Source organism: Camelina sativa, chromosome 5 (assembly GCF_030686135.1).
Source record: "Camelina sativa cultivar CO46 ecotype springtype chromosome 5, ASM3068613v1".
In the NCBI taxonomy this organism is placed as follows: domain Eukaryota; kingdom Viridiplantae; phylum Streptophyta; class Magnoliopsida; order Brassicales; family Brassicaceae; genus Camelina; species Camelina sativa.
Window position 1 is genome coordinate 23,145,097 of NC_141884.1, and position 144,179 is coordinate 23,289,275.

Here is a 144,179-nt window from a genome sequence, read left to right on the forward strand (position 1 = left end):
AGGTTAGTTTTAGGGATGTATGCTCTCTGTGGGAGGAGAACAGTTTGCTCGGGAAGTATTTGAATGGGAAGACTGGATAGTAGAAGATGGCCCCATACCCCTTCTTCATACTCTGAATATTATAGATTGTCGAAAAATAAAGGAGCTTTCTGATGGCTACTGGTGCTCAGCTCAGCAGCAATTAGAGAGTATAAATTTGGTAAAAATATTATTTCCCAAGATTCAATGGTGCAGATGGAATCGTAGTAAAATATTCTTAATTATGAGTTATGACAATAAGAGATAAGTTGCCTATATGAATATATTTCTCTGATATTAGAAAATGACTCACGTCAGTTGTAATGTGTTCCACCAGTAACTAGGATGTAGTTCACGATATAGACATACGAGTACACTCTGCTTCAAAAACTATAGATGAGCATTATTGCTAAAGCCATTTCATTAAAATTTGCATAGACGCAAACATCTAACAAAAACCAAACAGTAATATAATGAAACCAAGAAACAAACGACTCTAAATATCTGGGACAACCAAAACCTATAAAAACAAAACTTAGCTCAGGAAGGTCCTAAGATATTTGCGACAACCAAAAACTTATGAAACCAGACTCATCTTAAGCTTGGTCTTCAGTCTCCGTGATAACCTTGGTTGCGGGAACAGACTTAGACACAAAGAAATCAGTGTATTCTTGGTACGGCGATTTCGAGAATCTGGTCTCTTTCCAAAACTCTGGTGTAAGGAACCCATATGTCTTCTGAAGACAATCGAACGTAGCCTGTGTGGTAACACCAACAACATCAAATCCACAAATTAATCAATCAATCACATATAATGAAGAAACAATGTCCATCAAATTACGCAATTGAGTTGAAGATCATCAAAAAGAACCACAACCATCTACAAATAGCAATTGGCTACACTTGCAACTACAAAAACAATTACACAACAGCTATTGATACAGTGTGAATGTCATTATCACACAATAAGCAAATGTGAACCAAATCAGATTTGGCAGCTAAACCTAAACAGATGCATCGATCAAATTAGCTAAAAGGAGGAATCAAAATCAAACCTTGACAAAGTTCCCAAGGGCCAAGGGTTTTGGCAGATCATCAATACCAGCAAACTGAAGAACCTTCTTAGGAACCCAAGCAGCAACAATACCAGCACCTCTGGGAGCTGGAACCATCCTCACTGTAACAGAACCACATTTCCCAGTAACCTCTCCTCAAGGCACAGTGTGTGGCTTCCCAATCTTATTCACCCAGTAACCTCTCCTCACCGGAATCACTGAAAGCTTAGCTAGAATAATAGCTCCTCTAATGGCAGTAGCAACCTCCTTAGAACACTTCACACCCAACCCAACATGACCATTTCCATCTCCAACCTCTGACCAGCTCTGGTTTGTTTCTGAACAGGCATGATCTTCATAACCTCGTCTTTCAACGAAGGTCCGACTAGTAGATCTATGATTTGGTACTCCTTTACAGGAAGAGTGGAGATAGATCTGCTCTAGCTTCTTGATTTTATCATCCTTCACTAGACGGCCCAGTTTCGTCACTGGTACCCATTTCTCTTCTTATGTGGCACGTCCTCCACGTCGTCCACGACCTCTTGGACCACGATCACGCCCACGGCCTCCACTGATTCCACGACTGAAGCCACCACGGTCACCACACGCTCTGCGCCGACCTCTCCACCTCTTTCCGCCATTGAAAAAAAAACCTTAGAAACGGCGCTTAAGAAAGTAAACGCTACTAGATATTCACCCGCATTACACCCGTATGTCTTTGAAGGAATTGATCCTTCTTTGAAAGAAAGTAAAGGCTACTAAATTATATTATATTATCACCCGCATTATCACAGATATGAAACTGAGTGATAATCGGATCGATCTTTGAAGGAATTGATCCTTCTTTCACGATCTGAGGCTTCTAGACAGTGGAAGGGAGGAATATGGTGAGTTATCATATCGTGAAAATAGGGACAAATCTTTCTACTTTGGGTGTAGTTATCTTATGCTTGCTTTTGATTATCTAATTAATTTTCAATCGAATAAGCAGCTAAGTTGTTTCATTAATTGTTTTTTTGTGTGCAGATTTTGACTGTTTTAGATCTGAAAAAGCAAGTATGAGATAAGTTTTTGAAGATAGAAGAAAATAAAAGAAGATTAATGGTTTTATTTGGCAAGTTCAAAGAATAAGTTTTGTAATTTTAAGGTTTATTTTGTTTGGTGTACATTGAGTAATAATTTTAAGATAAAAATGGTTGTCTTTGTAAATTATTATATCTAATATTATTGATTATTTTCTGCTTTATGAACTAAATCACATATTTTATAATTAAAATTCTAAAATTCAAAATTTAAATTCAGATTTAGATTTTTGATGTCTACAAATATATAATAGCATATAAAAATTGCTACTACACAGTATTTAATTACAGACAAATAAGCGCTATTGTATACTACAATACGATAGCAAAACAAAAAAACGTTATCTAAAGTGTCTGACTTACAATGACGGGCGCAGATATAGCGTTTGTCAAAACGCTATGGTATTGATAGATAGCGTTATTCAGATGCCGTAAAAACTCATTTTTCTTGTAGTGCTAGTAAAAGACACAATATAGGTGGACAACAGAATGGATAGACAACTAAATTGGTCTATCATGTCTCTTCAAGTCATACACAATATAGGTAGACAATAGAATGTGGCTTATGACTAGAAGGACATGTTTGGTGGACAACAAAATGAGTAAACAACTAAATTGGTCTATCTAAGCTCTTCTAGGCATACACAATATAGGTGGACAACATAATGGATAGACAAGTACATTGGTCTATCTAGTATCTTCAAGTCATACACGATATATGTAGAGAACAGAATGGGTCGTGGTGATAGACAATATTGGTGGACAACGTTTTTTAATGGTTGACGAGTAAATACGGATGGACATCGCAATAATGCTTCGTCTACCCGAACAGTTTTCAACATAACAACCACCAAAAACCAAATAACGCAAAGGACAAATGATGGTGGATGGACAACAGATTTACCTCCATCCGACGAAGTCCGTAAGATATCCCTTACTAATATCGGCATCTGGTAAGTCCAAGTCACCACTGAAACAATAAAAGTAAGGGTAAAGAGAAGAAAACAACAGGAAAAAACGATTAATGCATAAACAATTTACAGAATTGTGGACCATTATCTCCTCTTACCTGCTAGAGGTGCCACCAGAAATATTTCCTTCGCTGTTTTGGGGAAGACTGAAAGCAAACCAAAAATAGGGTAAGAATATGAAATCATATACCTTAAATACAAGGCAAATTAGTTGACTATCATCATACCAAGTGGTGTCGGGTATGGATACTAAGAAACTAGATCCGGCAAAGTTAGACGGATTAGACGAAGATTTTAGAATTTTATGGCACCACCGACGGCTGAAAGAGATTGAGATGGAAAAAGATGAGAAGTCAAGAGAAACAAAGATGGAAGAAGAAAGAGAGGATTAGGGTTTGGATAAAGATATTTAGGTTATTGATGCGTTGCGATTAACGATGCCTATTTAATTGTCTGATTTATCTCAACTCTCCGAAAATTGCAGAGAAGACAGAGAAAATAATTAGATTTGTGTTGCAAAATAAAATGAGGGTATAATAGTCTTTTGTAATAGGATTATGGCAGGCGGGAAAATGGATTGAGAAAAGTGGCATTGCTAAAAACATTTGACACTTTACATGGCATAAGTGATAAAATTCTCTTTATTATATAGGGAGAATATCCTTCTAATTTACTTGAGTCAACAAATATACTGTTATGTGATTAGTTATTTTTTTTTTACAATGTAGGATTAATAGTATTTTAAATTAAATATTTTTTATAATTATAGGTTTATACTATAATTTTGAGGTTGTAATTTAGGTTATTTAATCCATATATCATTTTAACACAGTTGTATTTATAGTTGTGCAATTCCATTAAAATGGTGGAGTATTTTTGTTTGTAAAATTTTATTTATATCAATTGTTTCATATTAGTATTGATCAAAAATCTATATAATAATATATTATGTATTAAAAACACGTCTATGAGGAAGGTAGAATAAATAAAATAATTGTTGTATGGTCGGGCTAATATTTTGAACTCCTGTCTTTTTGTACGGAAGGCCCGATTTTTTTTTTTTTTGTCTCCACCGAGTAAAGCTGAAGGTCTCCGTGAACAGTTATGTCTGTATTATTTTTCCTTATCATCTTTGACTATCTAGTTTTGGTAAATCTGAGAAATAAAAACTTCGTTGATACTATTCATCTGATATTCAAAGCTTTCATCTCCATAATTTCATATCGTTTTCATTACCAGAATTCAAGAACTGAGCAAATTATCAAATAGTTCCAGGTTAATTAACCTGTTCTCTCTGTCGTTTTTGTAAAAAACTGTTTGCAAATTATATGTTGGGTATCACATATCAATAAGATTGGTTGTTAATCAGATTGTAGATCATCAAATTTGGAAACTTTCTCGGTGAGGTTTGCGGCGATCGAGGATTCAGCTAATATAATGTGTTCCAGGTAAATTAATTTGTTATTTCATATCAGAAAAAAAATTTCTTTGTTTCCGATCAAGGTTTTGGGTTTCTCATGTCATATCATATTGATTGTTTATAAGATTGTAATTCATCAAATATGGAAACAGTTTGGGATCGGATTGCGTCGCACACTAAAGTTACCAATTGCGTCGCACTAAAGTTATCAGCTATGGACGTCAATTGAGGATTGAACTAATATGATGTGAAGCAAATATTCAATCTGTATGTTCTCTATACATGAATAACACATCCTTGAGAAAGATAAGTACAATTCAGGTTTATAGATATCTTTCACTGCATTGAGTTGTATTCATAATGTTAATGAATAATAGTTTACTTTCTATTAATTAGTTCTTTCTGTTGTTTTTTGTTTCTTCAAGTTGAAGTTCATACATGTAACAAAGTACTCTACCAGCACTTGGCATCTATAATTTATTACAGATTCAAGTTAGTATCTATATATGCATTCAACAAACTTAGTTTTAGAGATTTGAGTGTGTTCACTACATTGACTTTTACAAATTCAAGTGATTTGCAAACAAATAAAATACTTGCCTCTCAAACACAATAAAATAAGTAGTGTTTAAACAGTCATGATAAATGTAGTAAACTGAAACTAAAAACTGTGTTTAGCCAAAACATGTGTAGATTACAATAAGTAAAATATAAATTCATAGCATAGTCGTAACTACGGATTATGAGATGATGGGATCATGGGTTTCGATTGATTGGTCTTATTGTGAAATGAGGCATCTGCATTTTTAATAAAACATAATTATTGAATGAAAGCTATTGATCTTATTGTTTCCAAACAATAGAAATAGCCAGTAATATAATGTGGGTCAAAGTTACCTTTGTAGAGGTTGTTGACTCAATATATGTTTTGGAAAACCTCCTTGAGAACAACATTAGTTGTTTGCCTCTGAATCTTCCCCTCTTTGTTTAGTATTAGTATTCTCAAACCTGTTTTGGATGTAACCCTAGACAACGCAACATAAAGTTGGCCATGAGAGAACACATGTTTAGGCAAGTAAAGTCCTACTTTCTCTAGAGATTGTCCTTGACTCTTATTGATGGTTATATACCAGAGATTCACCAGTACTTTGACGCCATGCATGGATGACCTTCACTTGTACCCTCCAGGCGGTCTTGTAGGGTCTAACATCTTTTAGGAAGGCAAAAGTAGCAGCCATTGTGATGAAAAAATGTTTATGGGTTCTTGTGAGTATTGTATTGGTTTAAAATTGTTTATGATAGTCGGGTTGACAATGTTACATATTTATAGGACAATGATTAAAGGAGTATATGAAATCCGTTTTAGGAGATAAAATATCAGAGCTAGCAAATAATCAGGGATATTATAACTACAAATTTAGTTTGATAGAATATTTGTGGAATATGATATGTTTTGGTTGTAAATGTTGTTTCTTTGTTTTGATTTTGAAGATATGTTGGAGGGTAAAAATATTTGCGAATCAAGGAGATCAGAAATCTCAGCGTTCATTAGATAAAAGAAGAGTTTAACGTCTTGTGGAGATTTTGGAAAAAGTGTAAATTACAAATAAATTTTTAAATGTTAATTGTGTCATTGGCGATAGTTTAGGAAATCTGAATAGGGGAAGATATTGTTGAAATAAAATCCGAATTTGTTATTAAATAAATGTTTATGTGAAATTTAATACAATGGCAGTCTTGTAGATAGGTGGCAAATTCAGGATTTATTTACTAAATGTACTTGGAATATGTATATATAGATTAAAAAAAATGTCTGTGGGCTTTTATATTTGGCCTTTTGATATTTTTCTAACCAGTGCCATTTTACTGCTAGCTATGTTTTACAAATTCGAATCAACGTTGATGACATCTCGTAATTATGTAGATAGCTTAGGCTTATTTACAAGCTTAGAACAGAAGTTAGTTTTACTCTTGAGTCATTGTTTTATCCTAATAAGATTTATTTTGGAAGTAACATTTTATTCACAATAATTAATAAACACCAACACCAAAGTTTCAGCAAATTGAAAAATATACACATACACATAAACACATGCATAACAAAAAACCATTACAGACCTTGAAGATCAACAGTAATAACCTGAGAAGAATCTCCCTTTTCAACAACAAACGTTTTCAGAACCTTAGTAGACGAAGTAGTAATCACTTCAACAACACAGTTTCCAATATATCCTCTAAACGGAAACGCACCGTTTTGATCAATATGGCCAGCTTCATTAACATCTCCTTCCGCATCCACCAAATGAGAGTTGTCTCTGCTCATGAACTGTTCCCAAAACCCCCATAACATTATACCTTCGAACCAGTGCCGGCCATGAGGCCAAGCAAGGCAAGCACATGCTTGAGGTCGCAAAAGATATTAAGTAAATAACCGGCCGTAAAAATGTCAAAGAATCTTTGTAGTCCAGTGGTTAAAGTAGCTAAGAGTCACTCATAGGAGCAGTGTTCGATTCCTATATGTTGTAATTGGCATTAAATTTTGTTTTTTTTTCTTAACTAACCAGCCTTTTAAAATGTTACTGTCTGTAGCTAGGCATGACCAAAATTAAACTGTAACCGTATTTCGGATCGTAACCGTATAAAATAGTTAAAAACCATAACTGTAACCGTAAAATCATATTGGTTAAGGTTACAAAACTTATTAACCGTAACCGTATAAAAATCGTCGGTTAACCGCATAGTTAAACCGTCAAATAATAAACGTAACCGTTTTCCAAATATAATAAAATATACAAATAACTACTTATGTATAATTAATATGTTATAGAAACATTACGTATAAGAAATATTTATCGTCCAAATTTAAAAATATTAGTACTAAATATTTAAAACATTTACTAAATCCAAATATTTAAAACATTTAGGAAGAAAACTGTATTAACTAAACATAGTTTTTGAAAATATAGAGTTTTCTTAATTTTAACAATTTCAAACTGTAACAATTATGCTTGCATGTATGTTTTTACGTATTCGTTTATTTACGTACTCATGTTCTTTACAGAAATACAATAATACATAGTTATTTCATTCCAAATTTCCAACCGTGACTTAGAGGGTATTTAACTTGGTATTTTAAGGATTTGTTAGGATTTTAATATTTTAGAATTTTGAAAGATTTAGGAAAATTTTAGGAGATTTGATTGTGTTTTAAAGTTTTTCTATTTTTTTAAAAAAGAAAATGAGTGGTGATTCTATGAGATTCTATGAGGTTTTATTAGTAAACTTTGGCTACTTATAAAATATTTTAAAACACAAAAGAAAAAACCATGTGGGTTTGTGCTTGATTTGTAATGGTTGACTTTCTGATCAGTAAAGTTAAAAACCTGAAGAAAGAACGTTAATATTCTGTGGTTGTGAGCTCATGTTTCACACAAAACAATGCCAGGTTTCAGTTTTTCGCACAATATGTATATGGCTAACTTCCCCAACATTCATAAACATAACAAAAGTCACCTTTCTTGGTCACAAGATGCTTCTTGAAATGCTCTTTAGAACTCTGATATTAAATTATAAAACCGATCTGTTAAGATAGCATATAAAAGTGATGTTCTACACATATTGAGATGAGATGTACTACTTACCCTCCACGGCTCCAAGGGTCCTGCAATCCATTGGAGAATATGATGTTACTTCCGAATCTCTTCAATACTGTCTCTATCCTCTGCAAAAGATGACCAAAAGAGCTGATATTGAATCTCATAGCTAAAGAAACTGATCCAATGTAAGGGAAAGGAAAAAAAAACTGACCATACCAAACTCGGTTGTAATCCAATGGGGTCGAGGCTTGACTCCATATCTACTCATGCACTGTTCTTCGAATGCCTCATAGTCATTTTCGTACGGAGGGAGCACTCATGCGGAATTGATTTCAAAAACTAAGTTTACTATCCTGTATGCATTATATTATATACATGTGAGGTAATACTTGTAAACATATTTTTTAGGAATCAACATTCATAATCCAAACTTGTACCTGTTTAGTAATAGATTTGTTTTTAGTTCAGTTTATACAAACAGAATAATTAAATTCGTTTTTGTTATAAGTAAAGACAAAAAAAAAAGAGAAAGGTGGTATGTCTATTTCGAGATCTCAGATTCGTCTCATCCCATATATATCATGTTTTCTCATTCATAACTATAGTTTAAATAATAATTTACTGATTTAAAATATTATATTTTATTCCAACAGATTTAAAAATAACTAAAAGATTTGGTATAACATTTATAACCCGAACGTATATCAGTTGGGCATTTGGTACAAATTATTTCATATCTATTACAAATTATTATAAGATTTTAATACTATAGATTAGATAATATATACCTGAAAATTTATAGATTATATTTACTTATTTGGTTTATCATTGTAAGCTCGCAAGTAACCTGAAAAGCTGTGGGTTCACTGGAAAATTAAATAAATCTCGTCCTGTTTTCTTTCTCCCAAAATTTTATTTTGAATTTTAGTTTGTCCAACCTTAATTAATGATGTAAGTATGCATGCTTTGAATTAATTTTGTGCCAAATAGGTAATGTAAAAATGAGTTTGGAAAAAGAAAAAAGCATAATTTAGAGTTTTTTTTTAAGAACAATTCTTCTAAACATTTCAGTAATTTATATTACTGAAATTACTGTTGGGTTTTAAACGGCCCAAGGAAAAAAATTCTGTCAAGAACATTACTTTTTTTTTTCCGTCAATGTCGAGAACCAAAAATTAGAAAGAGAAAGTTTCTCTGAAAGCAATTGGTGAAGACGCATGCGGTTCTTCATCCTTCCTCTATCAGTCAAAGCAAGGCTCATCAGTCATCAACGTTGATCAGGTTCTTACAATTTTATTATTCTCTTGTTTTTGTGTATGTTATTAAAGTTTTGAATCCAAGTGTGTTTTTAATTGTTTAGTTTTCTGTAAATTGTTTGTCCAACAAAAAAAAAGAAAAAAAAAAGTTTTCTGTAAATTGTTCTCAAACTATAACTATGAGAAACTGAATGACTCAGTGACTTCAACATCTTGATTTTTATTGTTTTCGCAGAATATCATTGTCACCATCACAACTCTTATTTTCTACGATTATCGATCTAGAATACCAAATCTAGTAAATGATTAAAATTAAATATAAACTTTTTCTTGCAAATCCGATTATGGGTTCTAGGCATAATATTAAAGTGATGCTCGATTTTGTTAAAACTATTCTGATAATAGATGATTTGAATGACCTTTCTAATACACTTTTTTTTTGCCGTCAAATATACTCTCTTTCATTGGAAAGAAAGACAAAATCAGTTTCTTTTTTGTCATGTTAATAAGTTAGACAAAAAGCTAAGCAATATGGATCTAGGCAAGAGAAGCATATGCAAGCACCTGCCATTCCATAGAAATAAGAGGTTAGTAATTTAATCCTCGTAACTTCTCATTTGAAAACTAATCAGAATAGATTTGAATTAATACTAAATAAACTTAGACAAAGTAATTTTTGAAAATATAACTCCTACATGTAAACCTTGTGAACCTTATAGTTATATGTACATTGTAGATGGTATCCTTTTCAACATAGAGAATTGATTGAAAATAGCTTCCAAGTTCCAACTATGATCATGATAGCATGCATCTGCCATTGCCTCTTAAATCTGTAATCAAAGAGAAACTTGCAAATCAGAAACATAATTCTTCTCAATTATTTTCCAATCGAGTTTAATCACAAATCTCTCTAATTCTTTGACATTTTTTTCTTCACTCCATCCTAAAATTGAGAAGTTGTGAACACACATATAGAAGACTAAAACAAAAAACATTTAAAATAAAATTTGTTTCATCTATTATGCTGTTTTTTTTAACTTAGTTTTCTTACACAGAAATGATGTACTCACATCATCATCATCGAGTATCATCTTCAAGGTTTCTTCTAAGAAAGTTGTATATTGCCTCAAACTGGGTACAATCTTCACTTGTAAATTCCAAATCATTGTTTGCAGCCATTTTTTTTGTTTTTTTTTTTTGGAAAAATTTGTAATTTTAGATGGTTTGCAGTATTCGAGATGAGTTACACCTTCATTACGTCTACTGTATTTATAGTTGTAGGGCATGTTTAAAAAATTATTTTCTAGTATTTAAGATTTAATCATATCGTCTATAATTATAATTGGTAAGTTGCTAAAATTTTATATATAAGAATATTTCAAAATCGTTTAGAATATGGTAACTATCCGAAATTTATGTGTAAATTGTCAAAGATGATATTTTATTAAAGGAATAATTTTTTTAAGGAAATATATTATAATATTGTAATCTCCTAATCATAACAATATAATTTGAATTGTTATATGTTACATTAAAGGTTGACATGCTAAATACGTGGGTAGATTTGTGGGAAGATTTGTTTAACTTTAGGAAATATACACTTTAATATCGTGCAATCATATTGTTTGGCTACAATTTTTATTTGTTCTCTTTAAGTTCATCTACACTAAAATATCAATTAATACCTTTTTGGCTCTGATTTTTTGGCTAACCGTAATCTATTTAATATATGTTTGGCATTTCATGTAATAATTTTTTAGTTTATGTTACTTATTAAAAATGCTTCCCTTTTAATAGTATAGATGATTGAATAACAAGAGATTTTAGATTATTTTAAATGATTTGACATAAATATCAAGTTGAATAACATAGGATTTTAAAAGATTTTTTAAAATCATCAATTAAATAACATGTGATTTTAAGAATACTTAAGAATCTTTCAAAAATCAAGTTGAATTAATGTGTCCATCCACTCCACTAGGACCACTACCCTTAACTGCCATTTTCTGTTAATCAACTAGTTCTTAGTTTATAAACTTAGTATTTTATGTAATGGTTTCTTACCAAAAAAAACTTTTCTATAGTGTAAAATATTTTTTTTTTCGGTGATTCCTTTGGACTTTCTCCTATTGTTTGGAGTCATTACCAATGACAGAATGACATTAATTAATTATAATCATTGCACTACAAATATTTCTATATATCTAGAAAATTAATGAAACTCATTGTAATGACCAAATGCTGTTTTATGGTTATAAGAAAAAAAAAAAAAAAAATTTGTTTGACTATATGACTATTAATGTGATTATTAATATATATATATAATAATTTTTTTGTGGTTTATAATTTATTATATATATAAATATTAATAAACACATTAATTTTTTAAAATTTTAACCGTATCATAATAATTAGAAACCATAACCGTATATAACCATAACCGTATAACCGCAACCGTATTTAACCTTAACCATTTAACCGTATATAAAAATTCTAATCGTAACCGTATACAAAATTTCTAACCGTAACCGATGGTTAAGCAACTGTAACTGTAATAACCGTAACCGTGGTCATGCCTACCTGCAGCCTTAGTATTCCTAGCGCCGGCTCTGCTTCGACCGCTGGATGTCCGAAAGCTTCCCACATCATTACTTCCAAATCATCTGCCCTGATGTGTTCATTGACCGAGGAGACATCCAGTTCGGTGAACCATATCGGTAAACCAAGGATTCCAAGTTTGTTTAGAGCTGAACATACGATTGGACCAACCGGACTATCGATATGACCTCGAATCCCAATTCCTCCTACTAGCGCACCCTTTTCTTGCAGGTCAAGAATGTGTTCGGTGTACTTCTCGGGGCATATTTTGGATCACTCCCGTTTTCTATGTGGTAATCGTTCACGAACAACGTCGCGGATGGGTCTAGTTGGTGCACGGTTTTGAACATTTCGCCTCTTATGTCTTTGCCTAGCTTGTCTTGGTAGAATGATCCGTGTAACATCTCGTTATTCACATCGTAATGTTTGAATCTACCCTTGTACCTGTTTAAAAGACCTGTTAAGCGGTTTTGTACTGCAGTGTTTATGTCCGTTTGGTTCATGTTTTGGATCCACTGCTGAACCATTGATTGGACTTCCCAAAAGATACAATGTCCTCAGGTTTCTATGTTGTTACTACTACACAAGTTTAGCATATCGTCTGCATCTTGGTAGTAAAGCTTCCCTTGTTCTGGTTCCGTCCAGTACCATTTTAACTCATTACCAAACGCCGCCCAGTTAAAGTTCTTCAAGAAGAACTTGACGAAATCTTCGTCATCCATATTAGTTCTGCTTATGCAAGTTCCAACCGGGAAGCTGTTTCTTATTTCTCGAACTCTAACCATAGCTCCAGACAGTTTGCTAGAATCAACACCAGAAAACTTGAGGGTAACATCACTCTTACGGATCTGCATTTGATAAAAATTACTATAAAGTCTAATGACACTTAACATGAGAGATTGAAAACATAGTTTTTTTATGTATATTACCTTATCACATTGTCTTCTCAAATGTTTAATTCTTACGACTCGATCAACCGGAAAAATCTGCAATCCAGCAACCATGAGATCAATGCCAGAAGAAGGGCCTTAAACATAAACCAAAGCTTTAGAAGGCTGCTTCTATATTCAGAATGAACCACCGATCTCATGCCATCTATCATCATTGATCTCGACTTGTCCTCCGTTTACCCATTGGCTATCGATACCAAGTGCCAGAACCGACTTTGACCCAAACTGATATTTGGTATGTTAAAAACAGCTTAAGTTTATCTGTGGTCACTTGAGCTGGACCCATCCGTGTCTGTGTTCGGTTAGTCACAAGTATATAGCGGCCACTAAGAGGTACGTGTGGCCCAAGCGAGTATCTTGCCATCGGAGGAAGGATTCGTGGTGATCCTTTTATGACACTTAGTGTGCAGTTCCCTAATGGAAGCCATCCATTCGTCGTACCATCACTTAAATGGCTATTTTTGACTATGTTTACCCCATATGCAGGATCCTACGAGAAAAAAAAAAACAACATGGATTAAGATTTCAATTTAACTATAATCCTCAGTAAAAAAAATATTTTGCTAAATTGTTTAGTCTATAGAAATGTTAAATTTGTTTAAAATTTTTGTTCACCTGTAATATTTACTAGGGTAAAAATATGAAATGGATCTTTGTACTAACCTCAATCGAAAGGGGCGGTGAAGGAGGCTTTTTCTCATTATGTGCCCTTGGAGAAGGATTCAACACATTCTGTGCTTGCTTAATACAAAGAGGGGGTATTGAACTTGATTTTTAAAGGATTTTGTAGGATTTTAATATTTTAGAATTTTGAAAGACTTTAATGAAAATTCTAAAAGATTTGATTAGTTTTAAAAGTTTATATATTAAAAAAGAAAGAAAATGAAAGTGATTTTGTGAGATTTTGTTATAAACTTTGTATGATTTTAGAATATTTCACAAGGAGAATTTGACTCCAATATTTTCTAACACGCCTCTTTGTATCTTCAAGAGACCTTTCCCTCCTCCTTGTCGTTACATATAAGAGCTTTCCTTGCCTGTCGTTACAGCTCAATCAAGCCTAATGAGGTCTCGATCCCTGAAGGTAAAAAGTGTGAGATCGATCTCGATAAGAGTTTTGGGTTTTCGAAACAGTTTGCTTCACATTACGAGATCGATGGCAAAGTGGGTCGTGGACATTTTGGTTATACTTGCTCTGCTAAAGATAAAAAAAGGCAGCTTGAAAGGTCAAGAAGTTGCTGTTAATGGAGTAAAAAAATAACCCAGAAATTTATGAAATTTGGTGGAAATATCAACAATAGTCATACTAAGACACAGGAAAAAGCAGATGACGATTTCGATTTACAGTTTAAAAATTACGGCCACTTTCCCAGAACATATCCAAAATAATGCAACCTGCAAGTAACCAACTTTGAGCCCAATTTCTCATCAAACCACAAGGAATCAGCAGATCATTCTCTGTGCAAACATCCTGGAGCAGTTGGAAGCTCTTGTTGCTGAAGGCCAAGTACAAAAGGTAACTAGTTTGTCAAGTTAAATGCAAGAGCTTCTGATCTAACACTACAGGAGCTAAAGATTAGTTTTGTTGCCTTTACAACCAATAATAGCCTAAACCGAAGTAACAGAAAGTGATTAGTTTGTCAAATGAAATCTCATATCTTCTACAGACTCTTTTGTACTCAAAGCCAAAAAAACTGTTAAAGAATAAACCGGTCATCGAATACATCCACATTGAACCGGACCTGAAGATCAAGCTTTTTCCGCAAGAAAAGCTTTTCACCATTAGCACCTGCAAGGGAACAAAGCAAAAGCTTAGTGATGATCATGATGATTGACAATACATCTTCGGTTTAAGAGGTGGACATTATTACATCGGTGGTTATCTCTTCGGCTAGCTGCAGGGTTATTTCGCTTTCAAACTTTAGCACCTGGTCGTGTTTATAGGCAAGGTCTTGTGCCTCTTTTGCTTGACGCTCCAACTGTTCTGCCTCTGCGAGTTCTTTTACTGCTGCGTCTATCTGAGGATTTTCTTATGGTGGTTTTGGTACGGAAGTAGCATGAGTACTTGGGGAAGTGTTTAGTGGCTTCGCGCTCGTCGCCTCTTCTGCACTCCTGGCTGGTGTTGGGTCTACCAGTTAAACCGGCAGCGTTGAAGACATGACTTGGTTTGATGCTGGGAATATCCGCCTGAATCCTTCTTCCCAAGTGGTTCGTTCACACCATCCCAATTTCTTCAGCTTCTGGTCATCGAGGAAGTACCTCTGGTCATTGAATGGCCGATTCTCCACGAACTGAATGGTGGAGTCAGGGTCTATTCCAAAGATTTTGCTGATGTCATTGGCAATGTCAATCACTCTCCTTTCTCTCGTAGTCCCGATATTGTAGACATGGTTAACTTCCCCTTCGTAGTCTCGATCCTTCTCTTTGATTTCCCAGAAAAATATATGCTGATTGAAAATTTTGTTTTTTTTTTTTTTTGAAATCCTTTAAAATTCTACCTCATAGGGTATGATTTTGAGAGTGGTATTTATCAACTAAAAAACAAAAGAAAGTCTCCCAAAATTATTCAAAGTATCATTCTCAAAAAAAGTTGTGATATTTTAAATAACAGAAGATTTAAGTTTGGTTTTATAAATTGTTGATTGAATAACAAGGGATTCTGAATTATTTTAAAAGAATTTCCATAAATCTGAGTTGAATAACATAGGATTTCATAAGATTTTTTAAAATTCTCAATTGAATAACAAAGGATTTTAAGAATCATCTACAATCCTTTAAAATATAGGTTCAATACCCCCCTCAAAGTGATCATATGCCTCCTTAGCTCTTGAAAGGACCCGACCCATTTTTTTTATAAATAGATAATATAATTAAATACCCCATAATATTTAATTACAACAATAAATCAACATGCATAGCGGAAGACAAATCAAACCAACTCCAATTTAGTATAAATATCATATCAATTATAACCAATTAAAACCATCAACCTAACATGCTTCTAAACCAGGTACCAACAACAAAATAACATAAACACAACACAACAATTGAGACCCTGGATCATCCTCCTCCTCATCGCCATGATTCCATGCTACACATTACCTGCACCACAAACACATTGAGATGCGTGAGTATTACCAGAAATACCAAGTGAGGCGATCCTCTATACACACAAGAAAATCAAGAGTACAACCATAAATAAAATATAACAAACCAGCCATTAAATAGACCATCCAATAACACATTCACCACACCTACACATCATCACACAAAACAAGTCATACAACCCAATCGCTTAGATAAGCCCATGGTCATGCACTCACCTTAACAAGCTGATTCTAACAACAAATATAACCAGGAGAGACTCTCCTCATGTCTGAAACAGTTCAAAAACGTCCTACAACAAGCCACACAACCAAAAACGACTTTATAGTAAAACTGGACAAAAACATCAAAATAGTCTCAAAGACGAAAACCTAAAATAAAACCCAACCGTTAACTATCAAATCCCTCCAGTGAAAAGCTATTCCTAGACGTCTCGAAGCTTTCCACAAAATATCGTGCCGATCAGAAACCAGACGAGACCACGATCTCAGTTACAATCCCCGATGGTCCGAACTCGGAGAAAACGTGTCTCACAAAACTACCAATAACTCATCGAGTTTAAAATCCAAATCCAATTCTGTAAAAAGGAGAACAACGATGAAAAGCTTGAGAATAACTCTACCAAATTTCGTTACCTTTGATAACGATTTGATATATCGAAACTGTTTCCTCCTAAACCCAAACTATTCTGCTCCTTCTCCTTCTCTCTAAGATAAAGCTTTGTTGAACTTTTTCTCTTCTCCTTCACACCAAATCGACCAAGGCTCGCTCTCTCTTTCTCTAGACTCCCAACATCGACACTCCACCAAAAAAAAGGAGGCGACACTTTAAAAAAACTCTAGGGCTTTTGGTTTAATTAGATTAAACCAGGATTTAACTAAACCGATAATTAAACCGAAATTAATTAAAATCCACTCCTTTGATTTATTCAACACAACCCAAAATATAATTCTGGAATACGGATGTTACAGCTCTTTTAACCAAATTACCTAGCCTCTCCTTAGCCAAACTCTTAGGAATAGGCTTCAGACGTTTCAGTTTTTACGAGAACCGGAAAAGAGTGGATGTCGATAAGAGCCTCTTGCCAAAAGCTTCCCACCAGCGGCTTAAAATCATCCATCTCTGTTAAAGCATTTACAAACTTAAACTGTTTCTTGTGTGTAACATCATTCTTGACACCAATAACCATTATGCGACATCAAAGATGATCAAACAACCTCTAGCTTCAAAAACATTGTAGCCCTGAGGGAAAATCAGCAACCATTCACTTTTAGCCATAACCCGATCCAACTTGTTTCAAAGAATATCATCCTCTCTCTTATTACACCATGTGTAAAGAGGACCATGAGAAGCCAAATCCGAGAGAGAAAAATCGTTTACAACCACTTGAAAATCTTGCATGCCATCAGTCACATTCGGATTGACATCCCCACGTGAATGCTCATCAATGTCCAAAGTGACATTAAAATCACCAAATATTATCCATGGCTTATTCAGCATAATGGGAGAAGCGTGGTGATCCCGCAACTCCTGCCAAAGCAACTTACCCTCCTCCACACTATTAGAAGCATAGACAAATGAATAGAAGAACTCCTCATCAGATTTCTCTAACTTTACGGAGCAAGTTATAAGTTGACTACTCTTAAAAAAAGGAGTGAGCCTTACAATACTACGCCATACCACCCAAAGTCGACCACGCTGGTGATGTTCATAGTTCGTCAACATCGACCAACCTTTAAACAGTTTACCTCCTAACCACTAAGCTTTCGTCTCTCGAACCCGAGTCTCAATCAAACAACCAAACTGAATACTATTTTTCCTCACCCAATCCTTTATGATGGAATGCTTTGAAGATTTAGTTAAGCCACGAACATTCCAAAAGAAACACGACATTTAAATATATGTGTGTGGGGGGGGGGGGGGGGATCTTCTTATGCGGGGCATCTTCTTACGCGAATCTTTAAGGATAACCCTATTTGATTGCTTAGGAAGATATGATACAGTCATATGAGCAGTCTTTGATTCTCGGGAAGTGATGGTCGTAAAGGAAAATCTCCCTTTGTACCACGTCCCTGAACCACAGTCCCAGTAACAGCATGGGGATCGGACGGACCGGCCAGCTTAGCTGAATCAACTTCAGAAGCCGTGTCTCCAAAATGCCCTGACTGATCTGCGTCCACTTGCTCGCAGTCCTCACCAAGAACATAGTAAGAATTGGAGAGGAGGGAGACTGCATCGTGAGGAAAAGCCTATGTTCTTTTCCCTGAGCTGCGTGAAGACTTTGGAGTAATCCAAGCTTCCTCCAAGGTCTCCTCAACAGGAACCGTTGCCAACTTCTCCCCAGCGGGAACCATAACCACACTGTCACCAACCAGAATACTGATATGTATATATTTTACATTCTGCATTTGTCATTCATTTTGTTCTCTTAATTCATTAATTTGCATTGTTTTAGGTCTCTTTTGCATAACATGCATATCTATATAGTCTTTGCATTGGTCTTGCACGCATCTTGCATATTGGAGTTGTTTCAGGTGTTTTAGGAGGTGTACAAACCATCAAATGCAAACAAGGATCATCAAATGCAAACCGACGTCATGGTTTTGTTTTGAAGACGCGTCCGAGAAGGGTTCCCGAACCGACGCTCTACCTTGTCGTTTTATGTTTTGAGGGATTCACATGTTTTACTATATATACATTTTGTTAAGTCTTGTTTTGGACATCTTATCTTTTATCTCGTTTTTGTTCTTTTTCTTAAGGTTTACCTAGCCACCTAAAACACTTGAGATTATGTAATCCAGATAGCTTTGATTTTATTGAGTTTTTGCATTGGATTTCTCATACAAAGTTGTTCATCCCACTTTTGTCTATCTCATGATGCTTGATTCAATGTTTTCTGGGTTTGCATCCTTGATGATGATTTCTTGATCTGAGTAGTGAACTAGAGTTCTTGAGGATGGGATAGATTAGGTGGAGGATCATAGTATGTAGGGTGTTTAAGCTTAGATTGTTTGATTTCCCTTCTGGACTAGAGTTAGAAATACTAGTTTCTCTCTGATCAATTGGAACTATGTCTTAGACATTTCCACACCCAAAAGGTGTTTGATGAAATGTCTGACCAACTAGTGCCAGAGACTTACATTCCTTACCTAAGAGATTAGTTGTCTAGGATGTTTGTTGACGTGAATGAACTTGTTTGTCATGCCATGCTTGATCATGTTTCTCTAGCGAGAGCTAGGTTTGGAAGTGGTTGAGTCTGAGTAGCTTCTGTCAAGAGATTGAATTAGCTAAGTCGTGATGTTCATTGTTTAGGGATAGTTTGCTTGAGGCATGTTAAACACTCTATAGACTAGGAGACTCCGCCGACGTCAATTACTCCCATCCTTAGAACTTCTATCTTTTGATTGATATTGCATTCCTGAGACCGTTTTTAATTTTGCTATCTAGTTCTTGCTTAGACTCATTTTCATTTTTACCCACATTTACCTCTTGTCATACATTTTCGTTTCTAGTTCTGTAGCTCATTTTCGTTTGCATTCTAGGATCATTCTAGGATTGTTTGAATTGGCTTGACTTGTGAAATCTTGATTGCATCTTGAGTGACTAGCATCATCCCATTTGGATTGACACCTTAAGTACTACAACTAAATAAGGTTAATTGAGACCTGCTAGGAGACACAAAAAATCCTAGTATCAACTACCTTCAGGGGATACAATAGTAGTGGGAACCAATGATTGCACTATAACAGCGGAAACCAAAAGCTCCTTAGACACTTCTTCCGCGACTATCTCCTAGACTTATCTTAAACAACCATAACAGGCGCAGAGAGACAAGTGACACTAAGATAGCCCCACTTCTTACAACAAGTACACCTGGGAGGAAACCAAGGGTATTTGGACAGTAGTATCTAGTTCTCCATCCTCCTCACCCGTGACAACATATTCACTAGGCAATTTTTTTGTCAAATCCGCCTCCAACAGTATTTGAGCTTCATCGAAACTTACACAAGCTTCCGTTTTTGGGTGTATATGAACCGGTTTGCCAACATCACTCGTAATAAATTCTAACCCCTTGTCCGTAAACATGGAGTGAGGAATATCAGTGAGCGTGACCCATAAAGGTTTGGACTTTATGGTTGGCTGAGAGTCCTCTGTAAAAGGCGTCCATTTAGAAACAATCATTGGAATGTCCATGATGTTCCACATGCCCCAATTTAAAACCCGATGCCGCATGCCTTCATTATATATCTGAAACTTAACCGTAGACTCATTAACTTCATAGACATCAATCATTGATGACTTATTCCCCAAACGCCAAATTTTGTTCTCTATCATGTGGATGTTCCCCACATGAGGTGCTTTAGAATTAAGGAACTTCCCTAAGATAAATTCCTCCCCGATCGGTTTCGCGTCAATGAAAACCTCACGAGGCACCACCACTTTCTCTCGCCCATCCACCTCTGAAACCACAAATTTTTGCTGAGTGATAACACGGTTTTGGGCTACATGAACCCAAGGCCTTTGCATCTTTCGAACCGTCGTTGTTGGATTTGTCAAACCGATTGCCAGACTCGACTCATCGGACCCCTTTGAAACAGTTTCCACCTCCACAACCCTCAGCCCAACAGCCTTGGATACATCTGCTGAAGGAGAACCTGCCTGCCCCCCTCCGGACTCCAGTACATACGCGGAACGGCTCGGAGAGACCGCCAACGGCTGTATATGTGACCCAAAATTAAGAAAACCCTAATTGCTCTTTTTCTTTAGTTTACTAATATTATCGTCTGTCAATCAACTTAATTCTTCTTTCACTGTAATTTTAAAAAAGAGTGGTGGATGTCATATCGCAATTGTAGGTTGCGGCTTTTTTTAGTGGATGATTTCTAAACTAGATCCTGGAGATGTAGGTGGTTAACCGAACTCCTTTAACAAATCTCTTTGTCTCGTTTACTATACGCACATACCGATTCGTTACACTCTCTCATCATACAAACACTCTTAGATCTACCACACATACGTGTTTTCAACTTAAGCAACTGAATATATAAATCATAAACACAAATTATGATTCAATCTATAAACACAAATTAAACATCATTACCGATCAGGTAGCAGCACAACGGAAGTAAGGACGTCATGGATTCTGTTTTGACTGTAATGTATTAGTATAAATGCTAAAATCACTTCTACACATACATGTCGTTGGAAATCAACTTCCACCACATTTGTTCCCCTAGCTAAACGAATTTGCAGAATTATAAATTATCTTCCTGAAAATTTCAATCAAATGAAGTACCATCATGAGATTAAAACTTCCAAACATTTATATTCTGCTACACCACTCAACAACGCAAATCTAGTGAATCCTTCTTCAGCTTCCCAAACATGTTTCTTTTCATTTTTCGAAGTGGGGACCATGGTTTGTTTTAAGAGCCAACTCAAAAAACGCAAACCAAGTTAGAAAGATGTGCTATTGAATTATTATTTTCTTACAATAATCTATTAGTAAATTGCAAATGTGCCATGACTCAAACCTTCAACTACAGAAAACTCTGGCCTTAAATAAGATAATCTTCCACCACTAGGGCACTAAAAGAGCATCTATACTAATTTTATTATTACTGTAATGTGAATGTCTAAACAGAGTATATTAATGTTTCTAAAAAACACTATGAAAGATGTCTCAAAAATTAAATTCTATTTTTTTTTCTTTTTGTTGTTGTTAAAGACACCCAACCCCTCCATTAGAGTTTTGACGTTTGGTTTTTTAACTTTTGTAATTCATGAGCTGAAAAAAAAAACATTTTGAAAGGGTAATCTAAAAAATAAAAATATACGAGATATTCCATTTTTTAAAACCTATTAGTATATCATAATTTATGAGTTTTGGGGTTTTTTCCGTGTTAATTATAGGAAGAAATTCTTTTTTAACCCAGGAAACGTGCTGAGTTTATTCTGTTTCAGTTTGTCAATTGCGTAGAAGTTAAGACAATCTTATTTTATTTTCTAAACTGCTTAGCGATTGCACTTCCTTATTTTAATATTTATTTCTGTCGGTAAACTCTTCTTGACAGATCGTAAGTTTAGACTTTAGAACTAAGCATCAAAATCCTGAGACGACGGGAGAAATCCTTTTCGCGTGCAAGAGGTTAGTCATTTTTCTTAAATTGTAATTCTCTTTCTCTTTTTTTTTTTCTCTTTTTTTTCTTTTCATGGCATATTGATTTGCCTACGGTTAACGATATCTATAATTGAATTGACAATATATATCTGTTTTCTCGAGTTTTTTTTTTTTTTTTTTTTTTGTTAAAGGGCTTTCAAATTAAATAACAAAAGGGTTACATAAAATTTTACAGGGCCTAGGCCCATTACAAGCTCAATAGAAACACATTAATTTTGAGAACCAGAACATGAACCAGAGTTATAACATAACCAGGAGTTAGAATCAGACCAGAAATTTGGTTGAGTAAATAACCGCCCATCCGCCAAACCACCATCAATTATTATGCGAGTACAGCCAACAAAAGACAGTGGAAAGTGAAGAAGTAGGGTTTGAGATCGCATCTTCAGAAGAGTTTCTTGCATGCCGCCTTTAAGAGATCCCAGCGAACCAGAGATGGAGAAGATCTAAAGAGAGTTGAGGATTTGAGTCTCTAAAGCTCGAAGCTTTGTTCCGGATTTGTGCTCAAGCTTTGTCCTCCCTAAGCAATACATAAGGATGCTGAACTCCCTTTCTAGTGCTTTTCTCTGGAAAGGCACAACAAAAGGTCATCATTCCGCTAAAGTGGCATGGGAAACAGTTATATTACACAAGAAAGAAGGGGGCCTAGGTATCAGGGATTTATCAAACTGGAATAAGGCGTGTATGATCAAACTTATCTGGATGCTGTTCTTTTGTTCTGGCTCGGTTTGGGTAGCGTGGTACAGGCAAGAAATTCTAGCTGGGAACTTGAGTTCCTTCTGGTCTCGCAAGCCTAGCAACAGAAACTCCTGGTTGGCAAACAAATTATTGAAGTTAAGAGAAGTGGTATTTCCGTGGATCAAGGTAAAGCTAGGGGATGGCAAATCATGCCAATTTTGGACTGATCACTGGAGTAGTTTAGGTAAGATGACGACTTACCTTCAGGAGGATGGGCTTTATCAGGTTGGTATTCGCAGAGGAGCTACTCTAGCAGATCTTTGGCGACAAGGGACGTGGGTTTTACCCCCTGCAAGATCAGAAGCACAGGTGAATCTACAGATTGCCTTATCTACAATCACCTTAACAGAGGAACGAGATTCTTACATTTGGTGGATCAATGACCAAAGTAAGGATCGACACAACACGGGCTCCATTTTTTCTGCTATTAGGGAAAGTCACCCTGCAGTTCCTTGGCACGGGGTGGTTTGGTTCTCAGGGCGTATCCCCAAACATTCTTTTCTAACCTGGCTTTTTGTCTTGAACCGATGCCCAACGAGAGACCGACTACTAAACTGGGGCTTGCGGGTGGACCCTCTTTGTCTTCTTTGTGCTGCGATGCCTGAATCACGGGACCATCTCTTCTTCGAATGTTCTTACAGCTGGTCGATCTGGGAAATAATAGCGAGGCGCTGTGCTTTCTCGCCTTCGAACAACTGGTTGACTAATATAGACAACCTAACTCTTTGTAGACTAGACAGGGTGGCTCGGAAACTTCTCTTGATAGCTTGGCAAGCGGTAATCTACACGATCTGGACTGAGAGAAATCATCGCCTCCATCGTAACGCTTTCAAGCCCTCTGATCTTCTTCTCCGACAACTTGACTTGATGATCCGGAACAAAGCTTCGAGCTTTAGAGACTCAAATCCTCAACTCTCTTTAGATCTTCTCCATCTCCATCTCTGATTTGCCATCCCCTAGCTTTACCTTGATCCACGGAAATACCACTTCTCTTAACTTCAATAATTTGTTTGCCAACCAGGAGTTTCTGTTGCTAGGCTTGCGAGACCAGAAGGAACTCAAGTTCCCAGCTAGAATTTCTTGCCTGTACCACGCTACCCAAACCGAGCCAGAACAAAAGAACAGCATCCAGATAAGTTTGATCATACACGCCTTATTCCAGTTTGATAAATCCCTGATACCTAGGCCCCCTTCTTTCTTGTGTAATATAACTGTTTCCCATGCCACTTTAGCGGAATGATGACCTTCTGTTGTGCCTTTCCAGAGAAAAGCACTAGAAAGGGAGTTCAGCATCCTTATGTATTGCTTAGGGAGGACAAAGCTTGAGCACCAGAAGTTTGAAATACCAGCAATCACCGAGTTCAGCATTTGCAGTCTACCAGCAAAAGAAAGAGACTTCGTAGACCAGGCATTGAAACAACCTTTTACCTTCTGAATTAGCGGCGCACAGTCAAGTAAGCTCAACTTCTTCGTACATAAAGGGACTCCTAGGTATCTGATGGGAAGTTGACCATGCGTCAGTCCAGTTAAATTAACTATTTGATCAATTTCAGGAGGTGAGAGGCCTGAGGTGAAGAAACTAGTTTTGGGGAGACTAATTGCTAAACCAGAGACTTCCTCAAACTCCTTCAAAACTTGGAGAACACCTTGCACTGAAGAGACAGACCTTCAACAAAGATAAGAAGATCATCCGCAAAACAAAGGTGAGTTAGTTTCATCTCTTTACACCTATGATGGTATTGAATTTTTCCTTCCTCTACCGCTTTATCTAAACAAGCAGATAGACAATTCATTGCAAGGACAAAGAGATAAGGCGAGAGCGGATCCCCTTGACGCAGCCCTCTAAGGCTCTTAAAGTAACCATGCACATTTCCATTGAAACCAACAGAGAAAGACGGCGTACATATGCAAGCCTTAAGCCATCTAAGGTATTGCTCTGGTACTTCAATCCCTCTTAAGCAACTAAAAATAAACTCCCACCTCACTGTATCGAAAGCCTTTGCTATATCCACCTTGATAGTAATACGCTTCAAACCATTTGATTTTTGATAGCCATTGACTAGCTCAGCTGCTAAAAGTGTGTTTTCCACCAGTAGTCTGCCAGGGATAAAGGCTGTTTGATTCTTCTGCACCAAGTCCGGAAGGATGGGTTTCAACCTCTTAACTAGCAGTTTAGAGACTACTTTGTACAAGGTGTTGAGACAAGAGATAGGGCGGAAATCCGAGACCAGCGAAGCACCAGGAACCTTGGGCACCATTGCAAGAATGGTAGCATTAACCGCAGATGGGAGAAATGATGTCTGAAAGAAGCATAGAATGCTCTGAGTAACCTCAGGACCCAGTATATCCCAAGAAGCTTTATAGAACGCTGAGGTAAATCCATCCGGACCAGGTGCTTTGTTAGCATTAAGCTTGAAGATAACTTTTCTTATTTCCTCAGCAGTGGGAACCTTAATCATAGCTTGCTTTATTTCAGGTGAACATCGGTATGTGAGCAGGGCTTGAAACCAGTGGACAGGAGCGACAACCTGTGTGAGAATAGCAGGCGCGAGGAGAGCTTTGAAGTGATTCACCGCCAGCAAGCTCATTTCCAGAGGATCATCAACTATGGTGCCCGAGGGGGTGGAGAACGAACGTATGGCATTAAAAGCGTTCCTCATTTGCATAATACGATGGAAGTAAGTAGTATTCAAGTCTCCCTCTTTAAGCCAGTTAATTCTTGATCTTTGCCTGAAATATGCCTCTTCAATATTTCGTAGAAACTCCCATCTTGAGTGTAATTCTTTCTCTTGCTGAAACAGGTCATGAGAAGGGTCTGTCAATGCTTGTACCTGCACAGTATGCAGCAAACTGTTAGTCTCTCGCACTCTATTCTGTATATCTGAAAAATTCTCTCTAGACAGTGTTTTTAAATCTCTCTTTAATAATTTTTGCTTTGCACTCAAGGTGGTCAAACAGGGTTCCTGCAAGGATATGCTTCCAGCCTGATTCCATGCAGCTCCAAACGAAGCTTGGATGCTTAGTCAAAAAGTTGAAGAATTTGTAAGGTTTGGTTCCAGCTGAGGGAAGGGGGGCAAAAAGGTTAAGGCAGCTTGGGGAATGATCTGAGATATCAGGTGGAAGGAAGGAGACAGCACTATCTGGGTAAGTAGAGAGCCAATGATTGTTAGCTAAGACTCGATCAAGCTTCTTTGCTATTGGGTGTGATGGGTTTTTATTTGTCCAGGTGAACAGAGGGCCAGAGAAATGCAAGTCAAACATCTCAAGCTGCAGCAAGCACTCACGAAGTTCCGTCATTCGAGAAGTGAAGTGGTTTACTGACTGGGTGGAGTGTTCCGCAGGGTGGATGATTTGGTTAAAATCTCCACAGAGGATCCAAGGGGTTGCATCAAGTGAAAGATTCTGCTGAAGCCTCAGCAACTCACACCAAAGGTCATTACGATCCTCACTGGTATTAGGAGCATATATGAAGGTATAGCAGAATCTATGACCACCTTGAACTGAAATTTCACAGGTGACTAGGTGATTGGACTGATGTAGAACAGAGACTGTAGCCGGAGCTTTCCAAATAACTACAATCCTTCCATCCGCATGCGAGTTGTGGTTAGAGGTAAAACTCCATCCTGGTAGAGCCTTATTCATAACACGGTTCAAGTTTGGTTCTTTAATATGAGTTTCTAACAGAGCTCCAAAAAGTGGCTTATGAGTAGCAAGCCAGGTAGCTAGAGGTCGATGTTTATCCGTATCATTAAGACCTTGGATATTCCAACAAAAAGATTGTATATACATGGGGAACAAAAAAAGGGGGGAGGGGGGTTATGTGCGCTGAGGAGTTCCTCCTGAAGGTGGAGGAATTTCCCCAGAGCCAGTGGCTTGAAGGTTTCGGATTGGAGAGTCAATAACCATGTAGGAGATAGGATCAGTTGAAGATGAAGAGGGGGTAGGAGGATTAATATCAGGTGTAGAAGATGGTATTGAGGGGTTAGGAGGGAGTGGGCAACTGAGAGGAGGTGCTAACACATCGTAAGGATTGTGAGTAGCAATTGTAGTAGTCGGGGAAGAAGGTGAAGATTTAGACTTAGTTGGCTTTTTCAAAGAACGGGGTTTAGGTACAGGGATTTTGAGATTTGAACAGGGCTGAGAAGTAGCTACCGGGACAGAAGAGAGAGAAGCACTGGCCAAACCAACTGAAGTTCCCTGGGTTTCAACCACAGACTTCGGGCTAGGATCTTTAGTACTTTTAGAACTACCTGCCTCATCAGCAACCGAACCTTGATTAGAGTCAAGCTTTCCTTTGCCCTTTTTCTTCATTTGCGGGACTGTTGGTAAGTCTTGAGTTTGCTTCTCATGGGTCCATGATGGCGTTACTAGAGGACAATATCGAATAACATGTCCTATTTCTTTGCAGTTGGAGCAGGTGGGGGGGGACCCAAGGATACTCAACATCAATGGAGATAACCTCTCCATTTTCTCTTTCTATTTCAACAGAGGAAGGCAGAGGCTCATTCAAATTCCTTTCCACCTTCACATGCGCAACAGATAAGCTTACTAAGTTTTTTGTAAACTCATCCATTTCCTTGGGTTCTCCAACCAACCCTGCAACTAAACTGATGCCTTTATGATGCATTAGATCAAAAGGCATACCCTTGAGGTGAGCTCAGATAGGGATTGCATCAAGATCCGTACTCTCTCCTCCTGAAGCATCCCATTGAGCAACAAGGAACATACACTCACCAATATACCACATCTTCTTCTCAAGAATTTTCTTCCTCAAGTACTCATTAGGAACTCGCACCAACATAGAATTGTTTGCATGGTGAAGGTGAATCTCAATCCTTTTTCCTTTACCCCAAATGTGAGAGAGTACACTTTGGATATGCTTGTAAGTCGGTAACCTACCCTTAAACCGTCCGATGATGAAATCCTTATGGATGTCAGCTCCTTCCTGGAAGACTGAGTCGGGAATACAGACACGGGGCTTACCAGTAGGAGAAAAAGCAATTGGAGCCAGCCTGGTAAGGGATCTATCTTCCGTTATTTTCAATTTCTGAGCTAAAGTGGTCGGAGGGTTAGAAGAGATAACAGCAGGGTTAGGGGTTTGCTTCTGAGCAGGGTTTATAGGCTTAGCAGCATTGAGGACTGAAGCGAGAGGAGGTTGGGGGGCATGAGAGACTGGGGAAGGGGCGGAGGTGGGTTGAGGTGGGGAGGTTTGAAGGGGGGGGGGGGGGCTGACCGAGGAGTTATGGCAGTTTGAGAGGTGACCGTTTGGATTGGGAGTGTCTTCGTCACTGAAGAGCCCGCTACCACGTTCGAAACCGGGAGCAGATTCGCATCTGACAGTATAACAGGGTGCACAACCACTCCATTGGCTTGCGAAGAGTTGCAATCTCTAGGGCTAGCGATGTATTGCCGAGTTACCTTTGGCGGAGGAGTACCAAGTAGCCCATCAGTTTGAGCAGCAGTTTTTGCTACAGTACCAACAGATCTAGGGATTTGCCCCAAAGTTTTGTAATAAGAGTCGAGAATTGCCTGTGCCTGGGGATTAACCACTACAGGAGTAGATTTGTGTTGCGCAGGGAGAGCCAAGATAGTTCTTTCAAGATCCGCAAATTCAGATTGGTTTGGGGAAGTAGGGACAGGAGAGGGAGAAATAGGGGAGAGGGGGGGAAAGTCAGAGAGGGATATGAGGGGAGGATGGTCTGGAGGGTCAGGAGGAAACGGGGGAGGTCGGTTAGAACTACCTTCAACCAAAGTTGAAGAAGGGATCAGGTCGGAAGCACGTTCGCAGGGGAACCAGCAATTCGCCATCGGAAGCACCTACCTTGTATTGAGTTTTCTCGAGTTTTGACAGTAATACTTTGTCCATCTCTTCGACCGGTGCTACTATAGAGATTCTCTTTCTTTTTTTTTACACATCATATAGAGATTCTGTCTAAGTTCGAATATGGGTTTGGCTGCTCTAAGTTTATTCACAAAAATATGCCTCATATCAAGAAAATAGAAATCAATACTTGAAACAATTACAATTGAAACAATTACAATTATGAATTTATGATATATTTGGAGGAAACTTTAGAATCAAACTTGATTAACAAGTTCTTTACATATATGATAATGGTAAATTAACGTATTTAGCAATAAGAAGATAAGATATACACAAATATTAGTTTTCTATTTAACTCGATCTCTTACCCTCCCACAATCTCATACGTGGTAACGTGTATGATATTGTACAATCATCATATCCTCTTCTCAGTCTCCACATCCAATATAGGGTCATAAATGGCGTTTATACCTTGGCATAAGGTCATCAAATCAATGGAAGATATTTGTATATCTCCATCGCCTTATGTCACTATGTGAACTGAATAAATTCATCAATTGGTCCATGTTCATAGTTCACAGCAACATCATGTCATCACCCCATCAGATCCGTATATATCTGTTGGAGTTCATCATCTTTGTGGCTACATCGTATTTGTAGTTAATATAACCACATAAAATCCTGAAAGAGAAAGATAAGATAGGTGAATAGAACGGACCCATCAATGGTCCATGCTCATAATCCAATCAATATCATCACTCAAAGAAGGTCACCTTTGTAGTATGAGACAATCGTGCGGTTTTTTTATTTATAGGCGTGTATAAGTAGATCAATAGATAGTAACTGAATCTTCCGCTCCGACATCTAGCCAGTGGCGGACCCACGTTATGGGTTGTGGTGGCAGCTGCTACCAGTAATATTTAAAAACCAAAATTTTTTACACTATGTAAAAGAAGTTAAGTGGCAAAATGGTTTGAGAACAATCTAAAATCTGTTCAAGGTTGAGGGTTCGATCCTACCTGTTGACAATCTGCCACCACTAATAATTTTTTCTGGTTCCGCCCCTGCATCTAGCCACGGCTGCGATTCCGCGTCCACAATACCGATGGCCACGGGACCTACGTCCACGGTTTCCTCTTCCTCTAGCATTAAAAGACTCTTGTAACTCCTTAGCTTTGATGGATGGTTGAACCTTCTCTCACGCAATAATCTTTGTTCGGAAGGAGTCATATGATCCATCACTTCAGATTCACTGTCTGAATCAACAGAATTTCCATCAGAAGGAAGTGTATCCACATCTGAAAAAGAGGAGCCCAAACAGCTAAACATGTTTTTAGCAAGGACACTTACCTCACGGTTATTAAGAATATCACTATCTTTTGTGACTTGATTAACAAGTTGTTTACATATATATAGGGGTATCAAAATGATTAACCCAACCCAACTAAACTCATTACCCATGAGTTTATGAGTTGACTAGACTCATTTAACAATTGAGTTGGATCAACTCATGAACTCATTTAATTAAATGGGTTAAATGATTAATTGGGTTGATCTACTAAAATATAAATTAATGTATAATTAACATATAAACAACTATAATTAATTATCACCATCATCATTATCACCATCATAAATTCATAATGACCAACATCATATAATTTTTGACGGGAGATTGTGGATTTGTGTTTTGGTGGAAAATTTACAAATTGTGCTTTTTGGCAGGAAAATTGTGGGGGTTGGCGTTTTTGGCTGAAAAATTATGTTTTGCGTTTTCTGGCAGAAAAATTACGGATTTGTGTTTTTTGGCCGAAAATTTGCGGATTTATATTTTTTGCGAGAAAAATTACGAGTATGAAATTTTGGCGGAAAAATCATGGGTTTGCATTTTTTGCGGGAAAATTGATGATGGTAGTAAAATAATGATGATGGTAGTATGATGATGATGATGATAGTGGTTGATTTAATTACCTAGATCCCAATACTTCCCTATTGCTAAACTTGTAACTCTACCCCATGTCCTCGAATCCAACACGCATAGTTTACCTCTCATATTGTCACAGTGACACATACTTAATTTCTCTGGTAGACATTGCAACAACATACTGAAATGCAAGTCTCAAACATATAGATCTATTATCAATCGTAAATAAGTACCTTGTAACAGGCTTCATGTTATCTACATCACCTGCATAGTCATAATTTATGAACTCCACAACTGAAGCATTGCAATCTTGATTGACAAACATGAGACCAAATAAGTTTGTACCCTTCAAATACACTAACTTTAGTTTCAGTTATCCTTTTCTGTATTAGACATATACTTGCTAACTTGACTAACAACATGAGAAAAATCCAGTTTCGTGCAAACCATAGTGCACATCAGACACCCAACTGCACTTCATAAGGAACTTGTGCCATATTCGAATTTCTTTATCAAGTCTGAGAACACTGAGACGCTAAGAGATTTACATTATTCACCAAACGTGTAGCGGCTGGTTTTGACTTCCTAGTTCCTCATGTCAAACATATCCATAACCCTCTCTATGTAACACCACTGAGATAACCACAATTTCTTAGAACTTCTTTCTCTACAAATCTAGATCTCAAGGATCTTCTTCTTTGAAGCACCAAGATCATTCATCTCAAAAACTTCTCCAAACGAACAGAGTCAGTGAATCTTCTCTTTGAAAATTTTAAGCTAAGGCCACATACAAAAAAAAAAACGTATTATATAGCATGGTGGCTAACATGGGGCCAAAAGTAAGGTATATATATAGGCATGATCATATAGGCATAGGGTCGGTTCTATGTCTTTTTTTTTCTTCAATAGGATTTTCATTGATAACTGGTAAGATTACAACATGGATTACAGGATGGAATACAGAGCCGGCAAGGATTTTAATCCTTCCAGAGTACTAAGCCTGAGACTAATGGGAAAAGACCCAAACAAACTAAAACATATCATTCCTTCAATTGCAACCCGGATCAGAAAATAGAGACCCAAAAATAGAAAATTAAAAATTAAATCTTTGAAAATTAAAACTTAAAACAGATCTGAGATAAGAAAAACCACACAGACAGATGCAAATACAAGAATCTCCTAACCGCACTGTTTGACCCTGAATAAAGTGCTGTGCGACCTCTTTTTGTTGCTCCGGCATGGAACTACGGAAGCGGTGAGACAGCTTCAAACTCTACTGACTCTTCATGAGGAAAGGAAGGAGATCTAGATCTACGGTGGTGAGATTTCTTTATCTGAGGCAGTGAAGAAACCAGTTCAAGACTACCTCTGCCATGGAGGACGGCCAGATCTGAAGATGCGCGTAACTATAACACAAGAACCAAGCCACTAACCTAGAGAAGGGAAGATTTAAACTTTAAAAATCTAGATCTGGAAATCTAGATCTGATGCCGTTGGAAGAAAAAAGAGAGGGATTAACCGAGAAAAAGAGAAACAAAGCTAAATAAAGAGAGAAAACACAACTCCGATGCTGACAGAGCCACCGGAGCCGGTTAACTTAGGTTGGCGGTGAATTTGTGTTTAGTGAGAAGGGAGAACGTTTTGAGGGTTTTTTAGAGAGAGAATATAAATATTAAATCATAGTATTACTATGAATCTTTTTTCATCGGTTCTATGTCAGATCAGGGAAACTAGGTAAAAGGGAAAATTCATAAATTATATTTTTGTTTTGTTTAGAAAAGTTGTCAATCGATGCTAATAGTGCTGTCGATTTGATTTTTTTTTGCTGTCGATTGATTTACTAACTAGTGAGGTCGTATGTCAAGAATGTCGACTGATACCCTCCTAACGTCGATCAATTTATGCAACAATATACATTGGCCTTGTGTGTCATCACTAAGTGGTTATTGATCAATGCACGAAGTGGTTATTTGATCGTTTTTTCCAACAGTAGATTTGCCTCGTATTGCATTCGAAGGGATGCCAACATGGCGTCAATCGACATCTTTTAAATTCCTCAATTTTCTCTCATTTTCTTCGATTTTGGTCTTAAAAGTCCAATCTTCTTCAAACCGTCATTCTACATCAAATGATTATTTTTTTTTAACGGCAATCAATTGTATTATACGAAAAGCGTTTACATCATTACATGATACATAAAACCAAACAAATACAACCACTGAAACAAATATAGGAAATTGAACACAATTTCGATGAAGAAGTGGAAGTAACCCTGCTTTCCCAACGGAAGTGTTACGGGCAATAGAAAAAATCTTTTAAGTCCCCTCTTCACACACTTGTCAAAGGCTAAGATCTTATAGATGAGACTCCTAAATGCTTTATGCATTACCATAATTAAACTAAAAATTTGATATGTTGTTTGTGATGGTTTTAAAACATGGCTTTTGAAACGCCAAACACAATGCCGGTTAGCGACCATGGATTTCCCTTTCATAAGACCTGTAATTTCAAACAGAGGGACAGCAAAATCACCACCATAGGACTGTGGCCTTAAGAAGAGGAGATTATTGCGGGAGTCAATTCCTTTAAGCGGACAAGATACAATAATTCCGGGATCAAAACCCCAAATGAAATTTTCAAATCTTTGCTTAGGAGAAGATTCATCGGTTGATAACCGGAGATGAAGCCGGTGAGAGAGTCCACCGGAAACAAACCTTATGTAAAGGAAGATATCACGATTCCATTGAATCGACACTGAACCGACGTGAATTTGAGAAATAGTACAACCCCAACATCGACAAAATAAGGCGAATCCTGCCTCGCACGAACCTGACACCACCCAATATGCAATAGAGGACAATGTCCAGTCCACACCAAAGATTAAAGACATCAAAATCTGACTTTTCAAATTCATCGTCGTGAAGAACAAAAACATATTTCGATTAGAAATTGCCATAACTATTACTAAAAACTATATGGATAAGAAGTTGAAACAAATTAAAAAGCAAGAGAGAACCCAACCGACGCCGGAAAACCAGCGTCGGCCGGAGAAAGCAAAAAATGGAAGTTTTTGATCAAAGAGGCGCTTTGGGGAAGTCGCTCTCGAGAGAGAGGTTTTTTTTTTTTACTCACTTTATTTGCTTGATATTAAGCAGAAATAACGGAAAACATCAAATGATTATAAATGACCCAATAACAACTGAAAAAACTCGTCAAAAATATTAAATACATACATATCTATATACATTTGTCAAATACATTTTGTAAAAAAATATTGGAGTTCTAAACTATTAACAACCCTACACCATTGACATTTATTGTTTATTAGTAAAATTAGAAACCAATATTTATCATATTTAACAAAATTTTCTAATATCACTCCCTAATAATTTCCTAAAATCACTCCCTAATTTCCTAAAGATTTACTATGCTATGGAATTTAAAATATTATAAACATTGAGGCTTATAAAAAGTCAAATATTATACATATTTAAGCTTCATAGAATGTTTAGAATATTAATAATATTTAAACACTATAAAAAGTTGAAGTATTAATAATATTTTAACTCTAAAAAGTTTTAAACTATTATAGCTACATATAAATTTTACAATATTATAAATATTTAAATTCTATTAATTTTAAGTATTATTAATATTAAGGGAAAATGTCATGAAAACCCACTTTGGCTGTGAGTTGTGTCACAAAAACTCACTTTCCACTCATGGTATACTTTCCCAAGTTTTTTGCTTATGTGTCCACACATTTTGGACGATTTTGCCCCTCTCCTCTTTCTCTCCTTCTTTTCTCTCTTTTTCTTTTCTTTTTTGTTATTAACACTTTAACAAAGTAAAATATATTTATTTGTTATCATAAAATAAATTTTCTATTTATTTATATAAAATATATTATGATTATATATTTTCTACATTTTAAGATACATATTGTTATATTTTTAATGAATTTTTAGATTATACAGTATCCATCAGTCGTTGAACATTTGTTCAATTATAAGTGGATAATCAATTGCAGTATTGTTAATAGATAGTTACTTGTGTTTATTCATACAAAATGTACATACATAAATTTGGTTAGATCTTTATCAATAGCATATTATCCATAACACAACATAGACCAAATAAGTACAAAACCCTTTAATTCTAAATTTTAAATCCTAGAACATAAACCCTTGAACCTAAAACCAAAACTATTCACTTTAAAAAAAGAGAATTTGTTAAAAATGCCCCTTTTGATATACCCCTTTTCAAAAATACCCTCTTTTCTGGCCATTTTTATTTATGCCCTCTTTTAATTTTTAATGACCATTTTACCCTTAGATGAAAATTATTTTATTCAATAAAAAGAAAAACAAAATTTTCCCGCCAAAAAATTTCTGACATATTTTCCCGCCAAAAATTTTTCAAAAAAATTTTCCCGCCAAAATTTTTTTTGTCAAAAAACTTTTGATAAAAAATTTCGAAAAAAAAAATTTCCCGCCAAAAAAAATTTACAAGGTTTTTAAAAGGTTTTATAAGGTTTCTACCTTATAAAAGCCTTATAAACACCTTGTAAAGGCTTTTACAAGATTTTTTAAAGAGTTTTAAGAGGTTTTTTAAACAACTTGTAAGCGCTTTTACAAGATTTTTAAAAGGTTTTTAAAAGGTTTTAAAAGGTTTTTAAAAGGTTTTTAAAAAGTTTTCAAATGGTTTTTAAAAGGATTTTTAAAAGGTTTTTAAACATCTTCTAAACCCTTTTACAATGTTTTTAAAAACCTTGTAAACGTTTTTATAAAATTTTTAAAAGGTTTTTAAACACCTTTTAAATGCTTTTAAAAAGTTTTTAAAAGCGTTTACAAGGTGTTTAAAAACCTTTTAAAGCATTTACAAGCTTTTTAAAAGCATTTACAAGGTTTTTAAAAGCATTTACAATGTGTTTAAAAACCTTTTAAAAACCTTGTAAACGCTTTTAAAACTTTTTTAAAAGCATTTACAAGGTTTTTAAAATGTATAAATTTCAATATTTTTGGCGGGAAAATTTTTCGATTTTGGCGGGAAAATTTTTTTTTTCGCGGGAAAAAATAATTTTTTCGGGAAAAATTTTCGATTTTGGCGGGAAAAAAAATTTTGGCGGGAAATTTTTTTGGCGGGAAAATATTTTCGACTTTGATGACTGTACATTCTTGCTGTCACTCAAAAAGGGTAATTTAGTCATTTTGTATATAAAGAGGGGTAGTTTTAAAAATGGTCAACATGAAGGGGTATTTTTAAAAAGAGATATGGAAAAAGGGGCATTTTTGAGAATGCCCCTTAAAAAAAATAAACAAAGTTTAGTGGATAGAAAAACTATGGATAGGTCTCCATGGATTTACAAAGTATATCTAGACATTAAGCTGAAGAATAGCAGTTGAATGGTGGCTATGGATGTGATCATGTGAATATTTTTTTGTGGATACCAATGTAGACAGACCAAAGAATCATCATACAATATCCACACAATTAAATTCATAGACACCATGAGCTCCTTGCTTCATATTTTGTGTTGGTCCAGAAACATATACACTCATAAGTGGTTAATAAACAAAATAAAAATTAACAACATTGATTTATTTAGAACATTGAATATCAATCATGTGGATTAGTAGTTATGGATACTTATCTTATAATATCTTGCTCATTCTTTACATGAGCAGAAATTTGTCCAAGATAAATTAGCCACATAGATTTCTTTTAGCTAAATGTTTTTGTACTATTTTTCAGCTAGAAGTAGGTATATTAGAACTTAGAAGTGTCACTAGAAGCATACTACACAATAAACATGGTCATTATTAATCTCAAAGCCTATCCACCAAATTCTGACCACGTGGACAAGCAATCCAGATGAAATTTATTGACAAGTTTGTTGCATGTTCAAACATCACTATAGTTTAGCCACTTAGATGTCTTTTAGCCAAATGTTTTTGTACTATTTTTAAGCCAGAATTAGAGATATTAGAACTTAGAAGTGTCACTAGAAGCATACTACACAACAAACATGGTCATTATTAATCTCTAAGCCTATCTACCAAACTCTGACCACGTGGACAAGCAATCCAGATGAAATTTATTGACAAGTTTGTTGCATGTTCAAACATCACCATAGTTTAGGGTTTAGACTTTAGATGGTATATAGATTCAATGTCTATGTTTTGAGTTCAAGTTGTATTGTCTAAGGTTCAAGGTGTAGGATTTAGGGGTTAAGGTTAAAAGTTTAGGTTTAGGTATGTGGATGATGTGTCTATATTTTTAATTCATGGTTTAGGATTTAGGGTTCAAGGTGTATGGTTTAGGGTTTAGGATTTAAGATTTAGGGTATAAGGTTTACGTTTTTGGGCTTATATGGATTTAGTGTCTATGTGGTGTTAGGATTTAAGATTTAGGGTATAAGGTTAACTTTTTTTGTTTGTCAACAACTAAAGTTACTAAACTTAAAATTTAGTATGTTTATCACCAACTAAGTTACTAAACTTAAAATTTAGTAATGAAAATGAAAAATTAATGTTAAAGAAAAAAAATATTAGAAAAGAAAGAGAAAAGTTAAAGAAAAAAGTTTTTCTCGTGATGTATCAAAAGTTAAAATATCACGGGACAGTGTTATATAGCAGAAAATTTTTGAGTTGATATAAATATAAATTTAAAATATCATTAATTCGGTGCTACACAGGTAAAACATCATTTTATTTTTTTGTTAACACTATTATTATTTGTGTAATATACATATTTAATTAAACTGGTTAAATTAATATTATGTAAAAAATCATTGTTCCACGGTATACAGTAGGTAAAATAATAAAATTAACAATTAAAATATAATTATATAATCTTAAACACTAAAAATAAATAGCTAAAAATACAATTTAAAATATAAAATATATAGTTACAAATAATTTGTCCATGGTGTACCGCAAATTAGATTATTCATCTATGAAACAAAGTCAAATTATCTTTTTTTTTGTCAACAAAAGATTAGCTCAAATTAACCAATGGGAGGAAAAATTGTTTACATACTTAACATTCTGCGGAGATGTACGCGCATGGCGTGCCAAACAATCTGATTTTATATTTGCAATTCTAGGAATAAAAGATAAGGAAAAACAAGAAAATTTCTCCCTGTCCATCATGATATCGTCGAGGTATGTCGAAAAAGCCGGCGAGTCATGTGGTGAAGACACCATTTTCACCAAGTCTGAGCAGTCTGAGTAGAACGCCACGTCCCGGTAGTCATGCCCGATCATACACCGTATAGTCCAAATGAAAGCTTCAACTTCGGCATGTAAAGGGGAAAGGCTTCGCCGGAAATTAGTAGCTCCCATGCCTAGCGTCAGATCCTCAAACTAGGTACAGAACCATCATGCGCCTGCAATCGAATCACCAGATTTCCAAGATCAATCAACAAAACAGCGGTAGCCTGAAAAGAAAGTGGGAAGTGAAGCTGCAGCCACCCTCATCCGAGAGTTGAGGTCAATTTAGTGGGCTGTGGAAGCCTCATCCTCACCCTTCTCTTGAGCCTGCTGCCATGTCAACACCTCGCCTTCTGCTACCTGAATCACCTCCTCTGGCCGCTCATCTACATTCTCTAAAACTCTTGTTTTTCTAGCTTTCCATATATACCACAAAATCTACGGGAAAGCCGGCACGTGAAAGGCCGAACTCTTAGGACCCAAAAAATGATCCACATTTGCATACACAGACTCTATCAGAAAGAAGTGTGGTCCCACCGGTACTTGAGATACCGCCCAAACATGACGCGTCGGTAGACAAAGAAACAAGGCATGATTGATTGTTTCCTCATCGGCACCGCAACGAGCACAACCTAAATCACAAGCAACAAATCACAAGCAATACCATGCCTCCGCAAATTTGTCGAAACCAAAATACACCCTGACAGCACCTGCCACATAAAATGTTGAAGTTTGGGCAGACAACGAACCTGCCAAACACTGGCTAGGAGATGGGTAATCTCCGGACCGCCACCAAGTTCTTGAAAAGGCCCTTGAACCAACATATGTGCCATATGAAATCCAGACTTAACCAAACACCGTCGGACAACTTCCTAAAGGTAAAGCCCCTATCAATGCAACATCGATGGGATCAAAATGCTCATTAAGCAAATCCATCCGCCACAAGTTTGTTTGACGATCAATTAAGTGAGAAATTTGAAGAGAAGGTCCTTAAACGGACCCTTGCTGAAAGCTGGTATCGGGAATGGAGCCGGTACTCCAGGGATCTGTCCATATAGAAATGGACTCTCCATAACCAACTCTTTTAATAAGTTTTTTGTTCACCATGGAGCGAGCAGAAACAATACTCCTCCACCCATAAGAGGGAGAGTATGAACGAATCTGTTCCATGGGATTTTAATTCCTATAATACATACTTTTAAAAACCCTCGCGAACAATGAGTCTGGAGCCTCAGTTAGCCGCCATAATTGCTTAGTCAACAAAGTCGAATTAAAATCATCAACATTCTGAAAACCCAAGCCACCCAACTATTTACTACAACACAATTTTCCCAAGCTAACCAATGCATACCTCCTGTCCGACCATTAGTACTCCACCAAAAATTCTCCACTGCACTTGTAAGTTTGGATGTGATTGTTTTAGGTAGCCGAAAACAAGACATCACAAACATCGGGACAGCAGTTGCGATTGACTTAATCATCACCTCCCTTCCCCCCCCCCCCCCCCCTTTGAGAGCAATTTTGCAGACCAGCCAGTCATCTGACCCCTGCAGCCTTTCCCGAACGAAAGAAAAACCTTTGTTGTAGACCCACCTCAACTTTCAGGCAAACCCAGATATGAACCCATGTTGCGCAAGTTTGTTATTCCAAGGACCCCCTGAAGCTCCGTTTTTGTGTCCTCAACAACCGTATGACCAAACTGAATAGAAGATTTTGCAAAATTAATTTGCTGATCTGAGACAGCCTCATATTTCCGTAGAATATCCAAAACTACCTCACATTGTGCTTTATCGACCTTGCAAAAAAACAGACTATCATCCGCAAACAAAAGGTGCGTAATTGGCAGACATTAATGGGCCACCTTGATCCCTGTAATCAGCTTATCCTCTTCCGCTTTTCGAATATTGGCAATGAACACTTCCGTGCACAAGATAAACATAAGGATATAACGGATCCCCCTGACGTAAACCCCTCTCTGGGATTATCAATCCATTAGGTTGACCATTCAGAAGAACCTTATACGCAACCGAGCTAACACAAAACATAATCCACCTCCTCTTTTTTCATGATTACCAGTCTATTCATTAAAATCACCTACAACGAACCAATGAGATTACCTAGACACTCTGAGCCGCAATAAGTGTTCCTACACCATGTCGCGTTTCTTGGGAACATGATCACCATTAAATAAATTAACCTTCCTTTGTAAACCGTTTCAACATCAATTAACCGCTTTAACTCGAATAAAATAGAAACTTAAAAATCCTCTTGATTATAAAAAATGTCAAACCACCACTACAACCAATATGATCAATTGTTTTAAAAATTTTGTAACCAAAATAACCTACAATTTTTTCTAAAAAAGTACCAGATTGCTTCGTTTTAAAAAAAAAAAAAAAAAATCTGGGCGATGTTTAGTTTTTAGATCCCAAAGATTCTCAATAGTTATCTTATTACCCAGGCCTTGATAATTCCAACTCACAAAACTCATGGAATAAAGATCGAAAGCTGTGGTAAAAAACCACGTAAGTCTATCCCATCCCTTGGAAAAATAAACAAAATAAAATACCCAAACCAAACCTCAGCCCATAACCTATCAAAGTCGAGACAAAACACACCATGAACTGAGAACCACAAAGCCCGGTTAATCCATCAGCAACGTAAACCAAATGGGCCCGTAGTGAAGCTCAATCCCGAGGCACAACTAAGCCACAACTCATCGAGAAAAAGGATCCGAGCATTTTTGAAAAAATAAACCAGCAAAAACCAACAAACACACCCTCCTCCCCGTGATAAAACAAAAACGAACACTCAAATATCGACCATATAACAAACTAAAATTCGATCCAAAGAAACCAATCAACCGGGACCAACAAAGGCGAGAACCAGAAATAGAATAAAAGGGCGAGCAAAGTTTTATAACTTCTCTTAAAAGAGGATACATCCACCACCAGTCAAACCATTACATGAGCACCCAATGAAGGGGAACAAAAACGAAAAACATAAACGAGACAACGAAACACCCGTTGTTAACTTATTCCATACATGATACATGAAATGGAGAGAAAAACAGAACAACCAAAGGAGATCAGCAGAACAAAGCCTGTTCCCAAACTAAAGACCAGAATCGAGTGGGATTAAAAGAAACCTCACCCCCTTGCCCGCCCGTACAGTCTATCCACATTAATCAGCCGAGGTACTTGGAGGCTTCCCTTCTTGGTGAGGACCAGCTTTCCTCTGCAGTCCAACCCCCTTAGTAACAACCTTCTTGCGCGGAGATGTTAAAGTATACATGTTCCGCTTCTTCGTAATAGCCCCGGGTAGCACACCTTTATTTTTGACCATCCTAGCGGATTTATAGTTAAACGAGATTATGTGTCGGTTTAGGTTTATAAATGAAAATTAGGATTTAGATTTTATAATATTTAACAAGTTTATATGTCGGTTTGGGTTTACAAAAGAGAATTAAGGTTTAGATTTTATAATACTAAACAAGTTTATATGTCAGTTTAGGTTTACAAAATAGAATTAGGGTTTAGATTTAATTCATATAAACGAGTTTATATGTCGGTCTGTATTTACAAATTTTAGTTTTTATAATATTAAATAAGTTTATATGTCGCTTTGGGTTTACAAAAAATAATTAGAGTTTATATTTTATAATAATAAACGATTTTATATGTCGGTTTGGATTTAGAAAGGATAATTAGGATTTAAATTTTATAGTTAAACTAGATTATGTGTCGGTTTGGGTTCAACAAAAGTAATATTTATTTAATGATTTTCATTTTAATATATTTATTTATTTATAAAAATATAATATGGCACAAATATTTATTTTGTTTAATGATTCTGTTTTCTCTAATTCATTTTGTTTTATTCTGATTTTAGTTTGAAGTTAATATTTTGTTTATATTTAGTATTACTTGGTATCTTTTTATTGTTTTACAAAAGAGTAGGTCAACAAAAAAAAAAAAGTTCACCCTAGAGTGAACCCCGAGTATTGTCTTTTACTTATTACATAAGTACGTATAACTTGATTCTTATTTTTCATATTGCTTAAGCAGGAGCCGTTATGGCTGGGGAACTTGTGTCGTTTGGAGTACAAAAGCTATGGGATCTACTCACGCATAAATACGAGCAAATTCATGGAGTTAATGATCAAGTTACTGAACTAAAACGAGATCTAAACTTGTTAAGTTCTTTTATAGAAGATGCAGATAAGAAACGTACACGTGCGGTGGTGCGAAACAGTTTGGAAGAGATCAAAGAAATTATTTTTGATGCAGAGGACATAATCGAAACCTTTCTTTTAAAGGAAGAACCCGGAATGACAAGTGGCGTCCATAACCATTTCAGAAGGCTTGCTTTGTTTATTCCAGATCGCAAGGAAATTGCAGTAGATATTGAAGGCATAAGTAAGAGGATCTCCAAGGTGATAGGTGATATGCAAAGTTTTGGAGTACAACAGATAATTGCCGACAGCAGTATCCCGCCTTTATATGATAGACAAAGGGAGATGCGAGAAACGTTTTCCACGGATCAGGAAAAAGATCTTGTGGGGTTGGAAGCAAATATCCAAACACTAGTTGAAATAATGGTGGAAGAAAATAGCGTTGAAGTGGTTTCAATAACTGGGATGGGTGGTGTTGGTAAAACCACCCTTGCTAGGCAAGTTTTTAATCACAAGAAGGTTAAAGATAAGTTTGATGGACTTGCATGGGTGTGTCTCTCACAAGAGTTTAGCCGAATATCTGTTTGGCAAACAATCTTGCGGAATCTCAGTCCCACAGAAGACGAAAAGAAAATCATGAAAATGACAGAATCTACACTCCAAGGTGAACTCTTTCAATTGTTGGAAACATCTAAATCATTAATTGTCCTTGATGACATATGGAAAGAGGAAGATTGGGACCGAATCAAGCCAATATTTCCACCCAAAAAAGGTGACCTCTTATGGTACTTAATAAATGGAAAATTGTACTCATTATGCTCTTTGTGTTTCTTCTATATTATTAAACAAGTAAACGCTTTTACAGATTGGAAGGTGTTACTTACTTCACGGAATGAGAGTGTCGCAGCATGTGGAGATACAACATATATCAACTTTAAACCAGATTGCCTAACTTTTCAAAACAGTTGGACACTTTTTCAAAGAGTAGCATTTCCAAGGAAAGATGTTTCCGGTACGTGAAGGGGTTTTCATTTCTATTCTGACGAAAATAATAAATTTTTCTAAAATCGTAAAAAAGTCTTCTTAACCATGGGTACCTATGAAGTTACAACTACTGAGGCTGTTGGATCTCTCTGGAAAGTTACCTTCTAGCATTGGGAAACTCATCCATTTAAGATACCTGAGTTTAGAAGATGCTAAGGTAACTCATATACCTTCTTCTCTACAAAATCTAAAGTTGCTGATCTATCTAAATATAAAAATCAGTACTCTTAGTCGAAGTTGTTGTATGCCCAATATCTTGATGGGAATGCAAGAGTTGAGATATCTTGCATTACCACCAAAGAGTATGGAACACAAAAAGTTGGAATTGAGTAGCCTTGTCAACTTGGAGACCTTGGAGAATTTCTCATCAGAGAATAGCAGCTTAGAAGATCTCCGCGGTATGACCAGGCTCAGGATACTCAAAATCATTAACTCTGGTCCGTCCAGTAGCGAAAGTATATCTTCATCAATAAGTGGACTGAGACACCTGGAAAGTCTTGATATAGATGGATCCCTGAGTAGGAGCACGGCGTTTGTTTTCGATTGCAATCATCTCAAAAATACTGAAGTTGAGCTTATATATGCCAAGGTTACCTGATGAACAACACTTTCCTTCTCATCTTACAGTCATAGATCTAAACGGTTGCCGTTTAGAGGAGGATCCAATGCCGATTCTAGAGAAGCTGCATCACTTATATGAGGTCAGATTACAGCGTGAAACTTTCTGTGGGAGTAAAATGGTTTGCTCCGCTGGTGGGTTTCCTCAATTGCATATGCTTGAATTTTTAGGGTTAGACGAGTGGATAGAATGGAAACTAGAAGAAGGTGCCATGCCCCTTCTTCACACTCTGTGGCTAATTGGTTGTAAGAAGTTGAGACGCCTTCCTGAGAGCCTGAGATATATCACTTCCTTGGATGTTGTGATGATGAGATCTATGAACGGTCACTGGGACGATGATTACGAGAAGGGAGGAGCAGGTCTTCACGCATTCAAACACATTCCTAATTTTTCTTATGAAGGGGATTATCACGATAGTTATTACTATAGTGACTAATGAAGCATCAGTTACAGACACATGTCAGGTATTTTACACAACACTCCAAAACTCCAGAGAAATATATTTATTTTCTTTTTTTACTTTCATAACATTTATTGACACGCGTTATTATGAGTTTCTTTGGCCTTAAGATAGAGAAATAACATTTGCAACGTGTTTTGTAGACGAATTTCTTCGGGCGCAAATCTCTTATGGAAATTGGAAATTGGTCATCAGCGTATCTGATCCCCGTCAGAATAATACTAATAAACTCTTTACATTGTTTTCTTAATGTCTTTCCTTTGTTATCTGACTTCTAAAAGTTCTGATTTCTCCGACTCTCCGAGTATAATGAGAAAGAACAAAAAAAAAAAAAAAAAAAAATAATACTTTTTATTTGTATCAACTTGGGATTTATATTTGTTGGTTTGGGTAATAATGATCAGTCGATCTCAACATTTTCAATATCTTTGATCAATTGGAATTAATTGTATCAGCCTAATGCTTGATTAATGTTATGTTTTTCCTTCTATTTGACCATACAGTATTTTTCTTTTGTTCATCTTCGTTTCTCTTTTGCCATTTTACTGCTAGCTATGTTTTTCAAATCGAATTTACGTTGATGACATCTCCTAATTATGTAGATAGCTTACGCTTATTATTATTATTATTTTTTTTTTGTATGAAATGCTTACGCTTATTTACAAGCTTAGAACTGAAGTTACAGTTTTCCTCTGAGGCATTGTTTTATCCTTATAAGATTTATTTTGGAAGTAACATTTTATTCACAATAATTAATAAATACCAACACCACATTTTCAGCAAATTGAAAAATAGACACATACACATGTACAACACAAACGCATCACAGACCTTGAAGATCAACAGTAATAACCTGAGACGAATCTCCCTTTTCAACAACAAACGTTTTCAGAACCTTAGTAGAAGAAGTAGTAATCACTTCAACAGCATAGTTTCCATTATACCCTCTAAACGGAAACGCACCGTTTTGATCGATATGTCCATTAGCATGAGAGAGCCAAGCTTTTTTCACTGACAAAAACCTTTTACCAGCTTCATTAACATCTCCTTCCGCATCCACCAAGTGAGAGTTGTCTCTGCTCATGAACAGTTCCCAAAACCCCCATAACATTATACCTTCGACCGCTGGATGTCCAAAAGCTTCCCACATCATTACTTCCATATCATCTGCCCTTATGTGCTCATTGACCGAGGAGACATCCAGTTCTGTGAACCATATCGGTAAACCGAGGATTCCTAGCTTATCTAGAGCTGAACATACGATTGGACCAACCGGACTATCAATATGACCTTGAATCCCAATTCCTCCTACTGGCGCACCCTTTTCTTGCAGGTCAAGAATGTGTTCGGTGTACTTCTCGGGGCATGATTTTGGGTCACACCCGTCTTCTATGTGGTAATCGTTCACGAACAATGTCGCTGATGGGTCTAGTTGGTGTGCGGTTTTGAACATTTGGACTCTTATGTCTTTGCCTAGCTTGTCTTGGTAGAATGACCCGTGTAACATCTCGTTATTCACATCGTAATGTTTGAATTTCCCTTTGTACCTGTTTAAAAGACCGGTTAACCGGTTTTGTACTGCGGTGTTTATGTCCGTTTGGTTCATGTTTTGGATCCATTGCTGAACCATTGATTGGACTTCCCAGAAGATACAATGTCCTCTGGTCTCTATGTTGTTGCTACTACACAAGTTTAGCATATCGTCTGCATCTTGGTAGTAAAGCTTCCCTTGCTCTGGTTCTGTCCAGTACCATTTTAACTCGTTACCAAACACCGCCCAATTAAAGTTCTTCAAGAAGAACTCGACGAAATCTTCGTTATCCATATTTGTTCTGCTTATGCAAGTTCCAACAGGGAAGCTGTTTCTTATTTGTCGAACTCTAACCATAGCTCCAGACAGTTTGCTAGAATCAACACCAGAAAACTTGAGGGTAACGTCACTCTTACGGATCTGCATACGATAAAAGTTACTATAAAAGTCTCATGGCACTTAACATAAAAGGTTGAAAACAGAGTTTTTTAATGTATATTACCTTGTCACATTGTCTTCTCAAATGTTTAATTCTTGCGACTCGATCAACCGGAAAAATCTGCAATCCAGCAACCATGAGATCAATGCCAGAAGAAGGGCCTTGAACATAAACCAAAGCCTTAGAAGGCTGCTTCTCAACTCGGAAAGAACCGCCAATTTCATGCCATCTATCATCATTGATCTCGACTTGTCCTCCGTTTACCCATTGGCTATCAATACCAAGTGCGACATTAACATTTTGCGGACTAGTGACGCCAGAACCGACTTTGACCCAAACTGATATTTGGTATGTTAAAAACAGCTTAAGTTTATCTGTGATCACTTGACCTGGACCCATCCATGTCTGTGTTCGGTTAGTCACAAGTATATAGCGGCCACTTAGAGGTACGTGTGGTCCAAGCGAGTCTCTTGCCATTGGAGGAAGGATACGAGGTGATCCTTCCGCGACACTTAGTTTGCAGTTCCCTAATGGAAACCATCCATTGGTCGTATTATCACTTAAATGGCTATTTGTGACTATGTTTACCCCATATGCAGGATTCTACAAGACAAAAACAACTACAATCTTCAGTAAAACAATTGTTTTGCTAAATTTGTTTAAAATTTTTGTTCACCTGTAATATTTACTACGGTGAAAATCTTTGGACTAACCTCAATAGAAGGGGGAGGTGAAGGAGCGTTTTTCTCGGCGTGTTTCACAGTTAAGCTATTGAGGAGAATATCAGTTCCTGGAGGTGGACCTTCGATGTAAATGACTACTCGTGATGCAGAACCGTTGAGGAGGAACTTCCCTTTCAAATGTAACCACTCTTTGTCTGTTGCCTGCGCACTTTAAAAAGAACAAAAGGAGCATTTTACAATGATTCTTGATATGAAGCATGAGTTCAAGAAAGTGATATTAAACAAAAAAAAAGAAACTAACTTTGCTATGCCAATGTATTGATCGCGTTGATTAGGATTTTGGACCCATAGAGTAGCTTGTACTGTAGCAGTAGTCACATTGTTTCCGTATATGCGTACTATTGCGGTTGCCTCGTAGAGGCGTTTCCTTTGAACTTTCCCGCTGATCTCTTGCTGAATACCATGCCAGTACTGTGTGCGTTCTGTAGCCGAAGCGAAGACTTTCCCGGATTCTGGTACTATCTTTCCATCAGCAATTGAGTCATGTAACACAATCTTGCAGCTTCTCCCAGACCAGTTGTTTAGTCCATCTTCAAAGTTTGGGTTCACTACGATAGTCTCATCTTCAGCAGTAGTAACACACTCCAGCTTTAAAGTGTAAAAACAAATCCAAAAAGGCAAGACAAATGAAATTTCAACTTGTTTAAAATACCAAAAGATAGATGTAAGTTCAAAATTCAAAACAAACAAGTGAAGCATGATTAGTTACATACCTTAGGCTCGCTTTCGCCGTGAATGGTAACAGACTGTACGAGAAGATCGATCCCCGTTGACGGGCCTTCCAAATAGAATACAACTTTTTCTGGTAAGCTAGGTAACGAGAACATGCCTTCTAGTCTCACCCACTTCTCCTTGAAGACACAAGTTCTGCAAAATTCAAAGATCAAACATTGTTCTTTGTCAACAATACAAATATGTTGGAAAAGAGCCTTACTTTGCGATGAGCTGATAGTTTGTTGGTGATTGTCCGTTTTCGAGCTTCAAGGTGGCCATAACTTCTACCAATCCTTGAACAGGTCCAGCGACAGCAACAGTTGCTGAAACTTTATAAAGACAACAAGGTTTCACTCTGCTTGTAATGTCTTGCTCCAAGCCTTGCCAAGTTTCTTTCCTGTTCGTGACAACTACATAGCTACCGCAATTTGACAGGTCTAAAACACCGTGAGAGACATTACACCCGGCAGTGACAACAAAGGCCTCGCAGCAATTCGGATGCCACGAATGCATCCCGGAAGAGAAGTCATGATTCGCAATTACATTGGTGGGATCAGAACCAATGATAGAAGATGTTACATTGTTGTTGTTCTGTTTTTCAGGCTGGTGAAGATATGATTAAAACAGAGAAAGGTAAGACTAAGGATTCAAAAGTTTTAACTTAGAAATGAAGATAGACAAAACTTGATAACGAAGAAAGGAACATATCGAAACCCTAACCTCTTCAATGTCTTTTCTTGAAATCATCTCCATGCTTTCTTTTAATTTCTTACAGAACCAAAACCCAAAAAAAAAAGAATCAGACCCAGATCAAATTAAGTGAAATTGGCAAATGGGTAACAGAGCAATTCCAATAAAACACACAAAAGATTTACTATTTTTTGCAAGGGAGAAGACAAACCTTGTCTGGATTTCGATTTCTGTTCTTGTGGGTTCGGTTTGAGATGCAGCAAACTGTGAATCTCTTCATTATATAGAGACACACAGATCAGTTTGTTCTCTGATTCTTGGTGGATTTTTACAAACAAATCGAAAGATTTAAGTGAACTCCAAGATATAAACCGCGGGGCCAGCTAACCAACCAAACTCTGTTTGAAATTTTAATTCCCTTTTTTTCCAAAACCTCTTAAACCTTTAAGAACAGATGAATCATTTAGATTTCTGGTTTTATGTTTAGTCCCTTGGAGGTTTTGCTATGAGAAAAGACATTAAAAAACAATTCATATGCGGCACATATTATTTTAATTGGGTTTATTGGGGAAAGTCAGTTTATAACTATATATTTATTTACCTCTGTTTTTTTTCTGTCATCAGAAATTTTTATTATTGAAACTAGTTGTGATACCATGGTGAAATACAACGCCCAAAAAGAGAACCATAAGCCGGCGAACGAAGTTAATGACTCCAGAGTCTAAAACCGGAAAATAAAGAGATTTTCCTGAAAACTAAACCCAAAACAAAGGAACCTAAAGATACTACCACAAAACAAAAAATTTAAACCCAAATTGCAAAAGAGCGAAATCTTTACTAAAAACAGAAGAAATCAAGCTAAAATCTTAAGATAAGCAATAGAACCAAGAAGCAAATAACTTCTTCTTCTGAAGCACTTGCGACTGAGATTTACTAAGGGTGCCCGCGGCCAACCCGAAAGTAACATCAACCATCTCCAATCACAATGAGAGCTGATCCCTCGGAACCAAAAACCAAGGACTTCATAACCCGGCAAGCAAGACAACTGAATTAAGAGAACCTCTTGCTGTCACAAAAAACACACTTCCAGATACGATGATGGCGACCAAAGCACCTATTACCCATTAACGTCTAGTTAGAGCCCTTCAAAACGCGATCATATCTAAACATATCAGGAAGTGGAGACAAGGAGAGAGCCTTAACCCCCAATTAACATCAATCTCACAACCGAGAACGACAAATCAAGGCAGTTATCAAACACAGCAAGCAACACCAAAGAGAAGAAACAACTGCGAACTAAGAGGACTATCACAACATACAACCAAAACGAAACTTATGCTTAGAAAGGAAACAACATTAAAATTATCTAAATATCAGAATGTTAATTTTGGGGGTATTTAGCATATAAAGAAACAAAAATATGAGATATACATCTTTAAAAATGCCTTCTATTTTCTTTCTTATTGCAAATTTGCAACTATGCCAACAACCCATCAAATAGTCTTTTCAATACAAATAAAATTAAACCATTAAAGTTGTCAACAATATATTTGAGTTCGAGATGTCATTTCTTACATAGCCGTACACGCATTGGGGGGGAAAAAAAAAGGGTAATAATCGTTTTTCTTTTCTTCTTCTTTTTTTTGTTTTGGTTTGAAAATCATTAACCAATGAAAACTCAACTACCTACAAAAGGAAACATTGTTTGTTAAGTATTACCTAATTACAAAAAGGCAAACTATACTTGTGTGTTAAGTATACACAATTAACAAACCCAACACCACTAGCTGAACTAATGTATACTAGATGATGATTAATTCTTTTATAGGAAAACTTCAAGTTCGGAGAAGGAATTTACGTGCTGGAGTCCTAGTATCAATGGATTTTATGGATGTTTCTTGAAACTTTAGGGAAATCTAAAAAACCAAACATCAACCGAATCCACAAAAAGGAAAGGACTAAGCGAACTTATATACCCTAATATGGTCCCAATTGAAGATTGCACCAGTTTCAGATTTTATGATTAATTTGCAATATGTTTGAAATTTCAAAAAAAAAATACAAAAATTTTAAAGGAGAGATCGCAACAAATATTATTCAAGCGATCAAATAGAAAACCCTATTTCTATCTGGTACTCCATATATTTTGGATATCTAATGTTCCTGAACATAATACTGTACATTATTTTTTTGTTTTTGTAACTTGTTAGTAAGCCAAAGAAAAAGGATTTGTGTAATATTTCTTTTGATTAAATAACTAGGGTCCATTTTTATATTTTTATTTTTGCCTAAAACCTCTATAATATTAGGGCCGCCAGTTTTGTTGATGACTTAAAGTAAGATCTGTTAACAATTTGCCAGAAACAAAAGGGGAAAAAGAAGGTAAAAGGTTATCATCGAGAGGAAGAACAAAACTTTAAAGATTGGCTTAGTTCCCCAACTTGCTAATTTCTTCTAATTGATTATACTTGGATAGCTTGGATTAGAAGCAAACTATTGCTTTGTACTCTAATAATACGAGGAATGTTAGTTTCAAATGGCTTATATATTAGTGCATTGACTCAACCTCTTGAAGCTTTATCTACAAAATGGTTTTTTTTTTTTTTTTGGTTTAGGGTAACTTTCAAGGAATTATGAGCCGAGGATCCAAGTTTTCCTTAAATCTCTACGTTAAGTTTTTCTAAATCCCTCCCAATTTGGACTTGAACTAAGGGTGCTAGGAAGGTCCTAGGAAACGCCACTGGATTAAGAGAGAATTGGTTAACAAGTGAGCCATTTTTCAAGAAAAATAAATTAACATCATACACATAGTCTGTCATAGTTGTGTTGATCCTTTATAGGTCTAGGACTAGGAGAGTAATGTACTTCTACAATGCGTTTCTTGACGTCCTCATGTATTTTGGCACTGTTATTTTAGACTAGTTTCCTTTGACGGTGGAAGGGTTGTTGTCTAATGGTGCCGTCCATGCATGATGGCTGTTGTAGTTTGAAGTACGTCATACAAATATCCAGATTCTCGTTAGTCTAGGGACGTAGTCTTAAACTCTTGCTATCAAATACGTGAATTCAACTCCACTCGCCATTGATATCCTTTGATTTTTTGCTTCTTTCTCTAGTAAGCCACGCACTGAAAACTTAATGAAGTTTACTACTTTGTTACTCATAGTCAAAATTTTAAATAAACAAATAGAGAGATGTTCTACGGAGATGTTAGACCATATGTTTTAGTGCTTTATACTAGTTAATTAACTCTGGTATTTAATTAACTCTGGTATTAACTAAATAATCCGTGCACAAAAACAAAAAAAAAAAAAAACAAAAAAAAAAAAAAAAAACTAAATAATCCACATAATCTCATTCAGATTCATTTTAATTAATCTGAATCCACTTTACATCAAAATAATATTTATAATCATTCAGATTCTTTTTTTTTTTTAATGCGAGCGCATAGTTATTTTTTTATTAATTTTTATTTTTATCATTTGTTAGATATATACTTCTACAAATTTATCTTCATTTCAATAGTATATTTTTTCTTTTGTACTCAAAGGTTCTCAATCCACATAAATGAATAAAAATCTAAAAATGAACTTTTGTAAAAGTGATATCTACTGAAATTTAACATTACAATAACGCCTGTAAATGACGCTTTAACTCTTTGCAAAAACAATGGCTCATAAGCAAAATAAGAGCATGGTGTTAATTGTCACACTAGTTGCTTGCTTATTTATCAACATGCAATTAGTTGTCTATATGAGGAGGTTCTGAGATAAAACTAGTAATGGACAGAGTTAAACTATATGAAGAGGTTCTGAGAATCAAATGGATATAACCAAATTAGGTTGATACAATAAATAGCTACAGACTTAAAGGTTTAACAAGAGCAAGGGAAATAATACTTACGTGAAAGTTGTGAATCATAAAAGATAGAGTTTATCTGTCTCTTATTTGTTCTTTACCTCATGAAATTGATCTAAATAAAAGAAAAACAAGTAATCAGTATGAATAATAGATGGTAACTGACTAACTGCAACTAAGCCAAGCCTTGAACATGAAACTGAAGATCATGAACCAGCAGGAAATCAAACAACTACCAATTCACCAATCGATGTTTCACAAATATTACCTCTGTATGACTGAAAACAGAGCATGGCGAAAATGGCAGGCTGCATATTTCGTGAAAGCATTTTTCCAATATATAACATATTGAACACCTTGCCATACCAAAGCACCCATAGAAAGAAAAAAAAAACTGATTAGAAGGACTGACATAATGTACTATCAATTAAACAACAGTAAGGAAACAGAAAAGTGCAAGGTAAGGAAACAGAAAAGTGCAAGGTGGTTATCAAAAATGGTGCACCTTAGAGTAGAGTGCTTGAGCTAATTCTTCAGCATTTGGAAGCTCAAGGTAAACCTGAGAAAACAATATGAAACCAAAGCGTATTAATATGCTCACTAGGGACAATTATAAACAGAAACTTAACCAGTGAATAATATTTGGGTTCTTGTTATGAAAAAGGTAGAGGAAACTCTATAAAGCCTTTTAAGCGAATCATCAAGAGACTAACAGCAAATTATTAAGAAACCAAACCAACTTCAGATGGTAAAAGGAAATCCTAAACTAAAAAAAAAGAGTAACGTAAAAAAACGAATGCACCTACGGTTGTCGGTAATGTGGAACCAAACAGAGCAACCAAGGCACATCAGGAGTAGAAAAAGCAGAAAATCCCAACACTAAGGGACCAACTTCATCACTATCTCCAGTCTGCTCCCCTTGCAAGTAGACAAAATCCGTTGCAAAAGAGTTAACAGCAACCTGGAACTCCTCTGTCGTAGGATTATTCAGTACCTGAATCTACAACATGAGAAAAAAAGCATACACACAAATGCTTAAACATCTCCATAAAATTTCACAAGAAGGAACTTCCAAGTCCAGTAATATCTGAAGCCATTGAAGATTCTCTCACCAGCTAACAAATTCCCTATATACATAACTAGAACCAACTTAGTTCAACATTGCCCAATCTTACCAAAGATTCCCAATTTCAACCAAACAATCTAGCAAATCATTTATGACAAGTAAAAGAGAATTAGAGAAGAAGAATTCAAAGTCTATTTACCTTGAGTCGCCCTGAAGAAGAGAGATCTGGAAAAGGGTATTTGGGTTGAAGAGGAGGAGGAGCTCCATCTATCTGGTTATTATTATTCTCTCCAGAAACAACTGCCACAACATTACAACGGTTTCTTGAAAACTCTTGACCATGAAACATCATTCAAAGCATAACCAAACTTTCTGGAGATAGAAACACCAATACCGTGAATAGTGTCAGAATTAGCCAAACGGTACCATTGTTCTCAAAGAGATAGAAACAAAGCTAAAAGCTTTCACCTTTCACACACAATTAAAGCGACCTAGAAGGCAACAATTTCTCTGCAATTAAGTAAAACAAAGGTTTAGTAGTAAATAAACAAACCTTTACTCTGATTCCTCAGACCGTTAACTCGTTTTGAATCAGCTGTTGAAAACCTGAAATCAGATAACAAGATGATATCATATTAAAGAAAAAGAACCAACGAAAACCTAAATCAAAAGAAAGATTAAGAGACAATTAACGGCCTTACAAAATCAGAACCGAGATTAAACAGTGACCAAGCCAAGCCTGCAAAATAAACCCAGTACTGAACAAGATCCTTGAAAAGGAACATATCTGCGACAACGGACCGAAGCAAAAAAAGGAGCAAGAGGTGTGAGAGTCTACCAATTTTGTTAAGCGTGATCTGCAACATAGCTAAGCAAAACAAGGTTTAGTAGAAACAAATTTAAGTAGAAAAAAATTTAAGTAGAAATCATCATAAGCATAAGAACCAACGCAAAGCTAACTAAGCAAGAAGAGACAACGTCCTTATAAAATCAGATCCAAAATGAAAATCAGATCTGAAACTAAAATCAGATCCCATTCTTTCAATTCCTCCTGAAACACACACACACATAAGTTACCCAATTAATAAACCCTAAATTCAAAGCTCTGGGGTTTGATTCTTTGGAGATGGAGAAAGGGGATCAGGGTTAAAGGAAAGAGCAAGAGGTTCAGTGTCGCGGTTACCTTCAACGACGGCGGCCAGCGAGTTTAATCGATTTGTGAGTTTCAGAGAGTTATGTCTCAGGATGGTGTTGTCGAGTATTAGGTTTTTTTATTGGAGAGAAAGAGGAGAAATTGAGTGTGAAGGTGAAAATGTTTAATTTTTTGGCTAAATGTTGGGCGGAATAATCGATTTTAGTTTTCCGCTTAGTAAAATTTTGTGTTAGCTTTAATGGAATGCTATCATATGATAACCAAAATTATAATTTATCTTCAATAGCAGTTCAGCAAATCGTGCTATTAACTTATGCTATCAATGAGGACTTTTTTTGTAGTGTCTTTTCCTAGTTTTATTGATATCCAACGGGTCTTACAATTATTTGATAATTTAGGACCTCAAAATACAATTATTTTATTTAACTCATTAATCTGTATTTTTAAAAGATAGGTTGTAAATATGCAAAAATTGCCAAAAAATAAGGACTGAGGTTTTTTTCACAAAACCGTGTAAAACCGACCAAAATCTCATCATTCACACGACTTTTTATCTTCTCTTTCTCTCCTTCGCTACTTGTCTCCTTCTCTTTCTTCCTTAAAAGTATCTACCAAAACACGCAATCTAAATGTAGATAGAATGCGAAAAAACTCATTTGGATTATGTAGAAAACATAGCTAGAGATTACGAGATTCGATATTATAACTTTGCAAATGTTTATGGTTGTACTGTATCTTGATCAAAGCATATGTTAGAAAAATATATATTTTTTTAAACTAACGGTTGATATGTTACATGTCAGCGAATTGTTTTTCCTTGTCCTTTTGTATTCTAGTATTATGGTGGTTACAATTCTAACATTCACCACCCCCCCACAAGTGTCAAGCTGGAAATGACATTTTGAGAAAGCCACTAGGCTAGCTATCAACTCTTGTCAAATTGTCAACAAAATATTAAAAACTTTAAAGAAATTGTCTGACCAAAAAAAAATGTAAGGCCTTGAGGCCACAATATAGGTTAGTAAAAGTCCACAAACCAAACTATTTAGGGCCTACCAGAATTAATCCCTTTTACTATGCCGTAGGAAACATTATACTCATTTTGGTCTCTCAGCCCTGCGATTGCTAAGATATCTTGTGTTTTAATTCGATCTGGTCTCAGAATAGTCAAATATAGTAAATGTGTGTTTATATGCTACTATTGTTTATATGACTAAAGTAAATTTGCAAGAGCTGTGACAGCTCATATGTATTAGATTGAAAACGGTAGATACAGAGAGATTCATGTAGTTTCATCACCAATAAAGTATTCTCATTGGATTTAGACACCAGATATATTAAAAGAAAGACCAAACTACTACATATATATATTTTTTACTCTCCTGACGACTCTCTCATGGTTCTCAAACTCACTCATGGACAGTCCGGAAGGGCTTGTATGTCTTGACACTACTTATCAGTCCGGCGATGGATCCAGCCGCAGCTAGTAGTGAAACGATCAAGCAAACATAGCACATCATTTTCAGCGCAATCCATCTAGCAGAGTACTTCTTAATCTTGGTCTGTGCAATGTGCATCTCCACAGGGAAATAAACAGTTAAAGGCCAGAAGGAAGCTGCTCCTATAAGACCCAAGATCGCGTTGAAGAAAGGGAATATCATAGCTACCACAGTTGTTACAACCACATAAGCTGTCCTCCACACCAATCTAAAGAGGCTGATGTTGAATTTTCCAAGGACAGGTACGTTTACTGAATATTCAGCAGTGATGAACTTGTTGTCTGGATAGTTTCTGTTGCATTTTTTCTCTACAAACTGGAAGATCGGTTGCGCGAACACCTGAAAATGTTACGGTTCGTTTTAATTAGCTAACCGAGAGAAAGCGCCAATGAAACCCTGATCTAGTCTTTTTTTTTTTGGTTTTTGGTTACCTGATAGGCACCAATAAGATGGGCAGCGATACAAGCGTTTGCAAAGTCAACTAGCCAATAGGGCTCATAAAACCCGAAATCTGTAAGGAAATCTCCAGGGGCATCGCTTCCAAATGCAGCATATCCAAAACATCCACATAAGATGTAGAAAAATGTGGTTGTTGATACTCCCACAAGACTTGCTCTTTTCATGGCTTTGTTCTCAGCTGGGCTAGATCTTAGTGTATCCTGCAAAAAGCATAAAACTTTCACGGGTTAGTGATACAATAATCAAACTGTAAATTTTCTCTTGGTTAATTTGTAAAACTATTCTTATTCAAACTGTCACTACCCAGTCCACATATGCTCTATATGGTTCCAAATACCGTACACTACAAGTCATTAAATGGTGAAAGCTACGATCATTAAGTGACAAAAAAATAATGAGTTGTAGTGTCAACTCAATAAGCTAACGCTGTTGATAAGAATATCATATCATTGTTTGTTGTGGAGAAGAGATTGACAATATCTTTGAGTGCGACTCTTTGTCCTTAATAAGCACATGTTTACCTTTAAGCTAAAAGACAGATTCTTTACTTTTTGACTCTTTTGGGTAAAGCAAAAAAAAACAAAAAAAAAAAGTGGTCCACAGGGAATCGATTGTCATTGTCAATAATCTCTAACCACAATTCTATTAAGAGGTTCATATCCAAAGCTAATAAGACTCAAATGAAATTGATGGAGATAACTTGCCTGAATCTCAATGAGAACTGTGGCGTAAGCATAAGCGAACGCTATGTCCCCAACCGCTTGAAACGATCTCCATATCTTCTGAGCTGCGGTTACATCAACTCCAACCGCTGTGCCCGTAATACTTGTCTTACCCACTTTCCCAACTTTTCATATATAATAACATATTTACCATTAGTTTTGTAATAGTTCTTATGACTATGAATAATAGATAAATTGGTGTGCAAAAAAATCTTGTGCAGGTTGTGTTACAACTATTGATATAGATACTTTGCAAAATACAATATAATAACGAATGGTTAACAATTGAAATTTTGCAACTAAAGAAAAGTTATAAAAATTGTATGTACCTGCGACATACGAAATGGCTAGACCAATTCCAATAGTTGCATAAGTGAAGGACATGACCGCAGCCATAATGGAAAGGAAAGAGAGCTTGTGAAAATTTGGGATCTGGCTAAGAATAACCTGAATGATCCCAAAGACAGCCATATACGGATAATTCGATACACTACAATCCGCCTGTTTCCCTTTATCGTGGTAACAGTTCGCTTTCCCGACCGCTCTGTTTGAACAGGATTATGAACCAACATCAATATTTTTTCACAGCTTCTATAAAATCTTGTCACCCCTTTTTATGATAGGAAAATTTAAAGTTTTTGTAATGGTTATAAAGTAATAACATATTCACATTGTGTAGTTGACTTACACCAAACTAATAGAAGCAGTGATGGTGTAACCAACAGTAATCCCAATCAGATTCCCATACTGTGCCACTCCACAGAGCTGCACTTTCCTACCACCTGTCATATTACAATAATTGCAGAAATATTATTTTCCGAGTCTATTTTATCTATTTAATTATTACTTCTGTTTTTTGTAACCTATTAATTAATTTTCTGTTTCATAAAGTAATTACAAAACACTCCACGGAACTATGTATAATAATAGTATAATCTATTTATTTCCTCCATCAACATCCAAACACCAACAATAATGCTAATACTACAAAAATGGTTGCCTCATATGTCAATATATTCTTTAAATTTTCTGTTTTCCTTGGTTTTCACAATTTTGGATCACTATAAACAGTCCAAAAACTTAATTAGTAAATATTCAATTTGACAACCAGCTAAAGATATTATTGATTGACTAAAATAAGTTTCAGACTAATTAATTATTTCCAACAACCATAGTGTATAATTACTTCAGAAAGCAAATAGAGAAATTTGTGGCAATTATAGTCCACGAGTTTTTTTTCCTTGAAAACCAAAATTGCAGATATAAAAAGGTAACTGAGAAAAAACACAAAATTCATTTACTACAGAGGCACAAAACTCAATTTCAATTTGAACTAGACAGAACAATATTTTTTTTAATGATTAAAAAACACCAAATAAACACAGGGAAAAAAGTTGTTTCATCAGAAATCTTTGTGAAAAAAATAACCATGAATCATGAATTCAAGATTCATTTCAGTTTTTTTTAATATAATTTTAATGAGTATCTTATGAACAACTCAAATTGATGCAAAACAGTACTGTCGCTTTTGATCGACATCAATCTTTAATAATTATTAAATTTTGCTTTTCTAACCACAATAATTCTTCCGACAAACGTCATCCTAAACTAAATATATACTCCCTCCGTTTCAAAATATAAGATGTTTTGGAGAAGTTTGTTGTTTCATAATATAAGATGCTTTCAAATTTCAATGCAACTTTTAGATTAGTTTAGTATTTTATATTATGCAGTATTGTTTCTGATTGGTTGAACTTATTAAAAGTAAAGACTTCTTAATCTGCGTGTTTTGCTTAAAACATCCTATATTTTGAAACGGAGGGAGTACTACACAAAGTACAGTATCTAATGAAACAGATCCATACCTTAAGGAAATAAACCTTTTTCACAAAAATGAACATTTCCTAAAGAAACCTTTTTTTGACCCAAAAAAAAAGTGTAAAAAAAACAAATTACAAGAAAACAAAAGATATATAGAATCTTTCAAGTCATGGTAATAAATTGGTGTACAAAGTCAAGTTTCTTTTTTTGTGTTCGCTTTCTGACATATGACAAAACATTTCATATTTATTTATACTTCAAAAACTGAAGTTGGTGTAAAAAGTGAGATTGTTTTCCATTTTTTCAGTTTACTTTAAAAGTAAAAAAAAAAAAAGTTAAGAGTAAAAAAAAGAAAAGAAGAGAACCATACCGAGGTAAGCTTGAACAACCTCCATGTAAGTGTAGTTCCTTTTCCCGGTGACGGGATCCGGCGCACGGTAGCAATCAGCAAGCATGGTAGAAGTGAAGTAAGTGATGAATGAGAAAATAAGCAAAATCGAAATCCCTGCGATCCAACCAAGCTGAGCTATAGCCCACGCCAAAGACAACACTCCGGAGCCTATAACCGCCGTGATAATATGCGCACTAGCCGTAAGCCATGTCCCTGTACGCTTCTCTCTACCATCTTCATCGACGTTCTTTGTCGGGTCCGAGATGTTGTAGGCATCGCCGGACTCCGCCGTGGAGTGGTTGTGTTGTTCTGTGTTGAAACTCTTCATAGTGAGAGCCAAAGAAGAAGAAAGAGAGAGAGAGAGAGAGAGAGAGAGAGAGAGAGAGAGAGAGATAGAGATTAGATGAGATGAGAAGAAGATAAAATAAATGTTTTAAGTGAGAGAGAGAGAGATGAGAGAGTAAATGAAGAAGTCTAAGTATAGTCAACAGATTTGTGTTTACATAATATCATATATATAGACTTACTTGTATATGTATATATAGACTTACTTGTATATGTATATAATGGAGTTTAGCATATATGCCAACGAGACGTATACGTAAAATACGTGTTCGATTTTTAACTTTTTTTGTAAATTGTTTTTATTTAATATGGTTTTCGGCTTGGGATGTGTAAATTGCTTTTGGCTAGACTTTGAGACCACCTATGGGGGGACGATTTTATATTCAGATTCTGTAATAATTGTTCTTTTTCTCTGTATGTTAATTTCAGTGAATTATAGAATTTTTTTTTATATATATTAGAAATTTAATAAAAAGAAGAAGAAGAAAATAATACTACTATAAACTATTATTTTTAATTATATAATCTAGAAAAAAATTCAAATGTTATAATTTCCTTTGGAAGAACTTCAAACTTATAATTTTCAAAAGATACACTTCTAATTTTCTTTAAATGTTAAATTCTAAAACATATCTTAATAAACAAGTTATACTGGAATCAAAGTAAGAAAATCCATGGTTTTGTATTTGTTATAATATTGATAAAAGCGGATTTTAGCATTTGAACCATTATTCTTTTATGTTTTTGGAGGAAAATGAGATGTTTATATTATAGGCACTAAATGCCACGAACATTTGGGTTTCCAAATTTCTGTTCGATGGAACCACAATAGAACAAAATTCATATTTTCATATATATAAATATATATATATATATATATATATTCAAAGATACGTGAAAGCTCTATGAATTCGCTAATCAACGAGTTGAAGAACATCAAATTTTGTTTTTTTAGGATTGTCAAAATTAGTATTACAGATCAAGAGTTATGGACGTTAAATATGTAACAAATAAAAGTGAACAACCAATATAGATGTATCTGTAATTCTATAGAGACCAATTAACACTTTAATTTGATGTTAATATAATTTAACACTTTACTCTTCTTTATGAAATTCACTTTTTGATTTTCGAAGTTGCCACGCTCATTATTGAGAGTCTGAGACATATAAATTAAAAAGAGAAAATGCTGCAGCAGGTATGCAAGAATATGTCCTATTAGGTGGTCTCCAATTTTTTCAGATATATATACATATATATATGTGTCATGGTTTTCTAAGAATAATTCAAATATTTACTGGAGATGAAATTCTGAAATATATAGAACGTATTAGCTAGAAAATATTGAAAAACGAGATAATCCGAACATTCACGCATAGATACCAATTTTCATAAATCCATATATAATGAAATTTAGATGGATTCACAATTTAAAAGAATAATAGAAATCATTCCAGAACTCTCTTTCTCTTTATAATCCTTCCTCATAGAGTTAGAATTTAGTTTTGTGTATGTCTACTTGGTCGAAAAGTTTAACATACATTTATAATAATAATAAAAAATCAAAATTTTGAAAGGTGTACCTTGAGAGCTAATAGATCTTTGAGATATTAGTGAATAGAACAAGTAATCTAAGAGTAATGCATTAAACAAAACAACTCAGTAGACGGTAGTTTGTTTAATCATATATATATATATATATATATATATATATATATATGTCGACCAACAAAAAAACTCTTGGTGTCTCTTAGACGAACTATATAAAAGAAAACTCTAACCAACAATAAACAAAGTTGTTTCACATATGCCTTTTATTAACCACATCTTTCAAAACATGTTTATTGTATTAATCAAATTTCATGTATTGAAAAATATTAATCAAATTTCAAAAATATATTTGCGACAAATGATTTATACTATTTTTCAACAATTTATAAGTGATATTCAAATTTATTAATGTCCATATCTTATCTATGTACGATGAAAAGAATAATAAAATATCTTTATTGATTAGATAAGTTAAAATCTTTAGAAAAACTTGAGAAAAGAGTTATTTTTTTGTTTTATAAAATATTACTTATAATGGAAATAATAGTATAGAAACGGTATTAATTCTGATTTATTTGATCTTCAAATTCTGGTTTTATATGTTCTAACAATATAAAATTTGAGAAAAAAACAAAACTTTTGAATTTGATGAGTAAAAGTGTGTTGATCGAAACAAAAATAAACTGATGTAGGGTAAACGTGTAATATGTGATGGCTATTTTTCCTACAAGATTACTTTATCTTAATTATTACTGTATTAAATAAAGGTTTCTCATGCAGCCACATATATGCTCAATCTGGTCAATGGCAATGCAAATGCACTTTTGACAGTAAAAATGTTAGACCGTTACTTCTTTGTTCATGTTGCTTCTTTAGAAACAAATGTTGATTAATTACTTGTACATTATAGTATTGAAAAGAAGAAGAAAAAACAAGTTGAAATTTAATCTCTGTTAATTAATTAATACTAGTTCGGTTTAACTAGTGTAGTTTCATTACGCAAAAAGACAAAAGAAAAAAAAAACAAATAATTTATCTAAATATCTTCCAAACAAAACAAAATAAAAAACTTATATAATGAGAGACACTGTACTAAAACTTTAATTAAGATGCCAATTGTGAGTAAGCGAATTTGAAAACCAATAATTAGAACCATTTATAGTTTATTATTTTTCACCTAGCTCCAACACGTTTGAAGAGACAACTTGTTTCGATTGTTCCGTAAAAAAATTTCAACGAGATGACCCATAAATAATTGAAATCGAAAAACAAATGGCTGATTTTGTTTTTTATTGGTCAAAGGCTGATTTATTTTTATAATGATTAACAAAAGACTTCTTATGTGAAACCTTGACTTCTTTGTCTAACAGTTACGTATTAGGTATACTCACATAATCACATGGTTTTATTATTTCTTATGCAAAGTTTTAATAATTTTTAGAAAGATTCAAGATTTAAAAGAAAACTTTAATAAACCATTAATGGCATTTACTGAATCTTACAACAGATGGCATAGGGAGACAGGTGCCTTCTGTAACGTCTCAGAATCTGAGGTTCTTTGCCTAAAAAATCAAAACTTGTGGTGGTGAATCTTCATTTAACGCATAACTGAAACACCAAAAAGCTGTTAGGTCCATGCAAGATAATTAAGCCTAATTAATTCAAATAATTTATATTATTTAATTATTTAAAATAATTAATGGTCCTGAAGAATGTTTTATGTGACCTCTCACGAGTTGCCTCGTATTTGAAAAGTCTTTGTAGTTGAAGATTGCTCTGAAAGAAACAGTTATATTCGTTAATCTGATTTGAAAAAAAAAAAAGGAAAAAAAAAAAAAGAAAAAAAAAAAAAGAAAAAAAGAAAAAAAAAGAAACAGTTATATTAATATGTGTATGTTGACTATGTACACGGATGGAGAACCAACCGTAGAGTATGAGTATCCCCAATTGTAGATCATTGTATAAGATATTTTCTTTGTCTATAATAGTTTTTAAAATGTGATATAAATCTGATAGGTCAATAACAGGTTTTGATGTGAGTTTTTTTTTCTTTTTTCTTTTTTTTGGTACTATGCAATCAGGTCAAAGATTGAATTTCCCCGTCTATGAATTTTTTATTGTGAACCTTTGATCACACTATAAATTATTGTAATTACTAATTAGAAAACCGTGTCTTGTGTATAAGAAAGGAGGGTGTTATTAACTACAATAACGCTTTTATCACCATCCTCTGTTTTGGAGAGAACTTCCCCATCCATATTCTCTTTTTTTTTTTTTTTTTTTTGTCATTGTTGAATCGAGAAGGCCCGATTCACTCAAATTCTATTACGCGGGGTAACGCGACTTAATGAAGTCGAACTCCGGTGGAATCGGTCGCAGAGGTGGGATAGTGTTGTAACCACTTGACTAAAGACACTTCCCCAACCATCTATATTCTCTTTTTATGGAAAGCTTTTTTGAAAGGCTGGCCTTGAAACCAAGCATATTTGAACTTCCCCACCGTTTAATCGCATTTGTTTATTGAAAAACTAGCATTTTCTAAGGCGTATTAGTTATTATCTTGAATGTATTTTTTTTATCCTTTATTTTACTTGTTTTGGTCTTTTGTGTGTTTGAAGGCCGGATTTTGTTGGCAAGGTGTGTTCAGTTTTTATGTTGTAACCACATTCTAAGTTTAATATAAGTTTGGTGACAATAAAAGGAGGAAATTGTGAAAAGAACTAACAAAACTAAATCCAGAACAGTTTTAACTCAAAGGAAGACAATAAGTTTGGTTGGCATCATGGCATGGTCATGTTAGTTATTCAAATCCAAGGAAGACAATAAGTTTTCAAATTTTGATTTCAATGCTTATATCATTTCCTTTGAAAATGTTGTAGTTCTTAAAGCTATGATCTTTTGTTTTAAAACATTTTCAACAACTTTGTCAGAAAAAAAAACATTTTCAACAATAAATGATGGATGATTTTTTTTTTGGATTCTTTTCTGAATTTTGTGTGGTATAGTAGTGTGAGGCTGTGAGCTAGCAGAAAACTATGATTTTATGCTTGGATATATGGTCGTGAGGCAATTTCTATGCAACCGGCATTGAATAAACTGAAATCCTAGTACTTGTAGATTATATATAGTGTTGGGATATGATTACTATGATATTTCCTATAAATATGCATTAGATTTTGTAGTACAAAAGAAAAATGGAAGTATTGTGTTAGAGAACTTTTTCTTTTTCTTAGTATGTTATATTAATTATTCCATCCGTTTTAAAATATATGTCGTTTAAGGTTTTTTCACACATATTTAAAAAATATTTAATTTTTTTTTATATTATCCTTAATTAATGTGTTGTTTTATTTGATGTCATCAATTAATAAGCTAAAAGAATAGAGATAAAATTGTAAAATTTGTCAAAAACTTGTGTTGGAAACATAATACAACAACTAATTTAACACAAAAATTATTCTCTAAAACTATAACTAATAAAAACGGAGAGAGTAATGTTTATCGTACATGAGAGAAGAGCAATTTTTTCTTGAAATTTTAAAAGGTATGATGTTTAAGTTACAATTCATTCTTTGGAACAGTATTTCATTTTCCTCAAAATATGCAAATTTCTCTTGCAAAAATATTTGCTTCTTCAAGAGAAGCATAGTGAATAGGAAATGGTGTTCCCACAAGCTTTAGCATGTAAATGATTGGAGTCCGAGCCTTTTTTTTTTTATGTTCTTTGATTCTGGTTCCAGTAAAATAAGTTCTCACACTTAGGTTCAAGATATTCCAAGATTAATGTTTAGCAATCATCATATGTCCATTCTCTTTTAAATGATCTTATTAGCTTAGTCATTTTCTTAGTGCCTATCTTTGTCAATTTTCCTTAAATCACATCACATTATCTATAGGCTAGCTTCTTCGTTTTAAAAAAAATATGATTTAACCTTTTGCAAAGAAAAAAATAATAATAAGGAAAAATAAGTATACATATGCACTAAAAAAAAATGTAGATTTTGGAAGTATATGTACTCGATGCACCACTACAATGATACAATCTAACCCCGATCAGCTCTGTCATCCTAAGGTCAACGAAGAATTAGATAACAAAACAAAAATGCTATGAAAAACAGTCATTTGTCATTTTTAAGATGTTCATTTTGGACGTGACCATCTCGTCACTTTTCGAATATATATCATGGGTGTGATCCCGACTTATCATTTTCTCGCTTGTGGCAATATGAGTTTTAACTTTTGTCTCCGAAATTTTATGGGTTATTTGTCGGTTTATCCTATCTTCAGTTATGTTGCATCTTTAGATGCTTTAATATTTGAGTTTGTAAGCTCTAAATTTGTATTACTCCTAAGCTTTGTAACACATTTGGTATGAATGGATAAGCTTTATAACACATTTGGTATGATTGGAAAACAATACTTTGGCCCGAAAAAAATTGTTCATTACATGTAATTATACTGTATATATAGCGTAAAAGCAATTAATTTCTTAAACTAGCATTTAATGCGGTTGGCTACATCTCCTTCAACAAGAAACATGCACAATCCTTCCATTTAAAGGATAAGTGACCGACCTCAATTTATAATTTACTCTATACAAATTACAACCTCTATTCACATTAGTTTGTTTGAGTCTAGAATACATCTTTATTCACATTTAAACGCACATATATTTCTGAAAAAGCATCAGTCGATCGAATCTGTTTTATACAACATTTGTTTTTTCGTGCTATGTTATAGTTTTATAGCATAGCTCTAATAAACTGCTGTATTATCAAGATTATAATTTTGCAAAAATTTATACAATATTTAATTTTTCGTGCTATGTTATACATATCTAATATAGCTGTTGCGAAATGCTGTTTTATCTTGTTTACTGTGCTATGGTATATTCTTTTATCATAACGTTTACCTGTACTTTTATAGCATTTTCTGATATGTGATTATAGCACACATAACCTGTTTTATAAAATCTCATAAAATCTGATTAATAAACGTCTCAGATCCAAAATACATAACAAAAGTCTCAAGAACATCAGTTTACCATCAAAGTCTCAAGAACATCCAAAATAAACAAGCAATCTCAAGTACTTAACATTACACAATAAAACCATCAGTTTAAGACATAATGACCTTGTTCTCTGGCCAAGCAATGCAGGAGCTAAGTGCATCTTCAATAATCTCTATTTCATCGGATGGCCTCCAAACTTTTACATTTTTCACCTTCACAACATCTATCCACACTTTAACTGCATTAGAACCCAAGCGAGTAAAGTGAACCTTATGTTCTGGATCATTTGTTCCCCATCGTCCTTCAGCCACAACCCTATTCTTTTCAGTTAAATCCATCAACTTGCACTTCTTATTCTCCTTGGAAATAACTTTATTAATGCGCTGCCATGTTTACAATATAAACCATCAGTCATCATATAATTAACAAAAACAACTTCATAACATATGAAAACACTTACTGGAGACTTCCTGAGAGGAGACTGTGATGGTAAAGTATTCTTTATTGGTGATATTGGACCCGTTGCATCATCAACAGGAGACTCAGAACCAGATGCAGACTTAGAAGACATAGATGCAGATTTGGCCTGCGATGCAGCCTTTGAAGCTGTTGCTGAAGTTTTGGACTCTGTAGCAGACTTAGAAGCTGTGGCTGCAGACTTGGCCTTTGATGCAGACAAAGAAGCATGTGATGTAGCATTCTGACCAGTTGGAGTTGAGGGATTTTCAAAATCAACCTTACTCAGGCCAGTTGGAGTTGAGGGATTTTCCACAATGCAACAATGTGGATACAATGCTGTGAGTCACATTCTTTTCTATGTGCATTACATCCAAATTATGCCGTACTGGTAGATCCTCCCAATAAGGCAGAGTAAATAAAATGGATCTTTTCTTCCACCTTGATAACTCATCTTCATCTACTTCTACTTCCTCATCTTCATCGGATTCACTTTCATCATCATCACTGTCAAACACTGGTTCTTTATAGACAGTTCTCTTTCTCTTCATCCCAGCCTTTTTCACATTTCCGAAATCATTTTGGAAGTTTTTCAGATTCTGATGAACTTCATGACCAGTTAAAATTCTTGACTTTCTCCTATGCTCAACTTTTCCATCAAACCAAGTCTTCTTTTCCCTATATCTGTGTGTTGGAGCCAAACCTTTTCTATGACACATGTAGACATGTTTCCTGCTAAACTTCAACCACATACTATCAGTATTTTTCCCACACATAGGACATCCCATTTTACCTTTTACTTTACAACCAGCAAGATTTCCATACGCAGGAAAATCACTAATGGTCCAGAGAAGCATTGCCTTTAGAGTAAATGTACTTTTACTAAAAGCATCATACGTTAGCTCTCCATTCTTCCACAGATGATTCAAATCCTCAATAAGAGGTTCTAGGTAGACATCAATATTATTACCTGGTTGTTGTGGACCAGGAATCAATAATGTCAACATTATATTCTCCTTCTTCATACAAAGGTGAGGAGGCAAATTGTAGTTTACCAATAGCACAGGCCAGCTACTATAATTACTATTCTTCATGTTGAATGGATTAAATCCATCTGTGGACAGCCCAAGCCGTATGTTCCTTTCTTCAGCTGCAAATGAAGGATACTTCTCATTCATCTGAGCCCATGTAACAGAATCTACTGGATGTCGAAGTTTTCCATCAGTGCTCTTGTTAGTGTAATGCCACCGTAAGTCCTTAGCCATGTCCTCTGATCTGAACATTCTCTTCAGCCTTGGTATAATTGGAAAATATCTTAATACTTTCTGTGGGACACCTTTCTTTACCTCATTAGTCCGCTTATTAGTCTTCCACCGTGAAGCATTACATTTGGGACATTTATCAAGCTTCTTTAACTTCTTTCTGAAGAGGCAGCAATCATTAACACATGCGTCGATCTTTTCATATCCCATATGAAAGCTCTTTAAAAATTTCTTGACATCATACAATGATGTGTGAAAGACATTACCATCTGGCAACATGCTTGGCAATGTCTGAAGCAGTTCATTGAAGCTCTTATCCGACCAGCCATTATGTGTCTTAATCCTAAACAAAGTCACAATAGCCGATAACTTGCTGTGGTTTGAACAGCTAGGGTATAGTGGGGTTTCAGCATCCCGGATCTTTGCAAGGAACTCATCCTCTTGTTGGTCCTCACCCTCTGCAATCTCACTTAAGTCGCCCACAGGTTGGTCAGCTAAGTCACCTCTAAAAGCCAACTCTTGATCAAAAAATTCAGCAGCTTTATATAACTCAAAAACTTCCTCATTCCACTGAGTTGGTTTACTTTGAAATTCATCTACTGACTTCACATCTCCATGATGATACCAATCACTATGCACCTTGTATGCCTCATCCATCCCTCTTATTACAAGATGCTCAACCACAACACTGTTTAACTGTCGTACTACATTACGACAGTCTTTACAAGGACATATTATCATTTCTATGTCACCTAAAGCCGCAGACACATCCCTTACAAATTTCCAAGCTCCACTTTTATAACCAGGATCAGCTCTTCAATGGATAATTAAAGAAAAAAATCATAACTAAAAGAACATCTTAAAGTATCCAAACCCAAAATAAAACCTAATTATGAAATATAATTCCTTACCTGCATAGATGCACCCATGCCTTGTCCAACATTATATGTTATAATATAAATTTTAACCTTTATAGATAAAATAGAGATACATATTATACAAAGCTCACATTAAGCAACAATTCAGACAATACTGCACTACTTCAGACACATACAGATGCTCTTAAACCAATATCTAACTGTGTAAAATCTCACTAATCTAATCACTATTTATACGAATCAGACTCAAAGGACAAAACATAGCAATCACCAATATTCGTGTGTAATAATAATGTTTAACTATTGGTTGAGTGATACTAACCTGTTGTGTGAGTACAGAGAAATGAGAAGCTTCAGTTCCCCAACATTTCAATCACCAACACTTGGGAAAAAAAAAAAATCGTTCAGTTTATGAAGGCGCAAATACTCAAATCCAAAAGCTATTTTTGAGTCAAATCTGTAAATAATCGAACCCTAACAAAACAGATGGATTCGAAACTCCACATTCTCAAAATCTGTAAATAATCGAACCCTAAAAAACAGATAACGAAATAAATCTAGATAAATCGAACCCTAACAAAACAGATAACTAAATCTGACCCTTATCGAAATCAAAAGCTGTTTGAAATCACAAATAATCGAAACAAATAACGAAATTAGGAGGAAGAAGAAAGACATGCCTCAAAAATGGATTCGAGCTATCAATTGCGATGGATATGGAGATTTAGGGCGAAATTGGGGCTTTTCACAAACGGCGAAATTGGGGCTTTTCACAAACGGCGATAAAACTGAAGAATTGATAAGAAATTTAGAAGAATTTGAGCACACACAGAGAATTTAGAAGAAGAAATCTTCTTAGGTTGAGCTTAGGTTGTAACGAGAGAGAGAGAGAGAGTGTGTCGAGTTTTTGGGTTTTTTTTTTATTTGGCGATTAAGTGAATAATTTCACTAAGTATTGGCGGACAAAAGTCACTTTTGTTTCCCGCTACATAATTTTCCTATCATAGCGTTAATAAGATGCTATTAAAAAGTAAGCGAAAAAAAATCTCATCTTTCATAGCAGTGACGGAAAATGAGCTATATCCGTCTGCTATCAATGTACATATTTGTTGTAGTGTCATTAACATCTTCACTATCTTTTTCATTTTAAAGTTAAAAATTCACCATCATCGAAATGAAAAACCACAAAAGTATTTTTAGATTATTAAACGATAAGCTCCCATAAGAAGTTGAATAATTTGCATCATTACCAAAAAATAAAATAATATATACTATTTTTGTCGTTTTCAACTGTTATAACAACACGTCTTCCTAAATCTAGTATTTTTCAACTGTAGTTTGTGATGACGTTTTGTTTTCTCTAAAAAGTAGTTGTGGTTATCTAGAGACAAAAAAAAAAAAGGTTCATTAATTGATCTCTGAATCAAGGACACAATTCGAGAAGATAAATAGGTAGAAGAAATCAAATCTGACGTCGCAACATATTTTACCAGAAAAGATTTATAGCGATACCGGTAAAAGATATAAAATAAAGTGGCTTTGGCATTGCAAAAATTGGCAAAGTAATTGACCAAACGAATTTTCATTCTTTTACTTTATTAGTGCAATGTCTATTTCACTAGCTCTATATACTATACGTGGGAGGTTCATATTATTTATAAAATTTTACGAGATATAGGACATTATTTTATCAAATTCAAAGACACGTGAACGAGTTTGGCCTATAAAGTCGACCCCACGGAAAATAATTCCAAATTATCAACTTATACAATGATTTCGAGTATGGAATAAAGAACTTTGAATTTTGTATGCCAATTATTTTGGGGGAATCAAAATTTTCGTAGTCGACAACCAAAATGAATTTTTTGAATTGGAGCTGATAAAAATTATGTTTATAAATAAATGTATTCAGAGACACAAAAACAATTAAAAATAAATGTAGTAGAAGTCGACTTTGATTAAAGTTAAAATAAACTGTTATGTATTGTGTGTGAGACAACTAATTCTGAACAAAATGGACGGTGTATATCGTTAAGTAACTTTAGTGCCGACTTCTTGGAAAGTTTAAAAAGTAAACAATAGTCACAAAACAATATAATAAAAAGTTTAGATAATAAAATTGGTTTTACAAATATTAGAAAAGTAGTTCTTGGATTCTTATTTCAGGTCATATCACCAGATTTTCTGAACGATCACTCAGACCCGATCAATGGAGTAGTTTGAACACGACTCACATAGTACTTTAGTTCATGTTAATTTAGTCTTTGATACTGATTGATTTAATGATTTGTTACATTCATTTAAAATTATTTATGAAATTAATTTTCTGAAAAGTTTCAATGTCGTTGAAAAGCAAATTTCAAACTGTTTGGTTGACTAAGAAAATAAAACTAAAAGTAGTTTAGAGAAAATTTATATTCAGTAATTCAATTTATAGAATCAATATATGAATGTGAAATGTTAGGAAAATACTTTATTTAACATTTTCTTTTGTATATTAATAGTGTACAATGTTAATGTCCAGTATGTCACTCTATCTATATATCTTTTTTTTTTGTATTACAAATTTATGTTAATTGAAAATGATATGTTTAATTTCTATATGGTCACAACATAACATGTGAAATATTTTTGTTAGAATATCCATTTATAATATAAATATATGATGTTCGTACAGCTTTATAAAATGTAACGTTGGAGTAGCATGGTCTAAAACGAAACTGCTTAGTGGTGGTGCTTTTTGGGTGCTCCATTATCACATGGGTAAGGTTTTGATGTATGATTTACAATTATGTTAGGTTTCGTCGTTCGGGCCGTTAAACTTTTTAAATTATGATATGGTGTTGTAATATCCAAACATATAGCCACTTTATTTGTTTGCTGTATATCTTTGCTAACCTTAAGTTACGAACGTTTCCAGGTTTACATTATAGCAACGAAATACAAATACTAAGGATAAAATTTTCTAAAATGTTGTGACAAGACTAGTGTTCAAAAGCCAAACTTAGTTGAAAAAAATTATGTATCTACAAGCAAGCACCAATAATACAAAGAAGAATGGTTCTATTGTGACATAAAAAGTTGATATAAAACACTCAATATTCAAACATCTTCCTAGTGAATGATAAAGAGAAGAAAGTGTTCTCTCAAAGCTTTTTTGCATGAAGCCGGTTATGAGAAAATAGTTGCAAATAATAAAAGAAGAATGGTCGAGCTCGAAGTTTACTTACCGATATCACTGATGTCACATTTACCGATAATCGGCGTTAGTGAAGAAGACACTTGTAAAGCAGTGAAAACAAGTTACGACGAGCGACGATTGGCTCCTTCTAGACCAAACTCGTCGTCATAGAGAAAGAGTTGGTATGAGTCAATGAGTCGAAGAAAAAAAGAAGAAAAAGAAGAAAAAAAATAAGAAATGAGCATAGAAAGTTTGTGGAGTATGTGATATAATTGTCCATAAGACTTTTTTTAATGCTATTTGAGGGTATTTTCTTGTATTATTATTGTTAATGTGTCATAACCCTAGCTTAAACTTGTATGTTGCATGTTATTGACGCCTAACAAAAAAAAGAAGAGCTTAATGAAATCAACTATAACTAGCTTATCTCATCATCACTAATAAATATGAAGTAGTTGTTACAATTTTTTCAATTCATACGCGATCACTTTGAAATATCACAAAGTGACAAGTATCATTTTAAAAAAGCGGTGCACAAAGTTAAGAGTTTAGAAGTTTTTTATATTGGTAAGTATATCGGCGTTGTTTAATACCTAACTTCGTTTGATACTAAAATATGTTCAAAGGCATCTTTAAAAGACCAAAAGATTAGACGATGTACCTGATGTTCAAAATTCTGTTTTATCCAGAAAAAAAAAAATGCATGAACAAGTGATATATATTAGAATAATGAATAAAATTGTATATGGACCATTGTAGATTCCTTCACAATTGAAGAACAAAGTGTTAGAAAGAGACACATCTTTTTGTAAAGCTAAATGGAGAATATCGTTAGCATCACGAGTGGCATGGCATCTTCATCTATTTCCCCCGTCAAGTTTGTTTAAGCAAGATAATGTCTTAATGTTCTTTTCAAACGTAAAATCTAAATATTCCATTAAAGATTCTTTGCCTATTTTGTCATTTTATTAATTTAGTAGATAAGAACGTGTATTGATCAGCCCATCATGACTTAACAAATGTTTTGCATAAGGATCTCTGTATGTCAACTCAACATTAAGATTGCTAATATAAGGGGGTGGTATTGGTTTGAGATTTATGAAGATTTTTGAAGAGTTCAACAAAATCATAAAAAATGAATAAGTGAAAGATTGTTAAAGATTGCTAGAGAGTTTTGTTGATTAGTTTTCTAAAATCTTGTAAAGTCCTCCAAACAATCCCTGTATTTTTATGATACTTTCCATGACTTTATTTTGTAAAGAAATGGTCTAAAATTATGAACCAATAACATAATAATTGAACTCATTAACAATCCTAGATTTTTTTGTTTTAATTGAATAACACAAAACTTTTAATGACTTTATAAAAGTCTGAATCCAATAACCCATATTTGTTAAGATTTTAAATGACTTTTTATAAATCACAAACTAATAACACTAAACTTTAACAGAGTTTAACAAAATCTTGATCTAATAACAACAGATTTTACATAACATTTAAAATCTTTAAAACTCTATTCAAATCTTAAACCAATAACCCCACTAAGATGTTACAAAACAGTACGTAATGTATATTATTTTTCCCCCTACGAAGTCGAATTAACATACATAATTGTATAAGCTCTTCGAAGATAGTCAGATACACATAAGGATTTTCTACAATATCACAATTTAACATTTTGACCCAATGGTTTGGGTATAAAATAGCGGCCCATTAAGCATAACCAAAGGCCCAAAACCAACAAGTCAAGTTATCCGAAAATTAGCGAGTCAGGATTTTTTTACCGTACGAATCGAAAAAACAAGACAAAGCTTGGATCGAAGAACATGGTCTCCTTCTCTCGTATGAACGAACATTCGTCCTTAAAGACTCGACTAAATTTAATCAAATCTGAATTAAAGTTATAATTTTTATAACGTTTAAAAGCTCCCCTCGATTTGCCCGACAATAAATTTTTATTCTTGTACCAATCACAATTTATAGCCTCTCCCCAGATCCTTTTCTCCTCTGTTCTTCTCTCCACATTGTTCTTCAGTGTTTTGTCTCATCATTGTTCTCTTTTCCCAGAAGCTGGAACATTACACAAATCTGGGGTTTTCTTTTTTATTCGTTTCTGTAAATCCGTCAGATCTTGATCGAAGAGACCTTACAGGTTCTGTTCCTGCTCTGTTTTCGATTCATTGCATTTAAATTGATCTTACAAATGATGGGTCTTGTTTTTTTTTTAAAAAAAAATTGTGCTTATTGCTTTTATCTTCAGGTGCTGTTAGTATTATTGTTAACCCAAAGTGGAAGGGTTATGTAAAAATGTTTTTTTAGTTTGGAAGATTTATAGAGAGAGATGAGATTGATTGAGGATACTAAAGAACAACAAAGTCAAAAAGATTAAGAAAGTGATGTGATTAGTTTTTGGTTCACATATGATACGCCGTCTTAGATGGTTAATTGGATTGAGTAAAAGAAGTAGGCAAGCAAAGGCACTTGATGCGAAACCTTACATTGCAACGGTTAAGCCAGTACTAATGGTTGATACGGTTCAAGAGATTGCGATTTATATCCACAGGTTTCATAACCTTGATCTTTTCCAGCAAGGGTATGTAAAAACACTTGTTATGTTTATTCTGTTGACTATAAAAAAAACTCAAGTTTTCTACTTTCTACATTCTTCTTTATAAGTTTCTGATTCTTTTCATTCTTCATTCAGATGGTATCAAATCAAAATCACCATGAGATGGGAGGATGGTGATAACGTAACTCGTGGTATTCCTTCACGAGTCGTTCAGTATGAAGGTGATATATAGCTTTTCTTATGAATAAGTTACTACTGCTCTTTGTACTCTAATGTCTTTGTTGTTATGCCTGTGTGATTGAGCATTCTATGACTACTATCTGAAATCTGTATTGTTAGAGATTTTAATTTTAAAAGGAGGGTTCTTTTTTTTGTTACAGCACCTGATTCTGGTTCTAATGATTCATATGGAGTGTGGAGGATAGTTGATAAAGATAATAGTTTCTTAACACAGCCCTTTCGTATCAAATATGCAAGGCAGGACATTCGTCTGTGTATGATGATTTCATTTACTCTGCCACTGGAAAGATATGAGGTAGCAATCTCTACTTATTACGAACGGGCAGCACTGAATGATAATCATCAGGTGTCGATATTGTGCTTATAAAGTTGTGAAAATGATTCTGGATATGCAGGGGTCAGCTACGTCTGCTGCGATATTAAAGTTTGAGCTTATGTATGCTCCGTGTATAGATAACGAGTCAGGGAAGCAATTAGATGCTTCTCCTCTTGCAGTTCATGAGTTCCGTATTCCTCCTAAAGCTCTCACAGGCTTGCATTCATACTGTCCAGTGCATTTTGATACACTTCATGCGGTTCTTGTCGATGTGAGTGTCCACATCACTGTATTGAAATCTGCTGCTTACAAACGACCTGCAAGTCTATCAAGGTTAGTCTACAAAATGTTTCAATTCGATGTAATATTATACTTTATTTTCTGCTTTAAGTTCATATTTTTATTTAGTTGATATGTCAAAGTGTTTGATGCAGTGGCGTAAGTAACAGTAAAAATGTCAGTGGCAGCACTGCTCAATCATTCAAGAAAGTATGTGCTTGTAGTTCAGTGGTTTAATATTTTTTGCATTTGTCTATAGAAAACGTCTTATTCAATGGTTGCCAACTTTTTTGTCCGCTAGGCACTTGGTCTGCTTGCTTCTGCTGACAAGAAACTGGTGTCATTTGTTAAAGCATTACTTGGAGCTCGTGATATTTTACTCGAGGATATGCAAAGACTTAGCGAGGCAGCTGGTCAATCATTAGACTTGTCTGACTTTGTTTCAAATATGAACAATGTTCCGTTATCTAATTCAACAGTTGACGGTTCAGGACAAGGCAAGGAACAAAACAGTCTTGAGGTCCTTGCTTTAATTTTGATGCTGATTGGTTCTTAATGGATTATTCTGTATCATTTTCTTCTTGCTTATTTCTCCATTCTTTTGGAACAGAAGTTGAATATCACATTTAATGTAGCCAGTGATGAGTGGCTTCATGAATTACCAAAGGATCAGCTATCCCGTCTATTCCACTTACTAGGCACCCAGCTCCATTATCTTTGGACCACGTTTCTAGGATTTCACCGGTAATTCCTTTACATTCAGTGATCTTCTTAAGTTGCAGGCCAATATTGTTTCTTAAGCAACATTTATCTCATGTGTCCTTTTTAGGGATAATCACACAAAAATACTGGAATATGTTCGTGATATCTGGACTAAAGATCGGAGAGCTGAATGGTCAATATGGATGGTGTATTCTAAGGTTGAAATGCCTCATCATTTTATAAATAGTGGAATGACTGATATCTTAAACCAGAGTGCACACAAAAGACACTCAAGCGTGTTGAAGTTGAATGAAGTGAGTTAGTCTTCTGTCTCTCTGCTTGTTAAATTTTGTGAAACTACACAAGCCTGGCTCATCCTATTTTTTTGCTCTTGTGCAGCCTGCTCAAGTTGCAGCTACCCGTGCTGAACTTCACCGTCGAAGTATTGCACAGATGCGGGTTTGTTCTTATCTGTTTGGTTTAGTTCTCTCTTTGGTTTATAAACTCTTGGTTTTATTTTTGTCACAATACAATTGTTGGTGCAGATTAACAACCGTTCAATACAAGACATGCATATACTTGGAGATCCTATGCGGGTTCCCATTGTTATTATTGAACGTGTACTGAATGCACCAAGACGCACTTTAAGTGATAACTCGTATTTGAGACATGTGGATCTCCTCGATTCTAATTTGCTTAATGGGAACAATGACGAAGCGGACAAAACAAAAGCTACTACTAACTCCCAGCAAAGTGCTCGTGAACTTAAAATCGTTGTATTTGTTCATGGTTTTCAGGCAAGTATCTTCACTTGGACTCTTGTTCTTTCCTTTTCGATCTGTTTTTTTCACTTACGTGATGGAAAAGTGTTTATTATTTGTTACCATAGGGGCATCACTTGGACTTAAGGCTTGTTCGGAATCAGTGGCTTCTGATAGATCCGAAAATAGAGTTTCTCATGTCCGAGGCAAATGAGGAGAGAACACATGGAGATTTCAGGGAAATGGGACAGAGGCTTGCGCAAGAAGTTGTTTCTTTCCTTAAGAGGAAAAATGATAGATATGCGAGACAAGGGCAATTAAAAGGAATCAAATTGAGTTTTGTTGGGCATTCCATTGGTAATGTCATCATCAGAACAGCACTTGCCGGTAATAATTCTTCAAAAAATCTGGTAAATATCAAATGACCCTTAGTTATGTTTTTGGTGTTTATGCCATTGCTTTGTTGTTTTCAGATAGTTTAATGGAACCATACAGGAAGTTTCTACATACATACTTATCGCTCTCGGGTCCGCACTTGGGTTATCTGTATAGTACAAACTCCTTGTTTAACTCCGGGCTTTGGCTCCTGAAAAAGTTGAAGAGTACACAAGTTATTCACCAGCTTACACTCACAGATGATCCTGATCTCCGTCATACTTTCTTTTACAAACTCTGCAAGGTTAGAGAACTATACATCACCATGGTTTTCACAGAAATGCATCTTTGTTGTCTGGTTCTAAAAACTCTGTTGAATTCTTTCAGCAAAAGACGTTGGAAAATTTCAAAAATATAATTCTCCTCTCGTCCCCTCAGGTATGCTTCCCAGTTTGAAACTTGATTGTGTGAAGTTTGTTACTAGTAGTTGATCAGATTAGGAGACAAAATGTGACTGTTATGTAATGCAGGATGGTTATGTTCCATATCACTCGGCAAGAATCGAATCATGCCAGCCGGCTTCTTTCGACAGCTCGAAAAGGGGAATAGCCTTTTTAGAAATGCTGAACAATTGTTTGGACCAAATACGTGGACCGGTCCCCGAAGCACCACATCAGCAACGGGTGTTTATGCGCTGCGACGTTAACTTTGACACAACTGTGTATGGTCGTAACCTGAACTCATTCATCGGACGTGCTGCTCACATCGAGTTTTTGGAGTCTGATATTTTTGCAAGATTCATAATGTGGTCATTTCAAGATCTGTTCCGCTGAACTTCTTTGCCATATGAACTGTTGTATATTAGCTATATCAATAGTTTTGTCTAAAAAAATTTTTTGAAAGAAAACTTTATATAGATAGTTGGTTACAAGCAATGCCTTTTTATTGCAAGTAGAAACATAAGCTTCATTTGTTGGTACTCAATCGTTTTCAAGTTTGGGATCTGCACTTCTTTGCAAAAGAACAGATGGGTTAGAGGTTGGGCCGCAAGATGATCTGAACTCTAAATACTGCAACATTCATGGTAGACTACAAAACTCTTTTATATGGTTTACATTATTTGATGTTTAATTTGATTTTGAGGAAGTTATGATTTATGGTCAAATTGTCCCAAATTTTACTCAAAACCATGAGATTTAGAGTCGTTAAAAATTCAAAATAATGCTTTCAATAATAGTGAATTTTAAAGTTGATTTTTAAATATTTATGATGATTGTGGTTACAAACGGAGCCTAATAGTTTTTACATTTTATGGTCAATAAGTTAAAAAATATTAAGGAAAACCATAAGTCTTACAACAACATGAATTTTGAGGGACGAATAAACAACATTAGCGAAAATAAAATGAACTAGATCAAAGGCACTGATAAGTGATAACTCTTTGGCCCGAAGCAGTATAATTAAAATATTTTTAACTACAAATGTCAATCGTATTTAAATATACCATATTTGATCTTGTGACGTCGCTTATGACAAGAAGTCTTGATTAGGATAATCAATTTTTTGTTGGTACATATATAAATATATAATACAACTCTTGTACAGTATTATTTTGCCAACCATACCTTAACTACAAAAATTAGTCCATGGTGATCCAATTTGAATATAAATATAACACCTTATATTTTGAATATGAAGAATCTTTATGTATCATTTTAATAACATAAACATAAATAAAAGTGAAAGAAAAATATATAATACCTAGAAACATCATCACCATGAATTCATCAGAGTGAAAATAACTAAGATTGCAACACTCGTATAAGCAAGTCATAAACATGTATAGCTTTTGTATTGTAAATAGTTTTTTTGGTAAACCCAACATATACAATTACTAGAATTTTTAGGGGCGAGAAATAAAATAATTCTACAGTTTATTTGGTGATTTCTTAATGCGCTTGTTTATTGGAGAATTCTTTATTTCAATATAGTATCTGTCATGTTGAATTTATTTTTATATAGTGGAGTTCTGATGATTGTGTTTCATAATCATTGATTTTATATCAGATTTTGTTTTATGATCAGATCTTGATTGTACCAAATAATATTAGATCGTTATCACATGTTAACCTTACCGTATTCTACTTTAAATTTTACTATTATTAAAAATATTTTATGATTGAATTTTTAATGGTTTTAAAAAAATTTCTTAGTTAAAACACACAAAAAACTAAATTTCATGGTTTTAAGCGAATTTTGAGACGATTTTATAATATATCATAACAACTTTCTAAAATCATGTTCAAATTCATTATAACTCAAATCATTTAAAATATAGAATTTCATTCACCCCTTCAGATTTCTGTATTTTTAATTTTAACTCATAAAGTCACTAAAAATCTAATCTTCAAAATGTTTCCAAAAAAATATATTTTAAATTAGATTAGGTTAGGACCTGCGTATAGGCGGGATTTTAGTTAAAATTTGTATATCCCGTGTAAAAGAAGTAAAAAAAAAAATGGAGAACAAAATTAGATGACTCATAGTATAATCAGAAAATGAATTATTTACAATTCTTAATTTTTTATTATTTAGCTTTCATTTGATTTTTCTCACAATATTTTCAAATATTTTGGTTTTCTTATTCCTATTCGATTTTATTATTCCTATTCTGAATAAGGTTTTCTATTTTTTTATTGTTTATATTTTTAAATTTTGACCAATTGATAATCTTATTCTTAGTTGACTTATAGTTATTTTCTTAGCATGCAAAATTTGTACTTCTTTGCTTGTTGTCTTTAGCTATTTTCTAAATATTGGAAGAAAAAAACTTAAATTAGAGAAAAAAATCTAATAATCATAAGAACCTAAAAGAATTTGATATATTCATGCTTGATCAAAAATAATACGTTGTCAACAATTCTGTATGAAAATAAACATTTGGTTATGGCCTTAGTAACTTAGTTACTTGTTTATAGAAAAAGACGTGTGGCCAATTGGAGAATTAAGAAAAAAATATATGTGCCCAAAAGAAGCTAAAAATAAAATAAAACGTTCTCTGTCATTATGAACCTCATAAAAAAAAAATAGAACAGCTGTGTAGTATAGCGATACTATATAATTTCAGACAATCTTATAAGACATTAAAAAAAATTGTTTTATATATTTGAAATTCATTGGTGATGATGTAATTGATGTAGTGGTATAATAATATTTGGACACATGAAAAGATTAATCATCTTTTATCATTTTCTTGACTAGTTCAGTAGATTTGGGTCCATTTTGCCTATTGTTTTACCGTTCGTTTTTCTCTTTACCAATATCCCACAAATAGTTTGTCTATTTAAGGTAGGGAGCTCCCTACGAAACTTTTGGGCCATTGTTTGTGTAGGGTTTAGGTCTATCATCATGATTTAAGGTTCTGTGCATCAATTATTTAGGTTTTGTTGCGTTGATTCAATCATTCTCTTTCTTGGCCCATCCCAATAATAAGGTATGCATGCAATTATTTGACTAAACCTTTGCGGCACATGCATGTGTTATAGCTACCATGCATAGTTTCCAACCACATGTGTCCCGTTTCTTTGTCTACATAGGGATAGCGTAAAAGGATTAAATAGTTATGCTCTAAATTGTTTGTTTCTATGCCAATTGTCAAGAGCGAGAGTTTGTGTTGACTTATATTCGTTTTGGGACCAAATGTCTAATTATAGAACTTTTTGACTAGTCTTATGAGATCTTTGCATAATTGTTCTTACACGTTTTGGAAGGAACAAAAAAAAACTAGAAAGACTCAATAGATGTTGCCAATCTCAAAGGATCGAGAAACTATGATGAGAGTTCTCCAAAACGTATAGACGTACGCAATAGACCCGTACGTGTTCTCTTTCAGAAGTCTCAAGCGCAAAAGGACCACCATTTAGGTATATGCACGCACGTACAGCTTTGACCAGTCAATATGTGTAAGCATGAAAGCTATTGCGATGGCCTTTTTCATAAAGTCAGGCTGGTTCAATACTAACAAAAACAATTGTCTTAATTAAATGTTAAAACATACTACTGCAAATTTCCTACGCCTTGATTTCTTACGTGAGAATTGAAAACATTAGGATTTTACGCTACCTTATCTAGTATGTTACCGATCAAGATACACACTGGATCGGATCACCATCATTATTTAATATCCGAAATTTATAAGTAAGATTGTTTGAGAAGCATGCTACTTTCTTTTCTAGAATATAGGTTGCCCAAGTTTTAAAGATGTGAGATAGGTTCCACGATTCTTGTGGTCTTCGACGACTTATGCATGAGAAGAAGACCGTAAGATTATAAGTTGGACAGTGGATCAGTCAACAGTTGTCGTACATATATGAAAAATGAAAGCCTATAGTATTCCATCTTTGTAATTGCATAAATAGTTAATGAATAGCTTTCTAGTACTGATTTCCATTGAATAGGTCTTGCAAAAATATCTTTAATCATCCAATATCATTAGCTTAAAAACACACCAAGGATAAAGTATAAAAGTCAGAAGTTCAAGTAATACTTGAAAATAAATCATATTATATGATCTGATCTCCGTCCGGTTTAAAAGATACACGAACTTAAACCTAAAAAAAATCTCCAATTATCTAGATTGCGTAGTTATTTTTAAAAAGAAGTGGTTAGTTAAACCAGCTAGAGAGATATTATCTTAGTGTTACTAGAGTCGAGCTGGGTTTTTTTTACCTACAACAACATGTCTAATTCCACTTATACATGCTAAAAAACGACCATAGACTTTGGCATGTCATGGGTCGTGTATATATCTTTTAATTTTTCCTTGAGAGTGTTTGACTAAATCGATTTAGAGTTTAAATATACTCTTCGAGATGGTGTTATCGTAGAGTGAGTGATTTTTTTTGGTCATCTAGTGAGTATTTTTATTTATATCGTTTACATACAATAGAAAAAGTGTTCATGAAAATAGTTTAATTAACGAGTTGAAAAGTTTAGAAGATTGACCAACATGGGATATTTTTGAATATATCATTTTTGGATAAATACAAGACCATAGGATCATGATATAATATTTGACTCACTAATTAGCAAATATAACATGAATTGAGTCTTTGACCAAACCATATCAAAGCGTTATCAAAACAAAACAAAAATCAAAGACGACGTTATCGAAAGCAAATCCAATTGGCAAATGTATATAGTTAAGGGTTTCGGTCCATAATATGAAACCGAGACCAAAGTTTATTACGTGCTTCTTTGTTCTTCTGTTTGTGGTTGAATTTATAATGTTATAATGCATTTAATCGTTTTAACGTATGTCCAATTTGGTCTAATTAAGCATACCAGGCCAATAATTAACATATAGTAGTAAACAAAGCGAGGTAATATAGTTCTTTCTTTTTATATGCTTTCTTTTAATGGTTGTTTATTATCTTTATCGTCTGATCAAAAGCAAAACATAAATCAACCTAATATCTAGTCGACCAGAAGAGAAAAAAAAATATGACTTGACATTTTTGTGTGTGTCGAATATGCAATGCAAAAATCAGACCATCTTAATTTAGCTCCAAAAATTAAACAATAGGATTCATTGATCACTGAACACTTTAATAACTTTTCAAAATGTTTTATCCATTAGAGCTAGTGACATTTAGCCTATACAAATATAGTTCTTTCGTCGACAAGGATATACGACAGCTACTCGCATAACCCATTTTTTATTTTAATAATAATAATAATAGTTGCAAAAAATTAGAGTTCCAAAATAGAGGTTGAAACAATTAAGTGCCTTTGTCATATAACTATTACATGTTCATATTGTAATTTATGTAATGATATATTCCGAGTAAGTTTGATGTTTTTTTTAGTAACGAATGAAAACTCGCCATTATTATTTCATGATACACACATTCTAACCGGGTGGCAAAGGAGTGTTCTTCTTTTCTTATCTTGATAAGTGATATTTGATTTTTTAATTTACCTTTTTGTACTCTTTATAATTGACTTTGATTTTTATTTACAAAAGAATAGTATAAAGTAATAACGAACAATTCAAAGCGAGTAAATTAAGAAAAAGGTATAACCATTGGTAAGGATTCATCCAGACGGCAGAGCCAATGAGTTATTTCTTTCAATTATAAAATCATATCCTATTTTGGGGCATGCTTAAGGCAAATTAAGGTCGGTTGAGAGAGAAAGCTCATGCATCACGCGCGATCAGGTATATTAGAATATGTGAATGTTCAAGAAAGAGATCAAAGCTAGTCTTTTTTTGTTTGTTTATCATACATGTCAATAATTTAGAAACTATACAAAAATTATTAATAATACATGTTAATAAAGTTTGATAGATATTATATGTTTAAATCTTTCCTGGCATTTGGCAATATAGTTTTCTGATTATTAAAATACAACATATGCACTATGTAACAACTATTTTATTGGAAACAAGATATTGTTATTTCAGAGATTAGTTTCAGACTCTTTCATAAGTCTAAAGATTTACTCTGAATTAATAATAATAATAATAATAATCTCTAGTGGATGCAGGTTAAATTTTTATTACACTTTTATTTGTTTTACTCGTGTAAGGTTATAAATGTAAAGGCTTCGAAAGCCAAAGTGTTATTAAAACGTCGATGCAAACAAGACTTACTTTTCGTGGTTGAATAAAATATGTCGATCTCGACATTTTTGGAATGTTGGTGCCCAAAATATTGTTTTTACGTAGAAGAGGAATTGCAAAATATATTTCCAAGTAAAAGGATGCGGAGCCATAAAATTTTCTGGTCTTGTCTATTCTACGTACATTTATTGGACTATGCATGCTATTTCTGGTAATTTTACGTATTCTAATTTTAAACAGGTTTTTAATATCTAATAAATATTTACGTGGCGTTGCACAAACAAAAAAAAAAAAAAAATATTCACGTGGAACCCCTTTGTTTTTTTTTTTTGTTAAAAAGGCATTCAAATTAAACTGGAGAAATAAAAAGTTTACAGAGCATGAAGCTCAATATTGGAAATCCAATTAAAAAGAAAAGAAAGAAAAAATAAAAGCCATTGAGAAAAACCCATAATTAAATCAGAACCATAACTGAACTAGAGTAGTTGGGATTGAACCAGAGTAAAAAACGGTTGGGAAGCAAACCACTTCAAACCATTTCCATGCAATCAATGAGTTAAAGACGACAAGGAGAAAAGTGAGTCGAGAGAGAAAGTGAGGAGAACCTTGCGGCGATTAGGATTTTTTAGCCACCCGATCCGGCAAACCATAGAAGAAGCAGATTCGTCGTAAGTGTAGGGTTTGATCTTCGAAAACTGAGGGCTCTGTTTCGCATGAGAGAGTCAATTTGGTTCGGAAGGTGATCCGTCGATTTGTAAGTGTTCCTGTGGAGACGATGTTTTCTTTCAGTCCATATAGTGTAGATCATAGCTTGCCAGGCAGTAAGGAGAAGGATCTTGGCTTCTCTGGATCCGTGATAATTGGTGAGATTTTCATTGATCCTGTCCAAGAACGCGTTGGGGAGTGAGAGCATCGGTTGGAAATGATATTCCATAAAGTCCAGCTGAACGGGCAGTCAAAGAATTGATGAACCCATTTGTTCCAGTTAGGGCTGCGAATCCGAACCGAACCGATTTTTCCGAACCGACCCGAACCGAAATTTGGACAAATTGGTTCGGTTATTAATTTGGTTGTTAGCCGATCGGTAAGAAAAATAATAATGTTCGGTTTTATACTCGGTTCGGTTCGGAGGGGTAAACCGACGGGTAACCGATAAATTAACCCTACGTATATAATCTTATAAACCGGTTTGATTAGTTGTAACCTAATCGAAAAACCTAAAACACCAAAGCTCTCGACGGCTGCGACTGTGAGTGCGATAGAGAGAGTTCTTCGATTTCCTCTTTGATTCTTGCTTTAAACTCAGATCATCCGTGATTCCGTGTTGTTAATCTGCAAGGTAAGTTCTCTGTTAATCTTCTCCAAGTTCTTCTCTATTAAGCGAATCCAAGTTGTTTGACGTTTTGTTGTTTATGATTCATGATCTGGGTCTTTAAAATTGCGAGTCTAGTGTTTGAAAGCATCGTTTATGACTTTATGTCTTTATGAGATATAATTTGTTGTCCGTATATGATTCAGAGTCATGGTTCATACTTCATACTTTGTTGTCCGTATATGTTCTTAGTCGAGATAAACACAAGTCTTCTTCATTTGTGTAGTTCTTCTTTGTGGTTGTTTGTCTTCTTTGTTTGTGTAGTTTTGTTCTTGTGGTTGTTTGTCTAATTGTGATTGTGTTTTCTTTGAACAGGTCTGCGATGTCTAATGATTCTGGTCAAGACAACAACGAACCGTTTCTACCTGGTGAGATTGATGGAGAAGATGGTCCGTCAGCTGCTTCCGTTAGAGGTAAAAGAAGAAGAACTCAGCGAGAGGATGGACCTCTTCTGTCCCAACCGAGGAAAAAGCTAGGTCATAGAGCTCCGGTGTGGGAGCATTTCGTTCAACAGGTGGATGAGCCTGCACTTGCTAACTGTCGTTATTGTGGTCAAGAGATCGGTTGTGACACAGTGATACATGGAACCAGTGCCATGAATAATCACATTAAAAGGTGTAAGTTGTTCAAGATGCACGAAGAGAGTGGTACTCAGAAGGTATTGGCTGGTGATAGCAGTGGTGTAATGACAGCAATCAAGTATGATCAGGGTTTGTTTCGTAGATCTGTCAACGAGATGATTGTACTCAGTGAACTTCCGTTTGCATTTGTGGAGTCAGAGGGGTTTAGGAGACTTTGCAGCAACGTTCTTCCAATGTACACAGTCCACTGTAGGAAGACAGCAACTTCTGATATTTACGGTATGTATCTGAAAGAGAAATCAGCTTTGAAGGAACTATTTGGTAAGGAAAAGCAGAGAGTATCTATGACGACAGATATCTGGGTAGCTCCTACTACTTCTGTTATCTACATGGTCATTACCGCACACTGGATTGATAGAGACTGGAACTTACAGAAGAGGATCATCAGCTTTAAGCCTGTCACAGATCACAAAGGTGATACGATTGCTGAGCACTTGATTGGCTGTCTAGAAGAATGAGGAATCGAGAAGGTCTTCACAGTAACTGTGGATAATGCAAAGGCGAATGACAAGGCTCTAAGTGTATTCCGAGGCGCTCTGATGATGAAAGGACCTGCGGGTTGAGACTGGGAACGTAGGTCGAGGAAGCTTATGTCTTGATGTTGCAACCAGGTGGAACTCGACTTATCTAATGCTCACAGCCGCAATTAAGTTTAGGGTTGCATTTGAAAAGATGTTGGCTGAAGACAAGCTCTATAACGAGTACTTCATGGAGACTGAAGAGAATGCTGAAGAGAATGCTGAAGGGGATACGGATGAGAATGGTCGAAAGCGTGTTGGTCCACCTACGTTTGCTGATTGGGAGCAGGTGCAAAGGTTAGTTAAATTCTTGAAGATCTTTTTCAATTGCACTTTAACCTTCTCGGCTACAAAAACAGTGACCTCTCCTGTTTGTTACAATGAGCTGGTGATCATTGAAAGGAATCTGATCAACCTAAGCATTAATGGTGATTTGCTACTAAAGACTGAAGCTATGATTATGAGGGCAAAGTTTGAAAAGTATTGGGATGGTCTCAACAACATGAATCCCCTAGTAATCATTGCTTCTGTTTTTGATCCCAGAAACAAAATGCAATTTGCTGGTCTTTGCTTTGACAAGCTGTATGGCAAAGACAGTATGGAGAGTACTCATCTAAGGTCGTCCATTAAGAGTGTGATGAAGGAGCTGTATGGAGAGTATGTGGTGAAGCTGAGCGGAAGTGAGCCTGGAAACTCAACCTATGGAGGAACCGTAACTGAACCTGTGGTGACAACCAATGATCTGTTTGATTTGTCAGATGATGATGGTTATGAGAGGACAGATACGTTGTACTCTGAGATGGTTGCTGAAACTTCAAATGAGGAATGTAGCAGTGAGCTTGATATTTACTTATTGGAGAAACCTGTGATAAGAACTCCAGCTGCTTTAGGAATGGACTTTGATATTTTATCTTGGTGGAGGCGTAACAGTTCAAAATTCCCAGTCTTATCCGAGGTAGCTAGAGATGTCCTCGCCATTCAAGTTTCATCCGTCGCTTCTGAATCTGCATTCAGCACAAGTGGTCGGATTTTGGACCCTTATCGAAGCTCTATGTCACCACACATGGTTGAGACTTTAGTTTGCACTCAACAATGGCTGAGGAATACCATTTCTGCTGAGAAATTAGCCAGCTTAGCTCAGATGTTTGAGGAATTGCAGTTTCATGAGTCCTTAGGTAACTCATTTCTCTTTTATTTAAGTTTTTTGTGTTACTCTCTTCAAACCATTCACTAACTGACGATCATTTACATTGTGCAGCTTCACAGAGTGAGGGACACCCATCCGCACATCCATGATCAAGAGATGAACACAAGTAATGATCTTAATTCATCCATCCGCATTTCAGTTTTATTTACAAGGCATATGTATCATTTTTATTGACATAGTTTCTGGTTTTTATTTGCAACAGGAGACAAGGAACTGAAGCAAATAATGATCTTAATTCCTAAGGCTTGTCTCTCTTCTCTCTATACCTTTTGAAAAAACTAATATAACTATTAACTACATATTTTTTGGCATGGAGTAAAGAATGACAATATACCAAATGCATCCTGGTAAGAGGAAAGGATCATTGGTATTTTGTCAATCATGGTAATCTCTTCTAACTTTTGGCTCCACACATTATTTTTTGAACAATTGTGAATTGTCTCCCAAAGTCTCTTTACTTGAGACGAGACAATGAGGAATCCAACTGTAGGATTACCTTTTGAACTTGTTGTTTTTTGTAAATTGTCTCCAATAGTCCTATGTATGTGACTAGGATTGACTAATGTTGTTGTTTTTTGTAAGCATTACTTGTATTCTATATATTAATGTTGGATCGTTTTGTGTCGTGTGTTTTGGTTGACATAGGAACCGAATCCACCGAACCGGATAACCGAACTTGTAACCGACCCGAACCGAACTTCTACTCGGTTATATTCAGTAGAGTTATCAATTTCCGAATTAACCGAATAACCGAAAAACCGAACCGAATTAACCGAAGTCGCAGCCCTAGTTCCAGTGGTTGATTAATACTTTTAAAAAAAGAGGTATGGGGTTCGACGTCCAAATAGTGTGGTTTATTAATTAATTTGCAGATTAAGGAGACAAACTTAAATGAGATCTCAATAACGCACAATTAGAACCGTTCGGCGTTATTTTACGCGTGGAATAGGAAGTGTGTCTTCAAAGAAGAAAATCTAATTTATAGAGAATCTACTAGGATCGGAGAGAATTATATGTGGTACAATCGTTTGAATAACAGTTCTCATAATTTGCATTAAATAATAAATCAAGAGTTAAAAAAAATATTTTCATCAATTTTAATTTATGTATATAGAAATTATACAATATACCCATGCAAAACGTGATAACAAGTACCTACTATACAGTTATATACATATATTACAATTACAAGTCATAGACAGGGAATATATATTTTTACCATCCAAAAAAATCGAGTTTAATTAGCTCCAAAAATATTTCCGATCGAAGAGTAGAATAAGGTAATTTTTTCTTTTACGTGGTCAGACTCTATACATCAGTTGCGGTACCAACGCTGGCTTCGGAATATTACATTTGATCTTCTATACAAAATAATAATGACGTTATCTATATATTTAGTGTATCTAAATGTTTAACCTAAGAATTTTTTTATTCCTTTTAAACTTCTATACTGTACTTGTATTAATCTTTACTGCATCTCTTTTAACACATATACCGTTTTAACCTAAGAACTTGGTTAATTAACTACAAGTAGGGGCATATAGTTTAAAGCTGAAAGAAAAAAAATACTTATAAAAGAGAGCGAATCAGGAGTGCATCCATTATGCCATTAAACTCTACAGAAACAGAAAAAAAGTTAAACAATTTATTGTTTATATGGTGCTAGTGCATCACCCATGCTCATTGTGGATCCGCCCCTTCATGAGGTTGCGAAGCCGATAAGATTTGTGGTAAGAGAAAGATATAGAAAGAGGTTTTAAACCAGTAATCTACCAATGTTACTTCGTTCTCGCAAGACCCTACATATCAGTAAACACATGAAAGGCCATACAGAAGGATAGTAAAGATTTAAAGATCGATGACTCGATTTTAATTGATAATGTCTACGAGAATTGTTTCGTCATACTATTTCTGCAGAAAAATTACTATGCTCTTTGTTTCAAATTAAATATTGTTTTTATAACGTTTTTTTCATAAGTGTTTTTCTACATTTTAATGCATATTTTGGATTAAAATTACAATTTCATCTCCACTGATTTAATGTATTAATCAATAAAAATATTTGTAAAATATATCTATTACAAAAGGTTAAAACATAAATTTTATTTTATATAAAAAAATATGTGTAATAAACCAAAATGTTTGTTACCCGAATAAAACCAAAATCATATTAAAACTAAGGCTGCAAATGGTTGTAGTTTTCAACCTGGTTGAATGAGTTGAACGTACTTTTCAACCTTGTTCAGCCAAAAACTCACCATTTAACATAAATATGTTTTCAACCCAAATTTATTGAGTCCCACCCTGTGGCTGGAAAATAACACTTTTTGGCTGAAAATTGTTCAATCATAAAATAGGAGATGAACAGATTGAACGAGATGGAAAACTTAAAAAAAAAATATTTACTCAATTTACATATTTAAATTAATATTTTTAGCTTTTAAAAAATAATTTAACAAAACAGTCGTCCAAATCTGTTTAAAATCTGTTTTCTAATTGTGAGTTTAAAAATTTTTTTTCTAAATTGTATTTATAGTTTTTAATTATTATATATATATATATATATTTTCAAATATATAACAAACGAATCGTTCACTAACTAATTATATTTTTTGTTTGCAAATTTTTTCACATCATTTAATGTTCAATATTAAACTTCAAATATTTATTTCCAAATAAGAACTAATAATATATTAGTTTTTCAAATTTTTTATTTCTTATATTTAAATATATTATTTAGTTATATATATATATATAGTTTCAGATACTATTATAGGTAGATTATTAATATTTTAATTTTGTATTCAGCTATTCAATTTTATGGTCACCATTTAGCATACTAGTTTATTTCTCTGCAGCTTTTTCAGCTCATTCAGTTTTTTTCAGCTCATTTTGATGGTTCAGCTCATTTTTATTCAACCCATCATTATTCAATCTATTCAGCTGGTTCAGTTTGTTAATCACCATTTGTCGAATTTTGAAGACAATCCCTCTCCAGTTTTGAGTGTGTGCAACCACTACGTCACTAAATTATTTTAATGAATCAATGCATTTTGGTTTAGATAAGCAAAGAAAGTTTAAACTAAAAAACGGAAACTAGAATGAACAGATATTATATATATACCAAATTACCATAATATTTTAAATAACCATAATATCCAAAAATTATTAGATATATTTAACAAAATTTAATCAAAGTTTATTTAAATTTAAGAATTTTCAAAAAAAGTTATACTATCTCAGATATTTGGAACCAAACCGAAAAAACCAAAATCAAACTGTTTCCAAACAGAAATTGTAAATTAACCGAATGACCCTAAACCTTTATATTCAAAATATTTGGAATCGAATGGATATATCTGAACCCGAATACTAGAACGCATGCATAGTATTTAAGATACATATTTCATGAATAAGAACATAATAAAATTGATGATGTTTGAAAAAGTAAGAAAATTGTTTACAAGAAAGGAAGACGCTCTATGTCTCTGCGTGGGGGACCCTGCCTACCTGCCTAAGATAGGCTTTTCAAACACTACTCTCTTTCCCCTCCAAACTCGAGCTTTACCACAGGCGACATTTCTAGACTTGGAATCTTTTAGTTCGACTTTTGTTTGAACACAAATTTCACTACGACTCTCTACTCTCTATATATTATTTATTATATATATATATATTTCTCTACTTGTGATGCTTCATGTGGCTACGGTTGAACGTTTGATCTAGCCAAAGACGGTAAGAACCTGTGATTGATGTAACTTTTATTGTATACTTGACATACTTCTAAGTATACGTACATGGACACTCACATATATCACCTTTCGAATCTAATATTATTTATATGAGGTAAGAATTAGAACATATGTCATAACATTGCTTTCCTCCTAGGATTTTCAGGGATAGAATTTGCAAAATGACAACACACAAAGAATTATTTGGATAATGGACAAGTGCTTAGATTGCAATTAAAATTTAACAGAAGAGTACAATTAATCAAGAAGGATGCCAAATGTAATGCGATAATATCATCATCAATGTAATATGTAAATATGTAATTTCGAAATTGTTTCACCAGTAAACTTAGAGAGATCTAGTAAAATTGACCTCACAATGTTTACCAATAATAGACAAAAAAAACATAAGTTGTTCACGTGTAATTAATAACAAAAGGCGGAAGTCGAAAACTAAAAAATATAATTGTCTTTTCTTTCGTCATAAATCAAAAGCCAATGAAATTTCAACTTTTCATAGATGGCCAATGAAACTTAACGATTTTTTTCCATTTTACTTCATAAGTTTTACTTCTTTAAAATATCTTCTGAAAAGAAATATCAAAGGAAATTCATAGTGTCGACACGTAGACGCATTATCAATTCCACTCAGTTTTTTTTTTTGTTATTTTGTCATATTTATGTTTTATTCTTTGGCCACATCGCTGGTGAAGTTCGTATAAATTCATGTTCTGGTCCCCTCAGAAAAAGAAGAGAGTAGTATATATAAAAGAAAAGAACGGATATTTTTTTTTGTTTCAAGATGCTTCTCTCTGTTCAAAGGAAACAACCAAAAATCAAATAAATATGATCTCAATTAAATTTTAAACGTATCGAATATGATAGTATTAAAGGGAAAAAAAATTTCCATTTTTGGCTGCGAATATAATTTCCTTTTATGGAACATGGAACAACCAAAAAAGCTCATAAATAAAGATTCATCTTGCCTGTCGTTAAGAAAAGAATTGATTGTTAAATCAGCAAAGTTTTCACAAATATATATATATATATATAGAATTGCAAAAAAAAAATACTAATCAATTATGGAAAATATTCTAGATTTTTTTTACTTTATCCGTAGTTATTCTGATTGTCTTCGACCCGTAGGTCTGATCGATACAGACCTAGTGACCTACCGTACATTAGTATGGTCTTGACAACAAAATGGTTAAGTATTAATTATTTTCTAAGAAATACGTTGAAGTTGTAATAATGGAGTTAAATGTTATCATTTTATTTTATGGCTTTGTTTAACAAAAAAAATATCATTTCTCCTACAAAATGGACAAAGATAAATGTAACCACACCAAACTGAGTTATTACAAAAGGGAACATATAATAAAGTACAAACTGCTAAAGTCAAATTAGCTAAGAACTATCACACCCATACAAACAAACATAGATAACACAAACACTACTAAAGCCCACAAAATAAATTCGTTCTTGAATTAAAAAAAAGTAGAAATTAATTAAGGAGCAATGTAAACTCCGAAAAAATAATGTTTTGATAAGAACATATGTACGCTAATGTTGATGGCAAATGACTCCAAAGAATAGCTATCAATCTAAACCAACATCGTTTTCATCATATCTTCTGTATCTGAGTTAGACCGGCTCTTTGATCTGGCAATGGGGAGGAGAGGAGGAGTCTTTCCAGAAGTTTCTGACGTCAGCTCTTCAGCTCTCTCAGCTTGGACTGCCCAATCTGTTCTCAGGAGTGCACACAACATGAGAGAAGCACACGTTGCTTGAGCTGCAAGTAACCCGAGCCAGAGACCTGGAAACCCTTGTTTGAAAACAAACCCAAACAGAACAGCCACCGGCATGCCAACAAAGTAAAACGATCCCAAATTTATGTTGGCACCAAGTGTTGGTCTTGCACAACCTCTTAAAACCCCACAACCGGTCGTTTGAGGACAGTTTCCGAGCTCACATAACCCCACAATGGGCAATGCGATTGAAGTCAGCTCAAGAATCTCTGCATCAGTGGTAAACAAGCGTCCCCACCGGTGTCTAATAAGCACGGCAAACACCATTGCCATTAAGCCTAAGGCGGCCGCGCAGAAGAGTGAAACAATCATGGATATACGAGCTTTCGCAGGGCGTTTGGCCCCAAGCTCGTTGCTAATTCTCGTAGAGACACCAAGGCTGAGAGAGGATGGGAAAACGTAGACCAAAGCTGTTGTTTGGATCAAGATTCCCATAGAAGCCACGGTGGCTCTTGGGTTAGCCAAAAGTCCACACAAAATGATCATGAACTCGTACCACCACCACTCTAAACAAACAGACACACAAGTGGGTATGGCAAGTGAGAGCAAAGACGACCAACCTTTAAGAGAGTCAATAGTAAGTGGGACCCATGTGTCACTATGCACGCTCGTGAAATACACAAAAGAAGATAAGACGACTACAAGGTTGAGATTTGTCAAAACCATAGCTATTGCGACTCCCGCGACTCCCATCTCGAGTTTCACCACTAAGAGGAAGTTCAAAGGAACGTGGACGAGAACGGACACGGCCGTGGAGTACGTCACGGGCAATGTTATGTTTTGTGTTCGGAGGTAAATGCGAAGAGGGTGAAGCAGAGAGAGGAGAAAGAGGTCAGGGATGGCGAATAAAAGGAACTTTTGAGCTACGGAGGAGATCTCTTCATCTTGGCCGCACCATAAGAGGATTCGCCGCATGCTGAGCCACGAGAAGGAGATCGGGACCGAGCAAGAGAGGAGGAGGAGGACGGTTCTTTGAAGGGTTAGTCCTAAAAGCTTCATTTGTTTAGCTCCGTAGGCTTGGCCGCAGATTGGTTCCATCCCCATGGACAAACCGGAGATGACGGAGTAGCCGGTGATATTGGCAAAGCCTATGGAGAGAGATCCTCCGGCCAACTCAAGCTCACCGAGGTAGCCTAGGAACAGCATCGATATCATCGCTCTTGAGTACATAAGAAGTCCGGTCATTGCCGTCGGCCCAGAGATTCTTCCGATCGCCTTCACTTCTTCTAAGCCCTGCCGCCAGATTAAGAAAACAAAAGTCAAGAAGAAGAACCGTCCACGTCCATAGATATTTTACCAACTTTAAAAAATTTTTTTCTGGTTGATGGTTAATTATATTTAATCAAATAAAGCTTATGTTAACCTTTAAAAAAAAAATAACAAGAAACAATACCAAAAGGCATAAAAAAATATATATGAAACTTTCGTTTCTATATAGATATACTTTTTGGCATAGTTCGTACAATCTAGTTTTGTCAAGAACTCGATTCTTGTATTATTTTGTATTATATATATATATATATATGTACACCGTAAATAAATATATGCTTCTATAAGAAAGAAAAAGATAATTATTTACCTCATGAAAAGTTGGCCATCTTTTAAGGTCTAAAGAATCATTATTCGTGAATTCGGAATAATGAGGGTTATCTGTATCACATGTCTCGAGTTTTGAAAAACGGGTTTTGTCTTTACAAGATAATAAGGAAGAGGAAGAAGAAGAAGATGGTGTAGAATTACACATGATTCTCGAGAAGAAAGTAAAATAGTTTGTTTTGTGCAGAATAGAGATAAAGTGACAAAGAAACAAACTCTAGAGCTTTTAAGTCGTTTGGAGGCAAAAACTATTTTATGCAAAATGGTAAAAAGAAACAAAGAGGAACTAATATTTTTAATATGGAATTGGTTGGGCCTTTTGCAGGAGAAGGCTTCGGTATTTATAGATTCAAAGAATGTATGTCGCCTCTACACGTGGCTAAAAATTAATTAAAAATCATTTTTTAACAAATCATTTGTTTTCTAATAGTATAATACTTATTGAAGTGGGACGATTTTTTGTTTGCTTTGACTAAACAAATCGTCTCCCCACCACCGAACAACGACACATAGTTTCGGATAGATAGCTCGAGAGTTTTACTTTCATGGAAGACAAAAAAAAAAAAGGTCCAGTTTATCATTTTAAATTACATCGCATTGCCTTTAATAATACTGAAGCCTCCTGCCTAATTTCGACACAACTTTGGGGTTCACTATATATATCGAACTCTTTCGGTAATGTCGGCTGGCCAATTCATTATTGTATTAACTGTTGTCACCTCTTACCCTGAGAGGATCCGTCTAAGAATTTTAATTATAAGTCTTGATACATGACTCTTGATCCAAATTTCCTAATTGAGGCTTAATCTAAACAATAATAATAATAAAAAAAACAACGTACGTGCACATGACTATCGTTTGGCTCCAACCATGGCGGAACACTATATAGAGAGAGGGATGGGCCAAATTCTTTGTTAATTTATTAATAATTGTTTTCCTTAAATACCGCCAAAACATTTAGAAATAGAGGTCGGTCTTATTTAATATCGATGTAAATTTTAAGGTTAGGTCATAGGTGCAATGATGACAAACAGAAACTAGATTAGTCCACATATTTTTGGGAAGATAATCTTTTATTTTACTCTTTTGCTCAGTTACGGTCGTTGACTTAAGTTTGCTAACTTGCTTAGTCAAACAAGATAAGATTTTAAAAGAATTTGAATTAAAATAGCATTTTTCCCAAATAGAACTGAAAATTGCATGTCTATTACAACTTAATTAACATAATTCTAAAATTTAAGATTCTTTTTTTCTTTTAGGGTAACTGGTGTCTAAAACTTAAAGTCGATAAAAAGTTGTAGTGCAATGTTAAAAATAAAATTCTGCAGGAAATATCATGAAATTTCAAATAGCATGTGCATGATCATTGGAACCATACAATAAAACCTAAATCTTTATTTATTTATTTATTGAAGTTGATATTTGTAATGTATATTACGATAGTTTTTTTATAAAAAATTCAGCTTCTTATTAGAAAAAGGGTGAATATGATGTATAGCCAATCCAAAAAAGCTAACAAATAATATAATATACTATTTAAAAAAATTAACCGAATAACATAATTAAGAGGGTAGGTAAATTACAATTTTTTTGTTGGTTTGCTCTTTGGTGTTAGTGATAATGGTGGCTGGAGGTGGTGATGGTGGCCGGAGGTGGGGTGGTGGCCAAAGGTGGGGTGGTGGTCGGAGGTGAGGTGGTGGTCAGAGGTGGGGTGGTGGTGGCTGGAGGTGAGGTGGTGGTGGTCGGAGATAGGTTGGTGGTGGCCCGGAGGTGGTGGCTGTAGGTAAGGTGGTGGTGGTGGTGGCTGGAGGTAGGGTGGTGGTGGTTAGGGATTAAAAATGTCATTAGTAGATATAATATAGAGTATATAATAAATAGATGGTTAGAATAGTTAGTTTTTAAATTAATAGTATTTTTGTTGGTTATACAACCCAATTCTCCTTAGTAAAAGTATTTTCTCATGCAAAAAAAAAGAACTAAAAAAAAATAGAGATGGCGACGACAACTGCGATTGGATCTAGGGTTTGAGATGTGCTTCTATGGTGAAGATGGGGGATAAAGAGATGGTCTCTATGTTCCTCTTGTGGGTTGTCAGCATCGGGGATGGGTCGGAAGTTTGTCTTTGTTCTTGGTCTGGTTAAGTCTATTGTTTCGAGGGTCTGTCTCCGTAAGAGAAAGATTGGTTTTTTGGGCTCTTCAATTGTTGATTCAGTTTGATTCGATTGTTGGTGGAAGAAAGATTGAGGGGATTCGACTCAGGGATGTAAGGATCCTGTTGGTGATATATTTGTTTGGTCAGGATATGATATTAAATCTAATTTCGTCTATGGTCTTGGGTATCAAGGTGAGGATTTTTTGGAGATGTAGTTATGGAAGTTATATTCCTAATCTTTGGTGGTCTATTGGTAGGGGGATAATCAGCGATTCGGTGATAGGGTTTGCTTTGGAAATATTTGTGATTCGAATATCTCTTCATTTTCAAGGTGGAGACTGGGTTGTAGAATTGGTATTTATTCAGTGGATTAGGTTATTATGATGCATCAATCTTAAGCTTCTTCGTCCATTGGTTGTATCCGAGAGTTAGTCTAATCAGAGTGGTGATTTTTTCTAGCAGGTGAGTGTTGGTGATTTGGTTTCTTTTGCGTATTATGGCTTAACTAGCGCTTAAAAAGGGCAAAGCTTCTTTGGTTTGTACTTAAACGGTGAAAATCTCAAACTCTGTCTTTGCTTAGAGAATTCAGTAATTTTCTCTGACTTGGGAGGTTGATGAATCCGGCCATCCAGAGGATCGATTCTTTGGTGGCCAATCTGCCTAAGATCTGTAAGCTTGAGGATAGAGTGGTAGGGGCTTATCTGGGGCAGAGAATTTTTCTTTTCAACTTTGAAGCAGAAGATGATCATCAGTCTGTGCTACAGAATGGTTCTTACCATTTTGATGGTTGGATGGTTTCTCTGGTAAGGTGGGAGCCTATCATTTCGTCCACATATCCATCTGCTATCAATTTTTGGGGGAAGTTGCTGGTATTCTTATGCACATTTGGGAGGTAACAACCTTAGAAGCAATTGGTAAGCAGGTTGGTTTAATCCGGGAGCTAGACGAGGAGTATGGAAGTATATTTGTTACTGTTAGTGGCTTTAATCCCCTTCTCTTCCAGAATGGTGGCGCCTTTTGATAATGGTGATTAAATTGTCGTTTCTCTTGAATATAGAAATTGATGGGATTTTGTGAGCAGTGTTCTAGGTTTACTCGTGAGACAAGAGCTTGTCCTGAGTTAAGTAAGGTTGTTGGTGGTCATGTTTTTGAAGAGACCGCTCCACTAAGCAAATTCGTTTGCTTACGCCTCCTTTTTGGATGCAGGAAAGGAAAGGTCCGAGGATCTAAACCTAAGTAGCTGACCAGCTCGAGTAACGAAGGCAAGGAAGGGAGAGGATGGTGGCTTTGGGTAGTTTTATTTCTGGTCTAGTACTTTAAACGATGTATTAACTTATTGGCATGACTTTCGTTGTATTAAAACCTCATCGTGAATTTGAATGCACGTTTATGCTTACTTATGACCTGTCTTACTTATCTGAATGTGCATGTGGTTGAATGATCGAATAAAAAATTAATTGGCCCTAAGTTAAATCGGACAAGGATTAAATTGGTAAAGAACTTTAGGGTCGGGGTTTGTGACCCCCTATCACCGTATTTGTTTACTCATTGCAAAAGAATTTTGATTGCTAATATTAAAAAGGCTAGACAGGAGGATAAACTTACGAGCATCAAGTTAGCTCGGGATTTTTCCACTATTCCTCATCTGCTGTTTGCAGATGATAGTAATTTCTTTCGTAAAGCAGAGGAGAATGAATGCAAAACAGTTATGTAAGGCAAGAGGTTTAGACTGGGTAACTTGGGATAAATTGTGTAAGGATAAAAGTGATGGAGGTTTAGGTTTTTGTGTAAGGATAAAAATGACGCAATGCTGACTAAGCAATATTGTCATTTAATTCATTATTCAAATTCCTTAATGGCTCGGGTGATGAGGAGTAGATCTTTTAGGAAGAAACACCCTTTATTGGTTAAAAAGCCACATTCTCTATCGTTTGGTTGGAAGAGTATTTTCTCAACTAAAGGATTAGTGAAACGAGGTGCAAGGTGGGCGTTAGGTTCTGGGTGTAATATTTCAGTATGGAGAGATCCTTGGGTACCTGATCAACCAACCCAGACCAGCCAATGGTAGGAGTAGGCTTTTGGATCCAAATTTAATGTTGAATCATTTAATTAATCCAATCACTAAGAAGTGGCATTTGTCTATCCTTCATGAGTTTAAGGATGCAGAAGATATTCAGAGTTTGGCGATAAGTAAGTCATTTAAGTTAGATCGTGTGGTATGGCATTATACTAAATCATGAAAATATTCTATCGAATCGAGTTATCGGCTAGCATGGGGATTAATTGTTGAAGTTGAGTATGGTATGACCTGTACTGCGCTCAAAGCTCATGTTTGGAAACTCAGAGTCACACCGAAAGTGCAACACTTTTTTTGGCAAATCGCTTCCGAATCTCTCCCTGTGATGGACCGGCTTGCTCACCGAGCTGTAAGGTGCGACAGCCAGTGTAAAAGATGTGATTCTGCGATTGAGACAATTAATCATGCACTCTTTGAGTGCCCACGTTCGCAAAAGATATGGGACTTGTCCCCGGTCTCGGCAGGCCTAGGAGGCTTCCCTTATGCTTCAGTGTATTCAAACTTAGATTTTATTTTCTGGAGGGGGTCGTTTCAGTTGGGAGAACCAAACATACAATATCAGTTACCTTGGATCTTATGATCGCTCTGGAAGGATAGGAATAAAAAAAGTTTCTCAAGGTACAGAGGCAGAGCCAATCAATGTTATAAATCATGCTGCTAGCGATAAGTTATTATGGGAGGAGGCACAATCTTTCTCAGCAGATCCCTCGGGTCTTTTGGCCCCTTTGGCAGTCCGAGATCTCTTTCCGCGCTGTCAGATAGATGGCTCCTGGAAAGCTACAGATTTAAATGTTGGTTTGGGCTGGTGGTGTTGTAAAAGTGAGGATAAGACGGTGTTGCTGGGAGCAAGAAGTCTTCGACGCAGCCCTTCCCCCCTCTATTTAGAGTTACAAGCATTGATATGGGCCATGGAGTCTATCTTCTATGGCAGAATTGTTTGTCAAAGCTTCGAGACAGACTGTGCAGAACTAGTGTTGACGGTGCAGACTCCTAAAAAATGGCCAGCGTTTTCCAACTTATTGGATGATTTCAGATTGCTCTGAGCCTCCTTTCCATCTTTCACCCTAGCTAGGATCCCTTATGCGTCAAGCTTCGATCTTAGCGATCTTTAGTTTTGTAAATTTCTTTTGTGAATTCTTTTCTTCCGGTTTAGCCAACTAAACTTGGAGTTCTCTTCTAGTTTAGTTTTTAGTTGACAAAAAATAAAGTATTTTCTCATTGTAAAAACCCCTAAAAATAGAAAAAGTAACTTTTTTCTCAACTGCAAATATAATTTTAAACTCTACGAATTGTTAATATTTGGATCTAACATAAATCGTTTGATCAGTTCATATAATAAAAATAGAAAATAATATCTTATCCCTACAAAAAGATGTATTTAATAATAGTAAAAGAACCTAATTTATGTTATTAATAACCAATACAACATACTTGATTCAATATCATTTAAAATAACTGATGTCATAAATAGTTATTTGGCATCCACTAAATCAAACTGAGTCTAATTTTTCTGGAATTTTATTGGATACTAAATTGATATCAATTTATTTTAATTTGCATTGAATAAACGAAAAATATCATATAAAATAAACATTGGCATCAATTTTTTGAATTATAGACTCTTTACATATTTCATTTTTCCAGGAAAGTCTCACATCCCAAAAATGTTGAGAGGAGAAAATTACTCCTCTATAAAACAAAGCATTTTAGAGTAAGTTTATAAATGAGTTAGATTAAGAAAAAAAACATCTTATTATATAAAGTACGGTTTCAAAAGTTACTAATTCATAAGATCGCGACATATGTTAAAATTTTATTATGACATGTGTCAAAATCTTATTATGTTGTAGATTATTTAAATAATAAGATTATTAAAATAATAATAAAAATTTATAATTCAAAAACAGAAAAGAAATTATACATATAATTTTACAATAAAGATAAACGTAGCTATCTTAAAAGGAAAAAAAGTTAGCCATTAACAAAATTTTGACATGTGTTAAAGTTAATATTTAATAGGAGAGATTTGAAATTTCAACAAGAAACAAAATATTTTGTTTTAAGAAATATTAATAATGTAAAAAATAATAATCATAAAATTACAATAATTAAAGGTTTTTTAAAAACAAATAATTATAAGAAGATTATATATATATATATATTTCATAAATTTTGAAATTATAACAATGTTTATTTATTTTTAATTTTAAGTTATTAGTTCTACAAAAACAATAGAAAAGGGATTACGAAAAATATACATTTAACTATTACAGTAGAACCTCCATAAATTAATACTCTTTAAATAAATACTCGCTATAAATTAATAAATTCTTTCGGTCCCGAGTTGGGCCATTGTAAAAAATGACACATTTCGATAAAGTAATAAGATAATAATTTTTTTTGGAAATTCTATATAAAAATATGGTCCCATCAAGATCATAAATTAATAATCAAATAAACGAATATATATATAAGAAAATCTAGTGAGATATAACTATATTGTTGTTTGCCTAACTAAAATAATCTAGTGAAATATGAATCTATTGTTGTTTGTATATTTTTGTATTTGTATTCTTGTTGGAGCTCATCTCTAATCTTTTTCATTGTTATCTTCTCAAATCGCATCCACAAATAATGGAGAGTCCAAGATGCGATAATTGCTTCTTTAGTAACTGGTTCTAAAAGTACCACAATATCTTCTTCGACTTTATCATTACCATGAAGCAATGTTTTTAAAACCGGACCGGTAACTGAACCGGGAAAGCTTCTGGGTCATGAGTCAATATGGTTCGACCGGAGTCGACCGGGTTCAATTGATTTTGATGATATTTTTACAAATAATAGGTATGAATAGGTTTTCTATTTTTTTTTCAATGATTATAACTGTGATATAATTGGATATGCCAAATAAAATACTTCAATAACCATAATGTTTTTAAAAAACCTTAAAAAGTAAGAAACTCGAAGTGTAACAAACTCAAAGTGTAACCAGTACTAATAAAATATTTTAGAAATTCAAATTTAAAAACAATAAGAGAATAAGAGTGTAGAACATCCAATCTTCATTCTCTAAGAAACCCTACTATTGCTAATTTACTAAGAAGAAAACTAGAAAAGATAATTAATTAAATTAATTGCACTCATTTTTACAAAAAAAAATAGAATCCGGTTTTATCCGGTTTAATGGTTCACCCGTTTGTGGTTTTTTGGCGGGTTGATATGGTTTTTTACCGGTTCAATTTCTTTTGGGTTTTGATATTAACCCAACCCGGACATGTTGCCGGTTCGCGGGTTAACGTGGTTCGACCGCCGGTCCGGTCCGGTTTTGAAAATATTGCCATGAAGGATAATAGTAGCAATTTTTTAAAACTCTAAACTTCTAACATTTATCATTTTTACCTAGATAATCTAGTAAAGAATTGACATTCATCATTTTACGATAGACAAGATTATAAATTAAAAAAATTCTTTCAAAATGTGAATGATAACAAAAGTATCTTATTTGTAATAGAAAATTTTCAAAATTATGAAAATGAAAAAATCTATTCATAAATTAATATTTTATTAATTTATCGATAAATTAATAATTATTAATTTATCGATAAATTAAAACATCTATAAATTAATAAAATTTCATGGTCCCGATATTATTAATTTATAGAGGTTTTACTGTAATTCTAAATTTTGTAAATACTCATTTCTATATAAGCATAGATCATCTTATATTTTTCATCTAACAAAATAATTTATTCAAAAACACTGTTTTCAACTTTGTTTTATTGGTAAAAACATTTTCATGGGAAAGTAAGTTTTTCTCTTTCTTTTATACCAAAATTTTCTCCTACTTTCTCCTTTTATTTATACCAAAATTTTCTCATACTTTCTCATTTTTCAGTTTGGAATAGGTAAAATTAATATATTGACCAAAAAAAGATTGATATATGCGTCTTCTTTTTTAGATTGTTTTATTTAATTTATATTTTCATCTTTGAATTACTTGGGATTCATATATTATCATGCTTATAATTTTTTATATTATTTCTTTAATTGTGTCAAATTAATTTTCTTCTAATTTCTACCTTGATTGGTTGGTCATAGACACTTTTTTTTTGTGCAAACATAATTATTACCATTCATTCAAATCCCAAAAGGAGATTTCGAGTAGAAGCTCATCAACCAAATAGCTGGATAAAACAGATTAATAAATACAAGCTTACACCAAACATAGATAGATAGATTGGAAATATATAAATCGTTGTTGAAAGATCCATAAGAGCTCGGAGACTGTGACACCCTGGCTTACAGAAAGGTTTAAAAGAATTGATTTGGCCACCTATGTCACCAAAGTGCACTTATATTTTCGGTCAAGGGTCCTGAGAGAACTCCAGAGTTAAGCGTGCTTGAATTGGAGTAGTTTCAGGATGAGTGACCTTCTGAGAAGTGATTTTAGGAACTGCACGAGTAAGGACAAAACACAGGGAAATATCATCTGGTGATTTATAGGGTCGGTAAAGTATTTAAAGCCTCCCAGATGTAACAAACCGGCCGTCGGATATGGATGGCCCCACCGGTCGGGAGTAGACGTGGGGCCCACTAAGGAAGGTGGCTGTCAGGGCGTTAGAAAGACAGAGGCTACATCATGGTATGTCAAAGAAGCTTCCACGAATACATTGAGAAATTTAACATTAGTTAATATCAAAAGATTTTGTGACGTTAGAAAATGATCTTTAGTTTCTTTGGTTGTCGGAGAAAACCATTTTGAGATAAGTAAAAGATGTGAACATGTTCTCTCCACATAGGAGTAGTGCAGAGCCGATGCTCTCTCTATGGTGGAGGAGGTTGGTCGCAAGGTTATCTCCCCAAGGAAAGAAGGTAGAGGTGGTTGGACGCATTGTTATCTCTATAAGGGAAGAAGGCGGAGCCAAGGTTCTCTCCATGGTAGATGAGGTTGGACGCAAGGTTCTCTCCATAGTAGATGAGGTTGGCCAGAAAGTTCTATCCGTAAGAGAGGGAGGAGGGAGGAGGGCGGAGCCGAAATTATCCCCATGGTTGGTCATACACTATTGTGATGATACATCATTGATTAGTATACTTTTTTTTAACAATAATTGATTAGTATACTATATAATTAATTTTTTTTTATTTGAAATGTTTTTTGAGCCAACAATTTTTGTAATTAAAAAAATTATGCAAATGTGAAAGTAAAGAGATATATAATAGTTGGCTTAATGTGTTTATATAGACATTTTTTAGGTGGTGATAACGAATATATTTGTAATATAATATATTTAGGTGTAAAAAATACACTTTTAATGGTAACATACATAAAATTTGTAAATAGATATAAATCAGTGTATTATAGAAAAAAACATTCTAAATTACATACAACAAATTTTAATACAAATTTAATTTTATTTACAAAATTTTAAACCCGTACATCGGGCGGATCCTTATCTAGTTATCAATACTAGTAAGTATTTTAACATATTTCTTTTAATGTACTAACATATTATTTTATAATTAATAACATTTTAAATAAATAAAAATATCCTTATAAAATAACTAATTTTAGCATTACTTGTTTACGTAATGCAATTTTAATATGAATTATAAAAACATGATACAAGCACCATTAACTGCAGCAAAATTAAGATCACCTGTTTTTTTTTGCAAACGACGCATGTTAACATCAATAATCGATTCATCAAATAATCAAAATTAGTTTAATATCACTTATCATCTCGATTAGTTTGAAACTTATTTATTTTGCAAAATTAAGATCACCTCTTTTTTATTGCAACTTATTTTCATTATTTGCATCACCACTTTTAGAGTCACATTTATAAGTGATATAAAACTAATTTGTATCAATTATAATTGATTCAAATATACAAAATAAGCGACATATTTGGCTAAATGAATACATACATAAATACATTTACATGGTAGATAAGCATAGAAAGAACTCTCTATATTAATACTCAAGAAAATTTCATAGATTTCATTAACACTCGAAAAATAATTATATACATAGCGTATATAATTTTTTATAAATTAATAAAATATCATAATCTTGATATTATAAATTTATAAAGGTTTTACTTTAGATGATTAGTATTAAATTGAAAGATATCATGTTTTAGTTAAACCATATTAAATACTATATTTTAGCACATCACACAGATACAAAACCAAACTGTCGAATTAGTTGAGTTATATGATGCTGGAAAATCCCCGAGTAAGCTTCTCCCAAACTTGAGACGAGAAGCTACACAAGAGAAAAACATATTTTTCTGAGACTGCATTTGTATTCAGGACTTATTATATAAGGTTGCGACTTGCGAGTCTAATATTGAGAGCACTGACATGAGGTGAAGAAGGGAAAGGCAACATCAACTCTTTAGACGACCCATTTCAGTGATCCGAAGCTGTGATTTGGTTTTGAGAGGGATAACTTTTATAATTTGTAAGAATACAACCATGTACAGTGTGCGTGGGAAAACGCTAATATCACTATGGTTCATTCTCTTTTCTTCTGAAGACTCTAGACATCTTAAGCATTTTTACTTTCTTTTCTTTGTCTAATTTTTTTTAATTTCATGCCCAGAACCAATTATTCTTTTTACTTTGCTCACCCCAAATCCTTTACTAGACGTGTAAACTTTGAAAACACATCCCCTTCCTTAAGACTTTCTACCCTTTACTTTTCTGCACACATCCATACCCAATACCCAATATCAAGTTCTCACCTAGTCCTACTAGTCCGGATAACGCGAACTAGAACTACACAGGATCCTACTCTTGTCGGTTAGAACCTAACACTTTCTAGCAAGCTCAACTCGGAAAAGGCCTGACACTCAAGAATACGATTGGCTTGAAAGATGGTTGGTTAAGGGTGCGGGAAACTGTTCCAAAAATGGGAATCAGCTACTTGGATTGACAAGGATGGTAAAAAATGTGAAAGACAATCCAAGTATGTATATGGTATCCATGAGTTCAGCTTCAATGCATAACAAGATAATTGCAAGTCAGGTTTAGGTTCAGATAGATAGGAAATGACGTCAATTCAAAACATGCTTCAATCTTACATTTTCAAGTTCAATCAACAAGCATCAAAGAACTAATAACAAGGGCCTTGATCCTATCCTATTGAATCCAACATGCTAACAAGGTTCAATCATCATCAACCCATATGCTAAATGCAACAACCCTACATGCACAACACTAGACTCAATCCTAAAATGCAAATGCAAACTACATGAACACTCTGTTTTTGTGGAAATTTTCGAATTTTTTTCAATTTTTTTTTTTGGTTTTTCTATGCAAATAAATGGATGCTATCTCAAACATGATATGATGCAAAAAATTGAAATAAGAATCACAGAACACAACGTCAGATACATCATCCCAAACCCTCCCCCAAACTTAAATTACACAGTCTCCTGTGTAAGAAAAATTTGTAGGTGGATTTAAGAATCTCAACAGAAACAATGCAGAAATGAAATGGTATATACAATGGAAGGTAGGAGTACCTCAGTAGTAGAAGAAGGAGTCTGAGCTCGCCCAAGGAGTTGGTGCGTGGTACTGGCTCTGTCCTTCACCGTGTTCGGGATCCGCAGGAGTGGTCTCACCGGGTTGGTCGACTTGTTGCTCAACCGCTTGCGTGTTCTGATAAGTGCTCGGCTGCTCGTCGCACTGCATGTCGTCGACTCTGGATTCGCCATGGTCCGAGACTAATACTACCACATCCGTAGGCTGATAATCACCTTGCTGCCCAACTTGTTGCTCAACCTCTTGCTCAGCATGAGCTGCAGAACGACGCGCTGATCGACGACTTGAGGAGGCTCCTGAACCACGCGAACCTTGTCCCCTTCTCTCCCTAGATTCATGTGACGAATGGCGTGAAGGGACGGGTGTAGGCTGATGCTGCTGTGGCACATATGAAGATTGACGCGCTGGAGAGGGATTCGGAGAAGGTGTTCGCGCTAGGTTCGCGGAAGGGCGTGCTGACATTGGTCTGTTACCCTCGGGGAAAGACCTAGGGACAGCGGTTGTAGAAGTCAAGCAGCTAAACATACGCACCAGTTTCTTGACAGTCTTGGAAAGGCTGGTGAGCGCCTTGTCTCTGGCTTTCTCCCATTGTTGAAGCTTGTTGAGGCGGTCATGAGCTGCTTTGACCCCTCTGCTCATTCTCGGTTCGGTGTACTCTTCAAAGTAGAATTGCTCAGGGCGGTACTCAACTGCGTCTTCTTCCATCGGATTGTCTCCTGGTTCTGCGACGTCGACATGTTGCTCTTCCACATCAGAGTGGTATAATGCATCCGCAGGGGGAATGAATTCGACATGCTCACCCCTCAAGATTGTAGTCAGGTCGACGCAAGGGAGGAGTAATCGCGAGGGTCCGACCGCGGGATGCTCAAACTTGTATAGCAATCGTCCATTCCTCAAACCCCAGTCCAAAGTGCGTAGCTGCCGCAAGTTATTTCTGTCTATCCAGCGTGGTGGGTACGGCTCGGATTGTAGAGCAACGCCTGCAGCCTCAAGAAACCAAGTCACTATACCTCCCATACACATTACTCCTAGAGTGCGGTTGCTGGTGAGTCTCGAGACCCAAGTCTTGTATGACATGATGTAGTTGAGAAGGTAGAGCGAAACGGAGGTGTTGGACATATCGCCTTACAGTGCAGTACAATCCATGGAAGTGAACGAGAGTCCTTTAAGTGCCAGATCGATCATCTCAAGCTCGCCATAAGTAACATATCCCTTAATCTCCTTGGCATAAAAGGCATTTGCGACCGCTTTCTGGAAGTAACGCAACACCGGGCTTCTCATTTTCGTCGCCTTTGTTTTTGATGTAGTAAATGTTGGCGTGCTTCCGATCGTTGCCCAGAGAGCAGATATCTCAGTCCTGTCAAACTGCGGCATGGTTCCTGTTCCGCTGGGAAAACCGAAGATCTCTTCGATGGCTTGGAATGTAAGATTGCAGAACTGGTCATGAACGCGGAAGGTAATGTAGCCCAACCCTCCATCAGACATCATGCCTGGCTCATCCGCGTACCAGTGCATCTCCAAGGTAGAAAGGAATTGAATTGTCTCCTCTCTGTATCCACTCTTGGGGTGTTCATAATTCTCTCTAGATGACATCGCCGAAACAAGTATTGAACATCCTCCCCAATCCCTAGTAGCTCCATCGTCTCAGGATGTGGATATCTTGTTCCACTGAACTCGCACTGTTGGAACAGCTCGTAGTACTCCTTGGGAGTCAGCTTCGACTCATATTGTCGTCGTCGTACAGATTTTCGTGGTTCTTGTGCTGGACGCGATGCAGGTTCTTCCTATTCGTAATCACTGCCTTCGTCTCTGGAGAGGGAAACTCGGGCCGGTCTCTTCCCGTGACTCTTGCTCTTGGAGAGCGGTTTGTCTGGTCTGCTTGAACTCGCTGGTTGCTCTGAACCCCCAACAACCTCGTCAACCATGTTTCTCATTTTCATGAAACGCTTCGCCATGGATTCTGGAGATGAACGTTCTCCAGCAACACAACCATATATGCCTCTCTCATCTCGTGTATAAGTTCAGTACTTTTTCTGTTCCTCTGAAACATGTAAACTCAAAGCTAAACGTTAATACGTTAGTGAGCAAATAATAAGAGCAATTAACAACTTTGATATTTAGAATGCTAAGGGAGGAGTGTATCAAACCGCAAAGATAAGTACGGATCACGTCGGTGAATCAAACAAGCTGGATCGAGTGGAACGTACAAAGTCTACGGCTCGAGCGAGAGGGTCGAGTCGGCGTGGGTCGAGCCGTGATGGCACGACTCGATCGAGATTTTGACGGCGAACGGATCGAGTGGAGGTGAGTCTTGGTTCCGGTCTTGACTAAGGCTCCAACGGACAGGTCGGGGTCGGCGACTCGAGCGGGATGTAACGACAAGGGTCGAGTGGACAGTGTGCGACTCGAGCGAGGCGACTCCAGCGATGGTCGAGTGGATGGTGACGGGAGAGACGTGGGTCGACTCGAGCGAGACGGTCCGGCGATGGCGTGACTCGATCAGATGTGGGTTGAGTCGTGATGGCGCGAAGGAGGTGCGGGAGAGTGGAACGACCATATTTCAACAGGGACGACGGTGAGACTTCGTGGAATCAAGTGTGGAGAGAGATATGTGACAGTCGGCGAATGGAAAAGATGACGGCTCGAGCGGCAAAGTTTGGCGGTTGCAAGTCGAGTCGAGCGGTAACGCAGCTGGCCTTGTCGTGAAATCTCGTGATGAACTTGCCGGTCGAGTGAATAGTAGCTCGGGTAAAGTGTGTAGCTTCGCCGTAGCAAACTTATGAAAATGAGCTAGAAGAGAGTGAGTAATTGAGTTTTGGTTGGTGGGTGAGAGGAAAAAGAGAGATGAGAGGTGGTTTAAAAAGAGATGGAGAATTGTGAGGATAGGGATGAAGGAGAGAAATGTCGTGCAAGTGGAGAGAAAAAGAGAGTGGTGGTGGGATGATGTGAGAGGATGAGACATAAAGGATGTTTGTCTTGTGTAGGGGAACAAAGGGTGAGAGGAGGTGAAATGATGGGAACGTGGGTGAGAGGAGAAAATTGATGAAACCAATAATTAAGATTCCTTCTCCATATGGTCTTCTGTTCCCGCATTAAACCAACAGTCTCTCCTTGAACTGCTTCTCCCTTATATATTTTTTTTATCCTCAATCTTTTCTGTTGAACTCATCATACTCGACTTCACTCGAAGCTCACCTTCTAACTGCATTTTTTATTGTTGCTTAGACTCCCTTATATAGATTCCTGAACTCAAGAAAACCAAAAACAAAAATTAAAAACACAAGAATCTTAAAAAATATATATTTACATCGATACCTTTGGGACTTCCTCCCAAGTGAGCTTGTTTACAGTCACTAGCTTGACTTTTCAGCTTTTTAGGCTTTTGGGGGTTCATAGAGGGGCACAGAGATCCCATCTGGTCGGACTTGATCAGCTAAATATTTCTTGACTCTCTGACCATTTACAGTGAATTCACTACCATCCTTGTTCAGAAGAGTGATAGCTCCGAATGGCAGAACTTCCTTGACGTCAAAAGGTCCAGACCACCTAGACTTAAGCTTTCCAGGAAATAACTTAAGTTTGGAGTTGAATAGCAAAACCTGATCCCCAGTCTTAAGCTCCTTGACAACAATTTTCTTGTCATGAAAATTCTTTGTCCTTTCCTTGTAAATCTTGGAACTCTCATAAGCATCAAGTCTTATTTCTTCCAACTCATGGATGTCAAGAGTTCTCTTAGCCTGAGCTGTGTCAATATCCAAGTTCAGCAACTTGATAGCCCAGAGCGTCTTGTACTCAACCTCTACAGGAAGATGACATGCTTTACCATAAACCAGCTGAAATGGTGTTCTGCCTATTGGCGTCTTGAATGTTGTTCTGTATGCCCAGAGAGTCTCGTCCAGCTTCACAGACCAATCTTTCTTCGAAACCCCAACAATTCTTGACAAGATACCTTTAATCTGCTTATTTGAGACTTCTACCTGTCCGCTGGTCTGAGGGTGGTACGCAGTAGACACCTTGTGCTTGACCCCATATTTTCTCAGCATACTCTCAAATACCTTGTTGACGAAGTGAGTTCCACCATCACTAATCACTGCTCTGGGTATCCCGTACCTTGGAAAGATTATACTTTTGAACAGCTTTAGAACTACCTTGTGATCATTGGTAGGACTGGCAATGGCTTCAACCCACTTAGAGACATAATCAACTGCCACCAGAATATAGACATTTCCGTTTGATGGCGGGTTGAAAGGACCCATGAAGTCGATACCCCAAACATCAAAGATCTCAACTTCTAAGATCGGGTTCTGGGGCATCTCGTTCCTCCTTGTGATGTTGCCCATCCTCTGGCAAGCATCACACTTGTTGATGAAACTGTGAGCGTCCTTGAACAAGGTTGGCCACCAGAGACCTGCTTGGAGAACCTTCTGAGCTGTCTTGATTGTGGCGAAGTGACCTCCATAGGTAGAGCCGTGACAGTGCTCAAGCACTCCCTGTACTTCCCCTTCTGCTATGCATCTTCTGAACAGCCCGTCAGAACCTCTCTTGTACAAATAGGGTTCATCCCAGAAGTAGTGGTTGACTTCTCTGAAAAACTTCTTCTTCCTGTAGGGATCCATGTCATCAGGAACTTCTCCACAGACCTTGTAATTCACGAAATCAGCATACCATGGCGCAGTATCCGAAGTGATCGCCATACAGTTGATTTTTAGGTTCTCAACCCCGGCGTCATGCATCTGCTCACAAACTTGGGCGACGAGAAGTTGTTCCTCAGGCATTGAGTCATCTATTGGAACAGCATCCTCAATCCTCATCCTCGACAAGTGGTCTGCAACTCCATTTTCTATTCCTTTCTTGTCAACTATCTCCATGTCAAACTCCTGGAGAAGCAGGATCCATCTCAACAGTCTCGGTTTGGTATCCTTCTTCGAGTAGATGTGTCTCAGAGCAGCATGATCGGTATACACAATGACCTTCGAACCCACAAGATAACTCCTGAATTTCTCGAATGCAAACACAACTGCTAGGAGTTCCTTCTCTGTGGTAGCATACCTTCCCTGGGTCTCGTCCAAGGTGCGACTCGCGTAGTAGATGACATGAAACTTCTTGTCAATACGCTGTCCCAGAACTGCTCCAACTGCGAAGTCTGAAGCATCACACATGATTTCAAAAGGGTGATCCCAATTCGGAGCTTGCACTATGGGTGCTGATACCAAGGCTTCCTTGATCTTGCTGAAGGCTTCCAAACATGCTGCATCAAATTCGAACTTAACCTCCTTGCACAGCAACCTTGTCAAAAGGTCTTGCAATTTTTGAGAAGTCCTTGATGAATCTCCTGTAAAACCCAGCATGTCCCAGAAAACTCCTGATGTCCTTCACTGTCTTAGGCGGTTGAAGCTGAACCATGACCTCAATCTTTGCCTTGTCGACCTCAATTCCCCTTTCAGAAATCTTGTGTCCCAGAACGATCCCTTCTTCAACCATGAAATGGCACTTCTCCCAGTTCAGCACCAGGTTCGTCTCCTCACATCGCGTCAATACCCTGCACAGATTCAACAAACAGGAGGAGAAAGTGGAACCGTATACATAGAAGTCATCCATAAACACTTCCACTGACTCCTCAATTAAATCTGAGAAAATTGAAGTCATGCACCTCTGAAAGGTGGCAGGAGCATTGCACAAACCAAATGGCATGCGTCTGTAGGCGAAAGTGCCATAAGGACAAGTAAATGTTGTCTTTTCCTGGTCATTTGGGTGGATAGGGATTTGGAAGAATCCACTATACCCATCAAGGAAACAATAATAGGGATGACTAGCTAGTCTTTCCAACATTTGATCAATGAAAGGCAGAGGAAAATGATCTTTCCTAGATACAGCATTCAACTTCCTATAATCTATACACATCCTATGTCCTGTGATGGTTCTAGTTGGGATTAACTCATTTTTGTCGTTTTTGATCACAATTATGCCTCCCTTTTTAGGTACACAGTGTACTGGAGATACCCAAGTACTATCAGAGATAGGATAGATAACTCCAGCATCAAGTAGTTTCAAGATTTCTTTCTTAACTACCTCTTTCAGATTATGATTCAATCTTCTTTGGAGTTCAATACTAGCATATGATTCATTTTCAAGATTGATCCTATGGGTGCAAAGACTAGGTGAAATTCCCTTGATGTCATCTAAAGAATAACCAATAGCCTTTCTATACTTTTTAGCTCAGTTACTAGCATCCCCAATTCATCATCACTCAACCTAGCATTTACTATAACAGGATAAGTAGAATTGGTTCCCAGAAAGACGTATCTGAGCCCGAAAGGAAGAGTTTTGAGTTCTACCTTTGGAGCTTTCAGTTCCGACCAGTCGTCAGCACGGGAGTCTGGAATGATCGCGGTCGAGTGAGAGGGGTGCGACTCGATCGAACGGGACAATGGTGTCTCGAGTCGGGTCTTGACGTCGGTCGAACGGCAGATATCACGTTCTAAACTCTCTGTCTCAACTGCACATACCTCCTCTGCGTTAGATATCTGCTCGAATTCCTCTGATCCATCCGTTTCTTTGTGGGAATCTAGCAGATTCTTGTAACAAGTGGTCTCCCCATGCAGAAACCCTTCTTCTCCATCCTTGGTTAGAGCGGTTTTGAGAAGATCTTCTTCAGCTAGTTCCTCCAACAACTCGTCAGCCAATTTATCCATCTCTTCAATGTAGAAGACTTGTCCTCCAATCGTTGGCTTCTTCAAGGTATCCTTGATGTCAAACTTCATAGTGAAGTCGTCGCCCAGATTGAGGTCAATCTTGCCATTTCTGACATCAATGATGGCTCCAGCAGTCGCTAGGAAGGGTCTTCCTAAAATCAGAGGATCTTTAGGTTCTTCATCCATCTCCAGAACCACGAAGTCGGTTGGCACTTCCACGTCTCTGATCCTGACAGGTAAGTCCTCTAAGATACCATGTGGAAGTCTCACTGATCTATCTGCCAGGATGAGGGAGATGTCGCATCCCTTAAACCTTGTGAAACTCAACCTCTTAGCCACAGAGAATGGCATCAGATTCACCGAAGCGCCAAGATCACATAAGCACCTCTCAAAAGACATAGGTCCAATGGAGCAGGGTAGAGTGAATGATCCAAGATCTTTGAGCTTCTTGGGTACAACCTTCTTCTGGATAATTGCACTGCACTCAAGACTTAGTACAACCATGCCTTGAACTTCTTTTGATCTCTCCATCACCAAGTCCTTGAGGAATTTCTGGTAGTGAGGAACAAGTGCGAATGCATCCAGCAATGGCATTCTCAACTCAATCTCCTTGACTTGCTTTTCGAACAAGGCTTTGTACTTCTCAGTAAGCTGCTTCTTGAACCTCACTGGAAAAGGTAGAGGAGGCTTGTACGGTGGAGGGATGAACCTCGCAGGTCTGTCTTCAGGAACAGCAGGCTCCTTAACAGATTCAGGCTCGGATTGCTTCACTGGCTCGACCGGGTCTCTGACTGCTTCGTCTGGGTTCTCCGTCTGAGCGTCATCCTGACCAAAATCCTCCCCAGCTAAATCCTCGATGTCCTCAGTGATGTCTGGAACTCCTTGCCTGGGAGGCAATGTTTTCCCACTTCGCAGCGTGATGGCATTGGCGAACTCCTTGGGGTTCTGAACAGCTTTACCTGGGAATTGGCCAGGCTTTGGGGCAGAAGTAGAAGTCGATTGGCCCTCCATGTACCTTATCTTCGAATTCAGAGTTTCAAATTTGACGTTCAGATCATTGTAGGAACTTTCCATCCTCTGACTAAGGTCAGCGAACTTCTTTGCAGTATCCATGGAACCGCTAGCTTGGCCCTGAAGAATTTGTTGCATCATCTGCTTCATTTCTTGATCTGGGGTTGGTGTAGGCTGAGCTGGTTGAGGGCGGAATCCTGGCGGTGGTCCTGAGGGAGCTTGGTAACCCTGCTGGAACTGTTGTTTTGGAACGAATCCCGGATTATAAGGCACAAAAGGTTTTTGTTGCCCTTGCTGTTGTTGTTGCGGCGGTACACCTGATCTTGTGGATTAGCAACATTGGTACTTCGGTAAGACAAATTGGGGTTCGTCTTGTAGGGGTTGTAACCTTTGTTGTATCCACCCTGATTCTGAACATAGCTGATCTCTTCACTCTGCTCACCCTCCCCATCTGGAACTTGGAAAGGGTCGTCCTCAGAGACAAAGTGGACGTTCCTCTGCTGGCTCAGCAAGATACGGTCAAGCTTCTCGTTGACATTCTTGAGGTCCTTCTTATACTTCTCTTCAGACCCAGCGTCGCCGCGAAATGTGCGGTCATAATCCTCGTTGTAGTTGCCGTCGGACTGAGCGAGATTCTCCACCAGTTGCCAACCTTCATCGACATCCTTGTTCAGGAAGTTACCGTTTGAAGCGGTATCAAGCAGCATACGTATTTTGGGAAGGACACCACGGTAGAGAGTACTCAGTAATGACTCGTTGCTGAAACCATGATGTGGGCACTGGCTGTGGTAACCCTTGAAACGCTCCCATGCTTCACAGAATGATTCTGAGCTCTTCTGAGTGAAGCTGGAAATCTCATTCCTAAGACGTGTTGTTCTAGAGTTGGAGAAAAACTTGGCCAAGAATGCCTTCTTGCAGCCATCCCAGGTGGTGATTGATCCCTTGGGAAGGTTTTTCTCCCACTGATGAGCCTTGTCTCCCAGGGAGAATGGGAAGAGGCGCAACTTGTAACCGTCCTCACTCACGCCGTTGATCTTGGTAAGACTGCACAGACGGTCGAACTCGTCCAAGTGGTCGAGTGGATCCTCCATAGGCAACCCGTGAAACTTGTTGCCTTGGATCATGGTGATCAGACCACTTTTGATCTCGAAGTTGTTGTTCTGCACGGCGGGAGGGACGATTCCAGCACGTTGAGTGTGAGTGTTTGGTGCATCCCCAGCACCAATGTTTCGCGGTACCTGATGTGGTTCATGCTGTTGTTCCATAGTGACGTGTGCGGGATGATCAATGGGTTGACGAGCTTGTCGTGGGCATTGCAACCGGTTGATTTTGTCGATCACAGGAAGGAGATTCTGTTGTCCTCTTGATCTGGTGTGCATGCAAGGTTGCAATCAACAGGTACCTGAGATGCAAAACAAACAAGCAGAAAACCAAATCAAGTCAGTACTCGGAATGATAAGTGTAACAGAACTTGATCTTGCAAAACTTGAAATCTTAAATGTAGCGAAACTATTCCCAAATGGCAACGGCGCCAAATTGATACTAGGATTTTTGTGTGTTTTATCCTAGCAGGTTCAATTAACCTTAAGTGTTGTAGTATTTAAGGTGTCAATCCAAATGGGATGTTGCTAGCAATCAAGATGCAATCAAGGAATCACAAGTCAAGCCAATTCAAAAAGAGTGTTTTTTCTAACAATCCTAGAATGACAAAAATGCAAACGGAAATGTGTTCTGGAACTAGAAACGAGAATGCAAGACAAGAAATGAAAATTAATAAAAACAGAAACGAGTCTAAGCATGAACTAAAAAGCAAGAAACGAAACAATCTCAGGAATGTAATATCAATAAAAAGGATAAAAGTCCTAAGGATGGGAGTAACTGATGTCGGTGGAGTATCCTAGTCTACAGAGTGTTTAACATGCCACAAGCAATCTATCCCTAAACAATGAACACAACTTAGCTAATCCAATCTCTTGGTAAAAGTTACTCAGACTCAACCACTTCCATACCTAGCTCTCGCTAGAGAAACGTGGTCGAGCAGGCATGACAAATAAGTTCATTCACGTCAACAAACATCCTAGACAACTAATCTCTTAGGCTAGGAACGTAAGTCTCTGGCACTAGTTGGTCAGACATTTCATCGAACACCTTTTGGGTGTGGAAATGTCTCGAACCTAGTTCCAATTGATCAGAGAGAAACTAGTAATTCTAACTCTAGTCCAGAAGGGAATCATACAAATCAAGCTCAAACACCCTACATCGTAAGATCCTCCCCCTAATCTATCCCATCCTCAAGAACTAACGCACTACTCAGATCCGGAAATCATCATCAACAATACAAACTCAGAAAACATTGAAACAAGCATTCTTAGATAGGTAAAAATGAGATAAACAAGTTTGTAGAAGAAATCAAATGCAAATACTCAATGTATCAAAAGATATCTGAATACAAAGTCTGGGAACGGTTCTTGGTGGCTAGGGAAACCTTACAAAATAAAAACGAGATAAAAACTAAGATGATCTCCGCCAAGACTTAACAAAACGTATTTATAGTAAAAACATGTAAATCCCTAAAACTTAAAACGACAAGATAAAGTGTCGGTTTGGGAATCTCCTGAAGCGTGTAAGACGGAACGTCTTCCTGACATGTGCGAACGAGTAGTGGCTCGAGTGGGTGATGGTGTTGGCTCGAGTGGAGGAGGATCGAGTCGACGGGCAGCGGCTCGAGCTGGAGGGTCGAGTCGACGGGTGGCGACTCGAGCTGGAGGGTCGAGTCGACGGGTGGCGACTCGAGCTGAATGTATACACTTCCACTAAAACGATTATAACTTTTGAACCACTCCTCCGATTGGCTTGAATAAACAACATTGGAAAGATGACTCAATTCTCTACAACTTTGATGAAGAAGTCGAAAGCTGAATCCCCCGAACGGTGGCTCGAAGGACGACTCGAACGGCGACTCGATCGGCACGACAGCGCGACTCGATCGGCATGACAGCGCGACTCGATCGGATGTGTGACGATAGAATGATGGCGTGACCCAAGCGGATGTGTGATGATGGAATGATGGCGCGACTCGAGACAGCCTGACTCCAAAGTCTCCAAAATACCTGAAATACTCCAAAATGCATGATGTATGCGAAGATAATGCAAGAACTACCTAAATATGAAAAGTGTACAAAAGAGAGTAGAAATTCATGCAAAACAATTAGTTATCCTAACTAGATGCATGACAAAAACATGCTTAGCAGAGACAAAATATAACTGTGATATAATTGGATATGCCAAATAAAATACTTCAATAACCATAATGTTTTTAAAAAACCTTAAAAAGTAAGAAACTCGAAGTGTAACAAACTCAAAGTGTAACCAGTACTAATAAAATATTTTAGAAATTCAAATTTAAAAACAATAAGAGAATAAGAGTGTAGAACATCCAATCTTCATTCTCTAAGAAACCCTACTATTGCTAATTTACTAAGAAGAAAACTAGAAAAGATAATTAATTAAATTAATTGCACTCATTTTTACAAAAAAAAATAGAATCCGGTTTTATCCGGTTTAATGGTTCACCGGTTTTTGGTTTTTTGGCCGGTTGATATGGTTTTTTACCGGTTCAATTTCTTTTGGGTTTTGATATTAACCCAACCCGGACATGTTGCCGGTTTGCGGGTTAACGTGGTTCGACCGCCGGTCCGGTCCGGTTTTGAAAACATTGCCATGAAGGATAATAATAGCAATTTTTTAAAACTCTAAACTTCTAACATTTATCATTTTTACCTAGATAATCTAGTAAAGAATTGACATTCATCATTTTACGATAGACAAGATTATAAATTAAAAAAATTCTTTCAAAATGTGAATGATAACAAAAGTATCTTATTTGTAATAGAAAATTTTCAAAATTATGAAAATGAAAAAATCTATTCATAAATTAATATTTTATTATTAATTTATCGATAAATTAAAACATCTATAAATTAATAAAATTTCATGGTCCCGACCTTATAAATTTATAGAGGTTTTACTGTAATTCTAAATTTTGTAAATACTCATTTCTATATAAGCATAGATCATCTTATATTTTTCATCTAACAAAATAATTTATTCAATAACACTGTTTTCAACTTTGTTTTATTGGTAAAAACATTTTCATGGGAAAGTAAGTTTTTCTCTTTCTTTTATACCAAAATTTTCTCCTACTTTCTCCTTTTTTTTATACCAAAATTTTCTCATACTTTCTCATTTTTCAGTTTGGAATAGGTAAAATTAATATATTGACCAAAAAAAGATTGATATATGCGTCTTCTTTTTTAGATTGTTTTATTTAATTTATATTTTCATCTTTGAATTACTTGGGATTCATATATTATCATGCTTATAATTTTTTATATTATTTCTTTAATTGTGTCAAATTAATTTTCTTCTAATTTCTACCTTGATTGGTTGGTCATAGACACTTTTTTTTTTGTGCAAACATAATTATTACCATTCATTCAAATCCCAAAAGGAGATTTCGAGTAGAAGCTCATCAACCTAATAGCTGGATAAAACAGATTAATAAATACAAGCTTACACCAAACATAGATAGATAGATTGGAAATATATAAATCATTGTTGAAAGATCCATAAGAGCTCGGAGACTGTGACACCCTGACTTACGAAAAGGTTTAAAAGAATTGATTTGGCCACCTATGTCACCAAAGTGCACTTATATTTTCGGTCAAGGGTCCTGAGAGAACTCCAGAGTTAAGCGTGCTTGAATTGGAGTAGTTTCAGGATGAGTGACCTTCTGAGAAGTGATTTTAGGAACTGCACGAGTAAGGACAAAACACAGGGAAATATCATGTGGTGATTTATAGGGTCGGTAAAGTATTTAAAGCCTCCCAGATGTAACAAACCGGCCGTCGGATATGGATGGCCCCACCGGTCGGGAGTAGACGTGGGGCCCACTAAGGAAGGTGGCTGTCAGGGCGTTACAAAGACAGAGGCTACATCATGGTATGTCAAAGAAGCTTCCACGAATACATTGAGAAATTTAACATTAGTTAATATCAAAAGATTTTGTGACGTTAGAAAATGATCTTTAGTTTCTTTGGTTGTCGGAGCAAACCATTTTGAGATAAGTAAAAGATGTGAACATGTTCTCTCCACATAGGAGTAGTGCAGAGCCGATGTTCTCTCTATGGTAGAGGAGGTTGGTCGCAAGGTTATCTCCCCAAGGAAAGAAGTTAGAGGTGGTTGGACGCATTGTTATCTCTATAAGGGAAGAAGGCGGAGCCAAGGTTCTCTCCATGGTAGATGAGGTTGGACGCAAGGTTCTCTCCATGGTAGATGAGGTTGGCCAGAAAGTTCTATCCGTAAGAGAGGGAGGAGGGAGGAGGGCGGAGCCGAAATTATCCCCATGGTTGGTCATACACTATTGTGATGATACATCATTGATTAGTATACTTTTTTTTAACAATAATTGATTAGTATACTATATAATTAATTTTTTTTATTTGAAATGTTTTTTGAGCCAACAATTTTTGTAATTAAAAAAATTATGCAAATGTGAAAGTAAAGAGATATATAATAGTTGGCTTAATGTGTTTATATAGACATTTTTTAGGTGGTGATAACGAATATATTTGTAATATATAATATATTTAGGTGTAAAAAATACACTTTTAATGGTAACATACATAAAATTTGTAAATAGATATAAATCAGTGTATTATAGAAAAAAACATTCTAAATTACATACAACAAATTTTAATACAAATTTAATTTTATTTACAAAATTTTAAACCCGTACATCGGGCGGATCCTTATCTAGTTATCAATACTAGTAAGTATTTTAACATATTTCTTTTAATGTACTAACATATTATTTTATAATTAATAACATTTTAAATAAATAAAAATATCCTTATAAAATAACTAATTTTAGCATTACTTGTTTACGTAATGCAATTTTAATATGAATTATAAAAACATGATACAAGCACCATTAACTGCAGCAAAATTAAGATCACCTGTTTTTTTTTGCAAACGACGCATGTTAACATCAATAATCGATTCATCAAATAATCAAAATTAGTTTAATATCACTTATCATCTCGATTAGTTTGAAACTTATTTATTTTGCAAAATTAAGATCACCTCTTTTTTATTGCAACTTATTTTCATTATTTGCATCACCACTTTTAGAGTCACATTTATAAGTGATATAAAACTAATTTGTATCAATTATAATTGATTCAAATATACAAAATAAGCGACATATTTGGCTAAATGAATACATACGTAAAATACATTTACATGGTAGATAAGCATAGAAAGAACTCTCTATATTAATACTCAAGAAAATTTCATAAATTTCATTAACACTCGAAAAATAATTATATACATAGCGTATATAATTTTTTATAAATTAATAAAATATCATAATCTTGATATTATAAATTTATAAAGGTTTTACTTTAGATGATTAGTATTAAATTGAAAGATATCATGTTTTAGTTAAACCATATTAAATACTATATTTTAGCACATCACACAGATACAAAACCAAACTGTCGAATTAGTTGAGTTATATGATGCTGGAAAATCCCCGAGTAAGCTTCTCCCAAACTTGAGACGAGAAGCTACACAAGAGAAAAACATATTTTTCTGAGACTGCATTTGTATTCAGGACTTATTATATAAGGTTGCGACTTGCGAGTCTAATATTGAGAGCACTGACATGAGGTGAAGAAGGGAAAGGCAACATCAACTCTTTAGACGACCCATTTCAGTGATCCGAAGCTGTGATTTGGTTTTGAGAGGGATAACTTTTATAATTTGTAAGAATACAACCATGCATGTACAGTGTGCGTGGCAAAATGAGAACCCTATAGTTTTAATTTGTAATAAGCTGAATTTCAAAAATGCTCTTTATTAAGTTTATTGATAGAATAATTATGAAATGTTGTTTTAGGTTGGACTTGACTTACTTATATGCAAGTTACGTTGTACGGGTTTTGGGTGGAGTCAAGCTAAATCAGTCCGATTAAGATGCCTAATCATATATATCCTAGTCGACTACGAATGTAGCTCGAATTTCCAACTCTTTGGAGATGGACACTATACTATTTAAGAAAGTTCACAAGTTTTTTAATTTATCAATGTCAATCAGCATAAAGTTTTGTTATATTTATTCAATTACTCAATTACTAATATCACAAAATAAAGTACTGGAAGACTTTGATTTAAACACACCTATTGTGCGAATTGATGCATCATGTTTTTTTTTAAATGGTAAGATCTCTTTTTTTTTTTTTTTTGACGTCAATAGTAAGATCTTTTTAGAAGTATGAAATATCCTTTATCCAGTAGACAAATAAGTTCCAATTAGGGAAAGGGACAAGGGGGCATTACAGTAAAATGATTGGGGAAGTGGTGGCTGTTACAAGGCAAAAAGCACTGCCATTTTTTGTTAAGTAGTGAGCAACAAAATCCATGTGAGCAAAATCCACTCTCTTCTTGTCTGTAAAAATATTCAAGTGTCGATCATAAATTCATAATCCATAACAACCAGACGACATGCTTCTCTCATTTTGTTTATCTCTCTGGTCCCATTGATTTGATATTTTTATCTTTCGTTTTTGAAGATAAGAGTTATCTTGAAGATAGCAAGATGACTCTACATGCCATGAAAAGAGGAAAAAATGCGTTATTATCTTCGTGTATGGTGAAAATCCAAATTAAAGTTGGCCTCTTGGTTCATAGGGACTCTTCCATATTACTGGTCTCGACGTGGATAGTAATACTACATAGTTTATATGCCATTAAACTAAATCTGATTAAGCTAGAATTAGATCTATATCTACAAGTTTCAGACAAATACTGTAGTAACATGATACTCGGTTTTTTCTTTTGACCAAACAAAAATTTATTGTCGTCGGTGTTGCTTCATTAATTGGACCGTAGTCCATTAAGTCTTTTGCGCATAGATAATTTTAAATAAATGTCACGATGGGTCACTTAATTAGTACGTATAGTTCTAGATATCATAATATATATGATAGTTGGAATAGGAAAACACGAGCTCTAATATAGCATGTTAATAGCAACAACAATTTCATTATATAAACAAAAAGACAACATTTTCAATAGAAAACGAAAAAGAATGAATAAATTAATTAAGTAGTACTAGGTTAATTGTTTTCTATACATAAGTAGATTCTTAATGGTTAATAATTTTGGTCTTTTGTGGTCCATTATCTGGATTCGACTAGATTCTAATCTCTCATCATTAGCACGGTTCCTCCTGATATGAGTATACTAAACGAATTCTTTACGAGAATGAGCCATTAGTTGTACGCGTGGCCACAAGTTGCGTGTTGGGCGGCTATATTGCAAGATTGGTAGCAGGAAAAGAGAAGTCATAATTCATCTGTAGAAATTTTGATTGTATAGCTAATTATATATCATGTACCGTATACTCTTTTGTCTTTTCTAACTATAATTGATCTAAATTCATGTACGTAGTAACTAGGTGGTAGTGTGGAACAGTAGTGATTAGTGATTGAAAGGTTGATAATAAGTGTGTTTTTCTAAACTATTACACTGTGATTTCAAATGTAATCGTTTCTAGTAGCAATAAATTGAATTTCTATAAATATTGGTAGAGATAAAAAAAATCAAGTAGTAGTGTGGTATCGTGATGAAAGATTTTTGAGACATGGAGTCTCTCTCATCAGATATGATTTCTACTGAAATTTTTTTTATTTTGATTTGGCTATTCAAAATAGTGTCATACGTTATGCTTATTACTAATCCAATGTGTACGTTAGTATAAGCAAAGACTTGTGATTATTAATTTCTCGTGGTTCTTGGTAAACTTAAATAAAATAAAAATTACATGTCTCACTTGTTTGATGCGTTATGCTACTTATATAGTAGGGAAGCAAAATCATAAAAATTATCTGAATTAGGAATGGAAGTATTAATAACAGTATAAATTCTACAGAAATTATTAAATAATATATAGTTTTAATAATTTTAAAGAAATATACGTTCAAAATGTGTGCCCTAAATGTCCAAATTTGTTCTCTTGCTTTAAAAGATGTGCATGTCGCATCTAACACTATACAGTATATCTACATGCAACATATCATGAATCCATGATCATCCACCATTTGCTTAATTTACTAGCTCGGTCATGCATAAGTGTCATGCCTATTTTTCCAAAACAAAACAGGTTCCAAATACAAATATTTGAAAGCTATTTTGTGTAGATGGGAATACAATGCAACATAACTGAGAGGCACACAGAAGACTAGCAAAAAGTTTCTCTCATAAAAATATAATTATGTACAGATTTTATGAAGATTTAGTCTCATCCAAAATCTTCAAAATTTCTTTTATTACCCGATTCTTCTGGTTGGTCATCTTTATTAACTAGTTATTGTTTTCTTAATCATATCCTATGTGATTTGATATTCATATCTTTCTTTCTGGTATGCCAAAAAAAAAAAAAAAATCTTTCTTTCTGGTATCACGAAAAAAATAATAAAAAACTTCACGCCATACATACTTTGTAACATAAGCACAGTACAATTGTAGAAACAACTGTAGAATACCTAAAAATAAAGGAAAATTTTCAAAAATACTCTTTTTTTCAGATATTTTGGTCTAACTATATACGTACCATTTTCAATATCAGAATAGTTACCAAGTATGTCGTCGAGGTTGCGTGCTAATATATAAAAAATTTAGGATTTTCTTGTAACGCCCGCGAACCAATTTGTGTATTTTTGGTGTGGGTGTCGATCGACACCCTTGGTGGCATCGATCGACACTATGTTTTTCTGGTTTGGTCGGGTTTGATTTTAATTGCGGATTGGTTCGGTTTTGGTTCAATTAAATCCCTAATCGTGTTGTTAAGTGTCTGAGACGAGATTGAAGGTTTTGGGAAAGTCTTTTGTCGCCGTTTTGTGAGAAAGAAAGGGAGAAAAAGAGAGAAAAACGTTTCTGAGTTTTCTGGGCTTGTTCTTGGAGATTTTGGAGAGATCTGAGGCTGTAGGAGGGTTATCTGTTGCTGGAAACGAAGGGGGAGCTTCTGGAGGTGTTGTTTTCCACGTTTCTCAATCCAATCTTCCTGTTCTTGAGGTGAGTGCTTGACCATGGTTGATCTAAGCATGAGATCTCTCTTGTTTGTGTGTTTTCTTTGCTGTTTGTGTTGTTTTGTTGCTTGGCTTCGTTGCTTTTGTGATTCACTGTGATTTCTGAGGTAATTGGGTCAGATTGGGACGGATTCGGGATGGTTTGGAATCGGGATTCGTCGTTCGTGTTCGCGCAGTTCGCGTCTGCAGGTATGGCATCGATTGACACTCAAGGAGCATCGGTCGACACCGTTTGGTGGAGCATCGGTCGACACCCTACTGGCATCGGTCGACACCTTTGGTTCAGCATCGGTCGACACTTTCTTGTGGCATCGGTCGACACTAGTCTCAACCGAGACTTGTTTTCCTGGTTTGCTGTATTGCTTGTGTTTGTTTGCTTGCTTGACTTGAGGGTCTCATATGCTTGTGTGTATAACCCAGTAGATGGGAGGACGGCCTCACTAAGTATTTATGATAATACTTACGCATCTCAATTGTTGTTTGTGGTGTGCAGGTAAAGGAAAAGTGTGATCGTGGAATCAAAGGCGATGAGGAGGAGGATGTTCTAGAGGCTTGATTGATTGTGGTCTAGCTGATATTAGGTTGCTAGATTAAGTCATTGGAACATTGTAGGATGTTAGCTTTTGGTTATTTCTTTGTTTGGATTATGATGTTATTGGATTATTTATGTTGGATATTATTGGAATTGTTTTATTTGGTTATCCGCTGTTATTGATTGTTGTTAGGATGTTAGTGGGTATGGGACCACTAGTAAATGAGGTATAAAAAAAAAAAAAACGGGAAGGGTTGTTTCATTTTGGTATCAGAGCCCTTACGGTTCTAGGTCTAGGGTTCATTGTGCTTTTGCTGTTGATGTTTAGGATTCCATGCTATGATTGATTGTGTGAGTCGGTCAATTGAGTGTGGCATGAAGTCCTAGAACATCCTCTTCGAGCCTGTGTTGTGATTCCACGGTAAGTTGTGTTTCTTGTGTAATAGAATTATTGTTTGCTTAGCCTTCTGTTCTTGGATGATACAGATGGTTAGGGGTGAGGATGCTGTTGGTCGCGGTCGTGGTCGTGGGCGTGGTCGTGGTCGGGGTCGGGGACGAGGTCAGGTTCCTGAGGCCAGTGTGAGTGTGACCCAGAGCATGGCCAGTGAGGAGGTGGCGGAGTCACAGGTTCATCCTAGTGTGTCTGGAGACCAGGCTGGTTTGGGTGACGGCAGGGCGGATGGGCCCGGTGTCGGTCACGGTGTTGTCCCGGGTGTGGGGGTTGCAGCGGGAGGTGCTCCAGGCAGGGAGGATGTCTTGATGGACTTGCTAGCTCAGGTTTTGCAGCGACTTCCAGCAGTTGTGCCGCCAGTGGTTGGTGGGCAGGATCCAGTAGTGCCGCCAGTGGTTGGTGGGCAGGATCCGGTAGTGCCGCCCGTGGGTGGTGGGCAGGGTCCAGCGGTGCAGCCTGTGGCGGGTTTGCATGCAGGTGTGCAGCCGGGGGCCGAGGTAGTGGATGCTCAGTATGTGCGGATGATGGAGCAGCTGCGGCATGTGGGAGCAGGGTATTTCTCAGGAGGTACCGATCCGAGTGTAGCGGATGAGTGGAGAGAGCGGATGGAGGATATTTTCCTTTCGCTTAGGTGTCTCGACCGGTACAGGGTGGATCTAGCAGTGTTTTACTTGTCAGGAGATGCTCGTGTGTGGTGGAGGTCGGTGACAGCACGGAGGGTGCATAGGGGTATGTCTTGGGGAGATTTTGTGGGGGAGTTTAACTCCAAGTATTTTCCTCAGGAGGCTCTTGATCGTATGGAGGCACGGTTCTTGGGTCTGACTCAGGGGGACCGTACAGTGCGGGAGCTGGATGCAGAGTTCAGTCGGCTTGTGGGGTATGCAGGCAGGGCATGGGAGCCAGAGGCGGCTCAGGTGCGGAGGTTTTTGTTGGCTCTGCGGGATGATTTGAGGACTCGGTGCAGAGTGAGGAGCTATGCTACGAGAGCAGAGCTGGTTGAGGTTGCAGCTGGGATAGAGGATGACTTGAGGTCACAGGTGGTTGTGGTCAGTTCTTCGGTGCAGCCACAGCAGTCTCAGCCGCTTTCTGTTCCTAGCAAGGGCGGCAAGCCTGCGCAGAGGCAGAAGAGGAAGTTTGATGCTATGCAGAGATCGAGGCACGGGGGTGCGAAATGCTTTGGGTGTGGTAGTAGGGACCCCAAGGTGTCTAGCTGTCCACAGAGAGGTGAGCAGCGGGCAGTAACAGAGCAGCGGGCGGTGACGGAGCCGCGGACAGATACTCGGGTGTGTTACTACTGCAGAGAGACGGGGCATATCAAGCCTCGTTGTCCCAAGTTGCAGCAGAGGGCAGTAGCAGTGTTGCAGGCTGGAGCTCAGCCAGGGGTGCAGCAGGGTGTGCAGCACGGTGTGCAGCCGGTGGATTGGATTGAGCCAACGACTCAGGTGTACTCGACTCAGGAGCCCGGTGGCACTAGTGCAGGAGCGATCACAGGTATAACTTATGAGATTCGAACTTAGTCAATTCAATAGTTCAGATTATATTTGTTTTTGTTTGTGGTCAAGTGTTAGGTTCTCAACACATGAGGTTTGTGTAGGGACCTTGTTGGTGGGCGGGTTTAAGTCCCATGTTATGTTTGATTCTAGAGCTTCTCATAGCTTCATTACTCCGGAGTGTGCCGTGAGTGCGGGGATCAGAGGGGATTCTGGAGAGCGTTCAGGAGTTGTCAGAGTTGCTGGAGACAAGTTCCTGAGGGTTATTGGACGAGCTGGAGGAGTTGATATTCAGATCGCAGGAGAGTCGTGGCCAGCGGACTTGCTTATCAGTCCAGTGGAGTTGTATGACGTTATTCTTGGTATGGATTGGTTGCATCGGTATAAGATGCATTTGGATTGCTATCGGGGTAGAGTGGAGTTTGAGCGTCCAGGAGGGAAGTTGGTTTTTCAGGGTATTAGACCGACTTCGGGGAGTCTCGTGATCTCAGCCGTTCAGGCAGGGAAGATGATCGAGAAGGGCCGTGAGGCCTATCTGGTTACTATATCTATGCCAGAGTCAGTGGGGAAGTCTACGGTTAGCGGTATTCCGGTTGTGGAGGACTTTGAGGATGTGTTCCAGTCATTGCAGGGATTACCACCATCTCGGTCGGATCCTTTTACCATTGAGCTGGAACCGGGGACGATGCCGTTATCCAAGGCTCCTTACAGGATGGCTCCAGCAGAGATGGCAGAGCTGAAGAAGCAGCTGGAGGATTTGTTGGGCAAGGATTTTATCCGTCCTAGTTGTTCACCGTGGGGAGCTCCGGTGTTGTTTGTTAAGAAGAAGGATGGGAGTTTTCGGTTGTGTATTGACTATCGGGGTTTGAACCGAGTTACTGTGAAGAACAAGTACCCTCTCCCGAGGATCGATGAGTTGTTGGATCAGTTGAGGGGTGCTACTTGGTTCTCTAAGATCGACTTGGCTTCAGGTTATCATCAGATTCCTATTCATGAGGCAGATGTGAGGAAGACAGCCTTCAGGACGAGATATGGGCACTATGAGTTTGTGGTGATGCCGTTTGGGTTGACAAACGCGCCAGCTGTGTTTATGAGATTGATGAACAGCGTGTTCCAGGAGTTTCTGGACGTGTCAGTCATCATTTTCATCGACGACATCCTGGTATATTCTAAGAGTCCTGAGGAGCATGCAGTACATTTGAGAGCAGTGTTGGAGAAGCTGCGGGAGCAGAAGTTGTTTGCTAAGCTGAGTAAGTGCAGTTTCTGGCAGCATGAGATGGGGTTCTTGGGTCATATTGTTTCAGCTGAGGGAGTTTCAGTGGATCCAGAGAAGATTCAGTCCATCAGGGAGTGGCCGAGGCCGCAGAGTGTCACTGAGATTCGGAGTTTCCTGGGGTTAGCAGGTTACTACAGGAGGTTTGTTCGGGGCTTTGCGAGTATGGCTCAGCCGATGACTAAGCTTACAGGGAAGGATGTCCCGTTTGTGTGGTCACCAGAGTGTGAGGCAAGTTTTGCAAGTCTCAAGCAGATGTTGACTACCACGCCGGTGTTAGCATTGCCTGAGCAGGACGAGCCTTATGTTGTGTATACAGACGCTTCTAGAGTGGGGTTGGGTTGTGTACTTATGCAGCAGGGGAAGGTTATAGCCTATGCTTTGCGGCAGTTGCGGAAGCATGAAGCTAATTATCCTACCCATGATTTGGAGATGGCAGCAGTGATCTTTGCTCTTAAGATTTGGAGATCTATCTGTATGGTGGGAAGGTACAGGTATTTACAGATCACAAGAGTCTGAAGTACATTTTTACTCAGCCTGAGCTGAATTTGAGGCAGAGGCGTTGGATGGAGTTAGTAGCAGATTATGATTTGGACATAGCTTACCATCCTGGTAAAGCTAATCTGGTTGCAGATGCCTTGAGTCGGAAGCGGGTGGTTTCGGCTCAGGAGCAGGATATGGAGGCATTGGTAGGTGAGATTAGTGCATTGAGTTTGTGTGCTATCTCACAGGAACCTCTGGGTTTGGAGGCAGCTGATAGAGCGGATTTGTTGAGTAGAGTGAGGTTAGCTCAGGAGAGCGATGAGGGGCTGGTGAATGCCTCTAAGGCTGCGGGTGCAGAGTATCAGGTTTCTGCTAATGGTACTATCCTTGTGCATGGTCGGATCTGTGTGCCCAAGGGTGAGGATTTGAGGCAGGAGATACTGAGAGAGGCTCATTCGAGCAAGTTCTCTATTCATCCAGGAGCGACCAAGATGTACCGTGACCTCAAGCGGTATTATCACTGGGTCGGGATGAAGAAGGACGTAGCTGACTGGGTGGCAAAGTGTGATACTTGCCAGCTGGTGAAGGCGGAACATCAGGTTCTTGGTGGTTTATTACAGAGTTTACCCATTCCAGAGTGGAAGTGGGATTTGATCACGATGGACTTCGTGGTAGGTTTGCCTGTGTCGAGGACGTTTGATGCTATTTGGGTCATTGTGGACCGTTTGACTAAGTCTGCGCATTTTCTGGCCATCAAGAAAACTGATGGAGCAGCGGTTTTGGCCAAGAAGTACGTGAGGGAGATAGTCAGATTGCACGGTGTGCCTGCTAGTATTGTGTCTGATAGAGATTCCAAGTTCACCTCGGTGTTCTGGAAGGCATTTCAGGCGGAGATGGGCACGAAGGTGCATATGAGTACAGCCTATCATCCTCAGACTGATGGTCAGTCAGAGAGGACGATCCAAATTTTGGAGGATTTATTGAGGATGTGTGTGCTGGATTGGGGTGGTCATTGGGCAGATCACTTGAGCTTGGTGGAGTTTGCTTATAACAACAGCTACCAGGCTAGTATTGGGATGGCTCCTTATGAGGCCCTGTATGGGAGGCCGTGTCGTACATCATTATGTTGGACTCAGGTGGGGGAGAGGAGCATATTTGGTGCAGATTTTGTTCAGGAGACCTCGGAGAAGATTCGGGTTTTGAGGCTGAACATGAAGGAGGCTCAGGATCGGCAGAAGAGCTATGCTGATAAGAGGAGAAAGGATCTTGAGTTTCAGGTTGGTGATAGAGTGTACCTCAAGATGGCCATGTTGCGGGGGCCAAACAGGTCATTGACAGAGACTAAGTTGAGTCCGAGGTACATGGGTCCGTTCAGAGTGGTTGAGCGGGTGGGACCAGTGGCATACCGGTTGGAGTTGCCTGAGGTTATGCGTGCGTTCCACAAGGTATTTCATGTGTCGATGCTGAGGAAGTGTCTTCACGAGGGTGATCAGTTGTTGGCTAAGATTCCTGAGGATCTTCAGCCTAACATGACTTTAGAGGCGAGACCAGTGAGGGTGCTCGAGAGGAGAGTCAAGGAACTTCGGAAGAAGAAGATTCCTTTGATGAGAGTCCTGTGGGACTGTGACGGAGTAGAGGAGCAGACTTGGGAGCCCGAGGCGAGGATGAAGGCAAGGTTTAAGAAGTGGTTTGAGAAGCAGACCGCGACTTGAGCTTGTCTAGTCGGGTCCGAGTTGTAGTCCGTGGCTGGAGCGGGTACGGAGTATTCCAGCCCATCTCTCTTGATATTTGGTCGCTTAGGGGTGGTTGGTTGTGCGACTAAGTATCAAGATGAGGTGGTGCTCGGGATGCGGGTTGTTGGCTCCGGTTGTTGTATTTTTGGTTTTTCTGATGTAATTTCGTTGAGATTGTAACGATTATGACATTTGTGAGATTAATAAGATGAGTATTTTTCTTTATGTTTGACTGTTGTTGTCATGGGAAAAGAGAAATAGCTCGGGTTTCTATTTTTGGAAAGTTTCCATAAATAGAAAGTTTCCACAAAAGGAAGGTTTCCATAAATAGAAAGTTTCTAAAAAGGGAAAGTTTTGTGGAAATGTTGAGGTAGATCTAGCCGGGAGATACTCGTTGGCATCAGTGTTTGTTTTTGCTCAAGGCCGTGCGGGTCCAACTCACGTGATACCGATAGCTCGATGGACTTTGTGGCCAGAGAGTGGGAGTGGTATGTTGCTTCGGATGACGATCCGAGAGCGCGCTTGAGGGTGACGACCCAAGAGCGGGATATGTGAGACTCCCTGGATACCGTAGCTGTGAGCCGCGGCTCGGCAGTGAGCCGGTATGTCTCGAGGGTTGCGACTCGAGAGCGGGGGGAGTGGGCGTGTGAGACTCCCTCGATACCGTAGCTGCAGGCTATGGCCTGGCAGTGAGCCGGTATGACTCGAAGGTTGCGACCTGAGAGCGGGGGGAGTGTGTGTGTGAGTGAGTTCCTGGATGCCGTAGCTAAAGGCGGTTGGCCTGATAGCGAGCCGGCATGATTCGTTGGTTGCGACCACGGACGGGGGAAGCACTGAGTTGTGAGCAAATAGTGTTTATGATGCGAGTATATTGGCTAGAGGGAGACCTCGAGGGTCAGTCGGAGGTGTGCGGGCTGTTGCGACAGTGGCACGGGAAACCTTGGCTGACGGTGTTTAGTCCGGTCTGGGGACGTGCGGGCCGTGCAGACGGTGGCACGAAGGTCCTTGGCAGATGGACGGTATTGCGGGATTCGAGGACGAATCCATATTGGTGGGGGAGAATTGTAACGCCCGCGAACCAATTTGTGTATTTTTGGTGTGGGTGTCGATCGACACCCTTGGTGGCATCGATCGACACCATGTTTTTCCGGTTTGGTCGGGTTTGATTTTAATTGCGGATTGGTTCGGTTTGGTTCAATTAAATTCCTAATCGTGTTGTTAAGTGTCTGAGACGAGATTGAGGGTTTTGGGAAAGTCTTTTGTCGCCGTTTTGTGAGAAAGAAAGGGAGAAAAAGAGAGAAAAACGTTTCTGAGTTTTCTGGGCTTGTTCTTGGAGATTTTGGAGAGATCTGAGGCTGTAGGAGGGTTATCTGTTGCTGGAAACGAAGGAGGAGCTTCTGGAGGTGTTGTTTTCCACGTTTCTCAATCCAATCTTCCTGTTCTTGAGGTGAGTGCTTGACCATGGTTGATCTAAGCATGAGATCTCTCTTGTTTGTGTGTTTTCTTTGCTGTTTGTGTTGTTTTGTTGCTTGGCTTCGTTGCTTTTGTGATTCCCAGTGATTCTGAAGTAATTGGGTGAGATTGGGACGGATTCGGGATGGTTTGGAATCGGGATTCGTCGTTCATGTTCGCGCAGTTCGCGTCTACAGGTATGGCATCGATCGACACTCAAGGAGCATCGGTCGACACCGTTTGGTGGAGCATCGGTCGACACCCTACTGGCATCGGTCGACACCTTTGGTTCAGCATCGGTCGACACTTTCTTGTGGCATCGGTCGACACTAGTCTCAACCGAGACTTGTTTTCCTGGTTTGCTGTATTGCTTGTGTTTGTTTGCTTACTTGACTTGAGGGTCTCATATGCTTGTGTGTATAACCCAGTAGATGGGAGGACGGCCTCACTAAGTATTTATGATAATACTTACGCATCTCAATTGTTGTTTGTGGTGTGCAGGTAAAGGAAAAGTGTGATCGTGGAATCAAAGGCGATGAGGAGGAGGATGTTCTAGAGGCTTGATTGATTGTGGTCTAGCTGATATTAGGTTGCTAGATTAAGTCATTGGAACATTGTAGGATGTTAGCTTTTGGTTATTTCTTTGTTTGGATTATGATGTTATTGGATTATTTATGTTGGATATTATTGGAATTGTTTTATTTGGTTATCCGCTGTTATTGATTGTTGTTAGGATGTTAGTGGGTATGGGACCACTAGTAAATGAGGTATAAAAAAAAAAAACGGGAAGGGTTGTTTCATTTCTACACATTATTTTTAGGTAATCTACAAGTTTGATGTAGAAATCTTTGATATTGAGGCAGAGCTAGCGCTGAGGTTTTGGTGGCTACAAGCCAAAAAAAAACAAAATGGCTAATTTTTATTTTTTAAAGGAAAAATGTAAAAAATAAACCTTTGATGGTTTGAAACGGTGACCTTGTCTTTTTATTAGAAATAAGTTTCCAGCAGAACTAATGACTCTTTCGTGAAACTTGGACCAATTAAATAGATATAATTTTGGCGGCCGCAAGCACCAGCTTGGCTTGCTTGTACCATTGGCCGGCACTGTATTGATGGAATGATGGTGGTCGTCCTAAAAGTGAGAAATATTTAATAGAGCACTTAAACCCTTTAAAGAGAATAATTAGTGAAAGTGACAAATTTTTCTAAAAAGGTTTGAACAGTTTGTTTGAAATAATGGAATGTATAGACTTCGGTCTCCTGACCAACGAACATGCATGCACCGCACCTACCATGGACACTTATATACTAGCTTTTTCGACACTATCTACTTTTTTTTTTGGGACAAAATTCGACACTATTTACATGCAACTTTTTCTTGACTTAGACATGAATTACAACATATAAGGGTGTTTTCAAAGTATTTAAGAGATATAAAGTTTGAAATAAAACAAAAAAATGTAATTAATAACGTTCCGGCAAATATTCCAAGAGAAAAACATTCCAACAAACGTCTCTTTAATTTTGTTAGAATCTTTCACAATCTTACTATTTTAAATATCACCACAGTTTAGCATGTGGTTATAGCAAACTCGATAAGTGAGAACTAAGCTGGCTGTGCATGTGCTGATCAAAAACTTATAGACAAAGTGTTTGCAAAGAAAGTCACAAAACCAAAAGCGACACATATGCACTCATTTTACAACACAAAATTCATGGCAATAACAACCAGTCAAGGACTAGTGATACGTAGTTTCGTTTCAAACGAACACGTACTCTCCTTTTTCTTTAAAACCTTCTCGAGTATTAAAGATGAATTATATGACTAAATGAATGCCCAAAACCATAGGATGTAACTTAAAAATAACTGTGTGGCATTAATTAGCTTTTGTAATCTCATAGAACTCCAAAATATTATTTTTGTTTAATGTGAAATTTTTAGAGTTTTGCTTTTTTTTTCTAACATATTTTTATTTTAGATTTTCCAAAAAAGAAAAAAAAACCCCTTGCTAAATAGCATTTTTTTTACAAATCTATCACTAAAAAATACAAAATCGGATTTGACCAGTAATACAACATGTTGTCAACTCGTACACAAAAAAATATTCTATATATATATATAATTCAAAAATATATATTTTTCAATATCATTTTTCAAAATCATAATTTGAATTTTTTTTAGCAAAAATGTTCTGTAAAATATGATATATCTACTTAATTATGTTAAATTTCTAAAAGTATACGCAAAGTACTTATACATAATACATATATGTAAACCATTAGTAATACCTAATACGTTATAAGTGCTTCAAAATATTTTGTAAAGTCTTATTAATATGTTACAAAACTTATAAATAATTTGTATTATCTTATTAAACACTTTATGAAAATTTATAAAATACTTTATAAAAATTAAAAATGCTTTATAAATACTTGTATCGAATCTCCGGATAATACTTATTATTATCTGGAATTACTTTAAAAAAAAATGAAAAGTATATATTTTTGAGCAGAAACACCCTAAAATGATATCTCCATAAAAAGATAAGTGGATATATGCATTCCAAGTAGGTAGTATCATATTAAAATTTAACATAAGGATAAGTGGTGAGAGAGAGAACGTGATCCAATAGCAATTATTATTTTTGTGAACAGATATGAAATTGTTTCACTGGAAGAGATAGAGCAATTCCTTTGCCTTGCTTCTGGGGGCAACAAAAAAAATTACTGAGGAAAAAAAATAAAAGCAAATACAACAAACAAATAGACAAATAAACAAAAGCTGCCTCATCAACTATCTTCGCTAGTTTCTTCTTTTCTATCTATTCTTCTTCTGGACCATTGCGACAAAACTGTATATGATAAATACAAAATCGTGAGTAGGTCATTGCAAAAAAATGTTATTTATCCAAAATATGTCTCAATTAATTATATTCTTAATAATTAATTCGTTCTTCCTTAAAGAAAAAAAGAATTTAACTAAATTATTTTCTATTTTGCTGATAAAACTTCTTTACAATTTTTTTTGTTTGATATAAACTTACAATATTTACAGTTTTAGCTTCAGTTGTTTTCGCAAATAAATGACCATAGCTGCACTTATTATTATTTACTATTTGTTTCCTGTCAAGGGCTTTGCCAAACAAGTTGGCAGAGAATCGAAAATGATCAATGGAAAAATTGTATGAAATTTGTGGGGGTGGTTATTTGAAGTTTCGTGTTAGTAAGACACAAAACCAAACAGATATAAGTGGGCCAAAACTGAGTAAACCGGCTTCTTAATACTTCTAGTCTGTTCGTGGACATATCACATATGTATTGTTGTCGATAAGCGCAAATGTGGAAGAGAAGCAGTATTGAAGTTGTGGTCACATAGTGCCATGTCGGTTTTGGTGCGTTTTTCTTATTATATTTTTTTTGTCTTATATAAGGAAGACAATTGTTCTGATAGTGGAGATCAACAAGAGTGATACTGTCGGCTACACAACATCCACAATCAAATAAAATAAGGAAATTATTCAAAAGTGCAAAGTTTAAAACTTATCAGAATGGTGAATATTATATAACACTATAATATATAGTATATATGTGTATGTAAAAAATGTGAATGTGGTAGAAGACAAGCGTATAAGAAGAACCAAAAAACAAAGAGAAAAAGCATATAAGAAATTGTCCACAAACTTGTGGAACAAATTCGCAGAATCCACTATATGTGTTTGCTGCCACTTTATGTGATATGTTATGGCCGAATAATACCATTATTTGCCTGGCTGTTTCAAAATTGGAACACTATCCCTTGTTTTGTTGACAAATACAAAACCTCTTTTCTTATCAAAAAATATATATACAAAACCTTTTTGTTTTTTGGTTATATTTATGTTGTCTATACGCAATTCTTCTTAAAATTAGCGTTTTACCCAAATTTAAATACAACACAAATGAGATATATGTTCTATATTTGAAATTCATGTTTCCATAACATTTCGTCCTGAATTAATGTTCATTTATTTATCTTTAGTTATGTTTACCATTCTAAGAGTATTCAAGCAATATATGTAATTTACAAAAACACAAATGACTTTATATTCATGAACACAAACAAAAAGTACACTTTAGTTTTTTTTTTTTTTTTTTTTTTTTTTTTTTTGTCAACAAAAGTACACTTTAGTTATAAATTTTAAAATGTAAAATACTCTTTTGATCCTAAGTAAATTGATGATTTAAGAATTTTTGTTTTTCCTAAATATGAATTTCAGTGAGCTATTATGAATAAGTATACCCTAGAGAGAATACGTACCCTTCGTTTCCTAATTTCTATAGGACATATACGGACCTGAAACTTCAATTCTTTGAAAATTTCATATTCCATCTAGCGTCATATTCTTATTCATAACAAACGAATAATTTTCTTTATTTTACTGCTGATTGGGAAAATCGAATGTTAGTACTTAGTATGGAAAACTATTCTTCTTAATGCATGTTTGCGTACTTTAAGTTTTTGTTTCTATGCGACGTCCTTTCTTTTATGAAGTTTTTGGTGCTATACTATGTACATTTTTGGAAAATTAATAAAAAGCCACTATAAATATGCGAACCTTTCTTTAAATGTATTGATGTGATGTCCATTTGCCTACATCCAACGCAAAATAATGCTGTCAGTTCAATATTTTGGAAGAACCCTAATATTGTTAGTATATATTAACCGCATGTTTAACTTTAATCAATACTATTTTCAAATCATGATTATACGGAGAACCTGTTCTTTAACAACAACAACAAAAAAAGATAATTTTCCTAATTAAATATATGCTTAAATTCTTACTTCACAGTATAGACTTATACTATAAACAGTTGTTTATTTTTGCATTATTTAATTTATGCTATTTATACAATCAACAGTCTATACTATAGTTTTTTTTTTTGTCAAACATACTATAGTAATTTCTAAATAATATAATATTGACTTGACGCAACTTGTGTCACATAGCTACAAAACTAAACATCAAAGTTTCAAATTAAAGTGGAAGATGCATTGCACCGATATAATATGAACTCATTAGTGAGATGTTCCGATACTGCCAGACTAAAAAGATATGAGTGACAAACTCTGAAAAGCAAAAACGAATTAGTTCTCATAAGTCATAACCCACATGCATAAGAATGTTGCCTCAATTAATTCTAATTATAAATTAACATTAAACCGGAAGGAATGGTCTCATCGGAGGTGTCCATCACCAAAACTGCACAAACGAATCTGATTCCTACGAGCCATTATGGATGGTTTCCCAATCTCTTAACCAAAATCTGCACCATGAAAAAGAACCATCTTTACGTATTGATTATATCCGACAGGCATAAATTGAGTTGCATCTTCAACAGGTGTTTTGTCAAACCCACCAATATTTTTTTCTACATATAGTCATGATGAAGCAACCGTGCACTAAGTAATGCACTACGTGACAACGAAGTAACATCCGTAACATAAATATTGTGAATTCCTAAAAGTAAAAAAATTAATGATAAATAATGGAAGAGATTTCGATATCATTTGTACTTGTTGTGCTCCCATGGTGCCAGAATCAGTTTTCAATCAAGTGCATGAGTAGATAGTGATATTGGGAGATATACGGAGAAACTAGAGATAGACGGAAATCGAAGTCGAAATAACAAATTGAAGATTATAGAAATTATGAGAAATCATGAAGATCTAAATCATGATCAAGATGTGTATGAAGACCATTTTAAAATAATCCTAATACCATATTAGAAATCTTCATGATTTCTCATTATTTACATAATCTTTAACTCGTCTCGACCGTTGATTTCGGTCGATTTCTAGTTTCTCTATCTCTCAATAAATAAGATGACCTTTTTTGCGGTAATAATATCATATTTGTGATTACTATAGCATAATTTCGGTTTTCCAGATTTTTTAAAAATTTATAGGATATAATTGAATTATATTTTTATAGGGGTGAGCAAAAAAACTGTAATCTAAAAAATCAAACCGAACCAAACTGAAATAAATGGTTTGGTTTGTATATGGTTTAATCTAAAAATCCATTTGATTGTCATATTTATTAACCAAATGGTTTAAGTCTGGTTTGATTAAAAACTGTAAAACCGAATGGTTTTTTGGTTTTGATGAATATTTGGAATATTATATGTAATTATTATATCTGAGCACTTTATATTGTATTTAATATTTCCTTACAATTTTTTATTGGATTTATAGTTATTTGAATTATTTTCTTTAAATTTTACTTGGAAGCTTTGAGTTTTCGAAATTAGATTCAGATTTTATTATTTTAAATTATGTATAACTTATTGACTGATATATTAATTCTATTTTTGTTTATTTTATGCAACAAACTTAACTTTTTTGGTGTAAAATATAGAATAACGTAATAAAATCGTAACCAAACTGGACCGAGAAACATATGGTTTTTATATGGTTTCACTCTTTTTAAAAAACCAATAAACTGTAAAACTGTAAAAACCAAACCGTAACCAAACCGATATACATATGATTTTTATATGGTTTCAATTTTATAAAATCAAAAAAATCGTAAAAACTAAAAAGACTGAACCAAAACCAACCCGAAAAACTGAACGCCCATTATTTTATGTTGGAAAATATCGGTGGATTTTGAATTTTCATAAACATACTAAACGAAGAAAAAAGTAGTTAAGTTTAATTGATATTCTATATATTTGTATACTTAAATATATTTATCGTTACGTAACTTTTAATCAATTTCATTTTTTTCGACTCGGTTAGTCGCTTTAGTTTATTTGGTATATAATAATCGAAAAAAATCCCGACAGTTCTTAATATCAAAAAAACTTGGTTTAAAGTCAAATTCACGAAATATTGGTTTCTGTTTTCTTGCCCCAGCCCTATAAAGGAACTTAAATAGACGAGAGATATGTAATTTATAAAGTTGAATGACGTGAAAAACTTACATGTACAAGGTATTATCATAGCCTTAGAATTAGAGGCCTAGGCCCAAACTGCAGCAAATGGCTCACATTTCCTCCCATGCATGCATGAGAGCTAGTTGTGACACATTTTCTCAACATTCCTTTACACATACCCTATCATGTTAAACCTTTGCATCAACCACCTTACTAAATGAGCAATAGTATAAGACTTCTAGGTACTACTAGGTTATGACTAGCCACATAAAATATAATAAGAAAAAAGAGGCAATTTCATGGGAGGAAGATCCCCTTGAGCCACACTGCCAATAGACAACAAACATGATACATGATATTAGTTACCTTAGTCTTCACACGAAGCGATTAAATTCAATGATGAAATGTGAAGATCATAGGAGAAGCATCGACATCACTGGAAGGAGATAAAATTTGATCATTACTGCCTACTGGGCCTTCACAAGATGTAAAAGAAAACAAAAAGTACGAATAAATAACCTTTAAAGAACCCCATTTCATATTAAATAAGTTTTCTGCACAAAAGTATATAGGAATTTCTAATATTTAGCCGATGGATAATATAAATGGATTGCTTGTTCTCCAAATCCCAAAAGAAAATAAAAGAAGACCCATATGCATGCTGAACAAAAGAAGCCTACATGCACACCTAAGTAATAGGATAAGCCTAGCCACCTTCACCAAGGCCCAACTACTCAATGTATCATGTATGGAAATTAATGCCTACTATAGAACGGTAATTTAAATTATCTTAATTTAACCTACATGTGACAGGAGCATGAGTAGAAGTGTAGAATGGTACAATGTTAGGATAAGTTGTGGACATTCTTATTTTTTTTCATCTTCCTTTTTGTACTTTATCTATATACTCAACTAGGGAAACTGTATAGTTTACATAAAGCTTATCACAATCGAACATAAATAAGAAAAACAGTTTGGGTAAGAAGATGATATGCAAGGGATATAAGATCAGTTGATTAAAATTATAAATCACTCTCTTACTTACTTCATTGATAAAAAAATTGATCATCGTTTGCAAAGAAGCAACCCTCACTAGACATACAAAAAAAAAAAAAAAACTAAAAACGTAATCTCCAAAATCCAAATCTATACAGACCAAATGTTGTTCACTTATACAGTCCAAAACTTATATATGTCCAAATACTTTTAAGAAAAAGAAAACATATCTCTTTCTCTATTCAATTATATGTCGATCTTCAACATTATTCCTATCAAAGCACTGTTTCTATCTGAACACCTAAATCTCTCAACTTTAGATAAAACTCTCCGGCGGCTCTAAGCAGCTTGATCGCCTGCCCTGGATTCAGAACCTCTACCACTTTCCTAACCGTAACACACCGGAGCTGATCAGCGTTTTTCATTGCCTCCTTCATCTCCCTCTTCAAAACCTCCATCGCCTCCTCCATTTCTGACTGCTCTCTTTCGCCAAGTCTCAACGCTCCGATGCGCTTAAATGGAACCATCAGAAGTGGATCCCCCACACTCTGTTGTAGATGTGCAAACCTTCCCATCAAAGCTCTCTCCCTCCGTTTAGTCTCTAACCGTATGCTCTCAAGTTGGTCTTTCTGGTGACTTGTAAGGTCGTTAACAGAAGTGGTTATGAGTTTAAAAACCATACCTGGCTTGAACCCCCCGATCCAAAGGATGAGTTTCTCGCATGAGCTGAGCCATGGTGGGGAGAAGAAATCGTATATGTCATCTCCTGCGACGGACACTGCAGCTGATTTCTCTTGGTAGTATTGGAGACAGTGAGAGAGAAACTGGGTGACAAGAGATTCTTCTTCTTCCGGAGTTACACTGATGGTTTCATCATCAAAGTGTGCAAGTTGTTGGATGAGTTGCCTGTGACGGAGAAGCCAGTCATTGAAGAAGCTCGTAAAGGTTTCAGAGCTGCTGATGATTGGCATGACTTATTTATATAGTTCGAGTTCAGTGAATGAGACATGCATGTGTCTCTGTATTAATTTCGTATGACTCTATTTATATATAAGACAAAGACAGCACATAATGGGTCAACTGGTTAAAACAGTGGGTCGATTGGTGACGTACGTAAAGTGGTAAGCGTGCTTTAGAGGAAACATGTAGCGGTAATAATACAAAAATGTATGATCTTCCAGAAAAGACTATATAGTTAGTCTTTGTTTTTTGTTTTTTTGTTCATTTTATTACATTAGAAAAACACATCATATACAAGTTGTTAACTACACTATTGTGAGAGATTATTTTCTAGAGACAAATAAGTAATCAACAAAATTTTCTTAATAAATAGAGAAATGTTATAATTTTCGTAACTAAAGATAACAAAATTGCATTTTTCAATGTCGTTACGCGAAACGATTTACTTTTTTAATAAACGTTTTCAATTGATAATTAATTAACTGTTATTTTAACATGAACATGATCGATGATCATCATTCATCAGTATAAAGGTCGCTACTGTTTTTTGTTATCTGTACATACATAAAATAAAAGGAATTGGTATATATCATATATTTAGATACATAGATATTGTTTTTTAACCCAAAAAAAAAATATTTTATATTTTTCTATGCATATCGTAAAATTCGCTGTCACCAAACAAAGGGACTACAGCTGTTATCATATTTAGAAACTACGGATTTATAACTGGATTGTTCTGTCACAACCCGCAAAAGTATATATATCGAACTGTTGATGAAGGTGCTAAACCGGACGTGCTAGCATAGCATCCATTCATCTATAAATTGTGTTACAAAACTTTTATTTAAAAGTTAATTAAAGAATATAAAACATAGATGTGTGAAGAGAATCTAAAAGGCATATTCGTTTCTTCTTCCGGAATCCAAACTTTTGTCTTTACATTTAAACTTCACACAATCGCACTTGTGTGTAAAGAATAATTGTTGAAGTAGAAAACAACAAATATGTAATTTATAGTATATCATAAACCAATCGTAGTCATTAAGAAACAAAAGACTTTGAATGAAGCGCATGTTGCTACTTGCTGTAGTGAACTTGCAAACTTGGAACCATTGTATATAGGTAAGGTTTAAGAAAGAAGAAAAAAAAACACTTAAATATGTATGGGTAATGTGTTAATGAATCATAGTATAATTTTTCTTTTTGGCAAAATAGTTTTTTCATTTCAACTAGATTGGCTGTAAAGAGAGCTTTGCTAACGCATCAACTTCTTTATTATTGTTTTCTAGGATAAACTTAAAACAAAAAAATTTGAAAAATAATGAAAAATATCAGGATATTGTGGAAAATTAATCTCGTGGAGCTCCTTCAATTGAGTTTTCAAATTGTTGGCTTCGATCAATCATCTCTCCCCCTTAAGCTTGAAGTCAGTTTTCTCCAAATCTTGAATTCTAATGAGAACTCTCATCTCCTTGTGTTTGATTCTTCCTAGTGCCTTTGTTAGGATGTCCGCCCTTTGTTCCTCTCCTGGAACATGCTCCACCAATATATATTCCTTTTCGACATACTCTCTAATGAAATGATAGCGAGTGTGTATGTGTTTGTTTCGTCCATGGAAAACTGGATTTCTTGTGAGTGCAATAGCAGACTGATTGTCGATACGTAGAGTTACCTTCTGGCAAGGAAGACCAGTGATTTCACCAAGCAGATCTTTAAGCCACAAGACTTGTTTTGCAGCCTCTGCTCCAGCCATAAATTCTGCTTCACATGAAGACATAGCCACCGTATCTTGCTTTTGTGAACACCACGTAATTGGACTTTCGTTAAGATAAAAAACATGTCCTGCTGTGCTTCTCCCATCATCTAGATCAGTGTTATAGCTGCTATCACTATACCCTATTAGTCTTGGTACTTTCAATACTGATCGCTTAAACACCAAACCAAGATTTGTTGTTCCCTGTAGATATCTTAGACACTGTTTCATAGCCACCCGTGAGAATGTCTTGGACTCTGCATGTATCGACTCAAAACTCCAACAGCATATGATAGGTCCGGCCTTGTGTGGAGTAAGTATCGAAAGCATCCCACATTCTTTCTAAACATTGTAGCATCTATCTCTGTTTCATTCTCAGCTTTAGCCAATTGTAGTCCAGCTTCCATTGGCGTTTGAACCGGATTGCAGCCTTTCATTCCGGCCTCTTCAAGAATCTTCAAAGCATAATGTCTCTAACTTAATATGATTCCTCCATCGTAATGCAGCACCTCAATTCCCAAATAGTAAGTCAATTTCCCGAGATCACTCATTTCAAACCTAGAAGACATTTCTTTCTTGAATTCATCAATGATGCATAAGCTTGTTCCCGTTACGAACAGATCGTCGACATAGACAGCTACAACTAAAAGTTGTTCATGTTCCTTTCTTCTGTAAACTGATGGTTCCTTCGAGCATTTTTCGAACTGTAAGTCTACCAAAATTTTATTGAGCTTGTTATTCCATGTCCGTGGAGCTTGTCTCAATCCGTAAAGAGCTTTGTTAAGCTTATAAACTTTATCTTCTCTGCCGTCTTCTTCAAAGCCTTCTGGTTGTGTGACATAGACGATTTCCTTTAGCTCTCCGTGGAGGAAAGCCGTCTTGACATCAAGATGATGAATCTCCCATCCGTTCGAGGCTGCAAGATTTATGAGAAGTCGTATTGTCTCTAACCATGCCACAGGGGCGAAGACTTCCTCAAATTCTATCCCATAACGCTGCACATAGCCTTTAGCAACTAGCCTAGCCTTGTATTTGTTAATACTTCCATCCGCATTGCCTTTAAGCTTAAAAACCCACTTCAAGCCGATTGGCTTTGCTCCGATTGGTAGATCAACTAGATCCCAAGTTCTGTTTTTCTTGATAGAGTTGATCTCTTCTTTGCACGCACTTCTCCATTCCTTCAACTCCATTGCTTCTTCGAAGTTTCTGGGCTCATTATTTAAGTAAAACAACAATGCTTCACCTTCTTCTTGTATTCCATGATTTCCAGAAATTCCAAACGCATTTTTAAAGCTTCCATTACTCTCCTGTTGCGAGTTGTTATACTTCCATTTCTACCCTTTAGATTCTAAAAACACAACATCTCTGCTAACCACTATTTTTCGCGATTGTGGCTCAAGAAGTCGATATGCTTTTTACCCTGGTTCAGTTCCAAGCTGAAGCAGTATCCGAGACCTGTCATCTAACTTCTTTAAATGAGGTTTTTCTACCTTGGCATAGCAGATGCAACCAAAAATCCGGAGATGATCAATATTAGGCCTTTTGCTTCAAAAAATCTCATACGGAGTTCTATCTTTAAGAGCTCTTGTAGTCACTCTATTGAGAATGTAGGTAGAATGTTTTACTGCTTCACCCCATAAGTAATTTGGCAGATGCATATGCTTCATGATACTCCTTGTCATCTCCAACAAAGTCCTATTGCGTCTCTCAACTACACCATTTTGTTGTGGAGTGTAAGGGGCAGTGAGATGTCGTTGTATAC

General features: G+C 36.0%; 8 protein-coding genes, 2 long non-coding RNA genes, 1 other non-coding gene and 3 pseudogenes across 78 annotated transcripts; 5 read left to right on the top strand and 9 right to left on the bottom strand.

Moving 5' to 3' along the window:
* Positions 1–397: 397 nt before the first annotated feature.
* LOC104787238 (small ribosomal subunit protein uS5y/uS5u/uS5v-like) lies at positions 398–2,024 on the bottom strand (annotated as a pseudogene). Its single transcript, XR_015557434.1, has 2 exons — positions 1,074–2,024; positions 398–776 (listed from the first exon to the last, which is right to left on the bottom strand). The product of XR_015557434.1 is annotated as a small ribosomal subunit protein uS5y/uS5u/uS5v-like (transcript).
* Positions 2,025–6,656: 4,632 nt separating this feature from the next.
* Positions 6,657–13,687, bottom strand: LOC104789400 (endo-1,4-beta-xylanase 1-like; annotated as a pseudogene).
* Positions 13,688–13,794: 107 nt separating this feature from the next.
* Positions 13,795–15,491, bottom strand: LOC147944222 (uncharacterized). The gene is made up of 2 exons (XR_015557435.1): positions 14,818–15,491; positions 13,795–14,735 (listed from the first exon to the last, which is right to left on the bottom strand). It is a non-coding gene; the product is annotated as an uncharacterized LOC147944222 (long non-coding RNA).
* Positions 15,492–42,007: 26,516 nt separating this feature from the next.
* On the top strand, positions 42,008–44,227 carry LOC104789402 (putative disease resistance protein RF45 pseudogene; annotated as a pseudogene).
* A 721-nt stretch (positions 44,228–44,948) lies between these two features.
* LOC104787239 (endo-1,4-beta-xylanase 1) lies at positions 44,949–49,460 on the bottom strand. 2 transcript variants are annotated; one of them, XM_087450600.1, is made up of 9 exons: positions 48,948–49,460; positions 48,558–48,849; positions 48,377–48,424; positions 47,877–48,259; positions 47,656–47,809; positions 47,184–47,530; positions 46,913–47,090; positions 46,263–46,802; positions 44,949–46,180 (listed from the first exon to the last, which is right to left on the bottom strand). In XM_087450600.1, the coding sequence occupies exons 2-9, from the start codon at positions 48,624–48,626 to the stop codon at positions 45,053–45,055; spliced, it is 2,847 nt and encodes a 948-aa protein (XP_087306726.1). In that variant the 5' UTR covers positions 48,627–48,849; positions 48,948–49,460; the 3' UTR covers positions 44,949–45,052. The 2 variants fall into 2 exon arrangements, with proteins under 2 accessions (XP_087306726.1, XP_010511079.1); XM_010512777.3 differs by having other exon boundaries at positions 48,558–48,972.
* Positions 48,953–54,775, bottom strand: LOC104787240 (AT-rich interactive domain-containing protein 4-like). 50 transcript variants are annotated; one of them, XR_015557412.1, is made up of 11 exons: positions 54,454–54,753; positions 54,220–54,321; positions 54,109–54,127; positions 53,972–54,009; positions 53,665–53,876; positions 53,470–53,570; positions 53,011–53,204; positions 52,710–52,763; positions 52,473–52,560; positions 52,250–52,319; positions 51,103–51,473 (listed from the first exon to the last, which is right to left on the bottom strand). XR_015557412.1 is itself a non-coding variant. In XM_087450615.1 (10 exons), the coding sequence occupies exons 5-7, from the start codon at positions 53,620–53,622 to the stop codon at positions 52,730–52,732; spliced, it is 381 nt and encodes a 126-aa protein (XP_087306741.1). In that variant the 5' UTR covers positions 53,623–53,642; positions 53,824–53,876; positions 53,972–54,009; positions 54,109–54,321; positions 54,454–54,753; the 3' UTR covers positions 48,953–49,460; positions 52,250–52,319; positions 52,473–52,560; positions 52,710–52,729. The 50 variants fall into 50 exon arrangements, 25 of the variants coding, with proteins under 25 accessions (XP_087306741.1, XP_087306730.1, XP_087306737.1 ...); XR_015557420.1 differs by having other exon boundaries at positions 53,824–53,876; positions 54,109–54,138; XR_015557423.1 differs by having other exon boundaries at positions 51,103–51,480; positions 53,824–53,876; positions 54,109–54,138.
* An 871-nt stretch (positions 54,776–55,646) lies between these two features.
* LOC104787241 (amino acid permease 1) lies at positions 55,647–60,011 on the bottom strand. The gene is made up of 6 exons (XM_087450627.1): positions 59,295–60,011; positions 57,792–57,885; positions 57,433–57,647; positions 57,086–57,228; positions 56,354–56,581; positions 55,647–56,261 (listed from the first exon to the last, which is right to left on the bottom strand). Exons 1-6 carry the CDS (start codon positions 59,641–59,643, stop codon positions 55,833–55,835), a joined length of 1,458 nt encoding a protein of 485 aa, XP_087306753.1. The 5' UTR covers positions 59,644–60,011; the 3' UTR covers positions 55,647–55,832.
* A 6,162-nt stretch (positions 60,012–66,173) lies between these two features.
* Positions 66,174–72,415, bottom strand: LOC104715835 (uncharacterized). Of its 2 annotated transcripts, none has more exons than XM_087450629.1 (4): positions 72,049–72,415; positions 69,141–69,200; positions 66,683–68,754; positions 66,174–66,605 (listed from the first exon to the last, which is right to left on the bottom strand). In XM_087450629.1, the coding sequence occupies exon 3, from the start codon at positions 68,679–68,681 to the stop codon at positions 66,960–66,962; it is 1,722 nt and encodes a 573-aa protein (XP_087306755.1). In that variant the 5' UTR covers positions 68,682–68,754; positions 69,141–69,200; positions 72,049–72,415; the 3' UTR covers positions 66,174–66,605; positions 66,683–66,959. The 2 variants fall into 2 exon arrangements, with proteins under 2 accessions (XP_087306755.1, XP_087306754.1); XM_087450628.1 differs by lacking the exon at positions 72,049–72,415 and adding an exon at positions 68,852–68,908.
* Positions 72,416–73,534: 1,119 nt separating this feature from the next.
* Positions 73,535–78,176, top strand: LOC104787242 (uncharacterized). 15 transcript variants are annotated; one of them, XR_015557429.1, is made up of 15 exons: positions 73,535–74,151; positions 74,260–74,592; positions 74,704–74,789; positions 74,949–75,103; positions 75,204–75,457; positions 75,559–75,613; positions 75,705–75,923; positions 76,014–76,147; positions 76,233–76,419; positions 76,505–76,564; positions 76,651–76,902; positions 76,995–77,276; positions 77,362–77,545; positions 77,629–77,679; positions 77,772–78,176. XR_015557429.1 is itself a non-coding variant. In XM_019245978.2 (15 exons), the coding sequence occupies exons 2-15, from the start codon at positions 74,420–74,422 to the stop codon at positions 78,072–78,074; spliced, it is 2,394 nt and encodes a 797-aa protein (XP_019101523.1). In that variant the 5' UTR covers positions 73,535–74,151; positions 74,260–74,419; the 3' UTR covers positions 78,075–78,176. The 15 variants fall into 15 exon arrangements, 10 of the variants coding, with proteins under 10 accessions (XP_019101523.1, XP_087306761.1, XP_010511082.1 ...); XM_019245978.2 differs by having other exon boundaries at positions 76,995–77,253; positions 77,340–77,545; XM_087450635.1 differs by having other exon boundaries at positions 73,782–74,151; positions 75,705–75,900; positions 76,995–77,253; positions 77,340–77,545.
* Positions 78,177–92,619: 14,443 nt separating this feature from the next.
* On the bottom strand, positions 92,620–95,056 carry LOC104787243 (protein DETOXIFICATION 48). Its single transcript, XM_010512781.2, has 2 exons — positions 94,723–95,056; positions 92,620–94,376 (listed from the first exon to the last, which is right to left on the bottom strand). The coding sequence occupies exons 1-2, from the start codon at positions 94,885–94,887 to the stop codon at positions 92,940–92,942; spliced, it is 1,602 nt and encodes a 533-aa protein (XP_010511083.1). The 5' UTR covers positions 94,888–95,056; the 3' UTR covers positions 92,620–92,939.
* Positions 95,057–97,353: 2,297 nt separating this feature from the next.
* LOC104787245 (uncharacterized) lies at positions 97,354–98,289 on the top strand. Of its 2 annotated transcripts, none has more exons than XR_767820.3 (2): positions 97,354–98,020; positions 98,098–98,289. It is a non-coding gene; the product is annotated as an uncharacterized LOC104787245 (long non-coding RNA). The 2 variants fall into 2 exon arrangements; XR_015557436.1 differs by having other exon boundaries at positions 97,497–98,010.
* A 905-nt stretch (positions 98,290–99,194) lies between these two features.
* On the top strand, positions 99,195–100,011 carry LOC147944223 (uncharacterized). Its single transcript, XM_087512506.1, has 2 exons — positions 99,195–99,460; positions 99,504–100,011. Exons 1-2 carry the CDS (start codon positions 99,195–99,197, stop codon positions 100,009–100,011), a joined length of 774 nt encoding a protein of 257 aa, XP_087368632.1.
* Positions 100,012–114,984: 14,973 nt separating this feature from the next.
* LOC147944224 (small nucleolar RNA R71) lies at positions 114,985–115,091 on the top strand. Its single transcript, XR_015558631.1, has one exon. It is a non-coding gene; the product is annotated as a small nucleolar RNA R71 (small nucleolar RNA).
* A 24,630-nt stretch (positions 115,092–139,721) lies between these two features.
* Positions 139,722–140,713, bottom strand: LOC104787267 (protein ZW2-like). The gene has a single exon (XM_010512807.3). The coding sequence runs from the start codon at positions 140,670–140,672 to the stop codon at positions 139,977–139,979; it is 696 nt and encodes a 231-aa protein (XP_010511109.1). The 5' UTR covers positions 140,673–140,713; the 3' UTR covers positions 139,722–139,976.
* Between the last annotated feature and the right edge of the window lie 3,466 nt (positions 140,714–144,179).

Excerpts from the sequence above, each read along its gene's own strand:
- LOC104787239 (XM_087450600.1), bottom strand. The coding sequence starts at position 48,626 with ATGAAGAGATTCACAGTTTGCTGCATCTCAAACCGAACCCACAAGAAC. Across the intron at positions 48,425-48,557 it reads GAAATCGAAATCCAGACAAG|AAATTAAAAGAAAGCATGGA; the intron begins GTTTGTCTTCTC and ends TGGTTCTGTAAG. Across the intron at positions 47,810-47,876 it reads AACTATCAGCTCATCGCAAA|AACTTGTGTCTTCAAGGAGA; the intron begins GTAAGGCTCTTT and ends TGAATTTTGCAG.
- LOC104787240 (XM_087450604.1), bottom strand. The coding sequence starts at position 53,622 with ATGATGTTTCATGGTCAAGAGTTTTCAAGAAACCGTTGTAATGTTGTG. Across the intron at positions 53,205-53,469 it reads CTTCTTCAGGGCGACTCAAG|ATTCAGGTACTGAATAATCC; the intron begins GTAAATAGACTT and ends CTCATGTTGTAG. Across the intron at positions 52,764-53,010 it reads GTTCCACATTACCGACAACC|GTTTACCTTGAGCTTCCAAA; the intron begins GTAGGTGCATTC and ends TTGTTTTCTCAG.
- LOC104787241 (XM_087450627.1), bottom strand. The coding sequence starts at position 59,643 with ATGAAGAGTTTCAACACAGAACAACACAACCACTCCACGGCGGAGTCC. Across the intron at positions 57,648-57,791 it reads ACTGCTTCTATTAGTTTGGT|AGCGGTCGGGAAAGCGAACT; the intron begins GTAAGTCAACTA and ends CTGTTCAAACAG. Across the intron at positions 56,262-56,353 it reads ATCTTATTGGTGCCTATCAG|GTGTTCGCGCAACCGATCTT; the intron begins GTAACCAAAAAC and ends TAACATTTTCAG.
- LOC104715835 (XM_087450628.1), bottom strand. The coding sequence starts at position 68,883 with ATGTTGGACAAGGCATGGGTGCATCTATGCAG. Across the intron at positions 68,755-68,851 it reads GCATGGGTGCATCTATGCAG|AGCTGATCCTGGTTATAAAA; the intron begins GTAAGGAATTAT and ends TATCCATTGAAG.
- LOC104787242 (XM_019245978.2), top strand. The coding sequence starts at position 74,420 with ATGATACGCCGTCTTAGATGGTTAATTGGATTGAGTAAAAGAAGTAGG. Across the intron at positions 76,420-76,504 it reads GCGTGTTGAAGTTGAATGAA|CCTGCTCAAGTTGCAGCTAC; the intron begins GTGAGTTAGTCT and ends GCTCTTGTGCAG. Across the intron at positions 77,546-77,628 it reads TCTTTTACAAACTCTGCAAG|CAAAAGACGTTGGAAAATTT; the intron begins GTTAGAGAACTA and ends GAATTCTTTCAG.
- LOC104787243 (XM_010512781.2), bottom strand. The coding sequence starts at position 94,887 with ATGTGTAATTCTACACCATCTTCTTCTTCTTCCTCTTCCTTATTATCT. Across the intron at positions 94,377-94,722 it reads GATGGCCAACTTTTCATGAG|GGCTTAGAAGAAGTGAAGGC; the intron begins GTAAATAATTAT and ends ATCTGGCGGCAG.
- LOC147944223 (XM_087512506.1), top strand. The coding sequence starts at position 99,195 with ATGACCTGTACTGCGCTCAAAGCTCATGTTTGGAAACTCAGAGTCACA. Across the intron at positions 99,461-99,503 it reads GGCTTCCCTTATGCTTCAGT|TTGGGAGAACCAAACATACA; the intron begins GTATTCAAACTT and ends GGGTCGTTTCAG.
- LOC104787267 (XM_010512807.3), bottom strand. The coding sequence starts at position 140,672 with ATGCCAATCATCAGCAGCTCTGAAACCTTTACGAGCTTCTTCAATGAC.